Source organism: Lampetra fluviatilis, chromosome 57 (genome assembly GCF_964198595.1).
Source record: "Lampetra fluviatilis chromosome 57, kcLamFluv1.1, whole genome shotgun sequence".
Taxonomy (NCBI): Eukaryota; Metazoa; Chordata; class Hyperoartia; order Petromyzontiformes; family Petromyzontidae; genus Lampetra; species Lampetra fluviatilis.
In genome coordinates, this window is record NC_136331.1 from 2,597,626 (window position 1) to 2,741,804 (window position 144,179).

The 144,179-nt window shown below is 53.5% G+C and overlaps 3 protein-coding genes across 3 annotated transcripts in view; all 3 read left to right on the forward strand.

Moving 5' to 3' along the window:
- Positions 1-25,936: 25,936 nt before the first annotated feature.
- On the forward strand, positions 25,937-92,312 carry LOC144950359 (alpha-N-acetylneuraminide alpha-2,8-sialyltransferase-like). The gene is made up of 9 exons (XM_078880474.1): positions 25,937-26,025; positions 61,160-61,237; positions 62,594-62,680; positions 76,377-76,518; positions 77,492-77,604; positions 77,756-77,848; positions 89,834-89,951; positions 90,088-90,222; positions 91,798-92,312. Exons 1-9 carry the CDS (start codon positions 25,937-25,939, stop codon positions 92,116-92,118), a joined length of 1,176 nt encoding a protein of 391 aa, XP_078736600.1. The 3' UTR covers positions 92,119-92,312.
- An 8,497-nt stretch (positions 92,313-100,809) lies between these two features.
- Positions 100,810-118,032, forward strand: LOC144950259 (glycoprotein endo-alpha-1,2-mannosidase-like protein). The gene is made up of 6 exons (XM_078880321.1): positions 100,810-101,467; positions 103,923-104,032; positions 106,090-106,166; positions 110,417-110,586; positions 111,874-112,111; positions 115,325-118,032. Exons 1-6 carry the CDS (start codon positions 100,858-100,860, stop codon positions 115,590-115,592), a joined length of 1,473 nt encoding a protein of 490 aa, XP_078736447.1. The 5' UTR covers positions 100,810-100,857; the 3' UTR covers positions 115,593-118,032.
- An 11,891-nt stretch (positions 118,033-129,923) lies between these two features.
- Positions 129,924-144,179, forward strand: part of HUNK (hormonally up-regulated Neu-associated kinase) — a 34,131-nt gene continuing 19,875 nt past the window's right edge. The window contains exons 1-5 of the mRNA XM_078880475.1: positions 129,924-129,933; positions 133,973-134,103; positions 135,508-135,809; positions 139,420-139,475; positions 140,303-140,453. Coding sequence (XP_078736601.1) covers positions 129,924-129,933; positions 133,973-134,103; positions 135,508-135,809; positions 139,420-139,475; positions 140,303-140,453 — 650 coding nt within the window. The remainder of the gene's footprint in view (positions 129,934-133,972; positions 134,104-135,507; positions 135,810-139,419; positions 139,476-140,302; positions 140,454-144,179) is intronic.

Consider the following 144,179-nt stretch of genomic DNA (forward strand, 5'->3'; position numbering starts at 1 on the left):
TCACCCTCCCCATCACAGTCACTCACCCTCCCCATCACAGTCACTCACCCTCCCCATCACAGTCACTCACCTTCCCCATCACAACCACTCACCCTCCCCATCACAGTCACTCACCTTCCCCATCACAACCACTCACCCTCCCCATCACAGTCACTCACCCTCCCCATCACAGTCACTCACCTTCCCCATCACAGCCACTCACCCTCCCCATCACAACCACTCACCCTCCCCATCACAGCCACTCACCCTCCCCATCACTGCCACTCACCCTCCCCATCACAGCCACTCACCCTCCCCATCACAGTCAATCACCCTCCCCATCACTGCCACTCACCCTCCCCATCACAGTCACTCACCCTCCCCATCACAGTCACTCACCCTCCCCATCACAGCCACTCACCCTCCCCATCACAGTCACTCACCCTCCCCATCACAGCCACTCACCCTCCCCATCACAGCCACTCACCCTCCCCATAACTGCCACTCACCCTCCCCATCACAGACACTCACCCTCCCCATCACAGTCACTCACCCTCCCCATCACTGCCACTCACCCTCCCCATCACAGTCACTCACCCTCCCCATCACAGTCACTCACCCTCCCCATCACAGTCACTCACCCTCCCCATCACAGTCACTCACCCTCCCCATCACAGTCACTCACCCTCCCCATCACAGTCACTCACCCTCCCCATCACAGTCACTCACCCTCCCCATCACAGTCACTCACCCTCCCCATCACAGTCACTCACACTCCCCATCACAGCCACTCACCCTCCCCATCACTGCCACTCACCCTCCCCATCACAGCCACTCATCCTCCCCATCACAGTCACTCACCCTCCCCATCACAGTCACTCACCCTCCCCATCACAACCACTCACCCTCCACATCACAGCCACTCACCCTCCCCATCACAGTCACTCACCCTCCCCATCACTGCCACTCACCCTCCTCATCACAGTCACTCACCTTCCCCATCACAGCCACTCACCTTCCCCATCACAGTCACTCACCCTCCCCATCACAGTCACTCACCCTCCCCATCACAACCACTCACCCTCCCCATCAAAGCCACTCACCCTCCCCATCACAGCCACTCACCCTCCCCATCACAACCACTCACCCTCCCCATCACAGCCACTCACCCTCCCCATCACAACCACTCACCCTCCCCATCACAACCACTCACCCTCCCCATCACAGCCACTCACCTTCCCCATCACAACCACTCACCCTACCCATCACAACCACTCACCCTCCCCATCACAGCCACTCACCCTCCCCATCACAGTCACTCACCCTCCCCATCACAACCACTCACCATTCCTATCACAACCACTCACCCTACCCATCACAACCACTCACCCTCCCCATCACAGCCACTCACCCTCCCCATCACAGTCACTCACCCTCCCCATCACAGTCACTCACCCTCCCCATCACAGTCACTCACCCTCCCCATCACAGTCACTCACCCTCCCCATCACAGTCACTCACCCTCCCCATCACAGTCACTCACCCTCCCCATCACAGTCACTCACCCTCCCCATCACAGCCACTCACCCTCCTCATCACAACCACTCACCCTCCCCATCACTGCCACTCACCCTCCCCATCACAGTCACTCACCCTCCCCATCACAGTCACTCATCCTCCCCATCACAGCCACTCACCCTCCCCATCACAGCCACTCACCTTCCCCATCACAACCACTCACCCTCCCCATCACAGTCACTCACCCTCCCCATCACAGTCACTCACCCTCCCCATCACAGTCACTCACCCTCCCCATCACAGCCACTCACCCTCCCCCTCACAGTCACTCACCCTCCCCATCACTGCCACTCACCCTCCCCATCACAGCCACTCACCATCCCCATCACAGTCACTCACCCTCCCCATCACAGTCACTCACCCTCCCCATCACAGCCACTCACCCTCCCCATCACAACCACTCACCCTCCCCATCACAGTCACTCACCCTCCCCATAACAGTCACTCACCCTCCCCATCACAGTCACTCACCCTCCCCATCACAGTCACTCACCCTCCCCATCACAGCCACTCACCCTCCCCATCACAGTCACTCACCCTCCCCATCACTGCCACTCACCCTCCCCATCACAGCCACTCACCATCCCCATCACAGTCACTCACCCTCCCCATCACAGTCACTCACCCTCCCCATCACAGCCACTCACCCTCCCCATCACAACCACTCACCCTCCCCATCACAGCCACTCACCCTCCCCATCACTCCCACTCACCCTCCCCATCACAGCCACTCACCCTCCCCATCACAGTCACTCACCCTCCCCATCACAGCCACTCACCCTCCCCATCACAGTCACTCACCCTCCCCATCACAGCCACTCACCCTCCCCATCACAGCCACTCACCCTCCCCATCACAGTCACTCACCCTCCCCATCACAGCCACTCACCCTCCCCATCACAGCCACTCACCCTCCCCATCACAGCCAGTCACCCTCCTCATCACAGTCACTCATCCTCCCCATCACAGCCACTCACCCTCCGCATCACAGTCACTCACCCTCCCCATCACAGCCACTCACCCTCCCCATCACAGCCACTCACCCTCCCCATCACAGCCACTCACCCTCCCCATCACAGTCACTCACCCTCCCCATCACAGTCACTCACCCTCCCCATCACAGTCACTCACCCTCCCCATCACAGCCACTCACCCTCCCCATCACAACCACTAACCCTCCCCATCACAGCCACTCACCCTCCCCATCACTGCCACTCACCCTCCCCATCACAACCACTCACCCTCCCCATCACAGCCACTCACCCTCCCCATCACAGCCACTCACCCTCCCCATCACAACCATTCACCCTCCCCATCACAGCCACTCACCCTCCCCATCACAGTCACTCACCCTCCTTATCACAGCCACTCACCCTCCCCATCACAGTCACTCACCCTCCCCATCACAGCCACTCACCCTCCCCATCACAGCCACTCACCCTCCCCATCATAGTCACTCACCCTCCCCATCACAGTCACTCACCCTCCCCATCACAGTCACTCACCCTCCCCATTACAGCCACTCACCCTCCCCATCACAACCACTAACCCTCCCCATCACAGCCACTCACCCTCCCTATCACTGCCACTCACCCTCCCCATCACAACCACTCACCCTCCCCATCACAGCCACTCACCCTCCCCATCACAGCCACTCACCCTCCCCATCACAACCACTCACCCTCCCCATCACAGCCACTCACCCTCCCCATCACAGTCACTCACCCTCCCCATCACAGTCACTCACCCTCCCCATCACAGTCACTCACCCTCCCCATCACAGTCACTCACCTTCCCCATCACAACCACTCACCCTCCCCATCACAGTCACTCACCCTCCCCATCACAGCCACTCACCCTCCCCATCACAGCCACTCACCCTCCCCATCACAGTCACTCACCCTCCCCATCACAGTCACTCACCTTCCCCATCACAACCACTCACCCTCCCCATCACAGTCACTCACCCTCCCCATCACAGCCACTCACCCTCCCCATCACAGTCACTCACCCTCCCCATCACAGTCACTCACCCTCCCCATCACAGTCACCCTCCCTTTCACAGTCACTCACCCTCCCCATCACAGTCACTCACCTTCCCCATCACTGCCACTCACCCTCCCCATCACAGTCACTCACCCTCCCCATCACAGTCACTCACCTTCCCCATCACAACCACTCACCCTCCCCATCACAGTCACTCACCCTCCCTATCACAGCCACTCACCCTCCCCATCACAGTCACTCACCCTCCCCATCACAGTCACTCACCCTCCCCATCACAGTCACTCACCCTCCACATCACAGTCACTCACCCTCCCCATCACAGTCACTCACCCTCCCCATCACAGTCACTCACCCTCTCCATCACAGTCACTCACCCTCCCCATCACAGTCAATCACCTTCCCCATCACAACCACTCACCCTCCCCATCACAGTCACTCACCTTCCCCATCACAACCACTCACCCTCCCCATCACAGTCACTCACCCTCCCCATCACAGTCACTCACCCTCCCCATCACAGTCACTCACCCTCCCCATCACAGTCACTCACCCTCCCCATCACAGTCACTCACCCTCCCCATCACAGCCACTCACCCTCCCCATCACTGCCACTCACCCTCCCCATCACAGCCACTCACCCTCCCCATCACAGTCACTCACCCTCCCCATCACAGTCACTCAGCCTCCCCATCACAGTCACTCACCTTCCCCATCACAACCACTCACCCTCCCCATCACAGTCACTCACCTTCCTCATCACAACCACTCACCCTCCCCATCACAGTCACTCACCTTCCCCATCACAACCACTCACCCTCCCCATCACAGTCACTCACCTTCCCCATCACAACCACTCACCCTCCCCATCACAGTCACTCACCCTCCCCATCACAGTCACTCACCCTCCCCATCACAGTCACTCACCCTCCCCATCACAGTCACTCACCCTCCCCATCAAAGCCATTCACCCTCACCATCACAGTCACTCACCCTCCCCATCACAGTCACTCACCCTCCCCATCACAGTCACTCACCCTCCCCATCACAGCCACTCACCCTCCCCATCACAGCCACTCACCCTCCCCATCACAGCCACTCACCCTCCCCATCACAGTCACTCACCCTCCCCATCACAGTCACTCACCCTCCCCATCACAGTCACTCACCCTCCCCATCACAGCCACTCACACTCCCCATCACAACCACTCACCCTCCCCATCACAGCCACTCACCCTCCCCATCACTGCCACTCACCCTCCTTATCACAGCCACTCACCCTCCCCATCACAGTCACTCACCCTCCCCATCACAGCCACTCACCCTCCCCATCACAGTCACTCACCCTCCCCATCACAGCCACTCACCCTCCCCATCACAGCCACTCACCCTCCCCATCACAGTCACTCACCCTCCCCATCACAGCCACTCACCCTCCCCATCACAGCCACTCACCCTCCCCATAACTGCCACTCACCCTCCCCATCACAGCCACTCACCCTCCCCATCACAGCCACTCACCCTCCCCATCACAGTCACTCACCCTCCGCATCACAGTCACTCACCCTCCCTATCACAGCCACTCACCCTCCCCATCACAGCCACTCACCCTCCCCATCACAGCCACTCACCCTCCCCATCACAGTCACTCACCCTCCCCATCACAGTCACTCACCCTCCCCATCACAGTCACTCACCCTCCCCATCACAGCTACTCACCCTCCCCATCACAACCACTAACCCTCCCCATCACAGCCACTCACCCTCCCCATCACTGCCACTCACCCTCCCCATCACAACCACTCACCCTCCCTATCACAGCCACTCACCCTCCCCATCACAGCCACTCACCCTCCCCATCACAACCACTCACCCTCCCCATCACAGCCACTCACCCTCCCCATCACAGTCACTCTCCCTCCCCATCACAGTCACTCACCCTCCCCATCACAGTCACTCACCCTCCACATCACAGTCACTCACCCTCCCCATGACAGCCACTCACCCTCCCCATCACAACCACTCACCCTCCCCATCACAGCCACTCACCCTCCCCATCACTGCCACTCACCCTCCCCATCACTGCCACTCACCCTCCCCATCACAGTCACTCACCCTCCCCATCACAGCCACTCACTCTCCCCATCACAGTCACTCACTCTCCCCATCACAGCCACTCACCCTCCCCATCACAGCCACTCACCCTCCCCATCACCGCCACTCAACTTCCCCATCACAACCACTCACCCTCCCCATCACAATCACTCACCCTCCCCATCACAGCCACTCACCCTCCCCATCACAGTCACTCACCCTCCCCATCACAGTCACTCACCCTCCCCATCACAGTCACTCACTCTCCCCATCACAGTCCCTCACCCTCCCCATCACAGTCACTCACCTTCCCCATCACAACCACTCACCCTCCCCATCACAGTCACTCATTCTCCCCATCACAGTCACTCACTCTCCCCATCACAGTCACTCACCTTCCCCATCACAGTCACTCACCCTTCCCATCACAGTCACTCACCCTCCCCATCACAGCCACTCACCCTCCCCATCACAGTCACTCCCCATCACAGCCACTCACCCTCCCCATCACAGTCACTCACCCTCCCCATCACAGCAACTCACCCTCCCCATCACAGTCACTCACCCTTCCCATCACAGTCACTCACTCTCCCCATCACAGTCACTCACCTTCCCCATCACAGTCACTCACCCTCCCCATCACAGTCACTCACCCTCCCCATCACAGTCACTCACCCTCCCCATCACAGCCACTCACCCTCCCCATCACAGTCACTCACCCTCCCCATCACAGCCACTCACCCTCCCCATCACAGTCACTCACCCTCCCCATCACTTCCACTCACCCTCCCCATCACAGCCACTCACCCTCCCCATCACCGCCACTCAACTTCCCCATCACAACCACTCACCCTCCCCATCACAATCACTCACCCTCCCCATCACAGCCACTCACCCTCCCCATCACAGTCACTCACCCTCCCCATCACAGTCACTCACCCTCCCCATCACAGTCACTCACTCTCCCCATCACAGTCCCTCACCCTCCCCATCACAGTCACTCACCTTCCCCATCACAACCACTCACCCTCCACATCACAGTCACTCACTCTCCCCATCACAGTCACTCCCTCTCCCCATCACAGTCACTCACCTTCCCCATCACAGTCACTCACCCTCCCCATCACAGTCACTCACCCTCCTCATCACAGCCACTCACCCTCCCCATCACAGTCACTCACCCTCCCCATCACAGTCACTCACCCTCCCCATCACAGTCACTCACCCTCCCCATCACAGCCACTCACCCTCCCCATCACAGCCACTCACCCTCCCCATCACAGTCACTCACCCTCCCCATCACAGCCACTCACCCTCCCCATCACAATCACTCACCCTCCCCATCACAGCCACTCACCCTCCCCATCACAGTCACTCACCCTCCCCATCACAGTCACTCACCCTCCCCATCACAGTCACTCACTCTCCCCATCACAGTCCCTCACCCTCCCCATCACAGTCACTCACCTTCCCCATCACAACCACTCACCCTCCCCATCACAGTCACTCACTCTCCCCATCACAGTCACTCACTCTCCCCATCACTGCCACTCACCCTCCCCATCACAGTCACTCACCCTCCCTATCACAGTCACTCACCCTCCCCATCACAGCCACTCACCCTCCCCATCACAACCCCTCACCCTCCCCATCACAGCCACTCACCCTCCCCATCACTGCCACTCACCCTCCCCATCACAGCCACTCACCCTCCCCATCACAGTCACTCACCCTCCCCATCACTGCCACTCACCCTCCCCATCACAGTCACTCACCCTCCCCATCACAGTCACTCACTCTCCCCATCACAGTCACTCACCCTCCCCATCACAGCCACTCACCCTCCCCATCACAGTCACTCACCCTCCCCATCACAGTCACTCACCCTCCCCATCACAGTCACTCACCCTCCCCATCACAGTCACTCACCCTCCCCATCACAGTCACTCACCCTCCCCATCACAGTCACTCACCCTCCCCATCACAGTCACTCACCCTCCCCATCACAGCCACTCACCCTCCCCATCACAACCACTAACCCTCCCCATCACAGCCACTCACCCTCCCCATCACCGCCACTCAACTTCCCCATCACAACCACTCACCCTCCCCATCACAATCACTCACCCTCCCCATCACAGCCACTCACCCTCCCCATCACAGTCACTCACCCTCCCCATCACAGTCACTCACCCTCCCCATCACAGTCACTCACTCTCCCCATCACAGTCCCTCACCCTCCCCATCACAGTCACTCACCTTCCCCATCACAACCACTCACCCTCCCCATCACAGTCACTCACTCTCCCCATCACAGTCACTCACTCTCCCCATCACAGTCACTCACCTTCCCCATCACAGTCACTCACCCTCCCCATCACAGTCACTCACCCTCCCCATCACAGCCACTCACCCTCCCCATCACAGTCACTCACCCTCCCCATCACAGTCACTCACCCTCCCCATCACAGTCACTCACCCTCCCCATCACAGCCACTCACCCTCCCCATCACAGCCACTCACCCTCCCCATCACAGTCACTCACCCTCCCCATCACAGCCACTCACCCTCCCCATCACAATCACTCACCCTCCCCATCACAGCCACTCACCCTCCCCATCACAGTCACTCACCCTCCCCATCACAGTCACTCACCCTCCCCATCACAGTCACTCACTCTCCCCATCACAGTCCCTCACCCTCCCCATCACAGTCACTCACCTTCCCCATCACAACCACTCACCCTCCCCATCACAGTCACTCACTCTCCCCATCACAGTCACTCACTCTCCCCATCACTGCCACTCACCCTCCCCATCACAGTCACTCACCCTCCCTATCACAGTCACTCACCCTCCCCATCACAGCCACTCACCCTCCCCATCACAACCACTCACCCTCCCCATCACAGCCACTCACCCTCCCCATCACTGCCACTCACCCTCCCCATCACAGCCACTCACCCTCCCCATCACAGTCACTCACCCTCCCCATCACTGCCACTCACCCTCCCCATCACAGTCACTCACCCTCCCCATCACAGTCACTCACCCTCCCCATCACAGTCACTCACCCTCCCCATCACAGCCACTCACCCTCCCCATCACAGTCACTCACCCTCCCCATCACAGTCACTCACCCTCCCCATCACAGTCACTCACCCTCCCCATCACAGTCACTCACCCTCCCCATCACAGTCACTCACCCTCCCCATCACAGTCACTCACCCTCCCCATCACAGTCACTCACCCTCCCCATCACTGCCACTCACCCTCCCCATCACAACCACTCACCCTCCCCATCACAGCCACTCACCCTCCCCATCACAGCCACTCACCCTCCCCATCACAACCACTAACCCTCCCCATCACAGCCACTCACCCTCCCCATCACTGCCACTCACCCTCCCCATCACAACCACTCACCCTCCCCATCACAGCCACTCACCCTCCCCATCACAGCCACTCACCCTCCCCATCACAACCACTCACCCTCCCCATCACAGCCACTCACCCTCCCCATCACAGTCACTCACCCTCCCCATCACAGTCACTCACACTGCCCATCACAGTCACTCACCCTCCCCATCACAGCCACTCACCCTCCCCATCACAACCACTAACCCTCCCCATCACAGCCACTCACTCTCCCCATCACTGCCACTCACCCTCCCCATCACAACCACTCACCCTCCCCATCACAGCAACTCACCCTCCCCATCACAGCCACTCACCCTCCCCATCACAACCACTCACCCTCCCCATCACAGCCACTCACCCTCCCCATCACAGTCACTCTCCCTCCCCATCACAGTCACTCACCCTCCCCATGACAGCCACTCACCCTCCCCATCACAACCACTCACCCTCCCCATCACAGCCACTCACCCTCCCCATCACTGCCACTCACCCTCCCCATCACTGCCACTCACCCTCCCCATCACAGTCACTCACCCTCCCCATCACAGCCACTCGCCCTCCCCATCACAGTCACTCACCCTCCCCATCACAGCCACTCACCCTCCCCATCACAGCCACTCACCCTCCCCATCACCGCCACTCAACTTCCCCATCACAACCACTCACCCTCCCCATCACAATCACTCACCCTCCCCATCACAGCCACTCACCCTCCCCATCACAGTCACTCACCCTCCCCATCACAGTCACTCACCCTCCCCATCACAGTCACTCACTCTCCCCATCACAGTCCCTCACCCTCCCCATCACAGTCACTCACCTTCCCCTTCACAACCACTCACCCTCCCCATCACAGTCACTCATTCTCCCCATCACAGTCACTCACTCTCCCCATCACAGTCACTCACCTTCCCCATCACAGTCACTCACCCTTCCCATCACAGTCACTCACCCTCCCCATCACAGCCACTCACCCTCCCCATCACAGTCACTCACCCTCCCCATCACAGCCACTCACCCTCCCCATCACAGTCACTCACCCTCCCCATCACAGCCACTTACCCTCCCCATCACAGTCACTCACCCTCCCCATCACAGTCACTCACTCTCCCCATCACAGTCACTCACCTTCCCCATCACAGTCACTCACCCTCCCCATCACAGTCACTCACCCTCCCCATCACAGTCACTCACCCTCCCCATCACAGCCACTCACCCTCCCCATCACAGTCACTCACCCTCCCCATCACAGCCACTCACCCTCCCCATCACAGTCACTCACCCTCCCCATCACTTCCACTCACCCTCCCCATCACAGCCACTCACCCTCCCCATCACCGCCACTCAACTTCCCCATCACAACCACTCACCCTCCCCATCACAATCACTCACCCTCCCCATCACAGCCACTCACCCTCCCCATCACTGTCACTCACCCTCCCCATCACAGTCACTCACCCTCCCCATCACAGTCACTCACTCTCCCCATCACAGTCCCTCACCCTCCCCATCACAGTCACTCACCTTCCCCATCACAACCACTCACCCTCCCCATCACAGTCACTCACTCTCCCCATCACAGTCACTCACTCTCCCCATCACAGTCACTCACCTTCCCCATCACAGTCACTCACCCTCCCCATCACAGTCACTCACCCTCCCCATCACAGCCACTCACCCTCCCCATCACAGTCACTCACCCTCCCCATCACAGTCACTCACCCTCCCCATCACAGTCACTCACCCTCCCCATCACAACCACTCACCCTCCCCATCACAGCCACTCACCCTCCCCATCACAACCACTCACCCTCCCCATCACAACCACTCACCCTCCCCATCACAGCCACTCACCCTCCCCATCACAGCCACTCACCCTCCCCATCACAACCACTCACCCTCCCCATCACAGTCACTCACCCTCCCCATCACAGTCACTCACCCTCCCCATCACAGCCACTCACCCTCCCCATCACAGTCACTCACCCTCCCCATCACAGCCACTCACCCTCCCCATCACAGTCACTCACCCTCCCCATCACTGCCACTCACCCTCCCCATCACAGCCACTCACCCTCCCCATCACCGCCACTCAACTTCCCCATCACAACCACTCACCCTCCCCATCACAATCACTCACCCTCCCCATCACAGCCACTCACCCTCCCCATCACAGTCACTCACCCTCCCCATCACAGTCACTCACCCTCCCCATCACAGTCACTCACCCTCCCCATCACAGCCACTCACCCTCCCCATCACAGTCACTCACCCTCCCCATCACAGTCACTCACTCTCCCCATCACAGTCACTCACTCTCCCTATCACAGTCACTCACCTTCCCCATCACAGTCACTCACCCTCCCCATCACAGTCACTCACCCTCCCCATCACAGCCACTCACCATCCCCATCACAGTCACTCACCCTCCCCATCACAGTCACTCACCCTCCCCATCACAGTCACTCACCCTCCCCATCACAGCCACTCACCCTCCCCATCACAGCCACTCACCCTCTCCATCACAGTCACTCACCATCCCCATCACAGCCACTCACCCTCCCCATCACAATCACTCACCCTCCCCATCACAGCCACTCACCCTCCCCATCACAGTCACTCCCCCTCCCCATCACAGTCACTCACCCTCCCCATCACAGTCACTCACTCTCCCCATCACAGTCCCTCACCCTCCCCATCACAGTCACTCACCTTCCCCATCACAACCACTCACCCTCCCCATCACAGTCACTCACTCTCCCCATCACAGTCACTCACTCTCCCCATCACAGTCACTCACCTTCCCCATCACAGTCACTCACCCTCCCCATCACAGTCACTCACCCTCCCCATCACAGTCACTCACCCTCCCCATCACAGTCACTCACCCTCCCCATCACAGTCACTCACCCTCCCCATCACAGTCACTCACCCTCCCCATCACAGCCACTCACCCTCCCCATCACAGTCACTCACCCTCCCCATCACAGTCACTCACCCTCCCCATCACAGTCACTCACCCTCCCCATCACAATCACTCACCCTCCCCATCACAGTCACTCACCCTCCCCATCACAGCCACTCACCCTCCCCATCACAGTCACTCACCCTCCCCATCACAGTCACTCACCCTCCCCATCACAGTCACTCACCCTCCCCATCACAGTCACTCACCCTCCCCATCACAGTCACTCACCCTCCCCATCACAGTCACTCACCCTCCCCATCACAGCCACTCACCCTCCCCATCACAGTCACTCACCCTCCCCATCACAGTCATTCCCCCTCCCCATCACAGTCACTCACCCTCCCCATCACAGTCACTCACCCTCCCCATCACAGCCACTCACCCTCCCCATCACAGTCACTCACCCTCCCCATCACAGTCACTCACCCTCCCCATCACAGTCACTCACCCTCCCCATCACAGTCACTCACCCTCCCCATCACAGCCACTCACCCTCCCCATCACAGTCACTCACCCTCCCCATCACAGCCACTCACCCTCCCCATCACAACCACTCACCCTCCCCATCACAGTCACTCACCCTCCCCATCACAGTCACTCACCCTCCCCATCACAGTCACTCACCCTCCCCATCACAGCCACTCACCCTCCCCATCACAACCACTCACCCTCCCCATCACAGTCACTCACCCTCCCCATCACAGTCACTCACCCTCCCCATCACAGTCACTCACCCTCCCCATCACAGTCACTCACCCTCCCCATCACAGCCACTCACCCTCCCCATCACAGTCACTCACCCTCCCCATCACAGTCACTCACCCTCCCCATCACAGTCACTCACCCTCCCCATCACAGCCACTCACCCTCCCCATCACAACCACTCACCCTCCCCATCACAGTCACTCACCCTCCCCATCACAGTCACTCACCCTCCCCATCACAGTCACTCACCCTCCCCATCACAGCCACTCACCCTCCCCATCACAACCACTCACCCTCCCCATCACAGTCACTCACCCTCCCCATAACAGTCACTCACCCTCCCCATCACAGTCACTCACCCTCCCCATCACAGTCACTCACCCTCCCCACCACAGCCACTCACCCTCCCCATCACTGCCACTTACCCTCCACATCACAGCCACTCACCCTCCACATCACAGCCACTCACCCTCCCCATCACAGCCACTCACCCTCCCCATCACAGCCACTCACCCTCCCCATCACAGTCACTCACCCTCCCCATCACAGTCACTCACCTTCCCCATCACAGTCACTCACCCTCCCCTTCACAGCCACTCACCCTCCCCATCACAGTCACTCACCCTCCCCATCACAGTCACTCACCCTCCCCATCACAGTCACTCACCCTCCCCACCACAGCCACTCACCCTCCCCATCACTGCCACTTACCCTCCACATCACAGCCACTCACCCTCCACATCACAGCCACTCACCCTCCCCACTACAGCCACCCACCAACCCCTCCCACCCAAATCAATCCCACCCCCCTCCGCAACTGCTCAGCCACACACTCCCCTCCCCACCACCACCACCACCCCCACCACACTCGCTCCACAACTTCACTCCTCTCTCCGACCTCACAGCGACACCCAACTCCCCACAACTCCCCCCCGCTCACTCACGCGGGGTGACGACGCTCCCGAGGTGACCAAGAGAGACCGAGAGAGACGAGGAGGAGGATTCCTCGGGGACTTCGTCCACGCGACGCCATGCTGACGACTCGATCTCCAGCACTCTTCATCTTCGCCGTGTTCCTGTCCCTGGGGATCTGCTACGTCTACTACAAGTCTCCGACTCTCCAATGCGGGTGAAGCGAGCGAGATATCGAGCAAACTCCGCGACATTTCGCCCATCACCCAATTCGCCAGTACTGCCCTCGGTCACGCAGAACGCTCCTGTCATTCGTTACGCTCTTATCTAGGACTCTCTTATCCAGAAAATTTCTGTCCTTCGCGATTTGCACTGTTGGCTTCGTGAGGTGCGACATAAGTTCAACACGCATGCTTCCAACTTCGCTCCCTCGCTTATAGTCGTACCAGCGTGTACTCTCTGCCTCTCTCTCATACTCAGCTCGTGCACGACCTCTGTGGGAGTTGATTGTTGTTGAGATTATGACTCGGCGTGTGATGCAAATGAGTTTACCCCACACACTTACTCAATTACTCGTCCACCCACCCACTCACTCACCCACTCACTCACCCACTCTCCCACTCACTCACACGATCACTCACTCACTAACTCACCCACCTAGTCACCCACTCACACACTTACACAGTCACTCACTCCCTCACCAACTCACCCACCGACTCACTCACCCAATCACTCACCCGCTCACTCACACACCCGCTCACTCACATACCCGCTCACTGACACACCCGCTCACTCACACACCCACTCACTCACTCACCCACTCACACTCACACACCCGCTCACACACCCGCTCACTCACCCACTCACTCACTCACCCAATCGCTCAACCACTCACACTCACCCACTCACACTCACACACCCGCTCACTCACCCACTCACTCACCCACTCACCCACTCACCCACTCACTCAGCCACTCACTCAACCACTCACTCACCCACTCACTCAGCCACTCACTCACCCACTCACTCACCCACTCACTCAGCCACTCACTCATTCAGCGACTCACTCACCCACTTACACACTGACATCTCATGAGGAACTGGCGCGTGTGTGTTTGATCGTCTTAGATTAGCGGGTGCGGAAGTGTAGCGGTTAGTGACATGAGTTCGATCCCTGCTCAAGACCAACACCTGCATCCATTTCATAAACCGGTCCTGGGTCTAGGTCGGCTCAGCCTAAAATGAGTACCTGGTGCGGTGTGTAAACTTCGCCACTTGGGAGACAAAAGTGGCCGGGCGTGGTGCGGCCACTCACCCCCTCGTGTGCCAAAGGTGCTCGCGAACAGCACTTTCCCCAACAGTCTGTGAAGGCTATGCGGGGGACCTGTGTCTTTGTTAGTTCATAACTTTTTTGAGCAAGCTGGCCAAGATTGGGCAACACCGAGCCCACTTTTAACCCAGTCTCAAGGTATCTCTTACGTGTCTGTATGAGTCTTTATGCATCTCTGTGAGTCTATATATCGAAGCACATCTCCACATATCTCTACGAGTCTATGAATATCTATGGGTCTCTATGTATCTCTGTGAGTCTGTATGAGTCTCTATACATAGCTATCTATCTATATGTGTCTCTATGTATCTCTATTTGTCTTTATATATCTATATGTATCTCGATGAGTCTCGATGTATCTCTATGATGCTCTATGCATCTCTATGAGTCTCTGTATTTCTATGTATTTATACTGGTAGGAACCTCCATGTTACACCAGCCCACAGGGGATTATTGTGTCCGTCCGTCCGTCGTGCAGGGAGGGGCTGGGTGGGGAGAGAGGGGCTGGGTGGGGAGGGGAGGGTGGGGATGGGTGGGAGGTGGGAGGGGTGGGGCTGGGTGGGGAGGGGAGGGGCTGGTCACCCCGTGGTGCCCTTATAAAACTCAACGTTTAACCTACTCACGCCGGCTTGTGCCCGCCCTCACAGTCGGCCATATTTGCGGAATACACCACGCCGCCGTTGATCCTGGCCATTGACCGAGCAACCCAACGTTCATACCAGCTCCCTCTGCAGGAATGTGTTAAGTGTGAATCGTATTCTTGGGTCTCTCGGTAAAGTCACGTATTTAGGTTCAAAGAAAATTACAAAAGACTGCCTCAGCAGCTGTCCCATCTTTTTTTTTCTTCCTGATGATGAACGCGTGTGTTGCGGGCGAAACGTCGTAGTTTTTTTTACTTGTTGTTGTTATTTTTTTGTTATTTTCTTTGAATTCCTGCAGTCACGAAAGCTTTAAGTTAAGATTTAAGTGTGAATCGCTAACAGCACTTGCTCCTACAGTATGTTAAAGCTATACGGGGGGTCTTTGTCTTTGTTAGTTAATTACGTTCTTGAATCAGCTGGATTGGGCAATAACTAGCCCACGTTTAACCGAGTCTCCATGTATCTCCTATGTATCTCTATGAGTCTATATGCATCTCTATGAGTATCTATGCGTCTATGTTGTTGAGATTATGACTCGGCGTGTGATGAAAACGAGTCATGAGCTCATACTCTTTAGTTCTTTCGGTAAAGTCACGTAGGTATAACGTAAAATGAATCACGACGTTTCGATCGCAACACAAGCGGTCGTCCTCACGCGGAAAAAATATAATCCAGCAGTGGAACTGCTGAACCAACGAGAGAGCGGTTACAACAAGGTTATATATAATAATAGGGGTTTTTCCCTTTTTTCTGGCAACAAAACTGAAACCTTTTTACAAGGAATCGTGTCTGCATTAACCACAATACTTGTGGTCAAAATGCAAACAAAAAAGACACTGATAATTTTTGCATTGTCCATGAAACTGATTGGTCCACACCAGAGACGGCTTTCTTTTGAGCCTCGTCTCAATTGGTGCTAGACCAGAGGACGCCAAAAGGCGCACAGTTCAAAGACAATTCACTATCAAAGTAATGAGGGCTCGGGGCTAAGCATCTACATCATTAGACCTCCTTTGCCAGTACCAAAATATAATAATAAATATAATAATAGGGTTCTGTGGCGTCGTTCCGCGTTGTACTTACGGCCCTATTCTGGATGACGCACAGACCTCACACTGCCAGAGAGCGTTGTTGTTTAACTGTCCATTCGTGGCATCGGCTACCCGCTGCTGCCGCTGCCATTGGCTTTGTGCAGTGGACGATGCGGTTTGGAGGTTGGAACTCGAGAGCAGCTTTCGTGGAAAATCAAACGCCCCCCCCTCCCCCCGTGGGTTTTTATCTTCTGCGTTGGGGCGTCCACAACAAGGAGGCGCGTCCCCGCGAACGTCATCGGGGAGGGGTGGGTGGGTTAGGGGTGGGTGGGTGAACTCGCGTTGCCGAATCGAACTCGGGTCGCCGCGGGTTTCGGAGCGCCGCGCCAACCAACGCATCTACCGCTCCCATCAAATGCCAACGGGCGCCATTCATCACCAAGCGACGGTTGACGTCACCGCAGAGCAGCCTCGCGGCCACGTGCAAGGCGTCGACGGCTCGCTGCCGGCAGGAGGTCACGGGGACAGAGCCAGGGTGCCCTGGGTTGACTCACCGAGATGACTGGCAGATGCACCACCTGTGCGGCTCTCATCCCAAACACGCAGAACAAATATTCCCCGTATAGCCTGAACAGACTGTTGGGGCAAGTGCTGTTCGCGAGCATCTATGAAGGCCGGCACGGCACACGAGGGGGTGGGTGGCCAACAACACGGCCGGCCGCCTTTGTCTCTTCAGTGACGATATTTACACATCGCACCAGGTGCTCATTTGAGGCCGAGTCGACCTAGGAGAGGCCCGGGACGGGTTCAGATAATCGTCACTGATGTTGGCCGTGAGCGGGAATCGAACCCGGGTGGCCAGGTTCGTAGCGCAGCGCGCTAACAGCTACACTACCGCTCCTCACACACACACACGTACACACGCACAAAGACAAAGATCCCCCGTGTAGCCTTGACAGACTGTTGGGGAAAGTGCTGCTAGCGAGCGCCCCATGAAGGCAGGCACGGCACACGAGGGGGTGGGTGGCCAGCAAGCATGCCCGGCCGCCTTTGTCTCCCCAGTGGCAATATTTACACACACCACAGCGGGCACTCATTTAAGGCTGAGTAGACCTAGGTGAGGCCCAGAACCGTTTCAAATAATCGTCACCGGTGTTGGCCGTGAGCAGGGCCGGGTCTCGTAACGCAGTCGCGCCAACCGCTAGCCCACCGCTCCCTCTGCACACACACGGACACAAAGACAAAGATCCCCTGTGTAGCCTTAGAAGACTGTTGGGGCAAGTGCCGTTAGCGACGGGGTCCAAAGGGGCGACGTCGTCACGCTCTGGGTGGGATCGTTGATTGCGTAACGGTGTCGCGGTGAAGGGGTGGCCGGAGGTTGCTGACGGAGTAATCGGAGGAGGTTCACGGGGTGACCAGGGGCGGCTGACGAGGTGACAGGAGGTGGCTGATTGGGGGTGACTGACAGGGTGACCGGAGTTCAGCTGACATGTTGACAGGGGGTGACTACTACTACTATTCCCACTAAAATAATTCCCACTAATACAATTCCCACTAATACAATTCCTAATCATATTACGATTCCTACCACTAAAATTCCTACCACTACAATTCCTACTACTACAATTCCTACCACTACAATTCCTACTACTACAATTCTTAATCCGACAACGATTCCGACTACTCATACTACTACGCGTTAAACGGACTTTAGCTCAGTGGCCGCGACTCGAGTTATTACACCTCGTCTTGCGATAACCACTTCTTCTGAACTTTTCTCACGCTCGCGCAACGTCCTGTGACACCTCTAACTTCCGTTGTGGGGGGTGGGGAGGAGAGGGAGAGGGGGGAGGGGTGCCGAGAGGTAGTTCAGTGTTATAGTAGCGATAGGAGAGAAATACAGAGTGAATGAATAGAGCGAGCGAGTGACTGTAGTGAATGAATGGAGCGAGCTAGTCATTGGAGTGAATGAATGGTGCGAGCGAATGAATGGAGTGAATTAATGGAGTGAGCGAATGGAGAGAATTAATGGAGCGAGCGACTGGAGTGAGTAAATGAATGAATGTAGCCAGTGGTGGACCATCAATCGGTGAATCGACAATAGTTGGGCAGTTGCTTCGCTCCCGATATCCGGACGGTGCCGGTCCAAGCGGTTCATGGGTGGCACCGTTCCCCTCCCGGTTGGCTTAGAAAGAAGAATTTTTTTTTGTTAATTTAAACTTTTTTTATTCATTCCCCAGCGTGTAAGGGCCTCGCTACTGAACTGCTGCGTTGCTCATTTTGTTCCAGAAGCGACCTTGGCTATCAACCAACGATTTCTCCAACGAAACTGGGCATGTTATCGTCGTCGTCATCGTCGTGTTGAAATTAATAGCGGCAGCCAAATAGTTGCTCAACGTGTGGCGTTCATTCTAAATGTTGGAGGGGGGGAAAACACCGGAGGAATCCGGAGAAAAATTACACTCCAAATATACAGCAGCAGGCGTCATGGTTGAGATCGAACCCACGACCTCCTGTACACCAGGCGAGGTAGTTAACATCTCCTAGCCACCGTGATGATGATGAGAGAGAGAGACACGCAAACTCCAAATATACAGCAGCAGGCGTCAGGGTCGGGACCGAACCCACGACCTCCTGTATACCAGGCGAGGTAGTTAACATCTCATAGCCACCGTGATGATGATGAGAGAGAGAGAGACACGCAAACTCCAAATATACAGCAACAGGCGTCAGGGTCGAGATCGAGCCCACGACCTCCTGTATACCAGGCGAGGTAGTTAACATCTCATAGCCACCGTGATGATGATGAGAGAGAGACACGCAAACTCCAAATATACAGCAGCAGGCGTCATGGTTGAGATCGAACCCACGACCTCCTGTATACCAGGCGAGGTAGTTAACATATCCTAGCCACCGTGATGATGATGAGAGAGAGACACGCAACCTCCAAATATACAGCAGCAGGCGTCAGGGTCGGGACCGAACCCACGACCTCCTGTATACCAGGCGAGGTAGTTAACATCTCCCTCGGGAGCGTCTGAGCAAGAGGAGTGGAAGAGGCGATGTGGGGGGTGTGGGTGGGGCAGCGTTGAGCCTCGCCCTGCCCCTTAGCTGCAGGTGTCCCATTCCCATCCGCCGCTTGTTTTGTGGTCGTGGTGTAACATTCCTCTCCTGTCGATACCCCCGAAGCCCCTAAACCCTGACCGCCACGATGGCGACAGCGCGCAGTGCCGTTGGGCCACACACTAGTTGTTGACTACACACACGAGTTCACTACACAAGATTTGTTCACTACCCATACGAGTTCACTACACAAGATTTGTTCACTACCCACACGAGTTCACTACACAAGATTTGTTCACTACACACACGAGTTCACTACACAAGAGTTCAATCTTGATTTGAAGCTTTTGTGACTGCAGGAATCCATACTCTTTGGTTCTTTCGCTAAAGTCACGTAGGTAGAAAGTAAAATAAATCACGACGTTTCGGGCGCAACACAAGCGTCCGTCATCAGGTGGACGCTTGTGTTGCACCCGAAAACGTCGTGTTTTATTTTATACCTACGTGACTTTACCGAGTGAACCAAAGAGTGCACAAGAGTTGTTCACTACACACACGAGTTCACTGCACACACGAGTGTCATCACAGCCTCCGACACAAGAGTGGATTTCCACTCAGTCGTGCGTCAAGTCAACGCGTGCTTTGGCGTGTCGAACTTCTTTCGCACCGTGCGCCGTGTCGTCACCTCCGATCCCTTCCCCCGCGCCTCCATATCAGCAACGGCTGTCCACGTGCGGTGCGAAAGATGTACAACCACAACGTGCACCACAGCCAGCCCCAGCCAGCGCATCACAGGCAAAGGTCAGCTGTGACTGCCTGCTGAGACGAGGAAGTTGCAATGTCCCCACTCAGGATTTACCTGTTCGGGCGACTGCCGCTAGCGAGCACGCGTGGTCAGCACCGCTCCAAGCCGCCTTTGTCTCCCCCCACCACGCCCCCCCCCCAGGGCTGATAACGTTTCCACCACCGCACCGGGTGCTCATTTAAGGCTATGTCGACCTACGGGGGGAAGGGGGTGGGGAAGGCAGGCACGGGACACGACGGTGGTGCTGTGGGCAGCATCACGCCCGGCCGCCTTTGTATCTCCCTATGGGCAATGTTTGCACAGCGCACCAGGTACGGTGTTCATTTGAGGCTGAGTCGACCTAGGGGTGGGAGGGCCGGGGTGGGGGGGGAGACTCCAGGACCGGTTCAAATATTTACCACTGATGTTGGCTGTGAGCATTGCGGCGGAGGGAGCAGGTGCGGTTCGGGTATACCTGCCGCCCTGGTAAATACCGCGCTGGGTGACGAATCTGGCGATGTGCTCCAACAGTTGTGACCCCCACCCCCCCGATCCATCTCTTTATAACGAAGCGTGCTTTGCTTAGCTGCGTGTTTTTGTTTTTACAAATAAATAATTAGTGTAACTCTTAAATAAACGCGTGTGGAATTATTCGAGCCTTCCCAGCGAGGGGATGTCGCCCGAAGCGACGGACGTGGTCGGATGGCAGCGAGGAGCCCAGCCAACGCGCTACCTAGAACCAGAACCCACGAGTGGCGGTAGGGGAGGGTAGGGGGTGGGGATGTGGGGAGCGGTGGTGCAGCGGTTAGCGCTACGCTGCGCTACGAACCCGGCGACCTGAGTTCGATTCCCGCTCACGGCCACCAACGCCAAGTGACGATTATCTGAACCGGTCCTGGGCCTGCCCCTCCTAGATCGACTCAGCCTCAAATGAGTGCCTGGTGCGGTGTGTAAACATCGTCACTGGGGAGACAAAGACGGCAGGGCGTGGTGTTGGCCACCCACCCCCTCGTGTGCCGTGCCGACCTTCATAGGTGCTTGCAAACAGCACTTGCCCCAATAGTCTGTGCAGGCTATAGGGGGATCTTTGTCTTTGTGGGGGTGAGGGTGGTGGGTTGGGGTTTGTTTACAAATTGTGCCGCAGGTAGCTACAGGTGAGTCGAGGGGGCAGATCGCGGACAAAGAGATTCCCGAGATAGCCGGGCGCTGGGAGATCCACGAAGGCTCACAATGCGCACGTCTACATCACAGTGTCGATAAGGGTTTCTGGAAAAAAAAATCTTGTTTTTCTTGTTTTTCTTCTTCTTTCGATTTAAAGCTATCGTGACTGCATGGATTCATCTTCTTGGTTCTTTCGGTAAAGTCACGTAGAAGGGAAGTAATAAAATAATAAAAATAAAACATAATAAAATAATTCTCACGACGTTTCGGCTACAACGCAAGCAGCCGTCTTCAGGTGAAGAATGAGACACTGCCAAGCTTGGAGCTTATATAAAAGCTGGGGTCACAAAAAAGATCTCCAAAATCCTGATTAAACACAAGATTCAGGTCCGATTCAACACAGTACATAAAATCCGTGATCTGGTCCCGTCTGTAAAAGACGTGGTTCCAGACATACAGTACCCTGGCGTCTACAAACTAAGTTGCCTCTGTGGTAGCAGTTACATTGGAGAAACCAAACGACATGGCTCGGACCGCATCCGTGAACATAAAGCAGACCTGAAACACGGTAGGACAAACACCTCAGCCGTGGCAGATCACTGTTACAATTCAGTGGGCTCACATGACATTGACTTCTCCAAGACAGAGGTTCTCTGCAAGCCATCTGGCTACCATGAGAGATTCGTTCATGAGGCGATCCACATATACAAACACAGAGACAATTTCAACCGAGAAGACGGATTCTGGCTCAGCAATCATTGGAAGGACGTAATAAACCATTTCGGATCTTAACTGATTGTTGTTCACGTTTACGGTGACTTTCAGACCGCAGTCCACTGACTGGCATTGACTGTGTATCTTGTGTTCTCCACAGGGAATGCATCATTTGCTCCGCTGCGGGTCTGCTCCGCTCTCCCATTGACATGTTTCATTGCTTCTACATACTATTAACATTCCCTCCCTTTGTTAATGCTACCCCCTACCCCCTCCCTTTGATGCTGCTAATCCTGCATAATGCATGGGCATAATATGACTTTGAAACCCCCCCCGCCCACCTCCTACGCATTTCCCATGAATATGCTAAATTCCTCTTGATATGCACATTCTTTTGTCAAGGCGCTCTTCTTCCACCTCCAACCCAGCTTAAATATGAGCTCCAAGCTTGGCAGTGTCTCATTCTTCACCTGAAGACGGCTGCTTGCGTTGTAGACGAAACGTCGTGAGAATTATTTTATTATGTTTTATTTTTATTATTTTATTACTTCCCTTCTACGTGACTTTACCGAAAGAACCAAGAAGATTTCTTCTTCTTGTTATGTTTGCTGTTCTTATTCTTCTTCTCGTTCTTCTTATTCTTGTTGTTCTTGTTTGTTATTTTTCTTCTTGTTATGTTTGCTGTTCTTGTTCTTGTTGTTGTCGTTGTTCTTCTTCTGCTTCTTCTTGTTCTTGTTCTTTTTGTTGTTCGTCTTCTTGTTCTTGTTGTTGTTGTGCTTCTTCTTGTTCTGGTTTGTTATTCTTATTCTGCTTCTTCTTGTTGTTGTTGTTCTTCTTCTTCTTCTCGCTCTTCTTATTATTGTTGTTCTTGTTTGTTATTCTTCTTCTTGTTATGTTTGCTGTTCTTATTCTTGTTCTTGTTGTCGTTGTTTTTCTTCTGCTTCTTCTTGTTGTTGTTGTTCTTCTTCTCGTTCTTCTTATTATTGTTGTTCTTCTTTGTTATTCTTCTTGTTATGTTTGCTGTTCTTATTCTTGTTCTTGTTGTTGTTCTTCTTGTTCTTCTTTTTGTTCTTCGTCTTCTTCGGTGAAGGGGGCTGACAAGGCCGTTGTCGGTGCACGTTCTGCTCTCAATTCGTGGAGTTGTCCCCGTCACTTCGCTGTCTCGTGGTGTGTGCCGGTCTGTGGGGATCTTTCCATTCGGCAGAATTTGTGCGGCGATGTCGTTGTGGGACACCGTTGGCAGTCTTTTGCCTGCTGGTGTCGCTCCCTCGGTGTCTAAGGAGGCACCAGGAGCTTTACGCCGTGAGTTGAGTGAAATCTGATGACTCCGTCGCTTCTGGCGACCACCTTTGTTTTCTGGATTCATTTAGGGTAGTGCTTCCTAACCTGTTACTGCAGCCTTGCACCCCTTTGAATCCACTATGGAACACGAAATTATAGAAAATGGCTATTATTCCCCACAAACTTTACTTTTGTGACCAGGACTTTACGTGAAGGAATGACACAAACGCACAAGTTTTCTCCTTAAAAATAGGTACATTTCAAAACATCACTGTCCTGGTCACAAATGCAAAGTTTGTTGGTACTAATAGCCATTTTCTGTACTTTTGAAGCATAAGCAATTAGAAAATAACACTTACTACCCAGAAACAAAAAAACATATTTGTGTTTGTTACACAGTGTTCTCAATCATTAACAAACAATGTAATAATGCGTTTCAATGCATTACCTTCAAAACTAAGTCTGGCCATGTCTCGCTACCCCCCCCCCCCCCCACAAAGGCCATCTGGCACCCCCAGAGACGGACGGTGCGTGCACCCCAGGTTAAGAACTACTGATTTAGGGAGCCCAGAAGAGCTTTCCCACATTCTGGCCTTCCTGACTCTGTTTATTTCCGGAGTAGGGACTCGCTTCATTCGCTCCGGCATGTCAGTGCATCCCCGCCCGGTAACCCCTGTGGGATGTGTGAGCGGGACGATATGAGCAGAAGCTTGGTGAAACGTGCCCATAGTTTTCTGACTTTGGTGGTGATCCGGGAGACGATTTCTTAAGTTTTACCGTGGCGCAGGGGGTGTGGGGCGTGATCGTCGAGATTTCGAACCCCGATATTGCACTGAGACCAGTTCGGTAAGTTGCCCAGAACGCTTCTGGAAGCACACACACACACAGCGGTTCACCCGAACTGGCAAACGCGACGACAAAGCCACTGGGGTCAGGCTTTTGATTCGTTCCTCCGTCGTGCCGAATGGAAGCGGCCTCGATCTTTAGCCATAGGAGCAGGAGGTGACGGGTTTACCAGCTTGCTGCCCAGTCGACGACCTACCCTTCTCCACAGGTTTCAAATCGGTCGCATAGCCCCAGGCCGTGTTGATGGCTGTTGGAGTCACCGGTGGCATGCTTGGGGCTCCGTGCCGCGCTTGGAGGTTTGTGGACATGTCTCACAGAAGTACATCCTCGATTTACCGATGACGACGAGAGCGACAAAGGTGGTGGTGGCTGTGGGTTAGTTGCTTTTTTTCCAGGCTCGTTGTGGCAGGATCCTTAAGATGGGATTCCTTGCCGGTCCGTGCCTGCGATGGTTGGTCGCTGTGGCAGCCAAAGCAGAAATCCAGGGGTGGTGTGGTGGGAGGATTTTCACTTTTGAGGCTCTTCTGTTGTTTCCGTTGTCGTCGTCGGCTGGACTTGGAGCTTCTCGGAGCCAGGAGGATGTTGAGCCGTGATTTCCGAGGAAACATCCGACGAAGGTCGCACCTGGGCGTCGATAGCCCCCCCCCCTCCCTGCTCTACATTTAGACGGCACAGACGTAGCAATGCCCCCTCACCCACCCGACCCCGCGCTGTGGTAAGTTTGGCCCTGACAAAGGACCGCTTTGGCTTTGGCATTGCTGCAAATCCTAATTGGGGAGGGGCCTTTTCGGGCGTTTGATCGCCAGGGACGACGACATTAGTTTGTGACGAGCGAGTCACAGTGGAGACCACGGGAAAGTCGTCATCTTCTCCAGCAACGCTCCATAGACACGACTCCATAGACAATGCCCCATTGATATCCTTTCATTGATAGCGCTCCATTTATAACGCGCCATTGATAACGCTCCATACGCCCCACCCCGTAGACACCTTTCGATTGATGACGCTCCATTGATAACGCTCCATTTATAACACGCCATTGATAACGCTCTATTGAAAACGCTCCATATGCACCACACCATAGACACCATTCCATTTATAATTCTCCATTGATAACGCGCCATTGATAACGCTCTATAGGCACCACCCGTTAGACCCCATTCCATCGATAACGCGCCATTGATAACGCTCCATTGATAACGCTCCATAGAAACCACCACCGTAGACACCATTCCATTGATAACGCTCCATTGACAACGCTCTGAAGTTCTACACTCCATTCATAACGCTCCATAGACACCGCTCCATAGACAACGCTCCATAGGCAACACTCCATAGGCACCTCTCCATCGTTAACGCTACATCGATAACGCTCCATTTAAAAACGCTCGGAATTTCAACGCTCCGTTGTAAGACGTCGCGCTCAATGGGCCTCCACATTCCGCGTGCCCAAGGGCGCCCGAGGCTGCTCGCCGAGCCGAACTTGGGGCCCAGCCGCTCGGAGGCGGGTGGGCGGTGAGCGTGTCGATGCACGCTCCAGCCCGAATCGCGCTTGTGAGGTTTGAGTGGATGGTGATTTATGCCGCTTCGTGACGGGCTGTGTGTGTGTGTGGCTGTGTGTGTGGCTGTGTGTGTGTGTGGCTGTGTGTGTGGGTGGACGCGGTGTTGACTACCCACCCCCTCGTGTGCCGTTCTGGCCTTAGGTAGGTGCTTGTGTAATGTAGTAACTCGGCGGGAGACGACTTCACGGGTAACACACTCTTTATTTTATCAAACTCGTTCACAGGTGACTAACACCTACTTTGTATCTCGGGTGACAACCACCCACTTAGTATCTCGGGTGACAAACACCCACTTAGTATCTCGGGTGACAAACACCCACTTAGCTACTTGGCGACTAACGCCCACTGAGCTACTCGGATGACCAACATCCACTTAGTATCTCGGGTGACAAACACCCACTTAGCTACTCGGCGACTAACGCCACTGAGCTACTCGGATGACCAACATCCACTTAGCTACTCGGCGACTAACGCCACTGAGCTACTCGGGACACTCCCTGCCCGGGGTATCCGTCTCGACTGTGGGTCCCCAGCCCGACCCACGGGGGCGTCGGACCCCGGGTCCCACAGCCTCGCCTCCGAGCCACACAGGGCCCCGGTTCCCACAAGGACGGCGGGACTAGGGGTCTCGGGGCACTAGGTCTTCAGCTCCGTCTTCGGGTCTTCAACTGGGTAACTCTCCCCGAGTGCTCTCGCGCGTCCCCCTTTATACCCCACCTGCGGACGTCGCTGCGAGCACCCACTTATTCGACCAATCGCTGGGCGCTGGCTACGATCCTCTTTTCCCACATCTCATCGTGCCTCACCACCCACGCCGCGCCGCCCCGTCATCTGTCACTCCCGGCGCGCGCGTCCACACAACGCCCACAACGCGTGCCCAACCCCGCACCCCGCGCCGCCCCGTGATCCATCACTGTCACAGTCGGCGCACGTCAATACCACCACTACACTTGCTCGCTAACAGCACTTGCCTCAACAGTCTGTTAAGGCTACACGGGGGAACTGTGTTTTTGTCTTTGGCTACGGTAGTAGTAGCGCTACGAACCCGGCCACCCGAGTTCGATTCCCACTCACGGCCAACACCGGTGACGATTATCTGAACCAGTCGTGGGCCTCCCCTAGGTCGACTCAGCCTCAAATGAGTACCTGGTGCCTCCCCACTGGGGAGACAAAGGCGGCCGAGCGTGGCGCTGGCCACCCACTCCCTCGTGTGCCACAATGCCGACCTTCATTGCTGCTACTCCCTCATGGCACTTGCCCCAACAGTCTGTTATAGGCTGCACGGGGGGTCTTTGTCTTTGTGTGTAATGGTGAGGGAGTGGTAGTGTAGCGGTCAGCAGGCTGCTAAGCGGAGGTGAAGGAATGGGTGGACGGGTGGGTGGGGGCGGAGGGTTTGGCTGGAGGGGTGGGTGGAGGTGCATGTGGGGAGCGGTGGTGCAGCGGTTAGCGCTACGCTGCGCTATGAACCCCGGCGACCCGAGTTCGATTCCCGCTCACGGCCATCACCGGTGACGATTATTTGAACCGATCATGGGCCTCCCTTAGGTCGACTCGGCCTCAAATGAGTACACCTGGTGTGGCGTTCAAATAATCGCCACTGGGGAGACAAAGGCGACTGTGCGTGGTGTTGGCCACCCACTCACTCGTGTGGCGTGCCGGCCTTGATAGGTGCTCGCTAACAGCACTTGCCCCACCAGTGTGTCCATGCTATACGGGGGATCTTTGTCTTTATTCGGGGTGTGTGTGGAAAGCGGGGTTGTTGCGGTCCAACACCAATTATCTGAACCGGTCATGGGCCTCCCTTAGTTCGACTCGGCCTCAAATGAGTACACCTGGTGCGGCGCTTATACAGGGGACGAGGGTGATTAACATCTTTGTCTTGGGGGTGTCGGTAAAATGCATCTGTAAATAACTCTCAATGCGGCGACGATCATCCATCCAGGGCCCCACTCGGAACCGCGAACGGCCTGGACTCAAACCTGGAATTTTACACTTCCTATTGGGTTGCTTTAACATATTTTGCCATGCCCATTGAAAACCTAATCTTACTTGTTTTTTTCCACGCGGAAATGTTATCATCGCTCGCGCCTGTGATTTGCATCGCCCCCCCACCATCTTCCTCATGACACCGACATGGGGGGGGGGGGGTGATTGTCCAGATTGTCCAGGCATGCAGCTGCTACGGCTGCTGCATTTGGCACGCAGTTCACAGGGACGGCCTCCACAGAGCCGGAAGGATGCCCTGGTGGTCCCAACCTTTTAACTTGCGGGGGGTATCTCCCCCCACCTCCTCCTCCTTCTCCTCCTCAGTGTGCCGGGTAATGCCCTGGCAAGAATGAGTTATTGTGGTGTACGCACGTAGCCAACCATAATGATCAGAGGATGCGGTGACTGTGTGGGTGGGTGACTATGTGAGTGAGCGACTAAAGCATGTGAGTCTATGCATGTGTAATGAGCGACTTCCACGATACGTCGTGTAGAGGGTACTTCTTCTTTATTGCTCACACTGGGCACAACACAGGCCAATACTTATTCCTCCTCACAGTACAACACGAGGTATTAACGTCTCTACTGGCTACACACTCGGTGTGGTCCCATCGCCCTCACTCGGCTACGCCGATGACTGGCGGCGTGACAATGACGACGATGGAAACCACGCAGAAGATCTTCCACGTGGCCGGACGACTGAGAGAGATGTCGGCGAGCAGCAACGCAGCCAGGACCCAAGACCTCACACACGAGCCCCGAGCCCCGGGTCCGCTCCCCCTTATATCCCTCCAGGCCCTCTCGTGGACCCTTCGAGCAGGTTCCCGAAGTTTCTCGGCTAACCCCACCTGTTACCTTTGACCCAGATGCACCTCCTTCTCTAATTGGTTGTTACTTAACCGTGCCCGTACCTGTGATTCCCCTTCCAGGCCAGCAGGTGTCACACTGTCATTACACACGTGCAGTGATGACTTGACACACTTCTCTTGAGATGGCACTTTATTGAAGACACGTTCACTTGACATCAGGAGGAGACCCCACTGCAAAAGCCCCGAGTCTCCCGCGTATCTCCCCCTTATATACCAATCACTGACTCTGGGCGCTCGCTCCACCGGCAGACTCTACCGTCCTCTTCTGTCACCTGACCATCCTTCCTTCTCGAATAATCCCGCGGCCACCAGTCCCTTCGCACTCACAACTGATACCCGTCATTACCTCCCGTAGCGACCAGTCCCCTTCGCACTCACAACTGACTCCCCTGTCATTTCCTCCCATAGCCACCAGTCCCTTCACACTCACAACTGTTACCCCTGGCATTACCTCCTGTGGCCACCAGTCTCTTCGCACTCACAACTGATACCCCTGTCATTACCTCCCGTGGCTACTAGTGCATTTGGACTGCAGGCTGACTCCCCTACCATTACCACCCATGGCTACTAGTCCCCTCACGCCGCAGGCAGGCTCTATTGTCATTACATATGTACGTTGAACTTCTTTCACACCGTACGTAGACAACCCTGCTAATATGGTGAGTGAGTGATTGGGTGAGTGAGTGAAACCACTGTGGTTTCGACCAGGATGGTCCTGCACGCACAGCAATGTATTTGTTCGCATGTTACTGCAGAGGTGTAGGGCATTCCAAAAGGCCCTCCATCTTGGATTTGTTGACCTGGCGAAGGCCTATGATATCATCAATAGGCCCAGAGTTCTGGGTATTTTCTTCGTGTTTTTGGGGTCCAGACCGTCTGCTCACAACCTATAAACTAAACTTTTATTTTATTTTTACCAGGTAAAGGCCACTGAGCTCTGTAACTCTTTTGCAAAAGCGACCTGGCTATGACAAATGAAAGCTCGACGAAGTGGGCTTATCGTGTGGACATTTCTATCAGCCACATACTTCAAACACGTGACGTTGATACTAAATGTAGAGGGATAAATCGGAGGACCCGGAGAAAATTCCACGCGACCAAGGGGAGAGAGAGACACGTAAACTCCCGCACGGCGCCTCGCTCGGAGCTTTCTCCACCTCCCGCTTGGCAGCCCTTCTGCTGCCGTCGCTCCCGTAGCCTTTCTGCTGGCTCCCGATGCAGCTCCGCTGCTGGCTTTCTCTCAGCCTCTCCGCCCCGATCTGTAGCCCCTCGGCTGCTCTCTCTGCAGCCCCACCGCTGCTCTCCGTCTCCCCCGTGCCCGGACACCGCTGGCCAACGGTGCAGAGTCCCGTCCTGTGGCGATCACACCACTTCCCACCTCCTGCCCTGCGTGGCCTTCTCCCGTCTTTATTCTTACACTCTCTCCTCATCTCTTCCGGTTCCCGCCCTTAAGAGCTCACCCTTCTCCCCACGTGACCCAACTCCTCCCCCCTGTTACGTCATATCCGCGAGGCCGTTTACGCCCGCATTACAAATATACAACAGCAGGCGTTAGGGTCAGGATCGAACCCACGACCTCCTGTGTACCAGGCGAGGTAGTTAACATCTTCTAGCCACCGTGATGATGATGAGAGAGAGAGACACGCAGACTCCAAATATCCAGCAGCAGGCGTTAGGGTCGGGATTGAACCCACGACCTCCTGTACACCAGGCGAGGTAGATAACATCTCCTAGCCACCGTGATGATGATGAGAGAAAGAGACACGCAAACTCCAAATATACAGCAGCAGGTGTCAGGGTCTGGATCGAGCCCACGACCTCCTGCTAACCAGGCGAGGTCGTTAACATCTCCTAGCTACCGTGATGATGATGAGAGAGAGAGACACGCAAACTCCATATATACAGCAGCAAGCGTCAGGGTCGGGATCGAAACCCCTTCGTGTGCCACAGTTTGCCGGCCTTCATCGGGTGCAGCTGCTACTCACAGCACTTGCCCCAACACGTCTCTCATGGCTACACCTGCGGCGGGGGATCTTTATCTTTGTGGGTGCGTACGTGGAGGGTAGTACATATTCGATTTGCGAAATCTGTTTGTGTTCTGTTAAAATGTCAATCGCAGCGCTGTGGGGTGGGGTGGGCGTCTGAACGCGTCGTCGTGTGCGCACAGGGAATTTGGTTAGGAGAGCGAGTGGGTGGGTGGGTGGGTGAGTGGGTTGGTGAGTTGGTGGGTGGGTGAGTGAGTGAGTGGGTGAGCGCGTGAGAAAGTGAGTGAGTGGGTGGGTTGGTGAGTTGGTGGGTGGGTGAGTGAGTGAGTGAGTGTGTGAGTGGGTGGGTGGGTTGGTGAGTTGGTGTGTGGGTGAGTGAGTGAGTGGGTGAGCGCGTGAGAAAGTGAGTGAGTGGGTGGGTTGGTGAGTTGGTGGGTGGGTGGGTGAGTGAGTGAGTGAGTGGGTGAGTGGGTGGATGGGTTGGTGAGTTGGTGGGTGGGTGAGTGGGTGGGTGAGTGAGTGGGTGAGTGGGTGGGTGGGTGGGTGAGTGGGTGGGTGAGTGGGTGGGTGGGTGAGTTGGTGGTGGGTGAGTTAGTGAGTGGGTGAGTGGGTGGGTTGGTTGGTGAGTTGGTGGGTGGGTGAGTGAGTGAGTGGGTGAGTGCATGAGAAAGTGAGCAGGTGGGTGAGTGGGTTGGTGGGTTGGTGGGTGAGTGAGTGGATGAAAAAGTGAGTGGGTTGGTGGGTGGGTGAGTGAGTGGGTGGGTTAGTGACTGGGTGAGCGCGTGAGAAAGTGAGTGAGTGGGTGGGTGGGTTGGTGAGTTGGTGGGTGGGTGAGTGAGTGGGTGGGTTAGTGAGTTGGTGGGTGGGTTAGTGAGTGAGTGAGTGCATGAGAAAGTGAGCAGGTGGGTGAGTGGGTTGGTGGGTGAGTGAGTGGATGAGAAAGTGAGTGGGTTGGTGGGTGGGTGAGTGAGTGGGTGGGTGAGTGCATGAGAAAGTGAGTAGGTGGGTGGGTGAGTGGGTTGGTTGGTTGGTGGGTGAGTGCGTGAGAAAGTGAGTGGATGGGTGAGTGGGTTGGTGAGTTGGTGGGTGGGTGGGTGAGTGGATGAGAAAGTGAGTGGGTGGGTGAGTGGGTTAGTGGGTTGGTGGGTGGGTGAGTGAATGGGTGAGTACATGAGAAAGTGTGCAGTTGGTGGGTGGGTAAGTGGGTTGGTGAGTTGGTGGGTGGGTGAGTGAGTGAGTAGGTGAGTGCGTGAGAAAGTGAGTGGATGAGTGGGTGAGTGGGTTGGTGAGTTTGTGGGTTGGTGGGTGGGTGAGTGAGTGGATGAGAAAGTGAGTGGGTGGGTGAGTGGGTTAGTGAGTTGGTGGGTGGGCGAGTGAGTGAGTAGGTGAGTGCGTGAGAAAGTGAGTGGATGAGTGGGTGAGTGAGTTGGTGGGTTGGTGGGTGGGTGAGCGAGTGAGCGGATGAGAAAGTGAGTGGGTGGGTGAGTGGTTTGGTGAGTTGGTGGGTGGGTGAGTGAGTGGGTGAGTGCATGAGAAAGTGAGCAGGTGGGTGGGTGAGTGGGTTGGTTGGTTGGTTGGTTGTTGGGTGAGTGAGTGAGAAAGTGAGTGGATGGGTGAGTGGGTTGGTGAGTTGGTGGGTGGGTGGGTGAGTGAGTGGATGAGAAAGTGAGTGGGTGGGTGAGTGGGTTAGTGGGTTGGTGGGTGGGTGAGTGAATGGGTGAGTACATGAGAAAGTGTGCAGTGGGTGGGTGGGTAAGTGGGTTCGTGAGTTGGTGGGTGGGTGAGTGAGTGAGTAGGTGAGTGCGTGAGAAAGTGAGTGGATTAGTGGGTGAGTGGGTTGGTGAGTTGGTGGGTTGGTGGGTGGGTGAGTGAGTGAGTGGATGAGAAAGTGAGTGGGTGGGTGAGTGGGTTAGTGAGTTGGTGGGTGGGTGATTGAGTGGTGAGTGCATGAGAAAGTGAGCAGGTGGGTGGGTGGGTAAGTGGGTTGGTGAGTTGGTGGGTGGGTGGGTGGGTGAGTGAGTGGATGAGAAAGTGAGTGGGTGGGTGAGTTGGTTGGTTGGTTGGTTGGTTGTTGGGTGAGTGAGTGAGAAAGTGAGTGGATGGGTGAGTGGGTTGGTGAGTTGGTGGGTGGGTGGGTGAGTGAGTGGATGAGAAAGTGAGTGGGTGGGTGAGTGGGTTAGTGGTTTGGTGGGTGGGTGAGTGGGTTGGTGAGTTGGTGGGTGGGTGAGTGAGTGAGTAGGTGAGTGCGTGAGAAAGTGAGTGGATGAGTGGGTGAGTGGGTTGGTGAGTTTGTGGGTTGGTGGGTGGGTGAGTGAGTGAGTGGATGAGAAAGTGAGTGGGTGGGTGAGTGGGTTAGTGAATTGGTGGGTGGGCGAGTGAGTGAGTAGGTGAGTGCGTGAGAAAGTGAGTGGATGAGTGGGTGAGTGAGTTGGTGGGTTGGTGGGTGGGTGAGCGAGTGAGCGGATGAGAAAGTGAGTGGGTGGGTGAGTGGTTTGGTGAGTTGGTGGGTGGGTGAGTGAGTGGGTGAGTGCATGAGAAAGTGAGCAGGTGGGTGGGTGAGTGGGTTGGTTGGTTGGTTGTTGGGTGAGTGAGTGAGAAAGTGAGTGGATGGGTGAGTGGGTTGGTGAGTTGGTGGGTGGGTGGGTGAGTGAGTGGATGAGAAAGTGAGTGGGTGGGTGAGTGGGTTAGTGGGTTGGTGGGTGGGTGAGTGAATGGGTGAGTACATGAGAAAGTGTGCAGTGGGTGGGTGGGTAAGTGGGTTCGTGAGTTGGTGGGTGGGTGAGTGAGTGAGTAGGTGAGTGCGTGAGAAAGTGAGTGGATTAGTGGGTGAGTGGGTTGGTGGGTTGGTGGGTGGGTGAGTGGGTTAGTGAGTTGGTGGGTGGGTGATTGAGTGGTGAGTGCATGAGAAAGTGAGCAGGTGGGTGGGTGGGTAAGTGGGTTGGTGAGTTGGTGGGTGGGTGGGTGGGTGAGTGTGTGGATGAGAAAGTGAGTGGGTGGGTGGGTGAGTGGGTTGGTTGGTTGGTTGTTGGGTGAGTGAGTGAGTGAGAAAGTGAGTGGATGGGTGAGTGGGTTGGTGAGTTGGTGGGTGGGTGGGTGAGTGAGTGGATGAGAAAGTGAGTGGGTGGGTGAGTGGGTTAGTGGTTTGGTGGGTGGGTGAGTGAATGGGTGAGTACATGAGAAAGTGTGCAGTGGGTGGGTGGGTAAGTGGGTTCGTGAGTTGGTGGGTGGGTGGGTGAGTGAGTGAGTAGGTGAGTGCGTGAGAAAGTGAGTGGATTAGTGGGTGAGTGGGTTGGTGAGTTGGTGGGTTGGTGGGTGGGTGAGTGAGTGGATGAGAAAGTGAGTGGGTGGGTGAGTGGGTTAGTGGGTTGGTGGGTGGGTGAGTGAATGGGTGAGTGCATGAGAAAGTGAGCAGGTGGGTGGGTGGGTAAGTGGGTTGGGGAGTTGGTGGGTGGGTGAGTGAGTGAGTAGGTGAGTGCGTGAGTGGATGAGTGGGTGAGTGAGTTGGTGGGTTGGTGGGTTGGTGGGTGGGTGGGTGAGTGAGTGAGCGGATGAGAAAGTGAGTGGGTGGGTGAGTGGTTTGGTGAGTTGGTGGGTGGGTGAGTGAGTGGGTGAGTGCATGAGAAAGTGAGCAGGTGGGTGGGTGAGTGGGTTGGTTGGTTGGTTGGTTGTTGGGTGAGTGAGTGAGAAAGTGAGTGGATGGGTGAGTGGGTTGGTGAGTTGGTGGGTGGGTGGGTGAGTGAGTGGATGAAAAAGTGAGTGGGTGGGTGAGTGGGTTAGTGGGTTGGTGGGTGGGTGAGTGAATGGGTGAGTACATGAGAAAGTGTGCAGTGGGTGGGTGGGTAAGTGGGTTCGTGAGTTGGTGGGTGGGTGAGTGAGTGAGTAGGTGAGTGCGTGAGAAAGTGAGTGGATTAGTGGGTGAGTGGGTTGGTGAGTTGGTGGGTTGGTGGGTGGGTGAGTGAGTGAGTGGATGAGAAAGTGAGTGGGTGGGTGAGTGGGTTAGTGAGTTGGTGGGTGGGTGATTGAGTGGTGAGTGCATGAGAAAGTGAGCAGGTGGGTGGGTGGGTAAGTGGGTTGGTGAGTTGGTGGGTGGGTGGGTGGGTGAGTGAGTGGATGAGAAAGTGAGTGGGTGGGTGGGTGAGTGGGTTGGTTGGTTGGTTGGTTGTTGGGTGAGTGAGTGAGAAAGTGAGTGGATGGGTGAGTGGGTTGGTGAGTTGGTGGGTGGGTGGGTGAGTGAGTGGATGAGAAAGTGAGTGGGTGGGTGAGTGGGTTAGTGGTTTGGTGGGTGGGTGAGTGGGTTGGTGAGTTGGTGGGTGGGTGAGTGAGTGAGTAGGTGAGTGCGTGAGAAAGTGAGTGGATGAGTGGGTGAGTGGGTTGGTGAGTTTGTGGGTTGGTGGGTGGGTGAGTGAGTGGATGAGAAAGTGAGTGGGTGGGTGAGTGGGTTAGTGAATTGGTGGGTGGGCGAGTGAGTGAGTAGGTGAGTGCGTGAGAAAGTGAGTGGATGAGTGGGTGAGTGAGTTGGTGGGTTGGTGGGTGGGTGAGCGAGTGAGCGGATGAGAAAGTGAGTGGGTGGGTGAGTGGTTTGGTGAGTTGGTGGGTGGGTGGGTGAGTGAGTGGGTGAGTGCATGAGAAAGTGAGCAGGTGGGTGGGTGAGTGGGTTGGTTGGTTGGTTGTTGGGTGAGTGAGTGAGAAAGTGAGTGGATGGGTGAGTGGGTTGGTGAGTTGGTGGGTGGGTGAGTGAGTGAGTGGATGAGAAAGTGAGTGGGTGGGTGAGTGGGTTAGTGGGTTGGTGGGTGGGTGAGTGAATGGGTGAGTACATGAGAAAGTGTGCAGTGGGTGGGTGGGTAAGTGGGTTCGTGAGTTGGTGGGTGGGTGAGTGAGTGAGTAGGTGAGTGCGTGAGAAAGTGAGTGGATTAGTGGGTGAGTGGGTTGGTGGGTTGGTGGGTGGGTGAGTGAGTGAGTGGATGAGAAAGTGAGTGGGTGGGTGAGTGGGTTAGTGAGTTGGTGGGTGGGTGATTGAGTGGTGAGTGCATGAGAAAGTGAGCAGGTGGGTGGGTAAGTGGGTTGGTGAGTTGGTGGGTGGGTGGGTGGGTGAGTGTGTGGATGAGAAAGTGAGTGGGTGGGTGGGTGAGTGGGTTGGTTGGTTGGTTGTTGGGTGAGTGAGTGAGAAAGTGAGTGGATGGGTGAGTGGGTTGGTGAGTTGGTGGGTGGGTGGGTGAGTGAGTGGATGAGAAAGTGAGTGGGTGGGTGAGTGGGTTAGTGGTTTGGTGGGTGGGTGAGTGAATGGGTGAGTACATGAGAAAGTGTGCAGTGGGTGGGTGGGTAAGTGGGTTCGTGAGTTGGTGGGTGGGTGGGTGAGTGAGTGAGTAGGTGAGTGCGTGAGAAAGTGAGTGGATTAGTGGGTGAGTGGGTTGGTGAGTTGGTGGGTTGGTGGGTGGGTGAGTGAGTGGATGAGAAAGTGAGTGGGTGGGTGAGTGGGTTAGTGGGTTGGTGGGTGGGTGAGTGAATGGGTGAGTGCATGAGAAAGTGAGCAGGTGGGTGGGTGGGTAAGTGGGTTGGGGAGTTGGTGGGTGGGTGAGTGAGTGAGTAGGTGAGTGCGTGAGTGGATGAGTGGGTGAGTGAGTTGGTGGGTTGGTGGGTTGGTGGGTGGGTGGGTGAGTGAGTGAGCGGATGAGAAAGTGAGTGGGTGGGTGAGTGGGTTGGTGAGTTGGTGGGTGGGTGAGTGAGTGGGTGAGTGCATGAGAAAGTGAGCAGGTGGGTGGGTGAGTGGGTTGGTTGGTTGGTTGTTGGGTGAGTGAGTGAGTGCGTGAGAAAGTGAGTGGATGGTTGAGTGGGTTGGTGGGTTGGTGAGTTGTGGGTGGGTGAGTGAGTGGTGAGTACATGAGAAAGTGAGCAGTGGGTGGGTGGGTAAGTGGGTTGGTGAGTGGGTGGGTGGGGTGGGTGAGTGAGTGAGTGAGTGGGTGAGTGCGTGAGAAAGTGAGTGGGTTGGTGAGTTGGTGGGTGGGTGAGTGAGTGAGTGGGTGAGTGCGTGATAAAGTGAGTGGATGAGTGGGTGAGTGGGTTGGTGAGTTGGTGGGTGATTGGGCGATTGCCACTATGGAACAACGCATTTTGCCTTTGGTTGTTGGAGTTGTTAGCGTCATTTAAGTCTGTCGGGGGGATTAACGGCGCTCTGGTTTGCTTTGTCATTGCAGAGCGCTTTCCAGCATGCCACGTGACGTCTTCCAGCACCACCAGGTTCGTCCACTCCACCACCCCCAGCCACTTCCCACAAGTTTTGCGAGTGAATGAGTGAGCACGTGAGTGAGCGTGTGAGTGCGCGAGTAAGTGGGTATGTGAGTGCGTGAGTGTGCGAGTGAGTGAGTGTGCGAGCGAGTGAGTATGCGAGTAAGTGGGTATGTGAGTACGTGAGTGTGCGAGTGAGTGAGTGTGCGAGCGAGTGAGTATGCGAGTAAGTGGGTATGTGAGTACGTGAGTGTGCGAGTGAGTGAGTGTGCGAGCGAGTGAGTATGCGAGCGAGCGACTGAGGGAGTGTGTGAATGTCCGAGCGAGTGAGTGAGTATGTGAGTGAGTGTGCGAGCGAGCGAGTGAGTGTGTGAGTGTGCGGGCGAGTGAGTGAGTGAGTAAGCACGTGAATGAGTGAGTGTGTGAGTGTGCGAGTGAGTGTGTGAATGTGCGAGCGAGTGAATTTGCGAGTGAGTGTGTGAGTGAGTGTGCAAGGGCGCGAGTGAGCATGTGAGTGAGCGTGTGGCCATGTGAGTGAGTGTGTGAGGCAGTAATTGAGTGAGTGAGCGTGTGAGTGAGTGTGTGAGTGAGTGGGGAGCTGTAGTGTAGCAGTTATCGTGCTGCGCTACGAACCCGGCAACCAGAGTTCAATTCCCGCTCACGGCCAACACCGGTGACGATTATCTGAACCGGTCCTGGACCTCCCCTCGGTCGACTCAGCCACAAATGGGTACCTGGTGCGGTGTGTAAACATCGGCACTTGGGGAGACAAAGGCAGCGGTGCGTGGTGCCGGCCACCCACCCCCTCGTGTGCCGTTCCTGCCTTCGAAGGTGATCTCTTACAGCACTTGCCCCAACAGTCTGTTAAAGGCAATGGGGGGGGGGTCTTTGTCTTTTTGTGAAATTTTTCGAGCGCTGAGTGCGCTTGGTCGACAGCTCGCAAAGCCACGCACGCCGAGTTTCCAGCTCATGGCAGAGTGAGAGCTAAAAAAAAAGTCGAGATGTTGTCATCCCTAGAAGGGGGGGGGGGGGTTGGTGGAGGGTTTATTGCGGACGGATGTGTTGCGTCGAGCGAACAGCGCAGCAGAGCCTCGGCATGCCCCCCACCCCCTCCCCACCCTCCTCCCTCAACACTCTGCAGGGTTTACGGGCGAAGTGGCGTCACCGTGAACGACACCGACGCCATTCGACAACTCGGGTCGTGCGCGCGAGAGCGCCTCGAAAGCGGATGGGGGAAACGTGGCGGGGGGGGGGGGTGCGAAGGGGTGTGGGGGAGGTGGTGGGGGGGGTGGTAGTGGTGGGGGTTGGGGGTGGTGGGGGGGTGGTGTGGGTAGTGGTGGGGGGGAGGGTGAGGGCGGGGGGGTGGTGGGGGGGGTGGTGGGGTGGTGTTGTGGGTGGTAGTGGTGGGAGGGTGGTGGTGGGGGGTGGTGTGGGTGGTAGTGGTGGGGGGAGGGTGGGGGGAGGGTGGAGGTGGGGGGGTGAGGGTGGGGGGGTGGTGGGGGTAAGAGTGGCGAACCGCGTCGCACACAGAATCATCGAGGGTTATCTCGCCAAACCCTCTGTCAAAGTGCCGTTCACCATCACCACGTCTGTGTGTGTGTTGGTGTGACCATCACCACGTGTGTGTGTGTGTGTGTTGGGGTGACCACCACCACCACAACCACCACGTGTGTGTTGGGGTGACCACCACAACCACCACGTGTGTGTTGGGGTGACCACCAGCACGTGTGTGTGTGTTGGGGTGACCATCACCACGTGTGTGTGTGTTGGGGTGACCACCACCACCACCACCAGCACCACCACGTGTATGTGTTGGGGCCTCCACGGGTCCCTCTGGCTGGGTGCGTCTCCGCGGTGGCTGTGGACGAGAGCGTCGCGGTCGTCGACTTCGGACGACGGCCTCGAGGCTCATCGACGTTCACAGTTATCGTCTCGGGCGCCAATTCTTACATCACTCTCTTTGTTGTTTGCTCGCGATTGTTTAACCACAAAAAGTAAACTGCGGTGCAACTACCCTGATTCAATGCCACCCCTCCCACCCAACACCCCCTCTCCAAACATAAACCCTTTATATTTGCATGATGAAGACATGTTCCGATATAATCTTGGATTTGTGTGTTCGTTGAACTTGTTCGCGCTGTAGCGCGCCCATTCAGAGGTGCGTGGGAAGGACAACAAACTACAGGATAATGCAGTTTTAAGGAAATGTATTGACCCTGACAAGTTGATAATGGAGATGGAGGAGGCTTGGGCAGGAGGCCTCAATCCAGCAGTGGATTGAACCTGGCTGGTTGGTTGATGATGATGATGATGATGGAGGTGAAGGAGTCTTGGGCAGGAGGCCTCCATCCAGCAGTGGATTGACCCTGGCTGGTTGACGACGACGACTGTGTAATCCCACGACCGCCGCACTCAGCAGCTGACCCCAGTGCCACGTGTGTTTCTCGCACGCAGCAGGAGAGGAGGCGAGGCGAGGCGACGGCGGTCGATGGTGAACCCCAGAGCACTGGGTGAGTCCACAGGGCAACAGACAAAGGTCCCCCGTGTAGCCTGCAACGGCCTCTGGGGCAAGTGCTGTTCGCGAGCACCTACGAAGGCCGGCAAGGCACACGAGGGGGTGGGGTGGCCAATACCGCGCCCGGCCGCCTTTGTCTTCCCGGTGGCGATGTTTTTACACACCGCACCAGGTACTCATTTCAGCCTGGGTCGACCTAAGGGAGGCCCAGTACCGGTTCAGATAATCGTCACCGGGATTGGCCGTGAGCGGGGATTGAACTCGGGTCGCCAGGTTCGTAGCAAAGAGCGCTAACCGCTACACTACCGCTCCCCACTCACACGCACACACACGCACGCACACACACACAGTCACACGCACACACACGCACGCACACACACACGCACACAGTCACACGCACACACACACACGCAGACACGCACACACACACGCAGACACACATGCACACACGCACACACACAGTCACACGCACACATGCACGCACACACACACGCACACAGTCACACGCACACACACACACGCAGACACGCACACACACATGCACACACCACGCACACACACACACACGCAGACACGCAAACACACATAATGCACACACCACACACACAGTCACACGCACACACACACGCACATACACATGCACACACACATGCACACACACACAGTCACACGCACACACACACACGCAGTCACGCACACACACAGGCACACGCAAATACGCGCGCCAGCGACGTTTTACGCGAGCACTTTTAAAATTCCGAATTGAATTACTGCCGTCTCCCACACGCCCATCATGAACCCCCTGTTTGTGTGTGAGAGACAGAGAGAGACAGGAGAGACACCCAGACCCAGGGCTCAAACCCCCAAGATCTCAGCTGTGCCTGTTCAGAGTCTCTGACATGGCCATTATGAACCGTGTATTGGAGAGAGAGACACCCAGACCCAGAGCTCAAACCCCCCAATATCTCAGCTATGCTTGTTCAGAGTCTATCTGACATGGCCATTATGAACCGTGTATTAGAGAGAGAGACGCCCAGACCCAGGGCTCAAATCCCCAAGATCTCAGCTGTGCTTGTTCAGAGTCTCCGACATGGCCATTATGAACCGTGTATTAAAGAGAGAGACACCCAGACCCAGGGCTCAAATCCCCAAGATCTCAGCTGTGCTTGTTCAGAGTCTCTGACATGGCCATTATGAACCTGTATTAGAGAGAGAGACACCCAGACCCAGAGCTCAAACCCCCCAATATCTCAGCTGTGCTTGTTCAAAGTCTATCTGACATGGCCATTATGAACCGTGTATTAGAGAGAGAGACACACAGACCCAGGGCTCAACCCCCCAAGATCTCAGCTGTGCTTGTTCAGAGTCTCTGACATGGCCACTATGAACCTGTATTAGAGAGAGAGACACCCAGACCCAGGGCTCAAATCCCCAAGATCTCAGCTGTGCTTGTTCAGAGTCTCTGACATGGCCATTATGAACCGTGTATTAGAGAGAGAGACGCCCAGACCCAGGGCTCAAACCCCCAAGATCTCAGCTGTGCTTGTTCAGAGTCTATCTGACATGGCCATTATGAACCTGTATTAGAGAGAGAGACACCCAGACCCAGAGCTCAAACCCCCCAATATCTCAGCTGTGCTTGTTCAAAGTCTATCTGACATGGCCATTATGAACCGTGTATTAGAGAGAGAGACACCCAGACCCAGGGCTCAAACCCCAAAGATCTCAGCTGTACTGGTTCAGAGTCTCTGACATGGCCATTATGAACCTGTATTAGAGAGAGAGACGCCCAGACCCAGGGCTCAAACCCCCAAGATCTCAGCTGTGCTGGTTCAGAGTCTCTGACATGGCCACTATGAACCGTGTATTAGAGAGAGAGACGCCCAGACCCAGTGCTCAAACCCCAAAGATCTCAGCTGTACTGGTTCAGAGTCTCCGACATGGCCATTATGAACCGTGCATTAGAGAGAGAGACGCCCAAACCCAGGGCTCAAACCCCCAAGATCTCAGCTGTGCTGGTTCAGAGTCTCTGACATGGCCACTATGAAACGTGTATTAGAGAGAGAGACACCCAGACCCAGGGCTCAAACCCCCAAGATCTCAGCTGTGCTGGTTCAGAGTCTCTGACATGGCCACTATGAAACGTGTATTAAAGAGAGAGACGCCCAGACCCAGGGCTCAAACCCCCAAGATCTCAGCTGTACTGGTTCAGAGTCTTCGACATGGCCATTATGAACCGTGTATTAGAGAGAGAGACACACAGACCCAGGGCTCAACCCCCCAAGATCTCAGCTGTGCTTGTTCAGAGTCTCTGACATGGCCACTATGAACCTGTATTAGAGAGAGAGACACCCAGACCCAGGGCTCAAATCCCCAAGATCTCAGCTGTACTGGTTCAGAGTCTCTGACATGGCCACTATGAACCGTGTATTTGAGAGAGAGACGCCCAGACCCAGGGCTCAAACCCCCAAGATCTCAGCTGTGCTTGTTCAGAGTCTATCTGACATGGCCATTATGAACCTGTATTAGAGAGAGAGACACCCAGACCCAGAGCTCAAACCCCCCAATATCTCAGCTGTGCTTGTTCAAAGTCTATCTGACATGGCCATTATGAACCGTGTATTAGAGAGAGAGACACACAGACCCAGGGCTCAACCCCCCAAGATCTCAGCTGTGCTTGTTCAGAGTCTCTGACATGGCCACTATGAACCTGTATTAGAGAGAGAGACACCCAGACCCAGGGCTCAAATCCCCAAGATCTCAGCTGTGCTTGTTCAGAGTCTCTGACATGGCCATTATGAACCGTGTATTAGAGAGAGAGACGCCCAGACCCAGGGCTCAAACCCCCAAGATCTCAGCTGTGCTTGTTCAGAGTCTATCTGACATGGCCATTATGAACCTGTATTAGAGAGAGAGACACCCAGACCCAGAGCTCAAACCCCCCAATATCTCAGCTGTGCTTGTTCAAAGTCTATCTGACATGGCCATTATGAACCGTGTATTAGAGAGAGAGACACCCAGACCCAGGGCTCAAACCCCAAAGATCTCAGCTGTACTGGTTCAGAGTCTCTGACATGGCCATTATGAACCTGTATTAGAGAGAGAGACGCCCAGACCCAGGGCTCAAACCCCCAAGATCTCAGCTGTGCTGGTTCAGAGTCTCTGACATGGCCACTATGAACCGTGTATTAGAGAGAGAGACGCCCAGACCCAGTGCTCAAACCCCAAAGATCTCAGCTGTACTGGTTCAGAGTCTCCGACATGGCCATTATGAACCGTGCATTAGAGAGAGAGACGCCCAAACCCAGGGCTCAAACCCCCAAGATCTCAGCTGTGCTGGTTCAGAGTCTCTGACATGGCCACTATGAAACGTGTATTAGAGAGAGAGACACCCAGACCCAGGGCTCAAACCCCCAAGATCTCAGCTGTGCTGGTTCAGAGTCTCTGACATGGCCACTATGAAACGTGTATTAAAGAGAGAGACGCCCAGACCCAGGGCTCAAACCCCCAAGATCTCAGCTGTACTGGTTCAGAGTCTTCGACATGGCCATTATGAACCGTGTATTAGAGAGAGAGACACACAGACCCAGGGCTCAACCCCCCAAGATCTCAGCTGTGCTTGTTCAGAGTCTCTGACATGGCCACTATGAACCTGTATTAGAGAGAGAGACACCCAGACCCAGGGCTCAAATCCCCAAGATCTCAGCTGTACTGGTTCAGAGTCTCTGACATGGCCACTATGAACCGTGTATTTGAGAGAGAGACGCCCAGACCCAGGGCTCAAACCCCCAAGATCTCAGCTGTGCTTGTTCAGAGTCTATCTGACATGGCCATTATGAACCTGTATTAGAGAGAGAGACACCCAGACCCAGAGCTCAAACCCCCCAATATCTCAGCTGTGCTTGTTCAAAGTCTATCTGACATGGCCATTATGAACCGTGTATTAGAGAGAGAGACACCCAGACCCAGGGCTCAAACCCCAAAGATCTCAGCTGTACTGGTTCAGAGTCTCTGACATGGCCATTATGAACCTGTATTAGAGAGAGAGACGCCCAGACCCAGGGCTCAAACCCCCAAGATCTCAGCTGTGCTGGTTCAGAGTCTCTGACATGGCCACTATGAACCGTGTATTAGAGAGAGAGACGCCCAGACCCAGTGCTCAAACCCCAAAGATCTCAGCTGTACTGGTTCAGAGTCTCCGACATGGCCATTATGAACCGTGCATTAGAGAGAGAGACGCCCAAACCCAGGGCTCAAACCCCCAAGATCTCAGCTGTGCTGGTTCAGAGTCTCTGACATGGCCACTATGAAACGTGTATTAGAGAGAGAGACACCCAGACCCAGGGCTCAAACCCCCAAGATCTCAGCTGTGCTGGTTCAGAGTCTCTGACATGGCCACTATGAAACGTGTATTAAAGAGAGAGACGCCCAGACCCAGGGCTCAAACCCCCAAGATCTCAGCTGTACTGGTTCAGAGTCTTCGACATGGCCATTATGAACCGTGTATTAGAGAGAGAGACACCCAGACCCAGGGCTCAAATCCCCAAGATTTCAGCTGTGCTGGTTCAGAGTCTCTGACATGGCCACTATGAACCTGTATTAGAGAGAGAGACACCCAGACCCAGGGCTCAAATCCCCAAGATCTCAGCTGTACTGGTTCAGAGTCTCTGACATGGCCACTATGAACCGTGTATTTGAGAGAGAGACGCCCAGACCCAGGGCTCAAACCCCCAAGATCTCAGCTGTGCTTGTTCAGAGTCTCCGACATGGCCATTATGAACCTGTATTAGAGAGAGAGACGCCCAGACCCAGGGCTCAACCCCCCAAGATCTAAGCTGTGCTGGTTCAGAGTCTCTGACATGGCCACTATGAAACGTGTATTAGAGAGAGAGACGCCCAGACCCAGGGCTCAAACCCCCAAGATCTCAGCTGTACTGGTTCAGAGTCTTCGACATGGCCATTATGAACTGTGCATTAGAGAGAGAGACGCCCAGACCCAGGGCTCAAATCCCCAAGATCCCAGCTGTGCTTGTTCAGAGTCTCCGACATGGCCATTATGAACTGTGCATTAGAGAGAGAGACACCCAGACCCAGGGCTCAAATCCCCAAGATCTCAGCTGTGCTTGTTCAGAGTCTCTGACATGGCCACTATGAACCGTGTATTTGAGAGAGAGACGCCCAGACCCAGGGCTCAAACCCCCAAAATCTCAGCTGTGCTTGTTCAGAATCTCCGACATGGCCATTATGAACCGTATATTAGAGAGAGAGACGCCCAGACCCAGGGCTCAAACCCCCAAGATCTCACCTGTGCTGGTTCAGAGTCTCTGACATGGCCATTATGAACCGTGCATTAGAGAGAGAGACGCCCAAACCCAGGGCTCAAACCCCCAAGATTTCAACTGTGCTTGTTCAGAGTCTCCGACATGGCCATTATGAACCTGTATTAGAGAGAGAGACGCCCAGACCCAGATCTCAAACCCCCAAGATCTCAGCTGTGCTTGTTCAGAGTCTCTGACATGGCCATTATAAACCGTGTATTAGAGAGAGAGACACCCAGACCCAGGGCTCAAACCCCCAAGATCTCAGCTGTGCTGGTTCAGAGTCTCTGACATGGCCACTATGAACCGTGTATTAGAGAGAGAGACACCCAGACCCAGGGCTCAAACCCCCAAGATCTCAGCTGTTCTTGTTCAGAGTCTCCGACATGGCCATTATGAACCTGTATTAGAGAGAGAGACGCCCAGACCCAGGGCTCAAACCCCCAAGATCTCAGCTGTGCTTGTTCAGAGTCTCTGACATGGCCATTATGAACCTGTATTAGAGAGAGACACCCAGACCCAGGGCTCAAACCCCAAAGTTCTCAGCTGTGCTGGTTCAGTGTGCGGCATGGACATTATGAACCTGTATTCGAGAGAGAGACACCGAGACCCAGAGCTCAAACCCCCAAATATCTCAGCTGTGCTTGTTCAGAGTCTATCTGACATGGCCATTAGGAACCGTGTATTAGAGAGAGAGACACCCAGACCCAGAGCTCAAACCCCCCAATATCTCAGCTGTGCTTGTTCAGAGTCTATCTGACATGGCCATTAGGAACCGTGTATTAGAGAGAGAGACGCCCAGACCCAGGGCTCAAACCCCCCAAGATCTCAGCTGTGCTTGTTCAGAGTCCCCGACATGGCCATTAAAAACCGTGTATTAGAGAGAGAGACACCCAGACCCAGGGCTCAAACCCCCAAGTTCTCGGCTGTGCTTGTTAAGAGTCTCCGACATGGCCATTATGAACCGTGTATTAGAGACAGACACCCAGACCCAGGGCTCAAACCCCCAAGATTTCAGCTGTGCTTGTTCAGAGTCTATCTGACATGGCCATTAGGAACCGTGTATTAGAGAGAGAGACACCCAGACCCAGGGCTCAAACCCTCCAAGATCTCAGCTGTGCTTGTTCAGAGTGTCCGACATGGCCATTATGTACCGTGTATTAGAGAGAGAGACGCCCAGACCCAGAGCTCAAACCCCCATTATCTCAACTATGCTGGCTTCATGTCTCCGACATGGCCATTTATGAATTCCGCTGAGCGGGAAAGACACACCCAGACCCTGGGACAAGACCCAGGACCCAGGTCGCCAACCCAGCTGAAGCAGCATTCCAAGCGGCTTAAATCTTCACCACCGCCGCAGCCGCCAACTCAGTCCACCCAGCAGTGTTCACGGATTCCATGACCACCAGTTCGTTTGCAATTGACTGGTCGCGTAGCCGCGGTGGGGTTAAACACGTGGGTAACTCCCACCATTTGCCCAATCCACGGTGGCTAGGAGATGTTAACTCCCTCACCTGGTATGCAGGAGGTCGTGGGTGCGATCCCAACCCTGACGCCTGCTGTTGTATATTTGGAGTTTGCGTGTCTCTCTTTCTCTCTCTGTCATCACGGTGGCTAGGAGATGTTGACTCCCTCGCCTGGTACACAGGATGGTCGTGGGGTTGAACCCGACCTTGACGCCTGCTGCTGTATATTTGGAGTTTGCGTGTCTCTCTCTCTCTGATCATCACGGTGGCTAGGAGATGTTAACTCCCTCGCCTGGTATGCAGGAGGTCGTGGGTGCGATCCCATCCCTGACGCCTGCTGTTGTATATTTGGAGTTTGCGTGTCTCTCTCTCTCTGTCATCACGGTGGCTAGGAGATGTTAACTCCCTCGCTTGGTATGCAGGAGGTTGTGGGTTTCATAACGACCCCTGACGCCTGCTGCTGTATATTTGGAGTTTGCGTGTCTCTCTCTCTCATCATCATCACGGTGGCTAGGAGATGTTAACTACCTTGCCTGGTTTACAGGATAGTCGTGGGTTCGATCCCAACCCTGACGCCTGCTGCTGTATATTTGGAGTTTGCGTGTCTCTCTCTCATCATCATCATCATCGCGGTGGCTAGGAGATGTTAACTCCCTCGCTTGGTCTTCAGGAGGTCGTGGGTTCGATCCCGACCCTCACGCCTGCTGCTGTATATTTGGAGTTTGCGTGTCTCTCTCTCATCATTATCATCACGGTGGCTAGGAGATGTTAACTACCTCGCCTGGTATACAGGATGGTCGTGAGTTCGATCCCGACCCTGACGCCTGCTGCTGTATATTTGGAGTTTGCGTGTCTCTCTCTCATCATCATCATCACGGTGGCTAGGATATGTTAACTACCTCGCCTGTTATACAACAGGTCGTGGGTTCGAACCCGACCTTGACGCCTGCTGCTGTATCTTTGGAGTTTGCGTGTCTCTCTCTCATCATCATCATCATCACGGTGGCTAGGAGATGTTAACTACCTCGCCTGGTATACAGGATAGTCGTGGGCTCGATCCCGACCCTGACGCCTGCTGCTGTATATTTGGAGTTTGCGTGTCTCTCTCTCATCATCATCACGGTGGCTAGGAGATGTTAACTACCTCGCCTGGTGTGCAGGATGGTCGTGGTTTGAACCCGACCCTGACGCCTGCTGCTGAATATTTGGAGTTTGCGTATCTCTCTATCTCTGTCATCACGTTGGCTAGGAGATGTTAACTACCTCGCCTGGTATACAGGATGGCCGTGGGTTCGATCCCGACCCTGACGCCTGCGCTTTAAATCAAAATTTAAAACCTTCATAGTTGAGTGTATTTGCTGGTTTCAACTTGACCAGCGGTGGACGAGGTAGGCCAAGCAAACCTCTCCACTCGTAGAAGCTCGGAGAGACCCTATCCGCCAGCAAGTTGCCGTCGATCGATCGAGCGAGCGATTACAATGGCTGGGCTTGCGCGTCGGGACTTCTTTTGTTTTCGTTCGGTTTGTGTGGCGATGTGGGTGGGTGGGTTTGGTGGGCCGGGAGCGCCCGGGGGGGTGGGGGGTCCGTCTGTGACGTCAGAGGCTGCAGGGCGGTGCAGGATGCGCTACGCTCGACTGTGTGGAATTCTTTCGCGGTGCGACCGGGAGATCAGGAAACTCGAGACGTGGGTAGTGGGTGAGTTGGTTGGTGGGTGTGTGTGTGGGTGGGTGCTTGGTGGGTGGGTGGGTTGGTGGGTGGGTGAGTGGGTTGGTGGGTGGGTTGGTGGGTGGGTGGGTTGGTGGGTGGGTGGGTGGGTGGGTTGGTGGGTGGGTGGGTGGGTTGGTGGGTGGGTTGGTGGGTGGGTGGGTGGGTGGGTTGGTGGGTGGGTGGGTGGGTTGGTGGGTGGGTGGGTTGGTGGGTGGGTTGGTGGGTGGGTGGGTGGGTGGGTTGGTGGGTGGGTGGGTGGGTGGGTTGGTGGGTGGGTGGGTGGGTGGGTGGGTTGGTGGGTGGGTGGGTGGGTGGGTGGGTGGGTTGGTGGGTGGGTGGGTGGGTTGGTTGGTTGGTTGGTGGGTGGGTTGGTGGATGGGTTGGTGGATGGGTTGGTTGGTTGGTGGGTTGGTGGGTGGGGTGGGTGGGTTGGTGGTGGGTGGGTGAGTGGGTTGGGGGTGGGTTGGTGATGGGTGGTGGATGGGTGGGGGGTTGGTGGATAGGGGGTGGGTTAGGGGTGGGTGGTGGGAAGGGGGGATTGATGAGTTGGTGGGTGGGTTGGTGGGTGGGTGGGTGGGTGGTGTATGGGGGGTGGGTAGAGGGGTGAGTTGGTGGATGGGGGGTGGGTTAGGGGTGGATTGGTGAGTTGGTGGGTGGATTGGTGAGTTGGTGGATGGATTGGTGAGTTGGTGGGTTGTGGTTGATGGTTGCGTCAGTGGCTCTACGTTATTTTTAACGCTTCCTCCCCGACGCCACCTGTAACTTTTACCATTTCATTGCCCCACGTAAATAAAATACTGAGCTGCGACGTCGCACTTTTTCGAGATACTCTCTAGAGAGCTGCGTAGCCCTTCAAATGATGACTCAACAACGTGGCTCATCACCGTGTGCACTTTTATAGCAGCCAAACACTCTTAAACGCGTGATGTTCATTCTGAATGTGGAAGTGGAACAAAAAAAACGGAGGACCCGGAGAACAAATCCACACGATAACGGGGAAAGAGAGAGAGACACACGCAAGCTCCAAATATACAGCAGCAGGCGTCAGGGTCGGGATCGAGCCCACGACCTCCTGCACACCAGGCGAGGTAGTTAACATCTCCTAGCCACCGTGATGATGATGAGAGAGAGACACGCAGACTCCAAATATACAGCAGCAGGCGTCAGGGTCGGGATCGAACCCACGACCTCCTGTATGCCAGGCGAGGTAGTTAACATCTCCTAGCCACCGTGATGATGATGAGAGAGAGACACGCAGACTCCAAATATACAGCAGCAGGCATTAGGGTCGGGATCGAACCCACGACCTCCTGTATAGCAGGCGAGGTAGTTAACATCTCATAGCCACCGTGATGATGATGAGAGAGACACGCAAACTCCAAATATACAGCAGCAGGCGTCAGGGTCGGGATCGAACCCACGACCTTCTGTACACCAGGCGAGGTAGTTAACATCTCCCAGCCACCGCTGCACCCCCCAACCTTACCTCGAGGGGGAGGGGGGGTTCTCTAATCATCATCACCACGGTGACTAGGAGATGTTAACTACCTCGCCTGGTCTACAGGAGGTCGTGGGTGCGATCCCAACCATGACGCCTGCTGTTGTATATTTGGAGTAAAATACAGTTTAGTTTAAGTCACACAATTCCGTCAGGAGGAGCGGAGAGGTGAATCTTTGCTGTGACGATGCCTCCTTTGTATAGAGATATCTGTGAGTATCGTTTTGTATCTGAATCTATAGAACTCAGTGTGAGTCTACGGGTATCTGTGAGTCTATGGGTCTCAGTGTGGATCTGTGGGCCTCTATGTGAGTTTATGTGTCTCTATGTGAGTACACGGGTGTCTGTGAGTCTTTAGGTCTCAGTTTTAATCTATGGGTCTCTGTGGGAGTCTATGGATCTCTGTGTAAATACATGGGTCTCTGTGGGAGTCTACGGGTCTCTATGCGAGCGAGTCTATGGGTGCGCTGTGCGAGAGAGTCTATGCTTCTCTTTGTGAGCGAGTCTACGGGTCTCTATGCGAGCGAGTCTACGGGTCTTTGTGTTGGCGAGTCTATGGGTCTCTATGCGAGTGAGTCTACGGGTCTTTGTGTGAGCGAGTCTATGGGTCTCTGTGCGAGTGTGTCTACGGATCTCTGTGCGAGTGAGTTTACGGGTCTCAATGCGAGTGAGTTTACGGATCTCTGTGCGAGCGAGCGTACGGGTCTCTGTTCGAGTGAGTCTACGGGTTTTTGTGTGACTGAGTCTATGGGTCTCTGTGCGAGCAATTCTATGGGTCTCTGTGTTAGTGAGTCTACGGGTCTCTATGTGAGTGAGTCTACGGGTCTCTGTGTGAGCGAGTCTACTTGTCTCTATACGAGCGACTCTATGGGTCTCTGTGCGAGCAATTCTATGGGTCTCTGTGTAAGTCTACGGGTCTCTATGTGAGTGAGTCTACGTGTCTCTGTGCGAGCGAGTCTATATGTCTCTATGCGAGCGATTCTATGGGTATCTCTGTGAGCGAGTCTATGGGTCTCTGTGCGAGTGAGTCTACGGGTCTCTGTGCGAGTGAGTCTCCGGGTCTCTGTGTGAGCGAGTCCTATGGGCTCTCTGTGCGAGCGACTCTATGGGTCTCTGTGTGAATCTATGGATCTCAAAGTCTATGGGTCTCTGTGCGAGAAATTATACGGGTCTCTGTGTGAGTGAGTCTACGGGTCTCTGTGCGAGCAAGTCTACGGGTATCTGTGTGAGCGAGTCTATGGGTCTCTGTGCGAGTGAGTCTCCGGGTCTCTGTGCGAGCGAGTCTACGGGTCTCTGTGCGAATGAGTCTACGGGTCTCTGTGCGAATGAGTCTACGGGTCTCTGTGCGAGCGAGTCTACGGGTATCTGTGTGAGCGAGTCTACGGGTCTCTGTGCGAATGAGTCTACGGGTCTCTGTGCGAGCAAGTCTACGGGTATCTGTGTGAGCGAGTCTATGGGTCTCTGTGCGAATGAGTCTACGGGTCTCTGTGCGAGCAAGTCTACGGGTCTCTGTGCGAGCGAGTCTATGGGCTCTCTGTGCGAGCGACTCTATGGGTCTCTGTGTGAATCTATAGATCTCAAAGTCTATGGGTCTCTGTGCGAGAAATTATACGGGTCTCTGTGTGAGTGAGTCTACGGGTCTCTGTGCGAGCAAGTCTACGGGTATCTGTGTGAGCGAGTCTATGGGTCTCTGTGCGAGTGAGTCTCCGGGTCTCTGTGCGAGCGAGTCTACGGGTCTCTGTGCGAATGAGTCTACGGGTCTCTGTGCGAATGAGTCTACGGGTCTCTGTGCGAGCGAGTCTACGGGTATCTGTGTGAGCGAGTCTACGGGTCTCTGTGCGAATGAGTCTACGGGTCTCTGTGCGAGCAAGTCTACGGGTATCTGTGTGAGCGAGTCTATGGGTCTCTGTGCGAATGAGTCTACGGGTCTCTGTGCGAGCAAGTCTACGGGTCTCTGTGCGAGCGAGTCTATGGGTTTTTATGCGAACGAGTCTATGGGTCTCTGTGCGAGTGAGTCTATGGCTCTCTGTGCGAGTGAGTCTACGGGTCTCTGTGCGAGCGAGTCTATGGCTCTCTGTGCGAGTGAGTCTGTGCGAGTGAGTCTATGGGTCTCTGTGCGAGAAATTATACGGGTCTCTGTGTGAGTGAGTCTACGGGTCTCTGTGCGAGCAAGTCTACGGGTATCTGTGTGAGCGAGTCTATGGGTCTCTGTGCGAGTGAGTCTCCGGGTCTCTGTGCGAGCGAGTCTACGGGTCTCTGTGCGAATGAGTCTACGGGTCTCTGTGCGAATGAGTCTACGGGTCTCTGTGCGAGCGAGTCTACGGGTATCTGTGTGAGCGAGTCTACGGGTCTCTGTGCGAATGAGTCTACGGGTCTCTGTGCGAGCAAGTCTACGGGTATCTGTGTGAGCGAGTCTATGGGTCTCTGTGCGAATGAGTCTACGGGTCTCTGTGCGAGCAAGTCTACGGGTCTCTGTGCGAGCGAGTCTATGGGCTCTCTGTGCGAGCGACTCTATGGGTCTCTGTGTGAATCTATAGATCTCAAAGTCTATGGGTCTCTGTGCGAGAAATTATACGGGTCTCTGTGTGAGTGAGTCTACGGGTCTCTGTGCGAGCAAGTCTACGGGTATCTGTGTGAGCGAGTCTATGGGTCTCTGTGCGAGTGAGTCTCCGGGTCTCTGTGCGAGCGAGTCTACGGGTCTCTGTGCGAATGAGTCTACGGGTCTCTGTGCGAATGAGTCTACGGGTCTCTGTGCGAGCGAGTCTACGGGTATCTGTGTGAGCGAGTCTACGGGTCTCTGTGCGAATGAGTCTACGGGTCTCTGTGCGAGCAAGTCTACGGGTATCTGTGTGAGCGAGTCTATGGGTCTCTGTGCGAATGAGTCTACGGGTCTCTGTGCGAGCAAGTCTACGGGTCTCTGTGCGAGCGAGTCTATGGGTTTTTATGCGAACGAGTCTATGGGTCTCTGTGCGAGTGAGTCTATGGCTCTCTGTGCGAGTGAGTCTACGGGTCTCTGTGCGAGCGAGTCTATGGCTCTCTGTGCGAGTGAGTCTGTGCGAGTGAGTCTATGGGTCTCTGTGCGAGTGAGTCTATGGGTCTCTGTGCGAGTGAGTCTATGGGTCTCTGTGCGAGTGAGTCTCCGGGTCTCTATGCGAGTGAGTCCACGGGTCTCTATGCGAGCGAGTCTCCGGGTCTCTGTGCGAGCGAGTCTATGGGTCTCTGTGCGAGCGAGTCTATGGGTCTTTGTGCGAGCGAGTCTCCGGGTCTCTATGCGAGTGAGTCCACGGGTCTCTATGCGAGCGAGTTTCCGGGTCTCTGTGCGAGCGAGTCTCCGGGTCTCTATGCGAGCGAGTCTATGGGTCTCTGTGCGAGCGAGTCTATGGGTCTCTGTGCGAGCGAGTCTATGGGTCTCTGTGCGAGCGAGTCTATGGGTCTCTGTGCGAGCGAGTCTATGGGTCTCTATGCGAGCGAGTGTATGGGCTCTCTGTGCGAGTGAGTCTACGGATCTCTGTGTGACTCTACGGATCGTTTCCTCTGCACACGCCTGACGCTGATGGCGAGAAACAGGCGTGACCTCACACGGAGAGGTGGTTGATCATGACGAGGCAGATGATCGCGTGACGAGCAGGAGCGGGAGTCGTGAATCCTCCCCTCCTCCCCTTCCTCCTCCTCCTCTGTATGTTCCATTTACGCATCAACACAAAAATCATCGTCAACGCCACCAACACCAATCATCATCGAATTTTCCGGTCCATACGGCGTACAGTTATTTCAATACGGGCAAAATTTGCTTGGTGTTTCTCCCTCGTCATTGAACTTTGTACGCTGAACGTGGAGATTTACAAAAGTCACGGGGTGATAAATAAGATCTGAGTTCCAATTGTGTAAATGCTTACCCCGAGCTCTCATACTCTGATGGTGCATTGTCTTTGAGTTGTGCGCCTTTTGGCATCATCTCGTCCAACACCATGTGAGACTAGGCTCTAAAGAAAGCTGTCTCGGGTGTGGACCAATCAACTTCAAGGACGGTGCATACATTATCAGAGTTATGTTTTTTGTTTGCATTATGTCTGCAGGTATTGTGGTCTATGCAAACATGACTCCTTGTGAAAAAAGGTGTCAGTTTTGTTGCCAGATAAAAGGGTAAAAAACCAATTATCAATTACACTGGTCAACAAAATTTTTTTTTTCTGGCCTGGACTTTTGCAGCTGTTCTAGACTAATTTCAGGGTGCTGATTCCAAATCTGACCTCAGATTTACTCTATCACATCTCATTTTTATGCTATCGGCATACCCCATTTTCATTGATTTTACCCGAAATTAACTCTGTCACTTATGATTGCAAGTTGTTGCGAGTCAGTGACTGCTTTAGTGTTAAAATATGGTGCTGTATTTTAGGATAGTGTGTTTATAATATAATTTTATGTAGATATCCACATTTATTTAATATTTTTCTTCCGCAGTTTTTATTGAAAATGCAATATTTGATATCTCAAAAACCCGATGTGATAGACAAAAACCGATGCCAGATTTGTAATCAGCACCCCAAAATTACCTTTAAACCATTGGAATACCTTATGCCAGAAAAAGTGTGTTGACCAGTGTTATCAAGGTCTGAGTTTGTTTGCAATAAGGTAAAGGCACTGATAAGGGGTTGCCATTGCTGTGGTGTCGGAAACCGGTTCGATTGGGAGCGGTCGTGTAGCGGTTAGAGCACTACACTGCGAACTCTGGCCACCCGAGTTCGATTCCCGCTCACGGCCAAAACCCGGTGACGATTACGTGAACCGGTACTGGGCCTCCCCAAGGTCGACTCGGCCTCAAATGAGTACCTGGTGTGGTGTGTAAACATCGTCACTGGGGGAGACAAAGGCGGCCGGGCGTGGTGCTGGCCACCCACCCCCTCGTGTCCCGTGCCGGCCTTCATAGGTGTTCGCTAACAGCACTTGCCCCAACAGTCTGTTGCAGGCTATACGGGGTCTTTGTGTTTTGTTTTTATGTTGTCGGAAACCGGTTCGGTGGTTATGGACACCCAGATGTTTTTGGGGCTAAGCTCCAACTTCACGAGCTGTAAACAAACACGGTGTGTCTGTGTGTCTGCGTGTGTGTGGTAGCGCGTCTCTGTGTGAGCCTATGGGTCTCTATGTGGGTCTCTGTGTAGGTCTATGGGTCTCTATGTGGGTCTCTGTGTGGGCTCTGTGTGGGTCTATGAGTCTCTATGTGGGTATCTATGTGGGTCTCCATGTGGCTCTCTGTGTGGGTCTCTGTGTGGGTCTATGGGTCTCTATGTGGGTCTCTGTGTGCGTCTATGGGTCTCTATCTGGGTCTCTATCTGGGCCTCTGTGAGGGTCTCTCTCTGGGTCTATGGGTCTCTATGTGGGTCTCTATGTGGGTCTCTATGTGGGTCTCTATGTGGGTCTCTATGTGGGTCTCTGTGTGGGTCTCTGTGTGGGTCTCTGTGTGCGTCTATGGGTCTCTATGTGGGTCTCTGTGTGGGCTCTGTGTGGGTCTATGAGTCTCTATGTGAGTCTTTGTGTGGGTCTATGGGTTTCTATGTCGGTCTCTGTGTGGGCCTCTGTGTGGGTTTATGCGTCTCTGTGTGGGTCTTTATCGGGGTCTCTGTGTGGGCTCTGTGTGGGTCTATGGTTCTCTGTGTGGGTCTCTATTGGGGTCTCTGTGTGGGCTCTGTGTGGGTCTATGGGTTTCTATGTCGGTCTCTGTGTGGGCTCTATGTGGGTCTATGGGTCTCTGTGTGGGTTTCTATGTGGGTCTCTGTGTGGGTCTCTATGTGGGTCTCTGTGTCGGCTCTGTGTGGGTCTATGGGTCTCTATGTGGGTCTATGTGTGAGACTATGGGTCTTCATGTGCGTCTCTGTCTTGAGTCTATGGGTCGTCATGTGGGTCTCTATGTGAGTCTATGGATCTCTATGTGGGTCATTGTGTGGGTCTATGTATCTCTATGTGGGTTTCTGTGTGAGACTATGGGTCTTTATGTGCGTCTCTGTCTGAGTCTATGGGTCTTTATGTGGGTCTCCGTGTGAGTCTATGTGTCTTTATGTGAGTCGCTGTGAGGGTCTGTGGGTCTCTGTGTGAGTCTATGGGTCTCTATGTGGGTCTCTGCGTGCATCTATTGGTCTCTATGTGGGTCGCTGTGAGGGTCTGTGGGTCTCTGAGTCTATGGGTGTCTATGTGGGTCTCTGCGTGAGTCTATGGATCTCTATGCATCTAAGTGTGACTACGCGAGTAGCTGTGCGATCCTCTGCGTGTCATCTCTGCGAGTCTCTGCATTACTGCGCACGCCCGTGACCCTCTGGCGCCCCGAGCCCGTAACCCACATGCAAGCCCCGGTGCTGCCGTACACACCTCGCGTGCCACGTGGGGGCAGCTGCCATTGGGTGGGGCGCCCCTTGGGCTGGACTGAAGCAGGAATCGCGGAATAAACAGCCACTCAATTTACGACCAAAATTGATTTTGCCACAAATCCGGCTGTCGGCTGATGAAGCTGGTTGTAATTACTGACGAAACGTCGCACACAGATTGTAAATGTTGTGGCGTGGCTCTCCAACACACCGGTTAGTGCTGGACTAGTATACTACACTATACACTACACTACTATACACTACACTATACACTAGTGCTGTACCAGTGACGAATTGGCCACGTTCTGTTTGTGACAAACTGTCTGCGCTGGGCGGTGCCGGGTTTAACAACGCATTTATATATACACAATCTAACCCCAAAAATCTGTATTATGCATGATATTGGTTGCGAAAGCCTACTCCGTGTTGAACCAAGCTGCTGCTGCAATCGCTTGGCAAAATGTCACCGCAACCTCGCCTCGGAATCGTAAAAGTCCGAGAGGGTTTTACTCCCCCGACAGCACGTGCTCGGTGGGTGCAAAAGTCGTCAACTTAATTGGACAAAGTTTTGTGACTCAAATGACAAAACTTACACGGGGCACTCTTCGATACACCATACCGTGTCAACCCACGTGGTTTACTCCGTATTCTAGCACAGGGGAAATTGAGTTTTCAGGTCCATACGGCGTCGAGACGTTTCAATACGGGCAAAACAAATTCTAGTTGTTTGTGTTTCTCCCTTGTGATGGGACTTTGTCGGATGAACGTTGAGATTTATAAAGGGTACTGGGTGACGAATCAGGTCTGAATTGGTCTGTAATAAGGTCGGGCGCTGATAAGGTGTTGGCAGATATGATATAGACAGAGACCCAGAGAGACCCATAGAGACCAAAAGAGATAGATGGAGACACACAGAGATACATAGAGACCAATAGCGATAAATATATGTAACATACCTATTAACCTAAACGATTTACCCCGTATTATTATTTTTCATGCTTTGATACTGGCAAAAAGGGATCCCATGATATAGCTGCTCACCCCGAACTATACATGCAACTATACACGTGCATTGTCCTTGTGCTGTTCGCTTTTTGGCGTTCTCTGGTCTGCCACTGGTAGTGAGACTAGGCCCTAAAGAAGGCTGCTGTCTCTGGTGTAGGCCAAACAGTTTCAAAGACAACGTCCATTTTTTATCAGAGCCATGCTTTTTTTTTAGATTTGAAGCTTTCGTGACTGCAAGGATTCATATTCTTAGGTTTTTTCGGTAAAGTCACGTAGGTAAAACATTAAAATTAATGAAAGTAAAATAAAATAAAAATCACGACGTTTCGGAGGCAACACAAGTCTCCGTCATCAGGTGGGACCGTCACAGCCAGATTTGCTGCAAATCTCCGTCATCAGGTGGGACCGTCACAGCCAGATTTGCTGCAAATCTGGCTGTGACGGTCCCACCTGATGACGGAGACTTGTGTTGCCTCCGAAACGTCGTGATTTTTATTTTATTTTACTTTCATTAATTTTATGTTTTACCTTCGTGACTTTACCGAAAAAACCTAAGAATATAGAGCCATGTTTGTTTGCATGTTCACCACAAGTACCGTGTGTGGTTAATGGAGTAACTTGATTCCTTGCAGAAAGTTTATATTTGGTGTCTTAACATCATAACACAACCCCTGTTTTATTGCCAGAAATGGTAAAACACCGATTATAATTGTTCATGATTAGGCTGTGTTGGGGTGGTGGTAGTGGCCGCTTTATTGACAAAACTTTTATGTTTACGCAATATAACCTCTAAATCACCCCCCCCCACCCCTGTATTATGGACAACATTGGTTGTGAAAGCCCTGCCACTACCACTACTATCACTACCACCACCGCACCAGGTACTCATTTGAGGCCGAGCTGATCGAGACGATGCCCAGGCCTGGATCTGATCATCGTCACTGGTGGTGGTGGTCGTGGGTGCGGTGGCGCAGCAGCTAGCGCACCGATTTCTATTCCCGCTCACGGCCACCAACCGCCGTGACGGTCACCTGTAACGCTCATGGGTCTACCCCTAGGTCGACTCGGCCTCAAATGAGTACCCGGCTGCGGTGCGTGGACAACGCCGGTCTCGAAAGCCCTGCCACCACTCCCCACCGCTGCCACCACGACCATGTGTTGAACTGTCTCTCGCTTGTTTTTTTTCTTCCTGCACTCGCTTTCTCGCTCCTAGGGCTTCCACTGACCAAGTCCGACAAGTCGCGGCGTCCACCTCTCTCAGCGCGCGGAACGACACCGAGCCACCGGCGGTGCCCTTGAGCAAGTCGAGGTAATTGCAATTAGAGACGAAAATTCCCACCCCCCACCCGCCAGCCCATGTAGCCTTCAACGGGCTGTTGGGGTCACGTGCTGTTCGGTAGCGAGTGAACTAAGAATGTAAACTGTCACATTGAGATGCAAATTCTTTTGTCAAGGCGCTCTTCCTCCTCCAACCCAGCTTAAATATACGCTCCAAGCCTGGTGGTGTTTCATTCAGACGCTGTCTTTCCGACAGACCTGTTCTTCACCTAAGGACGGCTGCTTGTGTTGTGGCCGAAACGTCGTGAGAATTTTTTTTTTTAGGTTTTATTTTTATTATTTTATTATTTCCCTTCTACGTGACTTTACCGAAAGAACCAAGAAGATGTCACATTGTTGTTTTGGCAAGCTGTAAGGGTCCACTGAGCTGCTTTTACATAGCTTAACCGAAGTGGTTCATTGTCGTCGTGTGGAAATTTACAGCAGCCAAATACTCTAAGTTAAATTACACTATAAACTTGACTTAAAGATTCCGTGACTGCAGGAATTCATATGCTTTAGGTCTTTCGGTAAAGTCACGTAGATAGGTTCAAAGAAAATAACAAAATAACAAAAAACTACGACGTTTTGATCGCAACACAAGCAGTCGTCATCAGGAAAAGGGGGGTTAGCTTCTAAAGACAACTGTTCATAAAGGTTTGAAATGACGGTAGCCCAAATGTCACCAGCCAATGTTAATGTAAGTGGTGGGCAGTGACTGCAGCGGTGGTGGGTTTTCCACCAATCAAAGGGCTGCAAGGTAAAAATGTGCATGTTAACTCAATCATTTTTTTACCAGGTAAGGCCCCACTTAGCTATGTAGCTCTTTTACAGGTAGGGACAACAGGTTCCACACTGCCCACCAGGGATTATTTGTCTGTCTGTCGTGCATAGCCACGCCCTCGATTTGTAAGTCATAGAGCGCTTCGGGCGGGCTCAGCACCACGTGACGCACCGCCACACGCGGCTTGCGCCACGTGACACGGATCGCACGAATGCGCCGTCCAATCAAGTTCCTACCAGCCCACTCCGAAGGAACGTGTTTGAGAAGCGACCTGACCATCACAATTGATAGCTCATATGCACGTCGATTCTAAATGTCAAGAGAAAAACCGGAGGACCCGGAGAAAAAGAACACGCGGCCACGGGGAGAGAGATACACAAACTCCAAATATACAGCAGCAGGCGTCAGGGTCGGGATCGAACCCACAACCTCCTGTATACCCGGCGAGGTAGTTAACATCTCCTAGCCACTGTGTAGCCGGAACTATGAAGGCTGGCATGGCACACGGGGGAGTGGGTGGCCAGCAACTACGCCCGGCCGCCTTTGTCTCCCAAATGGCGATGTTTACACACCGCACCAGGTACTCATTTGAGACCGACTCGACCTAGGGGAGGCCCAGGACCGGTTCAGATCATTGTCACTGGTGGTGGTCGTGGGGAGCGGTGGCGCAGTGGTTAGCGCACTGCGCTATGAGCCAGGCGACCCGAGTTCGATTCACGCTCACGGCTAACACCGGCGACGATTATCTGTAGTGGTCATGGGCCACCCCCTAGGTCGACTCGGCCTCAAATGACTACCTGGTGTGGTGTGTAAACATCACCATTGGGGAGAGAAAGGCGGCCGGACGTGATTGCTGGCCGCCCGCCCGCCCCCTCGTGTGCCACTGTGCCAGCCTTCATAGGTGCTGCACGCTAACAGCACTTGCCCCGGCAGCCCGTTGAGGCTACACGGGGAATCTTTGTCTTTCATTTTTTGGCGGTTGTCAGCGGGCGGGTGGAGTGAGCCCAGTGATTGATGCCGGATCTGTAACCGATCGCTGGTTGTGGCTTTGCTCTCCAACACACCGGTGTGCTATACTAGCGGAGTGGGTTCAAGGAGACTAGATACGGCTTGTAGAGGCAACACGTTTATTAAAATAACAACGGTAACAATTCCTAACACAAAGGGGTAGCGGCCCCTCCACCTGATACCTGGAGAGGTATAGCCCCTGGGCTAGTATGTCCTATCGACTGGGCTACGTACTCTCGGCCCTCTGTCTAAGGGGCCTTAGGGGAGGCTATCCGACCCGACCCAGCCAAGGTCCTCGGGTCCAACCACTGGTCCACTCGGTCACGGCCCTTAGAAGGGCGTCGGATCTGCGGGTCCCAGGGTTCTAGCCTAAGCAGGTCTTTAGTCTTCAGCTTGACGATGACTGCCGGACCCGTCCAGAGGTCCAGCTTTTATACCCGTTTCAGGGTGTCTCCGCCCCGAGCCACGCCTCCCTTCTAGAACTCTCTAGCGGGCTCTGGAATATCTCCCCAGGCCCTCTCTTGGGGTCTGGGGAGCCCTGTTGGCCCAACGAGCCAATTCATCTCACCCATTCGTTTTACCACCCCCTATTGACACATGCCTGCTACTACAGGTAAGGATGAATGGGAAATGTACACAGTGCCCAACCACGCTACTACACTAGTAAGGGATTGGCATGTTCTGTTTACGTGACAAATACAGGGTGCTTCAAAAATGTTTTATCACTTACATGGGACTATCGTTTTTAATGTAAAAATAGCGGATAATACACTGTAACATGATAACAAATGTGTGTTAATAGCTTCAAAAAGTCTCCCACTTGTTCGCCATAGTTGTCAACGCATGCCTGGAATCTTCTCCAGGTGGTCTCCAGAGCCCCGGAGGCACATTTCTTGTGGTATTGTTGCAAATTTTCATAAGTGTTAACATTTTTTGAAGCGCCCTGTTTTAATGCGACCTAACCCAACAAACCTGGATTAAGGATGACATTTGGTCGCGAAAGCCTACCACGTGTTAAACCCATCTCCGTCGTTTCCTCTTTTCCCAGACCGAAGATGAAAGTCAAACTGAGCCCTCAGTGCCGGCAAACCTTGACGAGCATCGCCAACGACCCTCCGCCAAAGACGTGAGAACACATCGGTTCAACACCCGGACGGGGTGGGGTGGGGTGGGGTTTGGGTTGTCGTTGTCGACTGAAGCTTTAGGCCAACTTTGGCGTGCTGGGCGCTCCGTGATCCCCGTGGGGACCGCGGGTTCCACGCCGGTGTCGGTGCGGTGGGACGTTAAGCGCTCGGCCACGCTCACCGGGTGAGCGATGGGGGGAGCGCCACTCGGCCACGCTCACCGGGTGAGCGATGGGGGGAGGGCCACTCGGATTGCTCACCGGGTGAGCGACGGGGGGACCGCTGCTCAGCCACGCTCACCCGTGGCAGCAGCACTCGAAGGGTCACAGCAAGGTGACCGACTTTAGCTGAGTGACCGGCGGCTCGCCAGTCACAAGGCGGCCGCCGACGCCGCTGCCGGGTCGGGTGACCGGAAATCTGCGCGCGGCGATGGATCGCCGTTTTGAGACTCATTCAAGACGGCGAAAAAGGCGCCCGTGGCTATAGTGAAACGACGCGACAACGCGAGGTTGCACCGTGCAAATGCAGCAGCTCAACACAGCATACACGCTCTAAGGAGCAAACAACAGCCATGGAGATGGCAGCTGGTGCAGCAAACCAAGAATGAGGAACGGACGCTGTGGGAGTCACTGCGAAATATTCCATTCGAAAAGGATGACTATGCAGGAGAAGTCGAGTGTCAAGCGGCTGGGTTCTCGGTCAACCGAAAAATCGACACAACCAGCTCTCAGGCGACCGGGGAAAGAGCATGCCGTGAGGACGTTTAGCCAGAGCTGGTATGCCAGAAAGGCCTGGCTCTGTGGACGTGCACAGCATAATGCACTTTTCTGTTTCACTTGACCTCGACTAAAATTTGTCGAGTTGTGAGCTGATCTCGAAATGCTCTTTGGGCGTTTTGGCAGAGTCAAAGGGGTTTGTGTGGTGTGTGGATGTGAGGGGTCATGGGAACAACATTTGAGTGCTTCGTTGTGCCGTTTTGTACGAGCGCCCCACCGTTGGCAGGCGAGACAGTGATAGTTTTCACTTTCACGGCAATGCCGATAACGCGACGGGGCTCTGTTTTGTATTTCGTTTGGACACCGTCTCTTCGGAGGTGACTCATAAACCAGCCCCACCTGCAGTGGCAATGTCGCGAGCCGCCGCTGGTCAACAGGTCACATGTCAACGGCTCAAGAGGTCAACATGTCAACAGGTCAACATGTCAACAGACCAACAGGTCAACATGTCAACATGCCAACAGGTCAACATGTCAACAGGCCAACAGGTCAACATGTCAATAGACCAACTGGTCAACAACAGTCTCCGTGGACGCGGGGAGGGGGTTGGTGGTGGTGACCCCGCTCTGTCTCTTGCCTTAGGTTCAACGAGCAGTTGGTGGTGGAGAAGATCCTGAAGGTTCGCGATTGTCCCTGGCTCGAGAACCGCACCGAGATCGACGCCTTCCGGTAAGGCGTTTCACTCCCGGCACGCACGACGGCGGGGTGGGTGTGGGTTCTGGTCGCCCTCGCACTGTTTGGCTTCTGGCACTAAAACATAAACTCAACTTTTTATTTCATTTTGACCAGGTGAGACCCAATTTGAGCTACTCTGTAGCTCTATTTCAGAAGCCACGTGGCCATCACAGATGATTGCTCAACCAAGTGGACTTATCATCACCATCATCACCGTGTGGAAATTTTATATCAGCCAAATACCCTAAATGAATGGGTGGAGGTTGAGTGGGTGGGTAGGTGATGGTTGGTTGGTGGTGGGTGGGTGTTTAGTTGGTGCGTGAGTGGGTGGGTGGTGGGTTGATGGTGGGAAGGTGGTGGGTGGGAAGATGGTGGGTGGTGGTAGTTGGTCGCTGGTGATGGGTGGGTGAGTGAGTGGGTGGTTTGTGGGTGGGTGAGTGGGTGGGTGGGTGGGTGAGTGGGTGGGTGGGTGGTGGCTGCGTCAGTGGCTTTCCGGTTTTTTAAACCCCTACCTCTAGCTTGTACTATTTTTAAGTTACCAAGTGTAAGACTGCCAACTGAGCGACATAGCTCTTTTTCAGAAGCGACCTGGCAATCGCAAATAATATTTCACCGAAGTGGGATTATCATGATCATCATCGTGTAGAAATGTATGGCAGCCAAATTCTCTAAACGCGTGATGTTGATTCTAAATGTCAAGGGCATTACCGGAGGGCCCGGAGAAGAATCCACGCAAACATGGGGGAGAGAGACACCGCAAACTGCAAATATACAGCGGCAGGCGTCACGGTCGGGTTTGAATCCACGACTCTTTGCATCCCAGGCGAGGGAGTTAACATCTCACCACCATGGCATACACTGGTGGGACAAGGCTACAAAGAAGGCTGCTGTCTCTGGCATAGGCGAGTGAGTTTCAAAAACAAGGCATGTATTATCCGAGTATGTTTGTTCGCATGGTTTGCCACAATTACGTGTGGTTAATGCAGACTCGATGCCTTGCAATAGGTGTATCCAGATATATAAACATAGAAAAAACTTCAACCGGGAAGATGGATACAGATTGAGCAATCATTGGAAGGATGTTATTAACCAGGTAAAACCATAACTGCTTTTGGCCTGCCTTCATATCCGCATCTCCAGTTTCCTAACCCTCCCACTCTCAGCCCCGCCCAATTCCCCTCCCCACCCCGGCGTTGTATGCCGTGCTTGAGTCTAACTTGTATCATCCACTCCCCCTACCCCACACCCCCACCCTCCCTGTATCTCCTCCCTGCCCCCCCTTCTCTTGCCTATATGGCCTCTTGTTGCAGCAGCCCCCTTTGCCCACTTCAGCAATTGTTTCTTGCTGTGGTTGTCCCACCTGATGACGGACGCTTGTGTTGCGCCAGAAACGTCGTGATTTATTTTATTTTATACCTACGTGACTTTACCGAAAGAACCAAAGAGTATCTATTTATCTTCTTGGTTCTTTCGGTAAAGTCACGTAGAAGGGAAATCATAAAATATAAAAATAAAACATAATAAAATAATTCTCACGACGTTTCGGCCACAACGCAAGCAGCCGTCCTCAGGTGAAGAACAGGTCTGTCGGGACAGACCTGTCGGAACAGACCTGTTCTTCACCTGAGGACGGCTGCTTGCGTTGTGGCCGAAACGTCGTGAGAATTGTATTTTATCATGTTTTATTTCTATTATTTTATTATTTCCCTTCTACGTGACTTTACCGAAAGAACCAAGAACACCATAACATGGTTGACCAATCGGGAGCCATCTCTCGACCGCACTCGGGCACTGATCAGCCTCCCATTGTATCTGTACCAGATGGAAATCCTTCTGCTACAGCCATGGAATGCTTCTCGAACTACGTGGTCAAAGATGACGTTAAATCACGTAGGAGCCTGAGGACATCCATGTCGCACCCCAAGGTGAACGAGGAATGGCCCTGGGCACCTGGCCACGTGGCTTTACCCGGGCCTGCCCACCATCATGAAGGCCCTTCATGATTGTGAGCAGAGAGTCGGGGGGACTCCCCCCGCGATTATCATCGTTGTATACAAGGGGAATGCGGACACCAAAGCTCCCCAGAGGCCTTGGTGGACTTCGTCACGGGACAATGCGACACTGCGGGGCACCGGAAACGATGCTATTGAGGCAAATGGCTCATCCAGCCACTGTCGCATCTTCAAGGCCCTGGTGTCTGCCACAATTTGTGTTGGAATTTCGCTACGTCCAGTTGACGGGGGCCGTCCCATCCTTGGTTGGCGCTACAGAGGGTGCTTACAACTCTGTGTAATGTGACTGCTGACGGAGACGATCTAGTAACGGGTTTTTTAGGGTGTTGTTTTGCGTGTTGTTGGTGTCTGTGAACACATATGGTACACACTGGGCGTGTGTTCCAGGGAAAAGGGTGTGAATGTGTTATGTTTTATTGAGTGAAAAAAAGAACATAAAAGCTACAAAAATTAAACGACTTGGTGACCGAAGCAAAGTGCCTAATAACAGAGGGTCTTTCTGCTTCTTTTGATCGTAAAAAAGGAGAGAGGGGAGGGGGGAAGGGTGGGAGGGAGAGATGGGAGGGAGGGAGGGGAGGGAGAATCGGTGTCAGGTGATTCAATCCACCGCCACTCCGTTATTCAATCCGAGTTCTAATCTTAGACTCGGCCTCGTTCAGCAGACCTCGTGAGTGCCAGGGTGGCAGGGGAGATTTGTCGTCAAATGTTTTTAAAGTTTAAAACTAAATTCACTTTCTTCCAGATTGTCCTGTCGCTGGTTGATCGGATTTGTAGAAAAAAAAACAAATCCTCGGGATTGCTTTACGCGTGAGAGACACAATACGGAAAGGATGCGAATTCTCTGATGATGAATTTAGCTGATTTATTATTTCCCCCCACGGCGACTCCCGTCATGGTTCTGTGCGTTGTTTACGACTGCAGACGATTTGTGGAGCTGGAACCCACGTCTCACAGGGAGGGCCCTGACCAATTAACATCTGCCAAATCACCAGTAGTGACACAAGCAAATCCTGACTGCTGATTAGTCAGTGAATGATAAAACCAGCCCGTGCCTATAAACATCTGGCAGATGACCAGCAGTGGCACAAGAAAAGGTTTACTGATGATGAGTCAGTGAATGATTAAACCGGCCCGTGCAAAGGTGGACTGCTGATGAGACGATGAATGTCGAAACCGGTGCTGAGTTTTGCTCCGTCTCCTCGGTTGGACGTTCACGCGGACCCATTCCATTCCTCGGCTGTCGTTTCGTTTTTAGTCCAGGATATCATGCGGCGCCACGGTGACGAAATGTTTACTACCTCGCGTAGTATACAGGAGGTCGTAGTTCGATTCCAACTCTGACGCCTGCTGCTGTATATTTGGAGTTTGCGTGTCTCTCTCTCTCATCATCATAACGGTGGCTAGGAGATGTTAACTACCTCGCCTGGTATGCAGGAGGTCGTGGCTTCTTTCCGAACCCCGTAGCCTGCTGCTGTATATTTGGAGTTTGCGTGTCTCTCTCTCTCATTATCATAACGGTGGCTAGGAGATGTTAACTACCTCGCCTGGTATGGAGGAGGTCGTGGGTTCGATTCCAACCCCGACGCCTGCTACTGTATATTTGGAGTTTGCGTGTCTCTTTCTTTCTATCCCCGCGGTCGCGTGGATTTTGCTCCAATGTCCTCCGGTTTTATCCCTCCACATTTACAAACGTGCGTTTAGAGCAGCCTGCACCTTGCACCCCTGCAGCCTGCAGAAAGGGCAGCTTACACTCCCAGGGGGTGCGTGCCCACACGGGTTAAGAACCACCGGTGTGGAGAATTTGCCTGCTGCTAGAAATCTCCACACGTGATGATGATGATGTTAAGCCCACTTCTTTGGAGCTGTCATTTGTGATGTCCAGGTCGCTTCTGAAAAAGAGCTACATAGCAGTTCAGTGGGGCCTTATACCCGGTAAGATAACAAAAAATCGCTCCAAAAAAATAGTTTCAAATAGTAAAAAAAATTGTTTTAAAATAGTACAAAAATGATAGTTTCAAAATAGTACCAAAAAAATTGTTCAAAAAAGTTGTTAAAATTGTTTTAAAGAACTGTTTAAAAATAGTAGATGTATCGTAATTTTTTGGCAAAATTTTTGTAAACAAATTCCTTTCAAATGATACAAAAAAGAGTTTCAGAAATTAGTTGAAAAACATTATAAAAATAGGAAAAATTACAGCTTTAAAAAAATGTAAAAAAAAACAGTTACAAAACAGATTTTTTTTTTTTACGTAAAACATTTTTAACAAAAACTTTTAAAAAGTTGTAAAAAAAAATTACAATTGTACGAAAAAACTTGACAAAGTAAAAAAATTAAGTAAAAAAACAGTTTACACATTTTGGAAATAGTGAAAACAACTGTAAAGAAATACTGTAAAAAAAATGTTTACGTAAACAAAAAATTACACTCTTTGGTTTTTTCGGTAAAGTTACGTAGGTAGAAATAAAACAGAACAAATCACGACGTTTCGATCGCAACACAAGCAATCCTAATCAAGTGGGACAACCACGGCAAGAAAATGCTGAAGTCGGGGGGAGAGCTGCCGTGGCAAGAGGTTATATAGGTAAGACAGGGGGGAGGAGGCAAGGGGGAAAGGGAGAGAGGGGGGTGTGGGGTAGGGGAAGGGGGGCCACGTGAGCACTAGGGGAAGAGGACGTGGGGCTGGGGGGGGGGCGTGGGCGGGGTTAGCAGTAAACCGACAGGTAATGATGGAAACAACAACAATGATTGTTCAATTTGTATCCATCCTCTCGGTTGAAGTTTTGTTTATGTTTATATATCTGGATGGCTTCATGAACAAACCTTATGATAGTAGCCCGAAGGTTTGCAGAGTACCTTGGTCTTGGAAAAAAAAATATCACGGGAGCCCACAGCGTTATAACAATGGTCAGCTACGGCAGAGGTATTGGTTCTGAAGTGTTTCAGATCTGCCTTGTGTTCGTGAACACGGTCCGAGACATGTCATTTCGTTTCCCCAATGTAACTGCTACCGCAGGTACAACTCAGTTTGTAGACTCCAGGGTATTGCATGGCAGGAATGACCTCCTTCACAGATGGGATAAGATCACGGATTTTGTGTACTGTATTGAATCGGACCTGGATCTTGTGTTTGTGTAATATTTTGAAAACCTTTTTGGTAACACCTGCTATGTATGGTAAAGTGATGGTTTTGATTGGATTCTCAGGAGATTGTTTCTCCATGGTTGGAGAAACAGCTTTGCAAATAATGCGGTCCGAGTACCCATTCATCTTGAGGGCTTGGTGTACGTGTTCCAGTTCACTGGTTAAGTGGTGTTGGTCGGAGATGCAGTGGGCCATATGGTGTAGTGTTTTGATGAGGGAATTCTTCTGTGCCGGATTGTGGTGGGAATCAGGTTTTAGATAGGAATCTGTGTGGATGGATTTCCTTTGGACAGAGTGTCTCAACGAGCTGTTAAGCGTCTTCTTAAACAGAACATCCAGGAATGGTAGCTTACCATCCTTCTCCACTTCCATGGTGAATTTGATGGATGGGTGTATGGAATTGATGTAGTTGAGAAATTAGTTCAATGCTGGCAGGCCATGTGGCCAAATGACGAAGGTGTCATCTACGTATCTCTTCCACAAGGAAGGACGTAGGGTGGATGTCTGGATGGCATCCGTTTCAAATTTCTCCATGAAAACATTCGCTATCACTGGTGATAAGGGGGAACCCATGGGGGGGGGTACCTTCATGTCGTTCGTAGAAAGTACCATTCCAGGTGAAGTAAGTGTTTAAAAATAAACTAGATTCGAAGCTTTCGTGACTGCAGGAATTGCTCTTTGGTTCTGTCGGTAAAGTCACATAGAAAATAAAATTAAATAATAATAGAATACGACGTTTCGGTTGCAACACAAGCAACCATCATCAGGTAAGAATGAAAGATAAAACACAGAAGGGGAAACAACACAGGCAGACACACATACAGAGAGAGACACACACAAAGACACACCAAGCGAGACACACACCAAGCAAACACAGACACGGAAACAGCATAAGCAGACACTCGGTGTGTCTGTCTCTCTCTGCATGTTGTCTGCCTGTGTTGTTTCCGTGTCTGTGTTTTATCATTCATTCTTACCTGATGATGGTTGCTTGTGTTGCAACCGGAACGTCGTATTTTATTTTTTGGTTTTGTTTAAAAATAGTAAAAAGAAACAGTAAAAAAAAGTTTTATTATAGTGAAAGAAATAGTAAAACAAACGTCAAAAAATGTGTAAAAAAATTGTTAACAAAAAACTCTTTTAAAAAATTGTAAAACAAAATTGCGAAAAAACTGTTAAAACATTTAATAAAAAAATACAGTTAAACAAATTTTTTAAACAAAAATTTTGTTTCAAAAAAGTTTAAACAAAAATCTCATTGACCTCCCGTGGAGCAGTGTCATGGCACCCACCCGTGACCACTCCCTGGCGTGGAGTCGCCCTCTCGTGGCCGCGAGCTCCACGAGGGGGCCCACAAAGAAACCACGCACCACGTGACGCAGCTCACAACGATACCACCACTGGCATCTATCTCCAGGACTGGCTGCAGTGACTGTGTCTCTCATTTTTTTTGTTACGATCAGTAGAAACAAGAAGATGCTCGGTGTAGTCGGCACTTTGCTTCGTTCATCATTTCGTAATTTGTTTTAATTGTTTATATTATGTTTTTTAATAACTTTGCTTTATGTACCCCCCCCCCTCTCTCTCTCTCTCTCTCTCTCTCTCTCTCTCTCTCTCTCTCTCTCTCTCTCTCTCTCTCGCCCCCGTGCGGAGAGGCCACGCCTAGTGGTCGCTCCTGCTCCACCAGCATCAGCAGCAAACACCCCAACGACACAGCGCACAGGTGTTCTGCCGCCGCCATCATGGCGCAGCGCCAGCGCGCGGAGGAGGAGGACGCGAGGATGATGAGCCTCACGCGGAGGAACGGCCTCGTGGCGTTTCCTCCGCCGGAGGTAACTGCCGAAGCTGTCGCCGTCGCGGTGGCCGCGTGCGTCGGCCCCGCCAACGTCAGGGCCGTCCAGCGCCAAAACCGCGGTGTCACCGTGTACGTGGCGGAGGAGGAGATGGTGGCGCGCGTCGTCGAGAAGGGGCTCACGGTCGGGGAGCTGTATGTACAATGCGCCCCGCTTGCCTCACCCGCGGTCCGCGTGCTGCTCTCCGGCACGCCGCCGTACCTCTCCAACGCCGAGCTGCGCAACGACCTGCAGCGTTTCGGCACGGCCGTGTCGAGTATCACGACATTGCCCATGCGAACGACCAACACTGCACTCACGCACGTCAAGGCACTGCAGCGGCAAGTGTTCATGGTCCTGAAAAATGGGGCCGAGGAGCTTGACGTTACACTAAAATACACCATAAACAAATGCACGTACACGGTGTATGCCTCATCGGTTGGACTCCGGTGCTACGGGTGTGGCAAATCGGGCCACGCCCGCAGAAACTGCCCGAGCAAGGTGAGCGGGGTGGCCGCGCCACCTGCCGCGACGACGCCGGGACAGTGGGGGCGGCCAGAGGCGCAGCACCAGCAACAGACGCAGCAACAGAACCAGCAGCAGCAGCAGCAGCAGCCGCAGCAGCAGAAACAACAGCAGCAGCAGCAGCCGCAGCAGCAGCAACCGGAACAGCAGCAGCAGCAGCAGCAGCAGCAGAAACAACAGCAGCAGCAGCAGCCGCAGCAGCAGCAACCGGAACAGCAGCAGCAGCAGCAGCAGCAGCAGAAACAACAGCAGCAGCAGCAGCCGCAGCAACCGGAACAGCAGCAGCAGCAGCCGCAGCAGCAGCAGCAACAGGAGCAGCAGCAGCAGCAGCCGCAGCAGCGGCAGCCGACGCAGCAGCAGCAGCAACAGCAGCCGCAGCAGCAGCAGCAGCAGCAACAGCAGCAGCAGCCGCAGCAGCAACTGGAACAGCAGCCGCAGCAGGACGAGCGGCAGGACCGGCGGGAGCGGCAGATCATCAGCCACGACCCGCCGGGAGCGGAACCAGGCGGCGACGCGCAGGCGCCGGGGGACGACTCCGCCGGCTTCGTCACGGTTGAAGGGAGCCGAAAGAAACAAAGGGCCAAGAGGAAGGCGAAGAACGGGCACGCGGAGGGGGAGCACGAAGGCGCCCCCCCAAAGCGCACGGCCGGCATCGATGGAGACGCGGCGGGGCAGCCCGAGAGCGCTGAGATCGCGGCACGGGGGGAAGAGATGGACCATGGAACAACCCCACCCCCCACCCCCCACCCCAACCCCCCCACTCCCCACCCCCCCACCCCACCCCCCCCATCACCCCCCCCCACCCCCACCCCCCACCCCCCCGCCCCACCCCCCCCACCCCCCCCACCCCCCCCCCACCGCCCCCCCCCACCCCCCCCACCCCCCACCCCCCCACCCCCCCCCCACCACCCCCCCCCCACCCCCCCCACCCCCCCCCCAGAGGCGGACACCCGCAGCGGCGACGACGGCGGCCGAGGGAGCGCCCGTCGAGCCGGACGACGAGAGTCGCCCCGGTCCGAGCGGCGCCCTGGGCCCACGGTGGTGGGCAGCGGACGCTGACCCCGGGGGTGACCGCGACGGGCGCGCGGACGCCGGGGCGGGCGGCGGCGACAATGAAGACTGCGGCGCCCCGGGAGGAGGCGGCGGCGACAATGACGTAGACGACGACGACGCCTACACCGTGTGTGAGGGCGACGGAGGCAGCATCTGCGGGAGCGAGTGGAGCTGCGGCCTGGTGGAGCCGGATAGGAAAATGCCCGCGCAGACCATCCTTGCCTTCTTTAGAGACAACTATGGCAAGAGGGTGTTTTCCAAAAAGGCTTTCCCGGACGCGGACGCGTTCCTCTCCACGGCGCAGGAGATCTGCCGGCGGCCGGCAGAGTACGGCTGCACTCCGAGGGAACGCTACCGTATTAAAGGAATGATGACGAGGCTGCGCGGGAAGGGGAAGGCGGCCTCAAAGGAGGCCTCAAAGGCGACAGGGCGCGTGGACCTCCCCTGAACGCCGCAATGGGGCCACAATTAGTTGTCGCGACCATAAATTGTAACGGTCTGCGCAGCGAGGACCGGTGGCGCCGGCTGTGCAGGCTCCTCGACGATCAGGCGGTCGACGTGGCTTTAATACAAGAAACCCACCTAGACGCCGCGCTACAGCCGAGCCGCCAGCAGCTGCTGCACGGGCGCTCCTTTTTCTTTAGCAACGGGGTGAACGGGGCGGCGGGGGTCGCGGTGGTGTGCTCCCGGACCTTCGCCCCGGACGCCCTGACTTTTCGGGAGGTAGTGGCCGGCCACCTCGTCGTGGCGGACATGGTGCTCGCCGGCACCAAGGCCCGCGTGATAAATGTGTACGCGCCCAGCAAGTCGAGGGACAGGGCCGTGTTTTTCAAGGGCGAACTACGGCGGGTGGTGGCGGAGACCGACGGCGTTGAGGGGGCGGTCACGATCGTGGGGGGCGATTTTAATTGCACGCTCCAACCCTCCCTCGACCGAACTGGGCCAGAACCACACCCCGAATCTGCAAGAGAGTGGGCGGCCGTCGTGGCCGACCACGGACTACTCGACGCGTGGCGGCTCCAAAACCCGGGCCGGCAGCAGTACACATGGACCAGGTGCGGTGCGGGGGGGCGGCCGAGCCTGGCCAGGCTAGATCGGGTGTACGTCACGGCCGGGGGGGCCAGCCTGCTCGGTGAGAGCGGGGTGGTTCCCCCCGGTTTCTCCGACCACCACATGGTGTACGTGCGCCTGCATCTCCCTCACGGTGGGCAAGGGCGGCCGTATTGGAAACTGAACGTGAACCTGCTGGACGATGGTGGATTTCGGGCGGCCTTCCGGGCCTTTTGGAAGGTGTGGGAGGAGAGACGGGGCCGTTTCGCCACCCTCCAGCAGTGGTGGGACAATGGGAAGGCCCAGGTGGGGGTGTTGGCGAGGGCCTACATGGGCCAACACGTCGCGGCCCGGCGCGAGGAGGAGGAGGTTCTCCGGGCCCGGGTGCTGGCGGTGGAGGAGGCACTGGGCCACCACCCCGCCGCCGAGGGCTGCAGGGAGCTGCGGGAACAACAGCGGCTCCTGAGGGCCGTCTCGGACAACGACGCATACAGGGGGTTTGTGGGCCGGAAGATGACCCACCTGTACAGTATGGACGCGCCGACGAAAGCCTTCTTCAGGCAGGGGGCCACGCGGGCCCAGCGGGCCGACATCACCAGCCTGACGGGGCCGGACGGAGAGACCCGGTGTGACGGGGAGGGAATCGTGCGCCTCGTCAATGGGTATTACGGACGGCTTTTTTCTGAGAAGAAAATTGACGAGGAGGCGGTGGCGGAACTCCTGGAGGGCGTCCCCAGGTTGGCTCCGCCTGACGCCAAACTGCTCGACGAACAGGTCACCATGACGGAGCTGGAGGCCGCGGTGAGGAGTCTCGCCGCGGGGAAGACCCCCGGCATAGACGGCCTTCCTACCGAGTTTTACACGACTTTCTGGAGCGAGCTCGGACCGGCGCTCGCCGACGTACTGCGCGAGAGCCTCCGGTCGGGGGTGCTGCCGCAGAGCAGCAGGCGCGCGGTGGTGACCCTGCTCCCAAAAAAGGGTGACCTGCGCCGCTTAGACAACTGGAGGCCGGTGTCCGTGCTATGCACGGACTGTAAGATTTTGGCTAAAGCCCTGGCGAACCGCCTGAAGACCGTGGCGGGGAGCCTCGTGCACCCGGACCAGTCGTACTGCGTCCCGGGGAGAGCCATACATGACAACGTCGGGGTGGTGCGGGACATCATGGACCTCGCCGCCGCCCACAGCGTTGATGCAGGCCTCTTGTTTTTAGATCAGGCGAAGGCCTTCGACCGTGTCTCACACGCGTATATGTACAGGGCGTTGGAGGCATACGGGGTAGGGCCAACCTTCAGGGCGCAGGTGCGCCTCCTGTATACGGAGGTGAGTAGCCTCACTAAAATAAATGGCAGGCTTGGCGCCCCCTTGGCCCTCGGGGGAGGGGTCCGGCAGGGGTGTCCCCTGTCCGGTATTCTGTACACCTTGTGTATAGAGCCTCTCCTGCGGCGGCTGCGGGGTACGCTGGGGGGGTTTCAGTTCCCGGGTGCGGGCGACGCGCCGATCACGCTCTCGGCGTACGCTGACGATGTGTGCGTCGTGGTGACGGGCGCGCAAGACGTGGAGGCGGTCCGAGGCGCGGTCCGTCTCTACGAGAGGGCCTCCGCCGCCAGCGTAAATTGGGAAAAGAGCAAAGCGATAGCGCTGAGACCGGGCGGGGTGGTGGGCTCACTGGCGCTCCCGGGAGGCGTCGCCTGGGGCGCGGGGGGAGCCCGCTACCTCGGGGTACATCTGGGAAGCCCGGTCGAGGTGGAACAAAATTGGGTAGAGGTAGAGGGAAAAATTGACGCGACGCTGGCGGCGTGGGCCCGGTTCGCCCCGGGAATGGCGTACCGGGGGAGGGTACTTGTAGTCAACAATTTGGCCGCGGCACTCCTCTGGCACAAAGCCAAAGCGCTGGAACCTCCGGCGGGGCTAGTGGCGCGGATACAGAAGCGCTTCACCGCCTTCGTGTGGCACGGTCACCACTGGCAGAGGCCAGGGGTCCTGTGTCTGCCGGTGGCGGAGGGGGGACAGGGCCTCGTGCACGTAGCGGCGCGGATCCGGACCTTCAGGATCCAACAAGCGCAGCGACTGTTGTACGGGGGGGAGGGACGGCCCGGGCGGCCCCTGGCCCTCGGCCTGCTGCGGCGCGCCGGGCGTCTGGGGTACGCCCGGGAGCAGTTCCTGACGGACCAGGCCATCGTGGACCGAGCCTCGCTGCCCGCGGTCTACCGCGGCATGATGGACGCGTGGTCGACGCTGGATTGGGCGCGGGTCGGCGGCGGATACAGGGCGGCCCACTTCGTGGGGGAGCCCTTGTTCGCCAATGCAGTCCTGCCTGGCTTGCGGGGTGAGCATGCCCTGGCCAGGCGCTTTGCCGAATGCGGCATCGGACGGGTCGGTGACCTGCTGGCGCCCGGACGGGACGCGTGGCGGACGGCCCTCGAAATTTCCGGAGCGGCCGGACGCCGCACGGTCCTGGCGGGCGCGAAGGTGCTGAGGGAGGCCCTGCGGGCGATGCAGGCGCTGGGCGTCCGGCTGGCGGAGGTCGGGGAGGAGGACACCCCCCCGTTCCCTCCGCTGGCCTTTTCGGTCCGCGCCCCCGACGGCCACGTGGAGGGCGGGACGCTGCTGCGCATGGCGGGGTGCACCGGGGTGCCGCTCGAAGGCGCGCAAAAAACGCGGCTGTACGACGCCTGTCTGAAGGCGGTGCTGAGCGCGGAGCTGGTGGGCCAGCCGGACACGGGGTGGAGGGAACACTTTGGCGCGCTGGACACTGCGGGGCCCCAGTGGAAAAACTTGTACCGCCCTCCCACCACCAAGCGTTGCGGTGACCTTCAGTGGCGGCTGGTGCACCGCACGCTGCCAACGGCCGTGTGGGTCAGCCGCGCCGTGCCGGGGACCCCGGACACGTGTGCGTTCTGTGGGGTGCGGGAGGATGTGGTTCACGCGTACCTCCAGTGCGCGAGGCTGGCGCCACTCTTGGCCTTCGTGAAGGCGGTGCTCCGGAGGCTGGACGTGCCGGCCCGAGAGAGCGCGTACATACATGGGGTGACCGGCGTGGCGAGCCCCGTCAGGGACGTGGCGAACTTTGTGTGCGCGCAAGCGAAGCTCGCAACGTACACGACGAGGAAACGCGCGCTGGAAGGAAAGGTCGGCGGCGCGGGGGTGCTGCAGGTGGCGCAGGCCCTGATAAAGGCGCGCGTGCGGCTAGAATTCGCCCACCACAGGCTGTCGGCGGCCGAGGGGGAGTTCCTCCCGCGGTGGGGTAGGGCGCGGGACGCCCTGTGTACGGTCGAGCACGGCGCGGTCCTGTTTGTGTTTGACCCCCTCCCCCCCCCTGACCGGATGCCCCCCCTCCGCCCCCCCCCAGAACCCCCCCCCCCCCTCAGGGGTGACCGGTGCGAATAGTGCCTGGACACTGAAGCGGGCGCGACGTTTTTTGTGGTTGTGCGGTGTGGGTTTTGTGGTTGGTTTATATCGCGCACATGGGTGCCACTGCACTGGGCAGAGGGTGCTGGAATAAAGACATTCAAAAATCAAAATCTATGTCTCCATCTCTCTCTCCGTTTCTTTCTCTGTGTCCCTGTCAATGTAGCCCTGTATTTATCTCTCTCCCTGCATCACCCACTCTCTATATCTCTCTCTGTCTATCTCCGTCTCTGTCTTTCACTCTCAATGTCTCTCTGTATATCTCTCTCTGTCTCTCTTTCTCTGTCTCTCTGTCGTTCTATGTTGCTCTCTCTCTCTCTAATGTCTCTCTCCACCTCTCTCTTTGTCTCTGTCTGTCTCCACCTCTCTCTGATGTCTCTCTCCGATGTCTCTCTCTGATGTATATCTCTAATGTCTCTCTCTCTCTCCGCTGCCTCTCTCCGTTGTCTCTCTCATGCCTCTCTGTCTCTCTATGTCTCCACCTCTCTCTGATGTCTCTGTCTACAATGTCTCTCTGTTTCTGTCTGTCTCTCTCTCTCCATGTCTCTCTCTCTGATGTATCGCTCTAATGGCTCTCTCTATCCCTCTCTCTCTCTCTCTACGTCTCCACCTCTCTCTGATGTGTCTCACCGATGTCTATCTCTGCATCTCCATCGCTGTGGCCTCAGGTTGACTCACGCGAACACAACGGGAGGAGCGAGCCAGGTGGTGATCACGCGAAGCAACTCGCCCATCAACACGAGCATCGTCTTCGACCAGAGCAGGAAGACGCTCGTGGTGGACGCCAAAGTCACGAATCTCTTCCTCAAGGTGCGACCCTAGAGGTGGCGGGGTGGGGGCAGGGCCGGATCAATGAATCAACACCCGGGGTTGGTGACCGTCAGCGGTAATCGAACTTGGGTCGCCGGGTTCGTAGCGCGCTAACCGCTGCACCACCGCTCCCCGTGAGACTACGGGGCAGGCAGCACAGTCGTCGAATATAAAGATCCATGTTTTGTTTTTCGGTTGAGCCACATCAGAATGTTTTATCTTGGAGAAATCCGATGAGCTTTGAAACCATTTTTTACAAACTAATTTTTTTGGTTTATTGTGGCACACCTTATGGCATCATCTGGTCCAACCCATGTGAGACTAGGCTCTAAGGAAAGCTGTCTCGGGTGTGGACCAATCAACTTCAAGGACAGTGCACATTATCAGAGTTGTGTTTTTTGTTTGCATTATGGCTGCAGGTATTGTGGTCTATGCAAACATGACTCCTTGTAAAAAGGTGTCAGTTTTGTTGCCAGATAGAAGGGTAAAAAAACAATTATCATATTTTTACTGGCAAATGAGGTTCCAATGGTAGACTGTTTTTTTTTATTAAGTCTACATTATTTTGTTGTTACCGGGTACAGGAAGGCCCAACTGAGCTGCTAGCTAGTAGCTTCTTTTCAGAAGACGCCTGTCTGTCACGAATGTGCGTTCAACGGCCGTCGGGGAAGCGAGATGGCCAATGGGTCTCCAACCGATACCCCTCTCCCAGTGCCACCTCCACCCATGGCTACGCCAGCCACTAACCTACAGCATGGCTGGTCACTATGATGATGATGATGACGAGTGATCACTGATGATGGTGGCTCATGAAGATGGCTAATGATGATGACTGCTTCCGCTGATGATGGCTGATGATGATGGTGATGGCTGATGATGTGGTTGATTATAATGATGGCGGCTGATGATGATGGCTGATAATAATGGCTGCTGATGATGATGATAGCTGATGATGATGGTGATGTGGCCACAGGAGTTCCCCGAGCGGAGTGGGCGTTACCCTCGCTGCGCCGTCGTAGGGAACGGAGGGATCCTCGCCAACAGCTCCTGCGGCTCCCAGATCGACGCAGCCGACTTCGTGATCCGGTGAGAGGGGAGGGAGGAGAGGAGAAGGGAGAGGGGGTAGGGAGGAGTGAGAGTGTGTCTATGTGAGCGGGGTTGAACTCTAGATGTGTGGGCAGGGTTGACTCTCGACGTGCGGGCAGGGTTGTGGCTCACCCCCTTCACTGTCCACCAGATGCAACATCCCTCCCGTGGGGGGCGACTTCCAGGACGACGTGGGAAGCAAAACGGACATCGTCACCTCCAACCCGACCATCTTCATCAATCGGTGAGCGAGCGAGCGAGTGCGCATGGCCGCGTGCCGATGGTCGACTCAGCCTCAAGTGTGCAGAAAACGACGCCAACTGGGGAGACAAAGGCGGCCCCGGCTGTGACGCTGGCCCAACCCAACCCACCCAGCCAGTGTGCCGTGCCACCGGCTTTTACAATTGCTGCTCCTCTTCGCGAACAGCACTTTCCCCAACACGGACGGATCTTTGTCGTTTGTGTTGCCTCGGTCGACTCAGCCTCACGTGAGCACACCAGTGTGCCATGTGTGTACTAAACGTTGCCATTGGGGAGACAAAGGCGGCCCTGGGTGCGTTGAAGGCCCAACCAACCCACCCGGTGTGCCTGCACCACCGGCCTTCACAATTGCTGACTCACTAATAGCACGTGCCTCCAACATCCCGTTCAAAGGCTACACACAGGGGTATCTTTGTCTTTCATGATAGTTTTGTTTGGGCTATATCGCGTGAATATAAATGTTGTGTCGTTAAACCCGCCACCACCCGGCACAGCCAATTAGTCAGTTTTAGTGTCACGCGAACAGAACGCGGCCAATTCGTCACAAGTACAGCCGCACCGGTGTGTTGGAGAGCAAATCCATGACATTTACAACTCTGAGTCTGACGTTTCGCCAGCAATTACAACCGGCTTCATCAGGCTGGGAGGCCGGATTTGTGGAGACATCCTCCCTCCTCCTCCTCTTCCGTTCCTTCAATAGAGGGCGAGATGTGACGACGTCCCTTGTGAGCTCCTCACATACGAGGTCGGGATTTGATTTGCGCTGTAAGCAGAGTCGTCCAATAGGAGGTAGGTGGGCGAACGAATCGGGGGCCGACCGCCATGGGCGACGGCCCCCGCCTCCCGCCCCGCCCCCCGACCCGCACTACGATGTCTGTCGAACCCCGGCCACGCTCGCCGCCACCAACTCGGGGTGACGGTTATCTGAACTGTTTCTGGGCTTCTCCCCTAGGTCGACTTGGCCTCAAATGAGTACCTGAGTGTGGTGTGTAGTAAACACAAAGGCGGCCCGGCCGTGGTGTTAGCCACCCATCCCCTTGTGTGCCGTGCCGGCCTTGATAGGTGCTCGCTAACAGCACTTGCCCCAAAAGTATGTTAAGGCTATGCGGGGATCTTTGTGTGTAACCCCGTGTGTGTGTGTGTGTGTAACCCCGTGTGTGTGTGTGTGTGTAACCCCGTGTGTGTGTGTAACCCCGTGTGTGTGTGTAACCCCGTGTGTGCGTACGTGTAACCCCGTATGTGCGTACGTGTAACCCCGTGTGTGTGTGTGTAATGTAGTAACTCGGCGGGAGACGACTTCACGGGTAACACACTCTTTATTTTATCAAACTCGTTCACAGGTGACTAACACCTACTTTGTATCTCGGGTGACAAACACCCACTTAGTATCTCGGGTGACAAACACCCACTTAGTATCTCGGGTGACAAACACCCACTTAGCTACTTGGCGACTAACGCCCACTGAGCTACTCGGATGACCAACATCCACTTAGTATCTCGGGTGACAAACACCCACTTAGCTACTCGGCGACTAACGCCACTGAGCTACTCGGATGACCAACATCCACTTAGCTACTCGGCGACTAACGCCCCTGAGCTACTCGGGACACTCCCTGCCCGGGGTATCCGTCTCGACTGTGGGTCCCCAGCCCGACCCACGGGGGCGTCGGACCCCGGGCCCCACAGCCTCGCCTCCGAGCCACACAGGGCCCCGGTCCCCACAAGGACGGCGGGACTAGGGGTCTCGTGGCACTAGGTCTTCAGCTCCGTCTTCGGGTCTTCAACTGGGTAACTCTCCCCGAGTGCTCTCGCGCGTCCCCCTTTATACCCCACCTGCGGACGTCGCTGCGAGCACCCACTTATTCGACCAATCGCCGGGCGCTGGCTACGATCCTCTTTTCCCACATCTCATCGTGCCTCACCACTCACGCCGCGCCGCCCCGTCATCTGTCACTCCCGGCGCGCGCGTCCACACCACGCCCACAACGCGTGCCCAACCCCGCACCCCGCGCCGCCCCGTGATCCATCACTGTCACAGTCGGCGCACGTCAATACCACCACTACATCACCCCCTACCACATAGCTCGCAGCCGCCCCGGCTGCTATAAAAATATACAAACCCCCCTGTGTGCCCCGTAACACAACACAACAACAAGAACAACAACTAACCTAACAACACAACACGACGCGAACACTACCATCCGCAACCCTCAACCAATGCCACCGCGACAATAGAACAATATATACAAACCGGCGAGTGACAATAGCAATGTGTATGCAAAAAGGAAAATAAATGGAATTTTTTTTTTTTTTTTTTCTTTCGACTCGTGCAGTGTCCCCTTTTTCTCCCGAGCGTCCCTACAACGGGACATTACCCCGGCAGAGGGGAACACCGGGCGAGCTCGGTGTAGAGAAAAAACGTCTTCATGAAAATTGTTGAGTCCGCCTTGCCGGTCCGTCGTACGGCACCAGACGCGGTTGAACGTCCGGTGGTGCCGGCGGTTCAGGAAGACATCGGCCAGGCATCGAGGACTCGTGCGTGCCCCGGGGTTCAGGCTCTCGACGGTCAGCAGCCGTCAAGCCCGAGGCACCTGGGGGTGGGTCAGGTGGAGACACGTGAGGATCAGCCTGCGACACCTCCCTCCCCGAGTCGACGGTCACATCACACGCCCGGTCGTCACGGCACAGAACGGGGTCACACGGTGCCGCATAGGGCTTCAGTCGGGAGGGGTGCACGTACCAACGGCGTTTCCCCCATTTAATCTGTATACTCTGGGGTCGTGCAACCCGCACAATTTCCACCGGTCCCCTCCAAGGTCTCAACAACTTGGGGGACGTAGCCAACGGTGCATGTGGACAATGCAGCCAGGCCTTATCGCCTGGTTTCCAATCATGCGTATGCACCCTCCGCTCATGCAATTTCTCGTTTGCAATTTGCCGCGACCGCGAATTCAACCTTGCCGCCTCCCGCGCTTCAGTCAATTTGGCGATATTAAATTTGATGTGGTCTGCCAATTTAGATTTTGCACGTGGCTGGGAAATCCCCAGTTGGACGTCCATGGCCGGATCGGCCTCCCGCCCATACATAAGAAAAAATGGGGAAAACCCCGTCGCCGCATGAGGGGCCATTCGATAGGCCGCGAGTACCCCCGGCACCTGTAAGTCCCAATCAACCTGATCGTCGCAGACCTGTTGGCACAACATAGACGTAATCGTCCTGTTCAGACGCTCAACCATCCCGTCAGTCTGCGGGTGGTAGGGGGAAGTACGCACTTTCTTTGTACCCAACAGGTCGCACACCTCGCGCAACAAAACGCTCGAAAAATTCTTCCCTTGATCCGTCAGCAAGCGTTCGGGGGCGCCCTTGTCCAACACATAACCCTGGACAAAGGCGTCCGCCACCGCCGCAGCCGACTGGTTGGCGAGCGGCCATGCCATAGGCCATCGGGTGAAGTATTCCACGCCAACCAGCAGGAACCTATTTCCCCTTGGTGTAGCCGGAAAGGGCCCCAAGATGTCCAACGCTACCAATTCGTTTATACGCGAAACCTGAATGGATTGCAGCGGTGGATTAGCTGCCAATGGTGGCGGTTTCCTTTTGGCGCACCCTACGCATCCCTTAAGAATATTCGCCACGTCGTTACCCATCCCCGGCCAATAATAGTCTCGCTGGATTAGGGCGAGCGTTTTGTGAAAACCCAGATGCATGAGCCGTTCATGAGCTGCCAGAACAACCCTACCCCGCATAGCAACAGGCACAACGAGCACGTGACGCCGGGACATGTTGTCCCACCTCATCAAAAGGCCCTGTCTGCACTCCCAGGAACCGACCCGCGCCTCCCCTTCTTCGGGAGCGCCAACTTTCCGACGTAGCGTAAGTAGGGAGCTGTCGGACATCTGGAGGCGGCCCCACTCAATGAGGGGCAACGACAACAGCGAATCCCTCCCCGTGGGGGCGTCCTCTCCCGGGTTGTCAGTGGCGGCGAGCGCAACTCCCGGGGTGCCGGCGACCGGGGGTTTGCACCGCGCCGATCCCAACAAACATGTGCAGTCCGTGCACGGCGGCAACCGCGACAAGGCGTCCGCGTTTGAGTGTCGCAACCCCTTGCGGTAAATCGTCGTGAATTGGTAGTCTTGAAGGACCTCCAACCATCGGGACAATTGGCCCGATGGCTGTGCCACGCGCATAGCGTATTGTAGAGCCGCATGGTCCGTCCGGACCGTAAAATGACGGCCGTAAAGATACGGCCTGAATTGCTGTGTAAAGAACACAATGGCTAACAATTCACGACGAGTCACGCAATAGCGTTGTTCTGCGGGGGAAAGAACCCTACTACCGTAGGCGACCACCCGTTCAACCCCCCCGACCACCTGTGAGAACACCCCCCCGATACCCGTATTGCTGGCGTCCGTGTCAAGCAAAAACGGTTGTGTGAAATCGGGGTAACACAAGGGGGGAGCCTGCACCAAGGCGTCACGGAGGGAGCAGAACGCAGCCTCCTCTTCCGCCCCCCAGTGAAACCTCACACCCTTAGCCGTCAAAGCGTGCAGGGGCTTGGCTATGGTGGCAAATTGCTTGACAAAACGACGGTAATAGGAGGCAAAACCAATGAAACTACGAACCTCCGTGACCGAGGTTGGCGTTGGCCATGAGCTGACGCAATGCGTCTTAGCAGGGTCCGTCGAGATCCCTGAACGACTCACGATATGGCCCAAATACCTGACCGATTCCCGAAGCAGAAAACATTTAGCCGGTTTAAATTTAAGCTTAGCGGAACGCATCCTGAGGAACACCGCTCTCAGTCGCTGGAGGTGCTCCTCGAAAGTCCGACTAAAGACGATGATATCGTCAAGATAAATCAAACAGGTATCCCATTGGAGGCCCGACAAAACCAATTCCATGAGTCTCTGGAACGTGGCGGGAGCGGAATGTAAGCCCATGGGCAAACGGTTGAATTCAAATAGGCCCCCAGGTGTCCGGAAAGCAGTTTTAGGTTTAGACTCGTTATCGAGTGGCAATTGCCAAAATCCAGAAAGCAGATCGAGTGTGGAAAAAAACTGCGCTCCCGCCAAGGCATCCAGCGACTCATCCATCCTGGGGAGCGGATACGCATCCGCCATCGAGATTTTGTTTAAGCGGCGGAAATCGACACAAAACCGCAAGGACCCGTCCTGTTTCTTTACTAGGACAATAGGAGCACCCCACGGACTAGAAGAGGGCGAAATGATATCGGCCGCCAACATATCATTAACCGCCGATTGCACATGTTCCTTCTCGGCTGGGCTGAGCCGGAAGGGATTCTGACGAATAGGGGCCGCGTCCCCTGTAGCTATGTGGTGGCGCAACAGGTCAGTGCAGCCGATATCGTACTTATGTTTGCTGAACACGTCAGCAAACTCGATGAGCAAACCCCTCAATGCTCCCAATTGCACCCCGGACAAGTTAGCAGAACCGGCACACAGCGAGTCCAACCACTCAGTCCCCTCATCACTTTGAGGATGCGACTTGACAGTGAAATCTGCTTGAGCCACGAGCCGTTCCTCAACGGGTAGCGGCGCGGCGTGAGCCAGCACCGTTCCCTGCGCAATTACGGCCGGCCGCGACCCCGTATTCAGGACCATTACGAACGGCTCACTGTCCCCTCTCACCATGGTTTGAGCAACCGCTAAGTCGAGGCCCTTACTGGCTCTGTTTGACGGCCCCAACAGCACCCCCTGTGCCTCCGCACCCACCTCGAGTGGCTTCCTGAACCGAAGGGGTACTAACATTTGCGATCCCGGGGGCACCCGTACAGTGTGAGTCGCCAGCGCCTGCACCGTCGCACAAACCGTGCGCACTTCGGTAGGGCTCGACAAGAACGCAACCCGCCGACCTGACGGAAGCTCTATGCAGGCCTGATCTATAAGAATTTTGATGGGCATTTTGGACAAAAAGTCCGTACCTAGCAAACAGGGAACGGCCAGCGATGATGATACAAAAATAGGGCCCGCTAATTTAATGTCACCAATGCAAATAGTCGCCCGAATCTGGCCGATGATCCCCAGGGATCCCCCATTTGCCGCATAAAATGGCACGTCTACTGGCAGAAGGGGTCTACTTTGGACGGGAAGAATGTTATAAATAAGGTCCGAGATGATGGTGGCCGACGCACCCGTGTCAACAAGCACCCGGACCTCAACCCCGTCAATGAACCCCGTTACCACGGACGACCCGGCCGACGCAGCCACGATCCTGTGGGCCAATTCGGACCACTCGACTGCTTGCGGGCCGCGTACGGACCCCCCTCGCCGAATTGAACCCCCGGCACCCAGCCGCGAACCCCCCACCGCGAAGCGGCGACCCGAATGTGCCGTGTTTGTGGACCGAACGTGTGAGGTGCCGCGACTTGCCGGGTTTTGTTGGGATGACTTGTGGCCCTGGTCGTCGTCCCGACGTGGTCCTGTGGCGCGCTGACGCGGGGCCCGGCACCCGGCTGCGACGTGACCCCGAAGGCCGCAGTTGTAGCAGACGACGGACGTCGTAGGTTTCGGTTGCTCCAGCTTGCGGGGCGAACGTGTGGGCGAACGACCTCCCGTTCTCCACTCCCCCGGACGCGATGCAGCGAAGGCCTGCTCCTGCACCGCAGCTGGCTGAGGTTCGGCGATCGTGGCGGCCAGTGCCGCGTTCCCCGCCCATTTGCAGACGACCCCCGGCTTGCGTTTGAGGACCTCGTACGCGTGAATGCTCGTGGCGATCGCCAGGGAGCAGATATCCATCTCGTCTGCCACGTTGATGGGGACCCCCAACTCGTGGGCCAACACCAGCAGCTGCTCCGTCACCATGGCGTCCTTCCCCTCCTTATCCATGCGGGGAAAAGCTGCGTCCGCCAAGGCGAGTAGTGCCGTGCGGTAGGCTAGCGTCGTTTCCCCAGCCACCTTCCGCCGATCGTAGAACTGGTGGCGACACGTGGAGGGCGGCCCGAACACCTTCGCCATCAGGTGTAGTGCGGCCTGGAGCGTAGAGCGGGACGACCTTGCAGCAGATGTGAAGGCTGCAAGCGCGTCGTCGTCAAGCATCGCTGGCAACGCACGCAGGGCAGTGGTGTCGGACCACCCCGACATCTCCTGATGAGCGAGGAACCTTCGTTGGAAGGCTCCCCAGTCGCCCCCATCCGCCTTGAACGCCGACAGCGCGGGCAATCTTTGCTGGAGGACCCGATCGTCGTCGACGTCGGAGAGATTTTCCCGCGCTCCGCTGGAGTTGTGTAAAATGTCGGCTCGGTTGTCAGGCGCAAAATGGAGGGCTCCGGCGCGCGCTGATGACGTGGGCTGCGCTGCGCGGAGGTGTCCGGCCACGTGGCGTCCGTCTTTCCCGCCAATCGGTGGCGGCCCCCCAAAAACGGCGGCAACTTCCAGACTTTTGGCGCGAAGCGCCTTTTGGCGGGAATCCTCCAACGTCGCTTCCTCCACGACCCCCGCAGCCGTTTTTCCGCTCGCCGGAACGGAGATGTCGGCCAAGACAGCGGCGGCGGCGAGTAGCAACTCCGCCAACCGGGAGTGCGCGTCCTGGAGGCTGGTGTCGGAGGCAAGCGGAGCGTCGGCCATCACCGCGAAGTGCTGCATCGGCGGCAACTCCTCGTCCTCTACTCCCGAGGTCGGTGTCCCCGGTACGCCGTCGTCATCCCGACCTCGCTCGTGGGTACGGGTAGTCTTCCTTGTGTCCATACTTCTTGAAGACAGGTTTACTTCTGACGCCAGTTGTAATGTAGTAACTCGGCGGGAGACGACTTCACGGGTAACACACTCTTTATTTTATCAAACTCGTTCACAGGTGACTAACACCTACTTTGTATCTCGGGTGACAAACACCCACTTAGTATCTCGGGTGACAAACACCCACTTAGTATCTCGGGTGACAAACACCCACTTAGCTACTTGGCGACTAACGCCCACTGAGCTACTCGGATGACCAACATCCACTTAGTATCTCGGGTGACAAACACCCACTTAGCTACTCGGCGACTAACGCCACTGAGCTACTCGGATGACCAACATCCACTTAGCTACTCGGCGACTAACGCCCCTGAGCTACTCGGGACACTCCCTGCCCGGGGTATCCGTCTCGACTGTGGGTCCCCAGCCCGACCCACGGGGGCGTCGGACCCCGGGCCCCACAGCCTCGCCTCCGAGCCACACAGGGCCCCGGTCCCCACAAGGACGGCGGGACTAGGGGTCTCGTGGCACTAGGTCTTCAGCTCCGTCTTCGGGTCTTCAACTGGGTAACTCTCCCCGAGTGCTCTCGCGCGTCCCCCTTTATACCCCACCTGCGGACGTCGCTGCGAGCACCCACTTATTCGACCAATCGCCGGGCGCTGGCTACGATCCTCTTTTCCCACATCTCATCGTGCCTCACCACTCACGCCGCGCCGCCCCGTCATCTGTCACTCCCGGCGCGCGCGTCCACACCACGCCCACAACGCGTGCCCAACCCCGCACCCCGCGCCGCCCCGTGATCCATCACTGTCACAGTCGGCGCACGTCAATACCACCACTACATGTGTGTAACCCCGTGTGTGTGTGTGTAACCCCGTGTGTGTGTGTAACCCCGTGTGTGTGTGTAACCCCGTGTGTGTGTGTGTAACCCCGTGTGTGCGTACGTGTAACCCCGTGTGTGTGTGTGTGTGTAACCACGTGTGTGTGTGTAACCCCGTGTGTGTGTGTGTGTAACCCCGTGTGTGTGTGTAACCCCGTGTGTGTGTGTGTAACCCCGTATGTGCGTACGTGTAACCCCGTGTGTGTGTAACCCCGTGTGTGTGTAACCCCGTGTGTGTGTGTGTGTGTAACCCCGTGTGTGTGTGTGTAACCCCGTGTGTGTGTGTAACCCCATGTGTGTGTAACCCCGTGTGTGTGTGTGTGTAACCCCGTGTGTGTGTAACCCCGTGTGTGTGTGTAACCCCGTGTGTGTGTGTGTGTGTAACCCCGTGTGTGTGTGTAACCCCGTGTGTGTGTGTAACCCCATGTGTGTGTAACCCCGTGTGTGTGTGTGTGTAACCCCGTGTGTGTGTAACCCCGTGTGTGTGTGTGTAACCCCGTGTGTGTGTAACCCCGTGTGTGTGTGTAACCCCGTGTGTGTGTGTGTGTGTAACCCCGTGTGTGTGTGTGTGTAACCCCATGTGTGTGTGTGTGTGTGTGTAACCCCGTGTGTGTGTGTAACCCCGTGTGTGTGTAACCCCGTGTGTGTGTGTGTAACCCCGTGTGTGTGTAACCCCGTGTGTGTGTGTAACCCCGTGTGTGTGTGTGTGTGTAACCCCGTGTGTGTGTGTGTGTGTGTAACCCCGTGTGTGTGTGTAACCCCGTGTGTGTGTGTGTAACCCCGTGTGTGTGTGTGTAACCCCGTGTGTGTGTGTGTGTAACCCCGTGTGTGCGTGTGTAACCCCGTGTGTGTGTGTAACCCCATGTGTGTGTGTGTGTGTAACCCCGTGTGTGTGTGTGTGTAACCCCGTGTGTGTGTGTGTAACCCCGTGTGTGTGTAACCCCATGTGTGTGTGTGTGTAACCCCGTGTGTGTGTGTGTGTGTAACCCCGTGTGTGTGTGTGTGTAACCCCGTGTGTGTGTAACCCCGTGTGTGTGTGTGTGTGTAACCCCGTGTGTGTGTAACCCCATGTGTGTGTGTGTGTAACCCCGTGTGTGGGTGTGTGTGTAACCCCGTGTGTGTGTAACCCCGTGTGTGTGTGTGTGTAACCCCGTGTGTGTGTGTGTGTGTGTAACCCCGTGTGTGTGTGTGTGTGTAACCCCGTGTGTGTAACCCCGTGTGTGTGTGTGTAACCCCGTGTGTGTGTGTAACCCCGTGTGTGTGTGTGTGTGTGTAACCCCGTGTGTGTGTGTGTGTAACCCCGTGTGTGTGTGTGTGTGTGTAACCCCGTGTGTGTGTGTAACCCCGTGTGTGTGTAACCCCGTGTGTGTGTGTGTGTAACCCCGTGTGTGTGTAACCCCGTGTGTGTGTAACCCCGTGTGTGTGTGTAACCCCGTGTGTGTGTGTGTGTGTAACCCCGTGTGTGTGTGTGTAACCCTGTGTGTGTGTAACCCCGTGTGTGTGTGTGTAACCCCGTGTGTGTGTAACCCCGTGTGTGTGTGTGTAACCCCGTGTGTGTGTGTGTAATCCCAGATTTGAAGCTTTCGTGACTGCAAGGAATCATCTTCTTAGGTTTTTTCGGTAAAGTCACGTAGAAAGTAAAATAAAATAAAAACAAAAATCACGACGTTTCGGAGGCAACACAAGTCTCCGTCATCAGGTGGGACCGTCACAGCCAGATTAGCTGTATCAAGTGAGGCAATGATTCAAGATGTAATCCCTTAAAAGCGAGTTGAGGGGGGAGGGAGAGGGAGGGGGGAGCTCATCAGACTATGGTAGCCAATGAAAGGAACGTATCGGGAGGGAGGGGGGGCGAGGCCAAAAGGGTGGCCGATGGACGTGGAAGCGCTTGTGCGCAAGCGGCCAATTACTGCACACGCCAACACAATGGAGCGATTGTGCGCAAGCGGCCAGCCACTGCACCCGCCAACACAATGGGCAAAGAGGAGGAGGGGAGGTCTAATACACATGATAGACAAAAGAACGAAAATGATGATGGGTACAAACTTAGGGGGAGCTCATCAGACTATGGTAGCCAATGAATGGAACGTATCGGGAGGGAGGGGGGGGCGGGGGGGGGGCGAGGCCAAAAGGGTGGGCGACGGACGTGGAAGCGCTTGTGCGCAAGCGGCCAATTACTGCACACGCCAACACAATGGAGAGAGAGGGGGAGGGGGGGTCTGATACACATGATAGACAAAAGAACGAAAATGCCCATGTTTATACCAATGCTGGCTGAACAATGAAGAGAGTACTGTTAAAATAACTGGGGATGTTAACACTCGGTAAAGTACAGTAAAATAGTGCCTGTCAGATAAGATGGTCCAAAAAATTTGTGATTAAGTCTTTTTTGCGTGGTTGATAACATCTTTCCAATGATTACTAAGTTTGTACCCATCATCACGGTTGAAATTATGTCTGTGTTTGTATATTTGTATGGCTTCGTGTACAAACCTTTGATGGTAGCCGGGAGGTTTGCAGAGAACCTTGGTCTCGGAAAAGACAATTTCATGAGAGCCCACCGAGTTGTAGCAATGATCGGCCACGGCAGAAGAATCAGTTCTGCCGTGTTTCAGATCTGACTTGTGCTCGCGGACACGATCAGAAACATGACGTTTCGTTTCTCCAATGTAGCAATCACCACAAATGCAACTCAATTTGTAGACTCCAGGATACTGTAAGTCAGGAACGACATCCTTCACAGATGGAATCAGATCACGGATTTTATGCACTGTACTGAATCGGACTTGGATCTTATGTTTGTTTAGAATTTTGGAGATCTTTTTGGTCACGCCAGCTATGTATGGTAACGTGATGGTTTTGGTCGGAGTTTCATGTGGCTGTTTCTGTGTGGTGGGAGAGACAGCTTGGCGGATAGTACGGTCAGAGTATCCGTTCATCCTGAGGGCCCGATGTACATGTCTTAATTCACCGGTCAGGTGGTGTTTGTCAGAAATGCCATGTGCTCTGTGGTATAGCGTTTTGATGAGAGAGTTCTTTTGAGATGGGTGGTGGTGGGAATCCGGTTTCAAGTAGGAGTCTGTGTGGGTGGCTTTTCTGTAGACAGAATGTCCCAAGGAACCGTCAGACTCCTCTCAAACAGAATATCCAAGAATGGTAGTTTACCGTCTTTCTCCACTTCCATGGTGAATCTGATGGATGGGTGTCTAGAATTGATGTGGTCCAAGAAGTGGTTCAATGCTGGGAGGCCATGTGGCCAGATGACGAAAGTGTCATCCACATATCTCTTCCACAGGGAAGGACGCAGGGTGGATGTCTGGATGGCGTCTGATTCAAACTTTTCCATGAATATGTTGGCTATAACTGGTGTGTGTGTGTAACCCGGTGTGTGTGTAGATTCGAGTCCCTGATCGGGAGAAGAAAGGAGTTCATCAGGAAGATGTCTTCATACGGCGCCAGCATCCTGCTCATCCCCGCCTTCTCTGTATCTGCGTACACGTCGCTCGCGTACAGGGTAACTACGGGCCCACTCACATCCAACCGTGTCCACCAGTATCCACCTGTGCACCACGTGTCCATACGGGATCACACGCGGCAGCGATTCCTCACTCCCCCCGCCCCCCTTCCTCCCCCCACGCCCCGCCCCCCAGGCCATATTTACCCTGGACGACTTTGAGTCCCAGCAGCGCGTGGCCATCTTCAACCCCTCCTACATGAGGGCCATCTCCCGCTTCTGGAAGAAACGCGGCGTCAAGGAGTCGCACATCACCTCGGGCCTCATGATGGTAACAATGCGCCACGGGAACCGTCTCCAGTGTCTCCCAGTGTCACGGCATGTCTCCCAGTGTCTACACCCGTGTCTCTCAGTGCCTCCCCGTGTCTCCCAGCGTCTATACCCTACCTCCCAGTGTCTCCCCGTATCTCCCAGTGTCTACACCTCTGCCTGCTCGTGTCTCCCCGTGTCTGGCAGTGTCTCCCATTTCTCTCATTGTCTCCCAGTGTCTACACCTCTGCCTCCCTGTCTCCCGTGTCTCCCAGTCTTCCAGTGTCTCCCCGTGTCTACACCCCTGCCTCCCGTGTCTTCCTGCGTCTCCCCGCGTCTCCCTTTTTGTTTCATTAATTCAATTTACTGTATGCGTAAAAACTTGCCCCCACTGGAGAGGGCATCCCAATACGTCAAAGTATAAATTAAAAGAAGGTAGTCCTCCAACCTATATGTTGCACACTCGAAATGAAGGACGTGGGCAGGTGCTCCAAATCGAGGGCTCACACATTAATTGTGATAATCTGTAAAATGCAACAGCACGTGTGTCATAGAGAAATTCTCAACCCAGTCGCCATTAACCACGTGACTGGTGTACAGGTCAGGTTACTCATAAACCCTGCCAGCCACCTACAGGCCCAACTCAGTATCGCTTGCTGGTGTCCACACGAGCATTGATGTACTGCACAGCACATAAGGGACCTTCACAAAACCACACTTTACTCCATTGCTGTACGAGGAAATAATTAAAAGAGTGGTCCATTCCTAATGTGCCACGTATAAAATCAAGACGCGTATCAAAATATCGACCAGAGGCCAAGATGGCCAGGTGTGCTGGTAGCACAATCAGATAGTGGTTAATACTGAAGCACCAATCAAGAGATGAGACGAACTGGGTTTGAGTCAAGGTGCAGCTTCGGCCTGTGTCTCCCCGTGTCTCCCCGTGTCTCCTTGTGTCTTCCCTGTGTCTTTCCGTGTATCCTTGTGTCTCCCCGTGTTTCCCCATGTCTCCTTGTGTCTCTCCGTGTATCCTTGTGTCTTCCCGTGTCTCCCAACTTTCCCTTGCATCTTCCCTCCTAAGTAAGTCTGAGCATTTTCTTATGAGTGAACTGCTACGGTGGCTAGGAGATGCCAACTGCCTCGCCTGGTGTACAGGAGGACGTGGGTTTGATCCCAACCCTGACGCCTGCTGTATATTTGCAGTTTGCGTGTCTCTCTCTCTCATCATCATAACGGTGGCAAGGAGATGTTAACTACCTTGCCTGGTATACAGGAGGTCGTGGGTTCGATCCCGACCCTGACGCCTGCTGTATATTTGGAGTTTGCGTGTCTCTCTCTCTCTCATCATCATCATGGTGGCGAGGAGATGTTAACTACCTTGCCTGGTATGCAGGAGGTCGTTGCATGAAAGAAGAGCAAGATAGCAGCTCAGTGGTTTCTTACGCATTGGGATCCTCAGATGGAATGCACATTAAACATTCGTACTATAACCAGCTAAAAATGGTGTAATAGTTTAAATAGACTGCGCACACTTCTACCACATTCTCCCCGTGTTTCCCAAAACATCTCTCACTCGCCCCTACCCCCCTCCCCCCAGACGAGCGTGGCCATGGACCTGTGCGACGAGGTGCACGTCTATGGCTTCTGGCCGTTCGTGCACGACCTGCCCACCCCAGCGCAGGTGAAAGAGGACCAGAGGAGGAGGAAGCCGAAGAGGAGCAGGAAGAGTAAGAAGGGGGCGCAGGCCGCCGCGGCCGCCCCTGTCGACCCACCGCAGGGCCGCCAGTTGCCCCACCACTACTATGACGACCAGCAGCCCAAGAAAGTGCACTCCATGCCCAGCGAGTTTGCCGAACTTCTGCGGCTGCACAGCCGCGGGGTGCTCCGCCTGCACGTGAACGCTTGCGGGGGTCAGTGATGGTGCCGCGGTGGTGGCGGCGGTTCCCTCCAGAACCCGCATCCCCCAACAGAACCCACGTTCCCCTTTCAGAACCCACGTTCTTCCTCCAGAACCCACGTTCCACCACCAGAACTCACGTTCCTCCTCCAGAACTCGCGTTCCTCCTCCAGAACCCACGTTCCCCTTTCAGAACCCACGTTCTTCCTCCAGAACCCACGTTCCACCACCAGAACTCACGTTCCTCCTCCAGAACTCGCGTTCCCCCTCCAGAACCCACGTTCCCCTTTCAGAACCCACGTTCTTCCTCCAGAACCCACGTTCCACCACCAGAACTCACGTTCCTCCTCCAGAACTCGCGTTCCTCCTCCAGAACTCGTGTTCCCCCTCCAGAACCCACGTTCCCCTTTCAGAACCCACGTTCTTCCTCCAGAACCCACGTTCCACTACCAGAACTCACGTTCCTCCTCCAGAACTCGCGTTCCTCCTCCAGAACTCGCGTTCCCCCTCCAGAACCCACGTTCCCCTTTCAGAACGCACGTTCTTCCTCCAGAACCCACGTTCCACCACCAGAACTCACGTTCCTCCTCCAGAACTCGCGTTCCTCCTCCAGAACCCACGTTCACCCTTTCAGAACCCACGTTCTTCCTCCAGAACCCACGTTCCACCACCAGAACTCACGTTCCTCCTCCAGAACTCGCGTTCCTCCTCCAGAACCCACGTTCCCCTTTCAGATCCCACGTTCTTCCTCCAGAACCCATGTTCCACCACCAGAACTCACGTTCCTCCTCCAGAACTCGCGTTCCCCCTCCAGAACCCACGTTCCCCTTTCAGAACCCACGTTCTTCCTCCAGAACCCACGTTCCACCACCAGAACTCACGTTCCTCCTCCAGAACTCGCGTTCCTCCTCCAGAACCCACGTTCCCCTTTCAGAACCCACGTTCTTCCTCCAGAACCCACGTTCCACCACCAGAACTCACGTTCCTCCTCCAGAACTCGCGTTCCTCCTCCAGAACTCGCGTTCCCCCTCCAGAACCCACGTTCCCCTTTCAGAACCCACGTTCTTCCTCCAGAACCCACGTTCCACCACCAGAACTCACGTTCCTCCTCTAGAACTCGCAATCCCCCTCCAGAACCCACGTTCCCCTTTCAGAACCCACGTTCCTCCTCCAGAACCCACGTTCCACCACCAGAACTCACGTTCCTCCTCCAGAACTCGCGTTCCCCCACCAGAACCCACGTTCCCCCCGGTACCCAGGTTTTAGATGCTTCTAGATGCTACCTACACAACAAGGCATTGGGGTGCTTCGTTGGGCCCTGCGTACGCATTTCATGCACGTTATTGCGGACCGTGCTTTACCTCCTGCATTATATATTATTTATTACCGCGGCATGTTTCAATAACGCGACGTTCTTCGGGAACCCAACTACTGCCTCCCGCCGCGTTGTCGGGCAGCAGGAACGTCATATGAACGACATTCGGTATTTATTTAGGTGTTTGAATATCTTAACACAATTTCCGTTTTATTGCCAGAGAGGGTAAACACCTTTTATTATTTTTCATGCTTTGATGCTGGCATAAAAGGTATCTCATGATTTAGCTGCTCACCACGAACTATACATGCAACTATACACGTGCATTGTCCTTGTGCTGTTCGCCTTTTGGCGTTCTCTGGTCTGACACTGGTGGTGAGACTAGGCCCTAAAGAAGGCTGCTGTCTCTGGTGTAGGCCAATCCATTTCAAAGACAACGTCCATTTTTTATCAGAGCCATGTTTGTTTGCATATTCACCACAAGTAACGTGTTTGGTTAATGTGGTGCTTGACTCCTTGCGATAGGTTTTTATTTGGTTCAAACACCAAATAGATACCTCCTGTTTTATTGACAGAAAGGGTAAAGCCTATTCTGATTTTTCGTACGTAATATGTTGAACTTCTTTCTCACCACCGTACGTAGCCAACCGCGCTAATAGGAGGTGTAGGGGGGAGGGAAGAACAGCAAACTAAACACAACAACAATAATTTCTAAAGGAAGGAGCGTTCCAGACGGCCACAGAAGCGCGTCCGAAAGCACCGCGCGGCGACGATGCGGTGATTGCCGTCTTCGTTCGATGACTTGGCCAGAAGCCATCGCCGCCGCCGCTTGCGAGGATGACGAGGGAGTTCGCGTGACCGACGGTATGTAGTATGTAGCTAATTGACGAGATCAGCGAGGTGACGCTGAAAGGGTACGCACGGACGGGTTCGTGAACACGTGCACGCACTCACGCGTACTTACCCGCAACAACAACCACAACAACCACCGCAACAACAACCGCAACAACGAAAACAACCACAACAACAACAACCACAACAACGACAGCAACAACAACTACAACAACCACAGCAACCATGACAGCTGTGACCCAGGATATTTAGTCTTTCTGTTTACAATCCCCTCAATGCCCTCTCTCACATGTAAACGTTACGATCTCCAAAGTGGATGTGCAACTTGCGCAGATACAGAAACTTAATTTATTACTTTCTTCGCGGTGTGTAAAGGGTGATTATGATTGTTTTTCCGTGTGATCACAGTTATCTATGTTTCATGGTAGAAAATATATGGCAATTCTGTAATATGTATGCTTCCACGGGAATCAACTTCCCCTGTACATAGACTCAGCACTGCTCCCCATAGAGTCAACACTTACCCATCGACTCAACACTGCCCACAGACTCAACAACTCCCCTGTACATTTTATCAATCCACCTCCTTAACCTCCTTCCGTTCCTCTCTTAAATCCTCACCTCTTCTCCATCGCACATTCCCCTTCCTCGTCCTGTCGCCCCTCTGCATGGAATCTATAACCTCGAACACTCAGCCCTAAGAGTTAGTAGCTGTAGTTTACGTGCCTTAGCCTGGCTCTCCGAAGTCGCAGCTATTTACATCGGACATCCTCTGCAGCCGAAGTGTGCCCTTCGCATTTTATGGGCCTGAGGTGTTTTAGCACTGAACCGTCAGGAATCGTTGCACGTGCCTTAGACTGGGCCCTCTGGGCTCTCGGGCATTAACTACGAACCCCAATAATCCCGAGCAAGCGGCCTTAGTCTCGCCGAGCCATTTCAATGACGACGATAGCGATATTCCATTGGAACCTCATTTGCCAGTAAAAAAATATGATAATTGTTTTTTAACCCTTTTATCTGGCAACAAAACTGACACCTTTTTTTACGAGGAGTCATGTTTGCATAGACCACAATACCTGCAGTCATAATGCAAACAAAAACATAACTTTGATAATGTATGTACTGTCCTTGAAGTTGATTGGTCCACACCCGAGACAGCTTTCCTTTGAGCCTAGTCTAACATGGTGTTGGACCAGATGACGCCAAAAGGCGCACAACTCAAAGACAATGCACCATCAGAGTATGAGAGCTCGGGGTAAGCATTTACACGATTGGATACATTATCAGAGTTATGTTTTTTGTTTGCATTATGACTGCAGGTATTGTGGTCTATGCAAACATGACTCCTTGTAAAAAAAGGTGTCAGTTTTGTTGCCAGATAGAAGGGTAAAATAACAATTATGATAGCGATATTATTTATATTGCCACCACGGAAGGCTTGGAATCATTCGCGGACAGAAATGACCACTGGGCCTTGAAGAAAGAGGTGGAGGACCTTTTAAGAATGGTGGGAATTTTAAGAAAGTGGTGGGGACCGATGACAAAGAGGGGCAGGACCTTGAAGGAAGATGTGTGGCCTTTAAGAAAAGGAGAGGAAGACCTCACAAAGAATGGCCTGGAGACATTACCTGTTAACCCCTCATCAGTGCCCTAGTTTATTAAAGACCAATTGAGACCGTATTGGTCACCCCGTGCTCCTTATAAATCTCAAAGTTCATCCTACAAAGTCCCATCACAAGGGAGAAACACAAACAAATGGACACAATTCTTTTCTTGTTGCCGGTATTGAAACGGCTGTTCTCCGTATGGATCTGAAAAACTACCTTTCCCTGTACAATAACACGGGGTTAAACCGTACGGGTTGACGGGTATGCATTTGTCTGTACGCGATTTAGCCCAAAAAAAAATACACCTCTATCATGGATAATATTTGCTCTCAGTCCATCAACGCCAAGGCACTTGCAGGGTTGGTCCCGTGACCCTCCTCCTGGCAGCAAGCGTGGCGCGTTTGACGGCACTTCGCGTGACCTCGGCGTGCACGTGGCCTGGCCTGGCACAGACCACGTGGGCGGCGCGCGTCACCACCACCTGGTGGCGAATGGCGGAGGCGTTTGGCGTTTTGGTCGATAAAAAAAAGTGTACGGGCAAAAATTTGCGAAGGGATTTTTGAGTCGATGCGCATGAAGGCGCGTGGTTTGTTGTTGTTTTTTGTTGCATAATCGGTTACCGCAATAGGTGGGGTGGGGGGAAACCAGGTTAAACCGGTTAGTCGCACGCAAAAAAAATGTTGAGAGCGATAAACAAACATAGGCACGCGTGTGTGTGTGTTTTCGCCGGCGAAACGTGCAATGAGAATTAGTTTTATTTTAAAAATATTCTAACGTGCGGACACACATATATATAAATGCTGTCTTAGCTGGTAAATGTATATGGGGGACAGTATAGAAGCAGAGGGGAAGACAGCGAATAAAGTCTCGGCGTAGACGCGGTTCGAACGATCGGATGCAACTGGGGCGTAAGAAACTCGATGCGGGTTTGTTGTTGTTACTTATCTTATCTCGGACGAGCACGATCCATAGACTAACATTGCCCATAAACTAACATTGCCCATATACTAACATTGCCCACAGACTAACATTGCCCATAGACTAACATTGCCCATAGATGTAAATTGCCCACAGACTAACATTGCCCATGAACTATTATTGCCCATAGACTAACATTGCCCACAGACTAACATTGCCCATAGACTAACATTGCCCATAGATGTAAATTGCCCACAGACTAACATTGCCCATGAACTATTATTGCCCATAGACTAACATTGCCCATAGACTAACATTGCTCATAGACTAGCATTGTCCATTGACTTACATTGCCCATAGACTAACATTGCCCATAGACTAACATTGCCCATAGATTAACATTGCCCATGAACTATTATTGCCCATAGACTAACATTGCCCACAGACTAACATTGCCCATAGACTAACATTGCCCATAGATGTAAATTGCCCACAGACTAACATTGCCCATGAACTATTATTGCCCATAGACTAACATTGCCCATAGACTAACATTGCTCATAGACTAGCATTGTCCATTGACTTACATTGCCCATAGACTAACATTGCCCATAGACTAACATTGCCCATAGACTAACATTGCTGATGGAATAACATTGCCTATGGACTGACATTGCCCATAGACACATTGCCCATAGACGAGCATTGTCCATTGACTAACATTGCCCATCGAGTGACATTGCCCACGGAGTAATCACGGACAGCTAAATGGAAGCAAGGCGCTCACCACTGACGAAAGGAAGGCACACATATCGTGAAGGCACACATATCGTGATAACACCGTGGAGATGTCAATAAGTATTTGCATCTACTGTTATTGATTCGCATCGATTGTTATTGATTCGCATCGATTGTTATTGATCTAAGATTCCAATAGATTTGAGTTTTAATGTGTCATTTTAAAAAGAAAAACATTACAGACCCTTTGGCCATCCACTGCTAGATGAAGGCCTCCGCCCTCCCCACGCCGTGTGAGTCATGAGGCTTGGTTGACCATACTTCACCATGCTGGTCATCCAGCGTGGGGGAGCGGTAGTGTTGCTGTTCGCGCGCTGCGCCATACAGATCCGGCGACCCGAGTTTGATCGATGCCAGCTCACGGCCAACACCGGCGGCGATTACCTGAACTGGTCCTGGGGAGACAAAGGCGGTCGGGCGCGGTGCTGGCCCACCCACCCGCTCGCGTTCCGTGCCTGCCTTCGGAGGTGCACGCTGACAGCACTTGGCCCCACAGTCTATTTCACTGTCAACAAAAAAAACATTTTTTTCTGGCCTGGACTTTTGCAGCTGTTCTAGACTAATTTCAGGGTGCTGATTCGAAATCTGATCTCAGATTTGCTCTATCACATCTCATTTTTATGCTATCGGCATACCCCATTTTCATTGATTTTACCCGAAATTATCTCTGTCACTTATGATTGCAAGTTGTTACGAGTCAGTGACTGCTTTAGCGTTAAAATATGGTGCTGTATTTTTAGGATAGTGTGTTTATAATATAATTTTATGTAGATATACACATTTATTTAATATTTTTCTTCTGCAGTTTTTATTGAAAATGCAACATTTGATATCTCAAAAACCTGATGTGATAGACAGATTTGGAATCGGCACCCCAAAATTACCTTAAACCCGTTGGAATACCTTATGCCAGAAAAAGTGTGTTGACCAGTTTCATGCTTCAAATTTGAGGCTACACCGGGGGTGTGGGATGATCTTTGTCTTCGGAGGACCAGTTCGAATTACCACTTCGCCACTGACGTTGGCCGTGAGTGTGAATCGACCTCGCGAGTCGCGCTCACCACTGCGCCACCGCTCCCCCGGCCAACGCAAAAACCTCGAAGCTTTTTTGTGACGCCACCCACCCTCATCGCCCAGTCACTCGAGGTCGCTCCACTGACAATGTGAATTGTTTTGTAGGTTCATTGACTCGCGTTACTTCGCCGTGAGATGATAACGACGAGGGCTATGTTTACGTTTGTGTGTGTGTTTGTACAATTGTGGGATCACTTATCCAGTGGGAAATAAAGGTTGGTCGTTTTATCAACTTTCCCACTGCTCATTCATTCCGCACTTTGTTTAACCATTTATATAGCATTCACTGTTACCACCACCACCACCAACTACCAACAAGACAAAGATCCCCCGTATAGCTAGCACCACGCCCGGCCGCCTTTGTCTCCCCAGTGGCGATGTTTATGACACACCGCACCAGGTACTCATCTGAGGCTGAGTCGACCTGGGGGAGGCCCAGGACCGGTTCAGATAATAATCGTCACTGGTGTTGGCCGTGAGCGGGAATCGAACTCGGGTTTGCCGGGTTCGTAGCGCAACGCGCTAACCCGCTACGGGGCTGTCCATAAATGATGTCACGCGATTTTGGACAATTTTTTACCCCCCCCCCCCCTCGTCACACGGCGTCACAACAAGTCAGACCCCCCCCCCCGCAAATATGACGTCACAAAGCTCTGCCCCCCCCCCCAAAACCATATTTCCACTTTTAAAATAAAACATGCTTAAAATCGCTTTAAACTGTCATTGTAGTGCGTATTTAATGTGGCGCTGCACTCTGATGTTGTAGGAGTGTTGTTATAACAATTTGTGTTGTTGTAACAATTCTATATTTATTTAAAATTGCGCATTTTGATGTGACGTCACATTTCTCACCCCCCCCCCCCCCTCGTCACACATCGTCAAAAATGTCTGACCCCCCCCACCCCCCCATGGGAGGGGGTAAGCTACCATTCCTGGATGTTATGTTTGAGAAGAGACCTGATGGCTCGTTGGGACACTCTATCTACTGGAAAGCCACGCACACAGATCTATTTGAAACCTGATTCCCACCACCATCCGGCACAGAAGAATTCCCTCATCAAAACACTACACCATAGGGCCCACTGCATTTCTGACAAACACCACCTAACCAGTGAACTGGAACACGTACACCAGGCCCTGAAGATGAATGGGTACTCAGACCGTATTATTCGCAAAGCTGTGTCTCCAACCAGGGAGAAACAACCCCCTGAGACGCCAATCAAAAGATCCGGGTCCGATTCAGTAGAGTACACAAATCCGTGATCTAATCCCATCAGTGAAGGATGTCATTGCTGACATGCAATATCCTGGAGTCTACAAACTAAGTTGCACATTTTTCGATTTAAAGCTTTCGTGACTGCAGGGATTCATCTTCTTGGTTCTTTCGGTAAAGTCACGTAGAAGGGAAATAATAAAAGAATAAAAAAAGCGTTTTTTATTTTATTATTTCCATTCTACGTGACTTTACCGAAAGAACCAAGAAGACCTATTTACTAATGTCATTGTTTAATTCTAGATTTGAAGCTTTCGTGACTGCAATGATTCATATTCTTAGGTTTTTTCGGTAAAGTCACGTAGGTAAAACATTAAAATTAATGAAAGTAAAATAAAATAAAACAAAACAAAAATAAAATTCACGACGTTTCGGAGGCAACACAAGTCTCCGTCATCAGGTGGGACCGTCACAGCCGAATTAGCTGCATCAAGTGAAGCAATGATTCAAGATGTAATCCCTTATAAGCAAGTTGCTTATAAGGGATTACATCTTGAATCATAAGCAACTTGCTTATAAGGGATTACATCTTGAATCATTGCTTCACTTGATGCAGCTAATTCGGCTGTGACGGTCCCACCTGATGACGGAGACTTGTGTTGCCTCCGAAACGTCGTGAATTTTATTTTTGTTTTGTTTTATTTTATTTTACTTTCATTAATTTTAATGTTTTACCTACGTGACTTTACCGAAAAAACCTAAGAATATGAGTCATTGTTTAACATTGAATGCAGATCTCCCCCCGCCGCCCCGCCCCCCTCCCCCCGCTGCCCCGCCCCGCTCCCCCGCCCCCTCCCCCTCTGCCCCGCCCCCTCTCCCGCTGCCCCGCCCCCTCTCCCCGCCGGCCAGCCAATCGCAGCCCTCCGCCCCTCAGGCAACTGCATCGGCCTCGTCCGACCGCCGCCTCGGGCCAGCCACCCGCGATGGTGAGGCTACGCAGAAAGTGGCTTGCGCTGGTGGTCTTCGTCGTCTTCGTCGTGGGCGTCATGATGGGGCTCGGGGCCGTGTCGCGACGGGCCGACGACGACGACGGCGGCGGTGGCGGCGGCGGCTCCTTGTGGGAGTTCATGCCGCGACCCCGAGCCGTTGTCGGAGGCGACCCCCTCGCCGCTCCCGCTCGGCCGGCTCCCGCGTCGCCTCTGCCGGCGGGGCCGCCGCGCAAGACCGAGGCTTCGGACGGCGACCAGGCCGCGTCTACGGGACTCGTCAAGGGGGACGGCGCGAATGGGAGCAGCAACAACGACAACAACAACGACGACAACGACGGAGGAGGAGGAGGAGACGTGAACTACGACGTGCACATCTTCTACTACGCCTGGTTCGGCAACCCGCGCTTCGACGGCCGCTACGTGCACTGGAACCACGCGCTGTTGCGCCACTGGGACGCGAAGGTGGCGGCCGCGTGGCCCACGGGGGCCCACGAGCCGCCCGGAGACGTTGCAGCCTCCTTCTACCCCGAGCTGGGCCCCTACTCGTCCCGCGACCCCGCCGCCGTGCACGGACACATGCGACAGCTGCGACACGCCGCCGCCGGCGAGTCGCTCGCTCCTTCATTCATTCGCTCGTTCGTTCCTTCATTCATTCGCTCATTCGTTCGCTCGTTCGTTGGCTTGTTCGTTCTTTCGTTCGCTAATTCGTTGGCTCGTTCCCTCATCCATTAGCTCGTTCCCTCGTTCGCTCGCTCATTAATTCGTTTGCTCGTTCATTCACTCATTCGCTCGTCCCTTCATTCGCTCGTTCCTTCATTTCGTTCTTTCATTGGCTCGTTCGCTCATCCATTCGTTCGTTCCCTCATTCGTTCCCTCGCTTTCTCGCTCATTCGTTCGCTCGTTCCTTCATTCGCTCATTCACTCGTTTCTTAATTAGCTCGTTCCTTCATTCGTCCTTTCATTCGCTCATTCGTTCGCTCATCCATTCGCTCGTTCCCTTATTCGTTCCCTCGTTCGCTCGCTCATTAATTGGGTCGCTCGTTCATTCATTCGCTCTCTCGCTCATTCGCTCCCTCGTTCACTAATTCGATCATTCGCTCGCTCATTCGTTCCTTCGTTCTCTCGCTCATTTGGTCGTTCGTTAATCCGTTCGCTCGTTCATTCATTCGCTCGCACGATTGGCTGGAGGGGTCGGGCATGTCAATCGCACGGGTGTTTACGCGTTCGTTCACTCTTCATTCATTTGTATGGGTGTTCAGTGTCGATTCGCACACTCAGTCGGTCGCATGGGTGTTCGTTCATTTGTGTGCGCGCTCAGTCGTTCGTTCAGTCTGGTTAGAGTGGGGGGCGGGGGTTCACTCCCTTACTAAATCATTCTCATTGGTGTTCATTCGCTCATTCATTTGTATGGGTGTTCAGTCGGGGGATGACGGGCATCTCACTCGTTTATTAAATAATTGGCATGGGTGTCTATTTGATAACTCATTCGTTTGTATGGGTGTTAAGTCAAGAGGCGATTCGCTCACTCATTCAATCGTTTCGCATAGGTCTTCTTTCGTTCAGTCAGTCGTTCAATCAGTCGTTCAGTTGGTGCGTTCAGTCGAGGGCACATGGTTCATTCATTCAGCGGTACAATTGTATGGGCGTTGAGTCCTTCATTGACTCGTGTGGCTTATTCGTTCAGCCTGGGGCAGGTGATTCATTCATTTGTATGGGTGTTGAGTCCTTCATTGACTCGCGTGGCTCATTCATAGCCTCGTCCTGAGAGGTAACGGCGACTTGGGGAGGCCTTCCATCTAGCAGTGGATCTACCATGGTTGCCCATTATGTATATATGTAGAATTTCCATACCTGTCAACCCCTTATCAGTGCCCTACCTTATTACAGACCAATTCAGACTATTGGTCACCCCGTGCCCCCTTATACATATCAACGTTCGTCCTACAAAGTCCCATCACATGGCAGACACACAAACAAATAGACAATGTTGTTGCCCTATTGAAACGGCTGTACGGCGTATGGACCAGAAAATTCAATTTCTCTGTACAAGAATACGGGGTAAACCGTATGGGTTGACACGGTATGAATTTCTTTTGCACCGTACATAGCCAACCGTGCTTATTGGAGGAAAGACAGTGATGACACGAGTGTAAATTAATGTGAGTTGTATCGTTTGCACCGGTGATCAGTCATTCGCTTGTGACGAGTCTACTGTCATTCACTCGGTCATTGCACTGGACGGACGTTCAGTCTTGATTTAAAGCTTTCGTGACTGCAGGGATTCATCTTCTTGGTTCTTTCGGTAAAGTCACGTAGAAGGGAAATAATAAAATAATAAAAATAAAACATAATAAAATACAATTCTCACGACGTTTCGGCCACAACGCAAGCAGCCGTCCTCAGGTGAAGAACAGGTCTGTCGTTCAGTCGTTCAACTTGCCAATGAGCAATTCGCGAGGTCTTCTCGGCCAATAATTAGTACCGGCTGTGGTGTGTAAACGTCAGCACTGGGGAGACAAAGGCGGCCGGGCGTCGTGTGGGCCACACCTTCCTCTAGTGAGGTGCGAGCATGCCGGCCTTAACAGCACTTGCCCCAACAGCCTGTTAAGGCTACACGGGGGGAGGACCTTTGCCTGTTCGTGCGTGTGTGTGTGCGCGTGCCTGGTGTAGTGTAGCGGTCAGCGCACTGCGCTACGAACCCGACGACCCGAGTTCGATTCCCGCTCACGGCCAAGGCCGGCGGCGGTTATCTGAACCGGTTCTGGGCCTCTCCCCTAGGTCGACTCGGCCTCAAATGAGTACCTGGGTGCGGTGGGTAAAAACATCGCCAGCTGGAGAGAGACAAAGGTGGCCGGGCGTGGTGCTGGCTATACGGGGGATCTTTGTCTTGTTGGTAGTTGGTGGTGGTAATAGTGAATGCTATATAAATGGTTAAACAAAGTGCGGAATTAATGAGCAGTGGGAAAGTTGATAAAACGACCACCCTTTATTTAGTGCAGCGCTCGCCCCCGACGGTCGGCTAAAGGCTGCACGCCGACTTTTGTGTGTTTTCTGCGCAGGCGTACTCGTGCTCTCGTGGTACCCCCCCGGCAGGAAGGACGACAACGGAGACCCCGTAGACGATCTCGTGCCGATGCTGCTGGACGCCGCTCACCGCCACGCGCTCAAGGTGCTGCCCGGCAACGCGGTTTCGGCGAGGGGACAGTCCACTGTCCGAATGGCGTTGCGTTGTCACGACACCCGTTGGGATGCAGGGCGCGATGGGTGTCGGACTAGGGGGCGCGCGTTTTTTTGTTTCTCACGCGGATGCGATTCGGATATACGGCGCGATCGAGCGAACGGAGCTACGGTCGGTCGCGCGGGTGGGGATAAGCGGTCGTACGGCTGCCTCGGGGTTTAACGTCGCGAAACAAAGGCATTGGGATGCTGCTGAATGCTTATAGATCCTACCTCGCGTCACACAGCAAAAGGCTTTGGGATGCTGCTGGATCTTTCTAGATGTTACCTAGTCACAACAAGGGATTGGTATGCTGCTGGATGCTTCTAGAGGCCACCGAGCGTCACATCAAAGGCATTGGGATGCTGCTGGATTCTTCTAGATGCTACCTAGCGTCGCAACAAAGGCTTCGGGATGCTGCTGGATTCTTCTAGATGCTACCTAGCGTCACACAGCAAAAGGCTTTGGGATGCTGCTGGATTCTTCTAGTTGCTACCTAGCGTCACGAGAAGGAATTGGGATGCTGCTGGATTCTTATAGATGCTACCTAGCGTCACAACAAAGGTATTGGGATGCTGCTGGATCTTTCTAGATGTTACCTAGCGTCACATTAAAGGCTTTGGGATGCTGCTGGATGCTTCTAGATCCTACCTAGCGTCACAACAAGGGATTGGTATGCTGCTGGATGCTTCTAGAGGCCACCGAGCGTCACATCAAAGACATTGGGATGCTGCTGGATTCTTCTAGATGCTACCTAGCGTCACGAGAAGGAATTGGGATGCTGCTGGATGCTTCTAGATGCTACCCACCGCGCGTCCTCAGTCTTTGTTGAGCCCTGCGTGCGCATCTCACGCACGTTATCGCGGACCGTGGTTTAGCCCATGCTGTATATTCATTATAACTCGGTGTTCTTCAGGAAACACAACTACTACCGCATTACAGGAGAACAGACTGCACGTTGAACGTTTGCATCATACGTAGACGACCGAGGTGCGGGGGAAGGACAACAAACTAAACACAAGAACAAGAAGCAGTAGTAAAGATTTGAGTTTGTAAATCTAGATGATGATGATTTCAAAGTGGCAGGGCTCCAGCAGCTTCCTAACATCGGAAGCAAGAGCATTCCAGACGGCCGCAGAAGCGCGTCTGAATTCGCGCATAGCGGTGACCACTGTCTTTGTTTGATGGTCAGCCAAAAGGGTAGTATATAGTGTAGTGTATAGAGTATTGTGTAGTGTAAAGTGTGTATAGAGTGGTATATAGAGTTGTGTGTAGTGTATAGAGTAGTGTGTAGTGTAAAGTGTGTATAGAGTGGTATATGGAGTAGTGTGTGGAGTAGTGGGTAGTGCAGTGTATAGAGTAGTGGGTAGTGTAAAGTGTGTATAGATTGGTATATAGAGTTGTGTGTAGTGTATAGTGTGTGCGATGTGTAAACATCACCGCGCGGGAGACAAAGGCGGCCGGGCGTGGTGCTGGCCACCCACCTCCCTCGCGTGTGCCGTTACGGCCTTCGCCGGTGCTACTTGCCAACAGCACTTGCCCCAACAGTCTGTTAAGGATAATTGGTTTTTTACCCTTCTATCTGGCAACAAAACTGGCACCTCTTTTTACAAGGAGTCATGTTTGCATAGACCACAATACCTGCAGCCGTAATGCAAAAAAAAACATAACTCTGATAATGTATGCACTGTCCTTGAAGTTGATTGGTCCATACCCGAGACAGCTTTCCTTAGAGCCTAGTGTCTCACATGGGTTGGACCAGATGACGCCAAAAGGTGCACAACTCAAAGGCAATGCACCATTAGAGTATGAGAGCTCGGGGTAAGCATTTACACCATTGGAACCTCATTTGCCAGTAAAAAATATGATAATTGTTTTTTTTACCCTTCTATCTGGCAACAAACTGACACCTTTGCCCCAACAGTCTGTTAAGGCTATACAGAGTGGGGGGGGAGGGATTCTTTGTCTTTGTCAGCTCGAGGGAGCTGAGTGCCTCTGTGTGGTTGCAGGTGACGTTTCACATCGAGCCGTACAAGAACAGGGACGAGCGGTCGGTCCGCAACGATGTCAAGTACATCATCGACAGGCGAGTCGCACCTTCGTTGTTGTTTATGTTTTGACAGGTAAGGGCCCACTGAGATACACAGCCGCTTTTCAGATGCGAACAGGCTGTCACATGATAGCTCAACGAAGCGGCTTAGCGTCGATGGCAGTGTTAGTCTGTGGGCAGTGTTAGTCTGTGGGCAGTGTTAGTCTGTGGGCAGTGTTAGTCTATGGGGACTGTAAGTCTGTGGGCAGTGCTGAGTCTATGGGCAGTGCTGAGTCTATGGGCAGTGTTGAGTTTGTGGGCAGTGTTAGTCTATGGGGAGTGTTATGCTATGGGCAGTGTTAGTCTGTAGGCAATGTTAGTCTATGGGCAGTGTTAGTCTATGGGGAGTGTTAGTCTGTGGGCAGTGTTAGTCTGTGGGCAGTGTTAGTCTATGGGGACTGTAAGTCTATGGGCAGTGTTAGTCTATGGGCAGTTTTAGTCTGTGGGCAGTGTTAGTCTGTGGGCAGTGTTAGTCTATGGGCAGTGTTAATCTATGGGCAGTGTTAGTCTATGGGGACTGTAAGTCTGTGGGCAGTGCTGAGTCTGTGGGCAGTGTTGAGTTTGTGGGCAATGTTAGTCTATGGGCAGTGTTAGTCTATGGGCAGTGTTAGTCTATGGGCAAAACAAATATTAGACCTTCTTTGCCAGTCCCAACATTAAATAATAGGGTTTTTCCCCTTTTTTTTTGGCAACAAAACTGAAACCTTTTTACGAGGATTCATGTCTGCATTAACCACAATACTTGCAGTCAAAATGCAAACAAAACACACACTCTGATAATATATGCATTGTCCTTGAAACTGATTGGTCCACACCAGAGACAGCTTTCTTTTGAGCCTCGTCTCAAACGGTGTTAGACCAGATGACGCCAAAAGGCATACAGCTCCAAGACAATGCACTATCAAAGTAATGAGGGCTCTGGGTGATCATCTACATCATTAGACCTCCTTTGCCAGTACAAACATATAATAATAGGGTGTGGACCAATCATTTTCAAGGACAATGCATTTATTATCAGAGTGTGTGTTTTTGTTTGCATTTTGACTGCAAGTATTGTGGTTAATGCAGACATGAATCCTTGTTAAAAGCTTTCAGTGTTGTTGCCAGAAAAATGGGGAAAAACCCTATCATTAAAAACTAAATAGTTTGATTTCTTTCGTGTGTTTATTTTTTCAAGTGATTTATTTACCTATCCTACACTTTGCTCTCCTATCGTGCGTTTGCATCGTTTGTTGTGGTCACGTTCTGACCCCGTGCTCCTGCTGGGACATCTGTTAAAAAAAAGAGTTTTAAAACTCATCGGATTCCCCCTCCTGCAGTATAACTAAATACACTGTCAACAAAAAAAAAACATTTTTTTCTGGCCTGGACTTTTGCAGCTGTTCTAGACTAATTTCAGGGTGCTGATTCCAAATCTGATCTCAGATTTGCTCTATCACATCTCATTTTTATGCTATCGGCATACCCCATTTTCATTGATTTTACCCGAAATTAACTCTGTCACGTATGATTGCAAGTTGTTGCGAGTCAGTGACTGCTTTAGTGTTAGAATATGGTGCTGTATTTTTAGGATAGTGTGTTTATAATATCATTTTATGTAGATACCCACATTTACGTAATATTTTTCTTCTGCAGTTTTTATTGAAAATGCAATATTTTATATCTCAAAAAACTGATGTGATAGACAAAAACTGATGCCAGATTTGGAATCAGCAATACCTTAAAACCGTTGGAATACCTTATTCCAGAAAAAGTGTGTTGACCAGTGATATACTGATTCCGATTCTGCTCGTGTTTGCTGCACCACAACCTTGGGTTTTCTCCCTAAGCAAGGAAGTCACCCCACGTCAATTGTCACGACCATTGTTGGCCAACATATCCCAGCGCTTGCCAAAAAAAAAACCGACTCATTTGGGATCGTACGGAACAGCCGGAGCAACTGCAGCAGCATCCGCCCCCACTACTACTGTGGATAAGTTTGGCAGGATCCTCGTGAAAGAGAGAGAGATGATAATGAGACTCTCCTGGCTAAACAAGCTTAACTTAAATAACGGACTTTCATTCAGCCGTTTGTTGACTCATTCGTCCATCCGTGAACGGGTGACCGAATGGGTGACTGGACGGGTGAATGAATGAGTGAATGAACGGGTGACCGAAAGGGTCACTGGACGGGTGACTGAATGAATGAGTGAATGAAAGGGTGAATGAATGGGTGAATGACTGTACGGGTGACTGTACGGGTGACTGAACGGGTTACTGAATGAATGAGTGAATGAATGAATGAATGGGTGAATGACTGAACGGGTGACTAACGGAATGTGTGTGAGCGAGCGGATCAATGAACGAACGAAGATGTCTCTCTCTGTGTCTCTCTCTGTCTCAATGTCTCCCTCTGTCTCTCTCTGTCTCTCTCTCTGTCTCAATGTCTCTCTCTGTCTCTCTCTGTCTCAATGTCTCTCTCTCTGTCTCTCTCTGTCTCAATGTCTCTCTCTGCCTCTCTCTGTCTCAATGTCTCTCTCTGTCTCAATGTCTCTCTCTGTCTTAGTGTTTCTCTCTGCTTACCTTTTCCAGCCTGGTTCAGAATCAGAATATTTATTTAGACTGCAGGAGGAGGAATCAGAATAGCTATAAAGCTTCGTCCAGTACGGGGGGCACGGGGCCAGAGCGTTGCAACAACAAACGAGACCAGAAAACACGACAGGAGTATACACAAAAAATGGTAAATAAGTCACCAACATATTAATAAACGATGAATGAATAGAAATAATAAAATAAAACATAATAAAATAATTCTCACGACGTTTCGGCCACAACGCAAGCAGCTGTCCTCAGGTGAAGAACAGGTCTGTCGAGACGCTGTCTTCCATTCTACGTGTCTTTACCGAAAGAACCAAGAAGATGAATCCCTGCAGTCACGAAAGCTTTAAATAAAAAAAAGATTAATGAATAATTTGCATGAGTCCGATTTATCAAGATTGGGCCAAGGTCGTGCACAAGAGAAACCAATTAGTCCCAGTCCACAGCAAGATGACAACCGCACGGAGGTAGTAGTAGTAGTGGTGGTTCCTCGTTGAAATGGCGTGCAAACATTGAGTTTATCGATTAACTACGCAGGGCAATGGTCAAAGTTCGCAAACCGCATTGGCAAATGTGACTGCTGTGTCCGCCACTGACCCTCGGCTTCAGGATGTGGGTTATTTGTTTGAGGGATGGTTGGTTAGGCAGCGCCAGTCCGGGCGTTTCTACTGCACGTACACGGTGAACTTCTTTAATCGGAAGTGCGGGGGGAAGCACAACAAACTAAACGCAACAACTAGCAGTTCTAAATAAATGAGTTTGTCAATCTAGATGATGATTTCAAAGTGCAGCACAGCTCCCAGTGGTTTCCGAAGATTGGTGAGGAAGGAGCGTTCCAGACGGCCGCAGAAGTGCATCTGAAAGCGCCGCGCGACGATGATGATGATGATGAATTAGTTTTCAATGTAGTATAGTAGGGCAGTGTATAGTGTAGTGTCAAGTGAAGTGTATAGTAGTGTAGTATGTAGTGTATAGTATTATGTAAGTGCACGTCAAACTTTTTTCGCACCGTGCGTAGCCAACCGCGCGAATTGGAGGTGCGGGGGGAAGGATAACAAACTAAACACAACAACAGCAACAACAATCAGTTGTAAAGAAATGAGTTTGTCAGTGCAGATGATGTACAAGTGCATAGATCCAGTGGCTTCCTGATACCGGATGGAGGAGCCTTCCGCAATCAGAATCGGTATTGACGCTGGAGGAATCCGATGAGCGAAAAGCTCTTTTTCCCACAGACGTCCAGGCGTGCCGCGCTGGCGTTCCTGTTGCGTGGACGACTTAAAATTGGTGCACCCCCCACCCCTCACCCACCCACTCCCCTCCACCCCTCACCTTCCCACTCCCCCCACAACCACTCCCCTCCCACCCCCCACCTCCACCCCACCCTCCCCACCCAGTCCCACCCCACCCTCCCCACCCCACCCCTCCCCCCCACCGTACCCTCCCCACCTACTCCGCCCCCCACCCACCCCCACCCTCCCCATCCACTCCCCTCCCCACCCGCTCCACCCACTCCCACCCCACCCACTCCCCCCACCCCACCCCCTCCCCCCCACCCTACCCTCCCCACCTACTCCGCCCCCCACCCACCCCCACCCTCCTCATCCACCCACCCCCACCCTCCCCACCCACTCCTCCCCACCCACCCTCCGCCCCGCGTGGCCCACCAGGTACGGCAGCCACCCGGCGTTCCACCGCTACCGCACGAGCTCCGGGCAGGCCCTGCCGCTGCTCTACGTCTACGACTCGTACCTGACGGCGCCCGACGCCTGGGCCGAGATCCTCACCCCGGGGGGCGCGCAGAGCGTGAGGGGCACGCAGTACGACGCCGTCTTCCTGGGTGAGCGGGGTGGGGGTGAGGGTGAGGGTGGGGGTGAGGGTGGGGGTGAGGGTGGGGGTGAGGGTGGGGGTGAGGGTGGGGTTGAGGGTGGGGGTGAGTGAGGGGGCGAGCGATTGACAGATGCTCGCGGGCGAGCGAGCGAGCTAGCGGGGAAAATCTCTCCACCGTCACCACCGCTACCCAGTGCGTGATTATCCTAGTAGCACAAGTAGCTACTACATATATAGCTACAGGCCCTGCCACGGGCTAAATGCTTTCAAGCTATCAATACCGGTTCAGCGATTCTGCACTTGCTCTATTACTACTAGGTTGTTGGGGGGCACCATAGGCGCCCCCCAACAACCTAGTAGCGATTTGTAATTAGAACCGTGTGCATTGTTTTAGGACGATCGCGCGATGTAACTTTAATGTGAATGAATGAAAATGTATTTGAACTTTAGTTGTGATATTGACATTCACTTCTCAGAGCTATGACTTGTTAATCAGTGCAAGAACTGTTAGGATTATTTGGGAGCTCTTCAGGGGTCTTTGGAAGTGGTGGTGGGGGGGGGGGGGTCCCCCTCAGCCCCCACCCCTGTCGGCCCCTGAGCGTGCTGGCAGATCAGCTGACCACAGCGCCTTATTAGGGCGCACATCACCTCGGGGTCGTACATGTTTGGGAGGGGCGCACCTCTGGTTGGCTGCTTGCTCGGGGTCACGTGACGCACTTTAACCAATCCGTGCCGCGTTAATCACAGTCACAGAATGACAGAGCTGGGTGTTTATATATATTTATAATACGATACCGCCTTCAACTTTTACGAACGACTCGGTGTCTAATGTTAGCGATTTGTCGTATTATCCGGTTGTATAGCAAACGAATAAATACAATTACGTTACTATGCAACTTAAATATTCGTTTTAAAGCTTTCGTGACTGCAGGGATTCATCTGCTTGGTTCTTTCGGTAAAGTCACGTAGAATGGAGATAATAAAAATAAAACATAATAAAATCATTCTCACGACGTTTCGGCCACAATGCAAGCAGCCGTCCTCAGGTGAAGACCAGGTCTGTCGCGCGTCAGACGCTGTCTCCCCGACAGACCTGGTCTTCACCTGAGGACGGCTGCTTGCATTGTGGCCGAAACGTCGTGAGAATTATTTTAATATGTTTTATTATTTTATTATTTCCATTCTACGTGACTTTACCGAAAGAACCAAGAAGATGTTAAATATTCGTGTTTAAATCATTTAGGGCACTTAGCTTAATCCGGCACTGCCGCTACCCCTCCCCCCCCCCCCCCCCCAGCACTGGTGGTGGAGCAGCGCCACCTGGGTGAGATCGCCCGCGCCGGCTTCGACGGCCTCTACACGTACTTCGCCACCAACGGCTTCTCGTTCGGTTCGTCGCACCACAACTGGCGCTCGCTCAAGGCGTTCTGCGACGCCAACGGCCTCCTCTTCGTGCCCAGCGTGGGGCCCGGCTACGCCGACGCCAGCGTGCGGCCCTGGAACCAGCAGAACGCTCGCGGGCGAGTCCACGGCAGGTCGGGACCCCGCCGTCGCCACCACCCCGTTCGTCCTATCGCTCGTTCATTCACTCGCCCATTCATTCACCCACTCGTTCATTCACCCGTTCGTTTATTTACCCTCTCTCGTTCGCCTGTTATGTCACCCGTTCGTTTAATCGCCTGTCCATTCATTCACCCACTCGTTCATTCACCCACTCGTTCGTTCACCCGTTTGTTCGCCCGTTCATTCCTTCACCTGTTGTTTCACCCGTTCATTTATTCACGCACTTATTCATTCACCCGTTTGTTCATGTACCCTCTCATTCGCCTGTTATTTCACCCGTTCGTTTAATGGCCTATCCGTTCATTCACCCACTCGTTCGTTCACCCGTTCGTTCACCCGTTTGTTCATCCGTTCATTCCTTCACCTGTTGTTTCACCCGTTCATTTATTCACGCACTTATTCATTGACCCGTTTGTTCATGTACCCTCTCATTCGCCTGTTATTTCACCCGTTCGTTTAATGGCCTATCCGTTCATTCACCCACTCGTTCGTTCACCCGTTCGTTCACCCGTTTGTTCATCCGTTCATTCCTTCACCTGTTGTTTCACCCGTTCATTTATTCACGCACTTATTCATTCACCCGTTTGTTCATGTACCCTCTCATTCGCCTGTTATTTCACCCGTTCGTTTAATGGCCTATCCGTTCATTCACCCACTCGTTCGTTCACCCGTTCGTTCACCCGTTTGTTCATCCGTTCATTCCTTCACCTGTTGTTTCACCCGTTCATTTATTCACGCACTTATTCATTGACCCGTTTGTTCATTTACCCTCTCAGCCTGTTGTTTCACCCCTTCGTTCACCTATTTATTCACCTAATGTCACCCGTTTATTCATTCGCCCGTTCATTCACCCGTTAATTAATTCACACACTTAATCATTCACCAGTTATTTCACCTGTTCATTCATTCCCCTGTTCATTCACACATTCATTCATTTGTTATTTCACCCGGTCATTCATCCGTCCGTTCTTTCACCCGTACATTCTTTCACCTGCTCTTTCACACGGTCATTTGTTCAATCATTAATTAATTCATCCGGTCTTTCATCCATTCATTCATTTACTCGTTCTTTCACCCGTTCGGTCATCATCCGTTCATTCACCCATTCGGTCATCATCCGTTTATTCAGCGTGCAGTCATGGAACCAGCTTAGGTGTGTATTTTACGCTCACAAGACAAAGATCCCCCGTACAGCCTTTACAGACTGTTGGGGCAAGTGCTGTTAGCGAGTAGCACCGATGAAGGCCGGCACAGTACATGAGGTGATGGGTGGCAAGTGGCCATGGTTACACACCGCACGAGGGACTCATTTGAGGCTGAGTCGACCTAGGGGAGGTCCAGGACCGGTTCAGATAATCGTCACCGGTCTTGGAGTCCATGAGCGGTAATCAAACTCGGGTCGTCGGGTTCGTAGCGCAGCGCCCCAGCCGTTACCCTAAACCCGGACACACACACACTCATATACGTGTGTTGTGTGTGCCTGTGTGTGCGTGGTGGGAGCGGTAGTGTAGCGGTCGGTGCGCTGCGTTGCAAACCCGGCGACCCGAGTTCGATTCCTGCTCACGGCCACAAACACCAAGTGACGATTATCTGAACCGTTCCTGTGCCTCCCCTAGGTCGACTCAGCCTTAAATGAGTACCTGGTGCGGTGTGTAAACATCGCCACTGGGGAGACAAAGGCGGTCGGGCGTGGTGCTGGCCACCCACCCCCTCGTGTGTCGTGCCGGCCCTTCGCAAGCGCCACTCGCTAACAGCACTGCTAGGGGTTTAACACGTAGTAGGCTTTCGCGACCAATATCATCCACTTGCTTATTCACCCGTCCATGGACGGGTGAATATTGCAGTAAATCTGAAATATTCATTACAAAAATTGTTCAGTTCATGATTACACTGGTCAACAACAAAAAAAACATTTTTTTGTCTGGCCTGGACTTTTGCAGCTGGATAGTGTGTTTATAATATCATTTTATGTAGATGTCCACATTTATTTAATATTTCTCTTCTGCAGTTTTTAATGAAAATGCAATATTTGATATCTCAAAAACCTGATATGATAGACAAAAACTGATGCCAGATTTGGAATCAGCACCCCAAAATTACCTAAACACCGTTGGAATATCTTATGCCAGAAAAAGTGTGTTGACCAGAGTTATTAATGCGGGGGGATGGGGTTGCCCCATGTGGAGTGACGTTATCCGCGAATGGTTATTGGGGAGGGGTGCAGCATGTGGAGTGACGTCACCCGCTATTGGTTATTAATGAGGTGAGCGGTGCGGCATGTGGAGTTCGCGACCTTCTTGTGCTTCAGTGTAAATTACCACGCCGGCATGAATATTAATGAAGGGGGGGGCCTCTTTTGCAGTGACGTCACGCACGGATGTAGCGCTGTGCTGCGTAGGTTTATTTTTTACCGTCACTTTCTGTAAAGAAACGTCGTCATATTGTAAGCGACGTTGCGTCGTAAATTATTTCATTTTAGCTCGAACCTTCCTCTGCGTTAGTTTAAAAATCCATCGACTCATGAATATTTATGAGGGGGGCGGGCCTCATGTGGAGTGACGTCACGTTGGGGGGCCTCATGTGGAGTGACGTGACACGGAGGGGGTGGGCCTCATGTGGAGTGACGTCACGCGTGGGACACACAGACATTTCTGGGTGATTATAGTCGGTAATAAGAGGTTTTTTGGGTTAGATAGCGTAAGTATAGAAATTTGTCGTTAAACCCGCCACGACCCGACACAGCCAACTAGTAAGGGTTGTTACGTAACCAGAACGTGGCCAATTCGTCACTAGTACAGCACTAGTGTGTAGTGTATAGTGTATTGTAGTGTACTAGGACAGCACTAGTGTATAATGTAGTGTATTGTGTATAGTAGTGTAGTGTATAGTGTAGTATATTGTATAGTGTAGTGTATCGTGTAGTGTAGTGTATAGTGTAGTGTACAGTAGTATATTGTATAGTGTATAGTGTAGTGTACAGTAGTATATTGTATAGTGTAGTATACTAGTACAGCACACCGGTGCGTTAGAGAGCCAAGCCACAACATTTACAATCTGAGTGACGACGTTTCGCCAGCAATTACGACCAACTTCATCAGGCGACGCCCATATTTGTGGAGAAGTCCACCTGTCTCGTTCCTTATACGAGGCTACGTGGGGGACCTTTGCCTTTGCGTGCCACGCAGGTACTACGAGGCCGCGTTCCGCGCCGCCCTGCTCACGCGCCCGGAGATCATCTCCATCACCTCCTTCAACGAGTGGCACGAGGGCACGCAGATCGAGACGGCCATCCCCCGCAAGGGGAGGGGCCGCGACGGGGGGGCCGCGGGGGCGGGGGCTGGGGGGGGCGCCCCCTACCTCGACTACCTGCCGGGGGCCCCAGACATGTACCTGTCGCTCACCAGGAAGTGGGCCATGAGGCTGAGGAAGGAGAAGCAGCAGTGGCTCATGTGATGGGGGGCGCGGGGGGGGTACGGAGGTGAGCGTGTGGGAGGGCGAGTGAGAGAGAGAGACGGAGAGAGGGTGGGGAGAGTGTGGCGGAGAGAGAGTGTGAATGAGAGAGAGACAGACTGCTGAGCGATGGAGAGAGTGGTGGAGAGAGCGGGCAGAGTGTGAATGAGAGAGGGGAGAGTGAATGAGAGGGAGTGATGAGCGATGGAGAGAGTGGTGGAGAGAGCGGGCAGAGTGTGAATGAGAGAGGGGAGAGTGAATGAGAGGGAGTGATGAGCGATGGAGAGAGTGGAGAATGTGAATGAGAGAGTGTGGGAAGAGGGTGGAGAGTGCAGTGTTTGTGTGTCGGATAGTGCGAGAGAACATCTCCGTGTGTAACACTGTGGGTGTAGTGACTGTGATGGGTTGTTGGTGTGTGTAGCAGTGTGTGTGGAGCAGCGTTACCGTACGGCAACCACCAGCCACCACAGCCTGATCGACCGGTAACCACTACCACCACAGTGTTACCGACCACTAGCAAAGAGGTGGGGGTTGTTTTTGGCAGATGGTGTGTGGTGTGTGTGTGTCTATGTATATGTAGAGGAGCAGTGGCGCAGTTGTTGACGCACTGCGCTACGAAGACCAGTGAGCCGAGTTCGATTCCCAGCCAGGTCTAACATCGGTGGGCGAGCGAGATTCTATAGCGGTATGCCTGCAGCCCCTCCCCTTGATTGTGTAACCGGTGTGGCGGTACGGAAACTTCGGCACCGGGGAGACAAAGGCAGTCGGGCGTGGCACAGGCCACAATGCCCCATCGTACAGGGGGGGAAATCACGGTGGCTAGGAGACGTTAGCTCCCTCGCCTTGTCAAGGCGCTCTTCCCCCTCCAACCCAGCTTAAATATACGCTCCAAGCCTGGTGGTGTTTTATTCAGACGCTGTCTTCCCGACAGATCTGTTCTTCACCTGAGGACGGCTGCTTGCGTTGTGGCCGAAACGTCGTGAGAATGATTTTATTATGTTTTATTTTTATTATTTTATTATTTCCCTTCTACGTGATTTTACCGAAAGAACCAAGAAGATGGTATACAGGAGTTCGTGGGTTCGATCCCGACCCTTACCTGCTGTATATTACAGGTAGGAACAACAGGTTCCACACTGCCCACCAGGGATTATTTGTCTGTCTGTCGTGCATAGCCACGCCCCCGATTTGTATTTCATAGAGCGCTTCTGGCGGGCTCAGCACCACGTGACGCGCCGCCCCACGCAGCTTGCTCCGCTTGACACGGATCGCACGAATGCGCCGTCCACCCAAGTTCCTCCCTGCCCACTCCGAAGGAACGTGTTTGGGGTTTGCGTGTCTCTCCGTGGTCACGTGGATCTTTCTCCGGCGCCCTCCAGTTTTTCCCTTCGGCATTTCGAATCGACGTCACGCGTTTAGAGAATTTTGCTGCTGCTATAAATGTCCATGCGATGATGACGACGACGATGATGATCCCAGATTTGAAGCTTTCGTGACTGCAAGGAATTCATACTCTTATTTTTTTCGTGACTTTACCGAAAAAACTAAGAGTATGGATGATGATCCCGCTTCGTTGGAGCAATCATTTGTGATGACCCGGTCGCTTTTGAAAAAGCAGCTCATTGGGCCTTACCTGGTAAAATGAAAAAAAATAGCTGTGTTTTTAGTTTGTATGGTTGCATGCTCTTTGGTTCTTTCGGTAAAGTCACGTAGGGTATAAAATAAATTAAATCGCGACGTTTCGGGCGCAACACAAGCGTCCGTCATCAGGTGGGACAACCACAGCAAGAAACAATTGCTGAAGTGTGTCTGGGTGCGTCGTTTCGGGCCTTAATAGGGGCTCGCTAACGGCACTTTCCCCAACTGCCTGTGTGGGCTACACGGCCGCGGCAGAGAATCGAACTCTTCTCGGGTGCGAACGTGCAAGTGTGCGTGCGTCTCTGTTCGTGCGCGTCAACACCAGAAGAATCTTTTTATAAACGAGTGAGTGTGAGACTCTGCGGTGGTGGTGGCGGCGGTGGATAGAGAGTGTTCATAGAGAGTGTTCATAGAGAGTGTTGGAGTGTGCTTGAGTTGCTGCCTGTTGGCCGAGTTTAACTCGGACAATTCTGGAACTGGAATCTTGAGTTTTCGGGAGGAAGGAGTTGATTTCTAACCGTGACGTGGTACCGGTTTGGTGTTGAACTTCATTGTGATTCACCGCAAAGTTTTGATAACAGTGCTAGGCTGACTGAGAAATAATTGCGTGTTTGGTGTACAGTGGTAAAATAAGGTGGTCCTACCACTCGCTCGTCCACTCACTCATCCACTCACTCATCCACTCACTCATTCATCCGCTCACTCATTCATCCACTCACTCATTCATCCACTCACTCATCCATCCGCTCACTCATTCATCCACTCACTCATCCACTCACTCATCCACTCACTCATCCACGCACTCATTCATCCACTCACTCATTCATCCGCTCACTCATTCATCCACTCACTCATTCATCCACTCACTCATCCATCCGCTCACTCATTCATCCACTCACTCATCCACTCACTCATCCACTCACTCATCCACGCACTCATTCATCCACTCACTCATCCATCCGCTCACTCATTCATCCACTCACTCATCCACGCACTCATTCATCCACTCACTCATTCATCCACTCACACATTCACTCACTCATCTACTCACACATTCACTCACTCATCCGCTCACTCACTAATCCACTTTGTCACTCATCCACGCACTCACACATTCACTCACTCATCCACTCACTCATCTACTCACACATTCACTCACTCATCCACTCACTCACTAATCCTCATTGTCACTCATCCACACACTCACACATTCACTCACTCATTCATCCACTCACTAATCCACTTTGTCACTCATCCACGCACTCACACATTCACTCACTCATTCATCCACTCACTCATCCACTCACTCATCCACTCACTCATCCACGCACTCACACATTCACTCACTCATCCACTCACTCATCTACTCACACATTCACTCACTCATCCACTCACTCACTAATCCACTTTGTCACTCATCCACGCACTCACACATTCACTCACTCATCTACCCTCACACATTCACTCATCCACTTCAATCATCCACTTCCCCTTTGACTTAATTACTCACTCGCCCACCCATTCAATTACTTACCCATCCACTCATTCATTAATTTACCGAGCCACTCACTCGCCCACACATTCACCCACGCATTCACCAACTCGCCCACTAAATAACTCGCTCACCCATTAATTTATTTAATTAGTCACCCACCCGCTCGCCCACCCACTCGCCCACCCACACACGGACTCACTCGCCCACCCACCGGGGTTGCTGCCTATCTGGGAGATGTGTCGAGGTTTTATCCGAGGAGAGGTGTCAACCGAAGTGTGTGGGCAAGTGTGTGCATTCGCGCGCGCGTGTGAGTGTACGTCCTGTCATTCTAGTGTGGCTGTGTGTATACGATAGTAATTATTATGCGAGTGTGTATTTATACAAGCGTGCGTGTTTGTGTTTATATTTGAGGTGTGTGTGTGTGTGTGCGTAAGCACAATGTTATCGTGTTATTATGACTCTGCATTATCCCTGTGTATAGCTTCACGCGCGTTTTCCAGCCTTCGTGTAGTCATATTGCCATGACCACACACGGGTGTGCACGTGTGTGTGTACATGTGTACGTGTGTGTATGTACATGTGTGTGTATGTACATGTGTGTGTATGTACACGTACGTGTGTGTATGTACACGTACGTGTGTGTATGTACACGTACGTGTGTGTATGTACACGTGTGTGTGTGTATGTACACGTGTGTGTGTGTGTACACGTGTGTGTACACGTGTGTATGTATACACGTGTGTGTGTGTCTGTGCACGTGTAAACGTGTGTATGTACGTACACGTGTAAACGTGTGTATGTACGTACACGTGTGTGTGTACACGTGTGTGTGCGTATGTGCACGTGTACACGTGTCTGTGTGTGGTTGCATCGTGGGATCGCGGGAGTTTGGCAGCAGTGGCAGCTTTTGGGGGGGTAGGAGGCCTTCATCCAGCAGTGGATTGACCGGCTCATGACGATGTGAACCTTCAACGTGCATAGGCACCACAACTCGTGTCAATCCACTGCTGGATGAGCGCCTCCCCCACACCGCGCGTCACTGGGGATCACTTCACCGTACTTAACCCCCCGCCGCTGGTCACTTGCCGGTTCGGTGAAGGCGGGGAGGGAGCAATGGACGTGGGAGCATAGGAAGTACAGCACAACAACGGGGGGGGGGGGGTGGTTTCAGCACTGCTGTCCGCCGCTCGAAGCGTGGCCTCGCAAGCCTATAGCACCTGTCGAGGGACTCAGCTACTTACGAACGAGTGAGGTTCCAGAGGTACTGTTCGTAAGTCGATTTGTTCGCTAGTCCAACTTTACTGCTGTCGATTCCAAGCGTGTTGTACGGCGTGTACACTTGACACGGGGAATGGCTTTAAAAGTGTTTAATCTCCTGTAGATGTAGATGCCACTGGTTTTTCACGTTCTACAGATGTAGATGCCACTGGTTCTTCACGTTCTGTAGATGCCACTGGTTCTTCACCTTCTGCAGATGTAGATGCCACTGGTTCTTCACGTTCTGCAGATGCAACTGGTTCTTCACGTTCTGCAGATGGAGATGCCACTAGTTCTTCATGTTCTCTAGATGCCACTGGCTCTTCATGTTCTGTAGATGTAGATGCCACTGGTTCTTCACGTTCTGTAGATGCCACTGGTTCTTCACGTTCTGCAGATGTCATTGGCTCTTCACGTTCTGCAGATGTCAGGTTCTTCACGTTCTGTAGATGCCAGTGATTCTTCACGTTCTGCAGATGTAGATGCCACTGGTTCTTCACGTTCTGTAGATGCCACTGGTTCTTCACGTTCTGCAGATGTAGATGCCACCACCGCCATCTGTTACACGGCGGCTGAACTTACGACGCTCGGTCAGCTGCAGCTGGACATAGGGACCAGGTGTGTTCGTGTTTCCGAAAGTTCCATAAGTCGAATGCTCGTAAGTAGAGGCGCCCCCTGTATAATTCTAGATTCGAAGCTTTCGTGACTGCAAGGATCCATACTCTTAGTTCTTTCGGTAAAGTCACGTAGGTAAAAAATGAAATTAAAATAAAAAAAATAATAATAAAATCACGACGTTTCGGAGGCAACACAAGCCTCCGTCTTCAGGTGAAACTGTCGCAGCAAAAAATCTGTATCAAGTGGAGAGAAGTCCCAAGAGGTACGACCTTATATACTGGTGAAGGGGGGAGGAGCCAGGAAGGGCCGGGGGAGAGGAGGAGTTGTGACATGGTCAGTACTGCTGCTGGAACTGAGCCTTTGTAATGTAAATGGCATATGTAGATAAGCCAGCTAGGATTAAGCCGCCTTTTGTTACCTACGTGACTTTACCGAAAGAACTAAGAGTATGCCCCCTGTATATGCGCGGCGGTCACCCATCCGAACACCAATCCGGGCTCAACGCCCGCTTAGCTTGTGAGATCGGTTTACAATTCCGGACGATTGTGCCCTTGGGGGTGCACACCCCACTGTGCGCTTGTGTAGAACGACACGCGTGTGTACCGTGTGTCTGTGTGACGGGAGCGGTGGCGCAACGGTTAGCTCACTGCGCTACGAGCCCGGCGACCCGAGTTCGATTCCCGCTCACGGCCAACACCAAGTGACGATTATCCGAACCGGTCCTGAGCCCCCCCTAGGTCGACTCGGCCTCAAACGAGCACCTGGGTGCGTTGCGTAAACATCGCCACTGGGGAGACAAACGCGGCCGGGTGCGATTCTGGCCACAACTTACCCCCCCTCGTGTGTCACGGTGCGGGCCTTCATCGGCGCTGCTACTCGCGAACAGCACTTGCCCCAACAGTCTGTTAAGGCTGCACGGGGGACCTTTGTCTCTTTTGGAGAGGGGCATTTTTCGAAGCTTGCAGCATCGTTGTGTTCAACTGCCCGTGCCGGGCAGTAGGGGAGTCTAACCGGCGTCTTGAACTTCTTTCGCACCGTACGTGGCAGTAAAATAAGTTCAACATTCGTATGTGGAAGTAAAACGTACGTATGTTTAATTTCTTTCGCACCTTACGTAGCAGTAAAATAGGTAAAATGTGTTTAATTTCTTTCGCACCTTACATAGCAGTAAAACAAGTTCAACATTCTTACGTGTGTCGAAGTTAAAATACGCACGTACTTTGAACTTCTTTCGCAGCGTACGCGGAAACTGCTACCGCTGTGGCAGCAGCGGTGTCAGCGGCGTCACCGTCATCCAGAGGTCGCAACCGGGTACCCGGCTACCCGTACCCGGCCGGGTACGGGTAGGCCGTGAGTCACTGGTGAGTAACCGTTTGTCACTCATTTCCCAACGTCTTGTCTCTTCTCACAATTCAAGTTCCTAGAATCAACCCACCCGCGCCTGCAACATGGCTTCATCCCAGAGGTCGCAATCAGGTGCGGCCGGGTACGGGTAAGGAATCAACCCGTTTGCGACCTCTGCCGTCATCCCGTTCAGAGGTCGCATCTTCGATAATCAGAAACAAAACGAAGCCTGCCGCGTCGACAATTGTGGGACCCCCTCTTTGAATCAAAATTTAAATCCCGGTGGGTGGCGGTGGTGGGGAGGGGTTGGGGGGGGCAGGATTCCGGGATGAGAGATGTCGCCCCTTTTAATCACCCGACACTTTGCGATAAAACGAAAAAACTTAAATCGTGGAGCGGTTTTCATTTGTGTCCAAAGATGTGGGCGAAGGTCGCGGCAGGCCCGGGGGGGGGGGGAGCGCCAAGTCTTGGGCGGCGGTGGGGGGCTCTGTCGGAGCCGCGTGCGGTGGCTCTTTTTAAAGGGGGGGCCCTGCCGCCCCCACCCAGTGGACACTGGACATCTGTGATGATTAAAAAAAAATTAAAGAAATTGGTAGCTCATCGGATTCCTCCGCTAGAAATTCAGATTCTGATTGCTCGCAGGAAGAGTTGGGGGGGGGGGGGGCGAGGGGGACTGGTGAAGGTTGCAGTAGCCCAAGTAATTATTATTGTTAAATAATGATTCCATAGTTATTCAATAATTGTGATTATTTAATAATTATAATTATATTTTTTATAATTATGCTTATTTAATAATCGTAATAATTATCATTGATTCCGCTTCTTGTTGCTGCTGCTGCTGCTGTTGTGTTCAGAGGGAGTCCTGCCCCTTGTGATTGTTCGCAGTCAGAGTGTGTGGGGGGGGAGGGGTGTGGGTAGGGGTGGTGGGTGTGGGTGTGGGTAGGGGTGGTGAGTGTGGGTAGAGGTGGTGAGTGTGGGTAGGGGTGGTGGGTGTGGGTGGGGGTGGTGTGGGTAGGGGTGGTGAGTGGTGGTGAGTGTTGGTAGAGGTGGTGTGGGTAGGGGTGGTGAGTGTGGGTAGGGTAGAGGTGTTGGGTGTGGTTATGGGTGGTGAGTGTGAGTAGTGGTGGTGAGTGTTGGTAGAGGTGGTGTGGATAGTGGTGGTGGGTGTGGGTAGAGGTGTTGGGTGTGGTTAGGGGTGGTGAGTGTGGGTAGGGGTGGTGGGTGTTGGTACAGGTGATGGGTGTTGGTAGAGGTGGTGTGGGTAGTGGTGGTGAGTGTGGGTAGAGGTGGTGTGGGTAGTGGTGGTGGGTGTGGTTATAGGAGTGGTGAGTGTTGATAGAGGTGGTGTGAGTAGTGGTGGTGAGTGTTGATAGAGGTGGTGTGGGTAGGGGTGGTGGGTGTTGGTAGGGATGGTGGGTGTGTGTAGGGGTGGTGAGTGTGGGTAGTGGTGGTGGGTGTTGGTAGAGGTGGTGGGTGTTAATAGAGGTGGTGAGTGTGGTTAGGGGTGGTGAGTGTGGGTAGAGGTGGTGTGGGTAGGGGTGGTGAGTGTGGGTAGGGTAGAGGTGTTGGGTGTGGTTATGGGTGGTGAGTGTGAGTAGTGGTGGTGAGTGTTGGTAGAGGTGGTGTGGATAGTGGTGGTGGGTGTGGGTAGAGGTGTTGGGTGTGGTTAGGGGTGGTGAGTGTGGGTAGGGGTGGTGGGTGTTGGTACAGGTGATGGGTGTTGGTAGAGGTGGTGTGGGTAGTGGTGGTGAGTGTGGGTAGAGGTGGTGTGGGTAGTGGTGGTGGGTGTGGTTATAGGGGTGGTGAGTGTTGATAGAGGTGGTGTGAGTAGTGGTGGTGAGTGTTGATAGAGGTGGTGTGGGTAGGGGTGGTGGGTGTTGGTAGGGATGGTGGGTGTGTGTAGGGGTGGTGAGTGTGGGTAGTGGTGGTGGGTGTTGGTAGAGGTGGTGGGTGTTAATAGAGGTGGTGAGTGTGGTTAGGGGTGGTGAGTGTGGGTAGTGGTGGTGAGTGTTGATAGAGGTGGGTGTGGGTAGTGGTGGTGAGTGTTGATAGAGGTGGTGTGGGTAGTGGTGGTGAGTGTGGTTAGGGGTGGTGAGTGGGTAGTGGTGGTGGGTGTTGGTAGAGGTGGTGTTGGTAGAGGTGGTGTTGGTAGTGGTGGTGTGGGTAGTGGTGGTGAGTGTTGATAGAGGTGGTGTGGGTAGTGGTGGTGAGTGTGGTTAGGGGTGGTGAGTGGGTAGTGGTGGTGGGTGTTGGTAGAGGTGGTGTTGGTAGTGGTGGTGTGGGTAGTGGTGGTGAGTGTTGATAGAGGTGGTGTGGGTAGTGGTGGTGAGTGTTGATAGAGGTGGTGTGGGTAGTGGTGGTGAGTGTTGATAGAGGTGGTGTGGGTAGTGGTGGTGAGTGTTCATAGAGGTGGTGTGGGTAGTGGTGGTGGGTGTGGTTAGAGGTGGTGTGGGTAGGGGTGGTGAGTGTGGGTAGGGGTGGGGAAGTTTGCAGTGTGCTTCATGTTCACGCGGCTCTCCAGATATCTCGTGGATTGTTTCCCACCGATTTCGAACCATAAACGTCTCGGGCCTTGATATTTTGTCTTTGCCCGACCCCTGGTCTGATCGACAGATCGTTCTTGTTATCATAATTATTATGAAGTGGCATTAAATAATAATTATATTTATTCCCAAAGTGTCGCCGAGTGTCAAGACCCCGGGTCTGCACGACAGATTATTCTAATGTTATTATTTAAACAGGAATAATTATTAATGATTCTTCTTATTCTGCCTCCCCCGAGTCTCAAGACTGTCGCTGCTGCTTCCGCTGTCGTCGTATTCAGAGGTAGGGGTCCTGCGCCCCACTAGTGGACTGGGCATCTGTGATTGAGCTTTGTAGCTCATCGGATTTCCTCCACTATAGATGCAGATTCATGATTGTTCGCAGCAAGAGGGGGGGGGGGGTGCAAAGGTTGCAGTCTCCCCCTCGTACCACCACCACTATCCTGTCACTTTTTTTTCAAACGTTGCCTGAAATGCGACCCGCTACACTGACACACGCACACACTGGCCAACTCCCAACGACGTCCAGGGTTTTGCTTATTCAGCCTATATATACATAATAATAACCGGCAACGTTTCAGGCAACGGCCCTTCACAGCACACGCGCGGAGAGAGGAGAGGGTGGCGCTGGCAAGACACGCAGTCGAGACTCGCTCCGGCGGGGTCTTGCCACGTGAGTGCCGGGCCTACACGCGTGTCGCTGCGAACGCCGCGCTGGGTCCGGTGCCTTCGCGACTCGCCCTCCGGCGTTCCCCGCTCGGCGAACCCACGCTCGCCCGTTCGAGGCCGCGACGTCAGAGGTCGCAAACGGGTTTTGATTCCTTACCCGTACCCGGCCGCACCAGGGTCGCAAACGGGTACCCGTACCCGGCCGGGTACGGGTACCCGTTCCCTACCCGTACCCTACCCGAAATGAGTGACAAACGGTTACTCACCGGTGACTCACGGCCTACCCGTACCTGGCCGCACCAGGGTCGCAAACGGGTACCCGTACTCGGCCGGGTACGGGTAGCCGGGTATCGGGTAGGGTACGGGTATCGGGTACCCGGTTGCGACCTCTGCACGACGTGCAACTCGCGGTGTGTTGAGCTACGCGCGTGCGCGGCTGCCCCGTACGATTTAACCCGGGTGGCTCTTCACCTTGGCCGGTGCGCGATGCCCTTTCTTGAGAACCGCAGCGACGGAGGGAGGCGCACGCAGGCTGCAGTGAGGGTTCGAGAGCCAGCCGGGTCAACGCGTAGCACCTGCTGGGTCTGTCCCATAGGTCGCAACCGGGTACCTGATACCCGTACCCTACCCGATACCCGGCTACCCGTACCCGGCTGGGTACGGGTACCCGTTTGCGACCCTGGTGCGGCCGGGTACGTGTAGGCCGTGAGTCACTGATGAGTAACCGTTTGTCACTCATTTCCCAACGTCTTGTCTCTTCTCACAATTCAAGTTCCTAGAATCAACCCACCCACGCCTGCAACATGGCTTCATCCCAGAGGTCGCAATCAGGTACCCGATACCCGTACCCGACCGGGTACGGCCGGGTACGGGTAGGGTACCCGTTTGCGACCCTGGTGCGACCTCCTCCTGCCGAGCTGGGGCCTTCGACGGCCTCCCCGGTGGTGCACCTAGCCTGGCACGAGGCGCCGTGGTGACGCGTCGCTCGGTGGCGGGGAGGGGTATTGGTATCGGTCCGTGATTTTTTTTTGCCTGGGTTCTCACATTCTTATGCAGAGTTGGTGATGGCCATGGGCGATGATTTGTATTTGGGGGGGGGGGGGTGGGGGATGGGGTGGGTCACCGTAGTTGCACAAAGAGCGGAGGGAGTGAATTTTAATGTGAATCTGCGTGCGTGAACTTCTGTACATTCGCTATTAATTTATTTACAAATAAAAACAAAACCCCCACTGACACAAGTGTTGAGTGTGTGCGTGTGGCTGTGGGTGAGGGTGAGTATGCGCCGGTTTGACAGCAGAGGTCTCACTCCGAATCAGTCGAGCGGCATCTTTTCATCAGCTGCGTAACGCTGTGTGGAAGCTACCTGATCTGTCGCTCCGCACGAAGCTTCAGGTCTTCTCGGCCACAGTCATTTCCTCCCTTCTCTACTCTTGCGAAACGTGGACCCCCCCTAATGGAACATCTTCGCCGGTTAGAAACATTTAGGCTGGCCTGCCTACGATCCATCCTGGGTTTAACCAGGCTGGATTGTGTGTGGAGGTCACAAATCCTTGAAAGATCTGGACAAAATTTCATCAGTGAGCTCCCGCGGTAGGCAAGGCTGCGTTGGCTGGGTCATATAGCCCGCATGCCCAGCCACCGCATTGTTTAAACAGCTTGTGTTTGGCCGGATCGAGGGGGCTAAACGGGCGCGGCACGGGCTGGAGAAGAGACGGAGTGATGTGATACAGGAGGACGTGGAGCTGAGTGGACTTGCCGATGACTGGTACCAGCGGTGTCAAGATCGGCCTCTGTGGGAAGGAGGCTCGTGAAGGACGCTAATGGGCAGTTGGAGGCAGTCGCCTTCCAACAACAACGGAGGGCGGAGGAGCGATGCTCACAACGAGCGGAGCGCCTGGTGGCTAAAGCACAGCAAGTTGGTACAGTAGGGGGCACAGGTGGTGCATCAGCCAGTCATCTCGGTCATCTCAGTCAGTCGACCCGTGGCACCTGGGTCTGCCCCGTGACCTGCCAGCGGGCGTTCGACACTTCACATGGCCTCAACATGCACCGAGCCTGGCACAAGCGCCATGGTGACATCACCGCCACTTAGTGACAAATAGCGGTTGTTGTGCCTTAATAAGGGTGAGTGCGGGTAAGTGTGTGAGTGTGTCAGTGCGTGTGCGCGTGAGTGTGTGTGAGTGCGTGGGTGAGTATGGTTGAGTGTGTGAGTGTAAATGAATTAGTGTGTGTGGGTGTGCGTGAGGTGAGTGAATGTGTGAGTGCGTGAGTGTGTGGGTGTGCGTGAGTGAATGTGGGTGCGCGTGAGTGAATGTGAGTGTGCATGAGTGCGTGGGTGTGTGCGTGAGTGAGTGAATGTGAGTGCGTGAGTGTGTGGGTGTGAGTGAGTGAATGTGTAAGTGCGTGATTGTGTGAGTGCGGTTTGTGTGGAGAGCGGTGGTGCAGCGGTTAGCGCCTTGTGCGACGACACCCGGCCACCCGAGTTCGATTCCCGCTCACGGCCAACACCGGTGACGATTATCTGAACCGGTCCTGGGCCTCCCCTAGGTCGACTCGGCCTCAAATGAGTACCTGGTGCGGTGTGTAGTAATCATCGCCACTGGGGAGAGAAAGGCGGCCGGGCGTGGTGTTGGCCCTCGTGTGCCACAGTGCCGGCCTTCACAGGCGCACTTGCCCCAACCGCGTGTTAGGGGCTATACGGGGTATCTTTACCTCTATCTTGGAATTTGTGCAGGTGCAGCTCTCAGCGTGTGTTCGGCGCGCAGTGTCCGACGTTTCGGTAAACGTGCCACACCATCGACACAAACCACATGACTTCTCACCACCACCATGAACACCACCACTATTACCATCTATGACAAAGATCCCCTCCCCCCGTATAGCCTGAACAGACTCTTGGGGAAAGTACTGTTGGCCAACACCAACTCAGACTGGCATTGACACACGAGGCGGTGGGTGGCCAACACCACGCCCGGCCGCCTTTGTCTCCCCAGTGGCGATGATTACTACCTCGCCTGGTATACAGGAGGCCGTGGGTTCGATCCCGACCCTGACGCCTGCTGCTGTATATTTGGAGTTTGCGTGTCTCTCTCTCTCTCATCATCATCACGGTGGCTAGGAGATGTTAACTACCTCGTCTGGTATGCAGGAGGTCGTGGGTTCGATCCCGACCCTGACGCCTGCTGCTGTATATTTGGAGTCTGCGTGTCTCTCTCTCTGCATGTTCACGTGCATTTTTTCCCCCTCCACAATGAGAAACAACATCTCTTGATAGTGTTTGGCTGCTACTATAACATTCCCACACAACGACGCTAATGATGATGATGACGATGACGACGATTATGAGCCCACTTCATTTGTGATGGCCAGGGTCGCTCCCGAATGAGAGCTACGTGGCTCAAGCGAGGCCCTTGACCTGCCAAAATTCAACACGAAAAAAACTTTTTAGTTTAGTAGCGTAACGACATCACCACCACCACCACCCCCACCACCACCCCCACCACCACCCCCACCACCCCCACCCACTGGCACTGCTGGCGTGCGGGACTCGTGTTACAAGTGACACCGTTACCCACAGCAGCATCGCAGTCAACCACCACCAAGCTCAATAATGCATGGCGAGTAGAAATCCGCGGAAACTGCTCGTGGGGGGGGGCACGTGGAGAGTGAACGTGGAGAGTGAACTTGCATTTCAAAAAGAGACGCACCGATTATTTTGATGTTGTCATCTTCATCCGGGCCAAGCATCGTTTCAATCTTGAGGTCTCTACACGACAAAGACGAAGATCTACGCGACCCTCCACCTGTGTAGCCTTTCAGCAGACTGCTGGGGCAAGTGCTGTTAGCGAGTAGCACCACCACCACCACCACGCCCGGCCGCCTTTGTCTCCCCAGTGGCGATGATTACACGATTTAGTGGGGGATGATGAGGCATTCGTCACTGATGTTGGCCGTGAATGGAGACGGTGTGGACGATTTTGAAACCCAGTGCGCTAACCACTGCGCCACCGCTCACTACACAAAGATCCCCCGTGTAGCCTTAACAGACTGTTGGGGCAAGTGCTGTTAGCGAGCAGCAACCCACGAAGGCCGGAGCGGCACACGAGGGGGTGGGGTGGCCAGCACCACGTACACAAAGACAAAGGTCCCCCTATAGCCTCATAGGTGCTCACCAACTGCACAACCTTGTACACACACAGACACAAACGACAAAGATCCCCTTGTAGACTTAACAGACTGTTGGGGCAAGTGCTGTTAGCGAGCACCTATGAAGGCTGGCACTGCACACGAGGGGGTGGGTGGCCAGCACCACGCCCGGCCGCCTTTGTCTCCCAGTGGCGATGTTTGCACACCGCACCAGGTACTCATTTGAGGCTGCGTCGACCTAGGGGAGGCCCGGGAACGGTTCAGATAATCGTCACTGGTGTTGGCCGTGAGCAGGTATCGAACCCGGGTCGCCAGGTTCTGAGCGCAGTGCGCTAACCGCGACATTATCGCTCCCCACACAGACACACACACAGACACACACAGACACACACACAGAGACACACACAGACACACACACAGAGACACGCACACAGCCAGACACACAGACACACACACAGACACACACACAGACACACACACAGACACACACACACAGACACGCACACAGATAGACACACACACAGACACATACCCACAGACACACACAGACACGCACAGACACACACGGTATAGTTTTACGGGAGAACGCGAAGGGAACTTCCGCGGATTTCTAAAGCCCTGGGGATGGCTCTGAGTTTGTGATGAAGACGGGAGTGGGAGACTCGAGCCGTGGAGAGCGGCACTGGCTGAGCAGCTCCGGGCAGGTGAGGTGCACCGTCCACAGGTGAGCCCTGAACAGGTGAGCTCTGAACAGGTACGCACACACCAAAGACGAAGACCCCCCCCCCCCTCCCTTTGTAGCCTGTAACAGACTGTTGGGGCAAGTGCTGTTAGCGAGTAGCATGAAGGCCGGTACTGTGGCACACGAGGGGGTGGGTGGTCAGCACCACGCCCGGCCGCCTTTGTCTCCCCAGTGGCGATGTTTACACGATTTAGTGGGGCAGGATGACGTATTCGTCACTGATGTTGGCCGTGAATGGAGATCGTGGGGTCGTTTTTTTGTGAACCCAGTGCGCTAACCACAGCGCCACTGCTCACTACACAAAGATCCCCCGTGTAGCCTGTAACAGACTGTTGGGGCAAGTGCTGTTAGCCATTCGCACCTAAACAAAGACAAAGTTCCCCCGTGTAGCCTGTAACAGACTGTTGGGGCAAGTGCTGTTAGCAATTCGCACCTAAACAAAGACAAAGTTCCCCCGTGTAGCCTGTAACATACTGTTGGGGCAAGTGCTGTTAGCAATTCGCACCTAAACAAAGACAAAGTTCCCCCGTGTAGCCTGTAACAGACTGTTGGGGCAAGTGCTGTTAGCCATTCGCACCTAAACAAAGACAAAGATCCCCCGTGTAGCCTGTAACAGACTGTTGGGGCAAGTGCTGTTAGCCATTCGCACCTAAACAAAGACAAAGTTCCCCCGTGTAGCCTGTAACAGACTGTTGGGGCAAGTGCTGTTAGCGAGTAGCAGCGCCTGTGAAGGCCGCCACTGGAACACGAGAGGGAGGGGGGGGGTGGGCAACCCCACCCCCGGCCGCCTTTGTCTCCCTAGTGGCGATGTTTTTTACACATCGCACCAGGTACACTGCACTGCTATATACTACACTACTATACACTACACTATACACTACAGTACTATACACTACACTATACATAACATTACTTTATACTACACTACTATACACTACACTATACACTACATTACTATACACTACAGTACTATACACTACACTATACACTACATTACTATACACTACACTACTATACACTACACTACTATACACTACACTATACACTACACTACTATACACTACACTACTATACACTACAGTACTATACACTACACTATACACTACATTACTATACACTACAATTTATACTACACTACTATACACTACACTACTATACACTACACTACTATACACTACACTACTACACGCTACACTGCTATACACTACACTATAGACTACACTACTATACACTACACTACTATACACTACACACTACACTACTATACACTACACTACTATACACTACTATACACTACACTACTATACACTACTATACACTACACATTGGGCCCTATAGAGGCCCGGTGTTAGGCAATTAGTCCATAACATCGTTATTTTGGGTTAGATCGCATAAATATATAAATGCGTCCTTAAACCCGCCACCAACCGACACAGCCAACTAGTAAGGGTTGTCACGTAAACAGAACGTGGCCAATTCGTCACTCGTACAGCACTAGTGTGTAGTGTATAGTGTAGTGTATAGTTGTGTAGTGTATAGTGTAGTGTATTGTGTAGTGTATAGTAGTGTAGTGTATAGTAGTGTATAGTTTAGGGTATAGTGTAGTGTATAGTGTAGTGTATGGTAGTGTATAGTGTAGTGTACTAGTACAGCACTAGTGTATAGTGTAGTGTATAGTAGTGTAGTGTATAGTGCAGTATATAGTGCAGTGTATAGTGCAGTGTATAGTGTAGTATATAGTGCAGTATACTAGTACAGCATCACCGGTGTGTTGGAGAGCCAAGCCACAACATTTACAATCTGAATCCGACGTTTCGCCAGTAATTGCGACCAGCTTCATCAGGCGATTTGTAGATAATTCCTCCTGTTTCGTTCCATAAGTAGAGGGGTAGATGTGATGACGTCACTTGTGAGCCCTTGAGCGACGTGAGAGGGGGTGGTAGCGAATGAGTCTAAATAACTGTGGGTATCCATTGCCGTTTGGGTTATTTATATGGCAATCAACGTTCATTATGCATGCGCATTATGCAAGCACGCTGTTCTTGTAACCGCCTGTCGATTTTGTGTGGGGTGGCACGTGCCCCCCCTCCCCCCCCCCAATGATCCGATCGAAATCCCTAATTTCGAAATCCCTAATTTCGATCGGATCATTGGGGTTTATTAGTAATACATCGGCATTTTGCAACTCCCACTGCCACTCTGTGGCATATGCTTACGTGCCAGGGACTCTATGAGATGATAGGACAATAGTCTGAGTCCATAATTGGCAATAAGTAACGGCAAAGCAGTTATAAGTGACTCACAGATTGTGCGCAGTTGCGTATACAGTACACGACTTCCCTGAAGGCATTCACCTTCAGCGAGCGCGATGCCGATCACACAACGCGGTTCGAATTCGACCCTCGATCAATGGCCGCACCATCGCCGCACACGCGTTGAATCAAAAGCAAGGGACAACTCCTTACTTACTAACAACTCCTCTACCTGAAAATCCTGGCTCCGCCATTGGCAGTACCTGTTACATTGTCTGTTCAACGGTAATTCCCATTGCAGTATGGTGGCCTTTACAGGCATGCATTTAAAACAAAAATTTGATTATTCGCTTCCAAGCAGCACTAAGTCTGAAACTATCCGCACGGTTAAAAAAAAATATTTCACTCAATTTCCATAGATTCTTTAATGAGTCTTGGCCAGTCGTAACTCGTTTTTGCACGGAACTTCAACATTATCAAAATCAATTGAGTGTCTTGCGTTGGCACGCGTGTTCTGCTACTGCTGACAGTTGTATTTGGGAGAATTTAATATTTCTCTGATGTTCTTTTAGTCTCGTGCTGATCATTCGTCCTGTCTGCCCAACACAGCATTTGCCACATGTGCAATTAATCCGGTGCACACCTTCCGTTGACAGCTTCGTTAACACATCTCTTGTAGCAGATATTAATTTCTGTATTTTATGTACCGTGCCAAATCTGACTCGGATGTTTTGGTCTTTTTTCTCCAAACATCTGGCAAGTTTATCGGTTACTCGCGCAATGCTCGCGACAGCCTGCGTGTTAGATTCGTCGCTAACAGAGGTGGTCGTTAGGAGGGGTTCCACTCTACACCCACTGTCAGTATAATTATTATCATTGCATAACTATAATTCGTTAACCCCATTCTTTCAATCCATTCCTAATTTACTGAGAATAATAATAATAATGAATTATCATCGCATGCCTATTACCCATTACTATTCTTAGGTTTTTTCTGTAAAGTCACGTAGGTAAAAAATTAAAATTAAAATTAATAAAATAAAAATAAAATATATTATATTATTTTATTTTTATTTTACCTTTATTAATTCTAATTTTAATTTTTTACCTACGTGACTTTACCGAAAAAACCTAAGAATATGAATCCTTGCAGTCACGAAAGCTTCAAATCTAGAATTATTACCCATTAACCCCATTCATTCAATCCATTCATAATTTACTATCATAATTATTATAATTGCAAGCCTGTCACTCATTAACCCCATTCAATCCATTCATCTTTTACAATCAGAATACGAATTGTTATCATTGCATGCCTATCACTCAATCGCCTCCATCATCATCACAGATTCGCCCCCCATTGCTTCCTCTCGTCTAAATCATTCACCCCATCTCCACCGTCACATTCACCCACACGCGGATTGCTGCTTCTGCTGCTGTTGCAGCTGTTGCTGCTGTTGTGAATTCTTTATGCAGCGCCTTGGTTAAGACGCAATATCAATCCCGTTAAGATAAGATTATGATGGTGACAGGAATCCAACTCATGCCTGAAGCTCTGAGGACGGCAGCTGCTGCTGCCCCGGCAGCTGCTTCTGCTACTACCGCTGCTGGAACTACCGCTGCTGCTACTACAGCTGCTACTACTGCTGCTGCTACTACAGCTGCTGCTGCTACTACAGCTGCTGGTGCCCCTTCTCCTCATCTGTACTCGCACACGAAGCGCGTGGGGCAGTACATCCTGGGCAGGGTGCTGGGGGAGGGAGCATTCGCCAAGGTGAGGGAGGCTATCCACTGCCCCACAGGCGAGAAGGTGAGTGGAGGGGGCGGGCGAGTGGCTGGGTGAGTGGAGGGGGCGGGCGAGTGGCTGGGTGAGTGAGAGGGCGTGAACGAGTGGATTAGTTGGGTGCAGTGGCGGCTCCTGCAAAATCTCTCAGGGGGGGGCAAATGTCTGGATGATTTATAAGGATAAGGTCCACCCATGCAAAGGATAAATTAACAGCTTAAGCATGTAAAGGCAACTTCACTTCTTTAATATTAATGAAAAATAAAGTGACTCTTACAATACATCTTGTTTGTTTCTATACTCACTATTAATACAATCCACTCAAGTTTCTTTTATTAAAGATTCCACTAGGTGGCGACAAATTATATTGTTGGATGCAACGTGCTTACGTATGATGACGTAAGCACGTTAGTGCGAGCCCCCCCGAAAGCCATAGAGAATGCATTGCAGCGCCCCCCGTTCGAAAAAAAACATCTTTGAATGTAAGTCTATGGGACCACTCGGGGCGATTCTCAGCCGGAGGGAAATCGCCCAAAAAGAGGCGGTACTCCACAGAACGGGGCATGACGCTGATTGGACTATATCCAGAGGCACAGTGACGGCTAGCGTGACTCTGTGGTTGAATGACATTGGTGGTGCGTCGCCCAATCGCCCTAATGAAGAAACCGCCCCTGTGTTGGGTGGCTGAGTGGCTGCGTGGGTAGATGGGTGAGTGGGTGGCTGGGTGAGGACTATATTGGAGAGAGAGAGAGAGTGAGTGGGGTGGTGAGTGGGTGAGTGAGTTAACGAGTGAGTGGTTTGGTGAATAATTGAGTTGGATTACTGGATCACTGACTGGGTGACTGGACGAGTGAGTGAGTAGACGAGTGAGTGACTAAGTGACTGAGTGAGTGAGTGACTGAGTAAGTGAGTGAGTGGACGAGTGAGTGAGTGACTGAGTGAGTGAGTGGACGAGTGAGTGAGTGACTGAGTGACTGAGTGAGTGACTGAGTGAGTGAGTGAGTGAGTGGGTGATTGGACGAGCGACTGAGTGACTGAGTGAGTGGACGAGTGAGTAAGTGACTGGGTGAGTGGACGAGTGAGTGAGTGACTGGACGAGTGAGTGAGTGAGTGAGTGACTGGACGAGTGAGTGAGTGAGTGACTGAATGACTGAGTGAGTGACTGGGTGAGTGAGTGGATGAGTGAGTGAGTGACTGGGTGATTGGACGAGCGACTGAGTGACTGAGTGAGTGACTGGGTGAGTGAGTGGACGAGTGAGTGAGTGAGTGACTGAGTGAGTGACTGGGTGAGTGAGTGGACGAGTGAGTGAGTAACTGAGTGACTGGACGAGTGACTGAGTGAGTGAGTGACTAGACGAGCGACTAAGTGACTGGACAAGCGAATGAGAGACTAAGCGACAACAACCACCACCACCACCACCACCACCGCAGGTGGCCATCAAGGTGCTGGATAAGGCGCGGGTGCGGGGCGACCCGTACCTGTCCCGCGCCGTGCGACGCGAGGCGGCGGTGCAGCGTCGCGCTGGGGCCCACGTGGGCCTTTGCCGCCTCCTGCACGCCCTCGACAGCCCCGGGGCCCTCTACCTCGTGCTCGAGCTGTGCGCCCGAGGGGACCTCGGCTCGCGGCTCGCGGGTCGAGCCGGCGGCGCCCTCGGGGAGCCGCGCGCACGCGGCTACGCGCGGCAGCTGCTCGCCGCGGCTGCGCACCTGCACGCGCGCGGCGTGGTGCACAGGTGAGGAGGTGGGGGGGGTGGGGGGGTGAGTGGTGCACAGGTGAGGAGGTGGGGGGGTGGGGGGTGGGGTGAGTGGTGCACGGGTGGGTAGGGTGGGGGGGTTGGTGAGTGTTGCACAGGTGAGTAGGTGGGTGGGGGGGTTGGCTGTAGGTGAGTGATGCACAGGTGAGGAGGGGGGGGTGGGGGGTTGGTGGTTGGTGAGTGATGCACAGGTGAGGAGGTGGGGGCTGGTGGGCGGTTGGTGAGTGGTGCACATGTGAGTAGGTGGGGGGGTGGGGGGTTGGTGAGTGGTGCACAGGTGAGGAGGTGGGGGGGTGGGGGGGGTTGGTGAGTGGTGCACAGGTGAGTAGGTGGGGGGGTGGGTTGGTGAGTGGTGCACAGGTGAGTTGGTGGGTAGGGTGGGGGGGAGTTGGCTGTAGGTGAGTGATGCACAGGTGAGTAGGTGGGGGGGGGGGGATTGGGGGTTGGTGAGTGATGTACAGGTGAGGAGGTGGGGGGGAGGGGATTGGGGGTTGGTGAGTGGTGCACAGGTGAGGAGGTGGGTAGGATGGGGGGGGGGAGGGGATTGGGGGTTGGTGAGTGTTGCACAGGTGAGGAGGTGAGGGGGGGGGTTGGCTGCAGGTGAGTGTTGCAGAGGTGAGGAGGTGGGGGGGGTGGGGGGGTGGGTTGGTGAGTGATGCACAGGTGAGGAGGTGGGGGGGGGGGTTGGCTGTAGGTGAGTGTTGCAGAGGTGAGGAGGTGGGGGGGTGGGGGGGTTGGCTGTAGATGAATGTTGCAGAGGTGAGGAGGTGGGGGGGTGGGGGGGTTGGCTGTAGGTGAGTGTTGCACAGGTGAGGAGGTGGAAGGGTGGGGGGGTTGGCTGTAGGTGAGTGTTGCACAGGCGAGGAGGTGGGGGTGGGGGATTGGGGGTTGGTGAGTGGTGCACAGGTGAGTAGGTGGGGGATTGGGGGTTGGTGAGTGGTGCACGGGTGGGTAGGGTGGGGGGGGTTGGTGAGTGTTGCACAGGTGAGTAGGTGGGTGGGGGGGGTTGGCTGTAGGTGAGTGATGCACAGGTGAGGAGGGGGGGGGTGGCGGGTTGGTGGTTGGTGAGTGATGCACATGTGAGGAGGTGGGTAGGATGGGGGGGGAGGGGATTGAGGGTTGGTGAGTGTTGCACAGGTGAGGAGGTGGGGGGGGGGGGTTGGCTGCAGGTGAGTGATGCACAGGTGAGGAGGTGGGGGGTGGGGGGTTGGCTGTAGGTGAGTGTTGCACAGGTGAGGAGGTGGGGGGGGGTTGACTGCAGGTGAGTGATGCACAGGTGAGGAGGTGGGGGGGGGGTTGGCTGTAGGTGAGTGATGCACAGGTGAGGAGGTGGGGGGTGGGGGGTTGGCTGCAGGTGAGTGATGCACAGGTGAGGAGGTGGGGGGGGGGGTTGGCTGCAGGTGAGTGATGCACAGGTGAGGAGGTGGGGGGTGGGGGGTTGGCTGTAGGTGAGTGTTGCACAGGTGAGGAGGTGGGGGGGGGGTTGGCTGGAGGTGAGTGATGCACAGGTGAGGAGGTGGGGGGTGGGGGGTTGGCTGTAGGTGAGTGATGCACAGGTGAGGGGGTGGTGGGGGGGTTGGCTGTAGGTGAGTGATGCACAGGTGAGGAGGTGGGGGGTGGGGGGTTGGCTGTAGGTGAGTGTTGCACAGGTGAGGAGGTGGGGGGGGTGGGGGGGTTGGCTGTAGGTGAATGTTGCACAGGTGAGGAGGTGGGGGGGTTGGCTGTAGGTGAGTGATGCACAGGTGAGGAGGTGGGGGGGGGTTGGCTGTAGGTGAGTGTTGCACAGGTGAGGAGGTGGGGGGGTGGGGGGGTTGGCTGTAGGTGACTGTTGCACAGGTGAGGAAGTGTGGGTTGGGGGTTGGTGAGTAATGCACAGGTGAGGAGGTGGGTGGGGGTGGTTGGCTGTAGGTGAGTGATGCACAGGTGAGGAGGGGGGGGTAGGGGGTTGGTGGTTGGTGAGTGATGCACAGGTGAGGAGGTGGGGGGTGGTGGGGGGGGTTGGTGAGTGGTGCACAGGTGAGGAGGTGGGGGGGTGGGGGGGGGGGTTGGTGAGTGGTGCACAGATGAGTAGGTGGGGGGGGTGGGGGGGTGGGTTGGTGAGTGGTGCACAGGTGAGGAGGTGGGTAGGGTGGGGGGGGATTGGGGGTTGGTGAGTGGTGCACAGGTGAGTAGGTGGGTAGGGTGGGGGGGAGTTGGCTGTAGGTGAGTGATGCACAGGTGAGTAGGTGGGGGGGGGGGTGGGGGGGGATTGGGGGTTGGTGAGTGATGTACAGGTGAGGAGGTGGGGGGGAGGGGATTGGGGGTTGGTGAGTGGTGCACAGGTGAGGAGGTGGGTAGGATGGGGGGGGAGGGGATTGGGGGTTGGTGAGTGTTGCACAGGTGAGGAGGTGGGGGGGGGGGTTGGCTGCAGGTGAGTGATGCACAGGTGAGGAGGTGGGGGGTGGGGGGTTGGCTGTAGGTGAGTGTTGCACAGGTGAGGAGGTAGGGGGGGGGGGTTGACTGCAGGTGAGTGATGCACAGGTGAGGAGGTGGGGGGGGGGTTGGCTGTAGGTGAGTGATGCACATGTGAGGAGGTGAGGAGGTGGGGGGTGGGGGGGTTGGCTGCAGGTGAGTGATGCACAGGTGAGGAGGTGGGGGGGGGGGTTGGCTGCAGGTGAGTGATGCACAGGTGAGGAGGTGGGGGGTGGGGGGTTGGCTGTAGGTGAGTGTTGCACAGGTGAGGAGGTGGGGGGGGGGGGTTGGCTGCAGGTGAGTGATGCACAGGTGAGGAGGTGGGGGGGGTTGGCTGTAGGTGAGTGATGCACAGGTGAGGAGGTGGGGGGTGGCGGGTTGGCTGTAGGTGAGTGATGTACAGGTGAGGAGGTGGTGGGGGGGTTGGCTGTAGGTGAGTGATGCACAGGTGAGGAGGTGGGGGGGTGGGGGGTTGGCTGTAGTTGAGTGTTGCACAGGTGAGGAGGTGGGGGGGTGGGGGGGTTGGCTGTAGGTGAATGTTGCACAGGTGAGGAGGTGGAGGGGTGGGGGGGTTGGCTGTAGGTGAGTGATGCACAGGTGAGGAGGTGGGGGTGGTTGGCTGTAGGTGAGTGTTGCACAAGTGAGGAGGTGGGGGGTGGGGGGGTTAGCTGTAGGTGAGTGATGCGCAGGTGATGAGGTGGAAGGGTGGGAGGGTGTGAGAGCTTTTCACAGGTGAGTCTGGGAGTGGGGGGGAGTGGGAGGTGTGTGTTGATGGGGATGTTGCAGCTGAAATGAGTGAGTGTGTGTGAGCCCCTGTGTTAATGGGGAGCGGTGGTGTAGTGGTTAGCGCTATGCTGCGCTATGAACCTGACGATCCGGGTTCGATCCCCGCTCACAGCCAACACCGGTGACGATTACTTGAATCGGTCGTGGGCCTCCCCTAGGTCGACTCAGCCTCAAATGAGTACCCGGTGCGGTCCGTAAACATCGCCACTGGGGATAAAAAGGCGGCCGGGCGTGGTGCTGGCCACCCACTCCCTCGTGTGCCGTGCCGGCCTTCATAGGTGCTGCTCGCTAACAGCACTTGCCCTAACAGTCTGTTAAGTTTATACGGGGAATCTTTGTCTTGTGTGTGTAGAGATCTCAAGATTGAAAACATGTTGCTGGATGAAGATGACAACATCAAAATAATCGGTACGCATTTTTACAATGCATTATACCTGTGCTGGAAATTCCACATTACTATGCCGTCGGCCAGGTCTATCCATTGGGTGACCAATGTTGACGTCGAAGGCGATGCTTCGAATGCTACTGATGTTGCTAATGATGTTGCTGCTCTTGCTGATGATGTTGCTGATGATGTTGTTGCTACTACTGTTTATGATGTTGCTGCTACTGCTGATGATTTTGCTGATGGTGATGTTGCTGCGACTGCTGATGAGTTTGCTGATGATATTGCTACTACAGTACTACTACTGATGATGTTACTGGTGATGATATTGCTACTACTGCTGATGATGCTTTTGCTGATGTTGATATTGCTACTACTGCTGATGATTTTGCTGATGGTGATGTTGCTGCTACTGCTGATGAGTTTGCTAATGATGATGTTGCTACTACTGCTGATGATGTTACTACTACTGCTGATGATGTTACTGATGATGTTATTGCTACTACTACTACTGCTGATGATTTTGTTGATGGTGATGTTGCTGTTACTGCTGATGAGTTTGCTAATGATGATATTGCTACTACTGCTGATGATGCTTTTGCTGATGGTGATGTTGCTGCTACTGCTGATGATGGTGATATTGCTACTACTGCTGATGATTTTGCTGATGGTGATGTTGCTGCTACTGCTGATGAGTTTGCTAATGATGATGTTGCTACTACTGCTGATGATGTTGCTGCTGCTGATGATGTTGCTGCTACTACTGCTGATGATGTTATTGCTCTACAACCTCCTACCCCCTCTTTCCTCCCCTCCCTCCGCCCCCTCATGACCCCCCCACCCCCCCCAGACTTCGGCTTGAGCAATGAGCTGGCCACGTGTGGCGGTGGGGGTCCCTGCGAGGGGGCTCTGCTACTGACGCAGTGCGGCAGTCCCGCGTATGCGGCCCCCGAGATTCTGTCGCAGAAACCCTACGGGACCCCGGCCGACGTTTGGTCGCTGTGAGTAAGGCGCGCGGGGGGGGGGCGGGCTTACCCTCTGTGCACCCCACCGCATGCCTATGCATTGTACGGAATCTGATGACGTGTGTTCGTGTGTGATGTGTGGAATTCAGTGACGTGTCATCGTACGGGATTTTTTTTGTTTGACGATCAAAGGAAGCAAGAAGATGATCGGTGTGGTCGGCACTTTGCTTCGTTCATCATTTAGTTTTTTTTGGGGGTTTCTTTTCAATGCTTTGCTTTATGTGCCCCCCCCCGCCCCCCTTTTCACATGAAAGATTTCACGCTTTGCTTCTTCTTACCCCACCCCTCTCTCTCTACCCTCCTATCTCTCTACGCCCTCTCTCCCTTTCTATGTAATATTTGTAAAAAAATTCAGATAACATGCTAATGCTGTGTATTGAATTCGAGTGGATGTCCATGTGATGCATGGCATTGGCGTACCCGTTAATGCGATGTATGGAATTTGATTCTGTGTTCACGTGATCTATGGTATTCGGTCATGTCAATGTGATGTGTGGAATTCGAATGTCTGTTAATGTCATGTATGGAATCCAGGTGTATGCTAATGTGATGTATGGAATCCAGGTGTGTGTTAATGTGATGTATGGAATCTAGGTGTGTGTTAATGTGATGTATGGAATCCAGGTGTATGCTAATGTGATGTATGGAATCCAGGTGTGTGTTAATGTGATGAATGGAATCCAGGTGTGTGTTAATGTGATGTATGGAATCCAGGTGTATGTTAATGTGATGTATGGAATCCAGGTGTGTGTTAATGTGATGTATGGAATCCAGGTGTGTGTTAATGTGATGTATGGAATCCTGGTGTGTGTTAATGTGATGTATGGAATCCAGGTGTGTGTTAATGTGATGTATGGAATCCAGGTGTTTGTTAATGTGATGTATGGAATCCAGGTGTGTGTTAATGTGATGTATGGAATCCAGATGTGTGTTAATGTGATGTATGGAATCCAGGTGTGTGTTAATGTGATGTATGGAATCCAGGTGTGTGTTAATGTGATGTATGGAATCCAGGTGTATGTTAATGTGATGTATGGAATCCAGGTGTGTGTTAATGTGATGTATGGAATCCAGGTGTGTGTTAATGTGATGAATGGAATCCAGGTGTGTGTTAATGTGATGTATGGAATCCAGGTGTATGTTAATGTCATGTATGGAATCCAGGTGTGTGTTAATGTGATGTATGGAATCCAGGTGTGTGTTAATGTGATGTATGGAATCCAGGTGTGTGTTAATGTGATGTATGGAATCCAGGTGTGTGTTAATGTGATGTATGGAATCCAGGTGTTTGTTAATGTGATGTATGGAATCCAGGTGTGTGTTAATGTGATGTATGGAATCCAGGTGTGTGTTAATGTGATGTATGGAATCCAGGTGTGTGTTAATGTGATGTATGGAATCCAGGTGTATGTTAATGTGATGTATGGAATCCAGGTGTTTGTTAATGTGATGTATGGAATCCAGGTGTGTGTTAATGTGATGTATGGAATCCAGGTGTGTGTTAATGTGATGTATGGAATCCAGGTGTGTGTTAATGTGATGTATGGAATCCAGGTGTGTGTTAATGTGATGTGTGGAATCCAGGTGTGTGTTAATGTGATGTATGGAATCCAGGTGTGTGTTAATGTGATGTATGGAATCCAGGTGTGTGTTAATGTGATGTAGGAATCCAGGTGTGTGTTAATGTGATGTATGGAATCCAGGTGTGTGTTAATGTGATGTATGGAATCCAGGTGTGTGTTAATGTGATGTATGGAATCCAGGTGTATGTTAATGTGATGTATGGAATTCAGGTGTTTGTTAATGTGATGTATGGAATCCAGGTGTGTGTTAATGTGATGTATGGAATCCAGGTGTATGTTAATGTGATGTATGGAATCCAGGTGTGTGTTAATGTGATGTATGGAATCCAGGTGTGTGTTAATGTGATGTATGGAATCCAGGTGTGTGTTAATGTGATGTATGGAATCCAGGAAGTATGTTAATGTGATGTATGGAATCCAAGTGTATGTTAATGCACTAAAATTGTACAAATAATGTACGAGGGATTTCATGTTTAACTCCACGGACGAGCAATACAATTCTCTAAGCACAAATAAACAATAAATAACTACTAAACACATTGTCATTAAGGGAGACAAAAATATATATACAATAGGCGACGTTTCAAACATTGACTCTTCTTCATAGCCACATAGACGGAGAGGCCAGAGAGACGGACTGAGCAAGATTTGTAAATGTAACCACATTTAGATAGACACGGTAACGACGCAGACGATCTGTGGCTGAGCCGGCTTTGCCGTCATTAGGACTCATCGGCAGGTCGGTCATGGTCAGTCGTCAAGGCTCACTGCTGCCAGGGTCTGCCTCGAGACACCGCCACCACACGACGACAAAGACAAAGATCCCCCGTGTAGCCTGAACAGACTGTTGGGGCAAGTGCTGTTAGCGACAGGCACCTATGAAGGCCGACACGGCACGCGAGGGGGTGGGTGGCCAGCACCACGCCGGACCGCCTTTGTCTCCCCGGGTACTCATTTGAGGCTGAGTCGACCTAGGGGAGGCCCAGGACCGGTTCAGATAATCGCCACCGGTGTTAGGAGTGAGCTGGGAATCGAACTCGGGTTTGTTAACAGCAGCTGGGATGTGGTGGAGCGATTCCTGGGCTTTGATCCCATTGAGAGCCCCACTGGTAAAAGTTGAGCAGACTGTGTGACTTTGATGGTGGAGGGCCTTGGGTTAGACCTCTCAAACTGTAGAGGTCAGTCATATGACAATGCAAGCAACATGTGAGGAAAATACAATGGGCTACAGGCCCGTCTGAAACAAAACAAAAATTAACCCTCTGATAGAGTCTGTGCCTTGCGCAGCGCATTCACTCAACTTAGTTGGCGTTAACACCTTAGACGGCAGTAGCCCAGTGGCTGACGAGTTTTTAAACATGTTGCAGTCACTGTGCACATTTTGCTCTTCATCCACACACAGATGGGGGAAAGTCTTTCGGAAGACAGATGTCAGACCGAGATTAAAATCGCTGTCCAGTACTTGGTGGAGTGGCTCGGGCAGAGTCAACCAAGGCACTGTGGAGAAATGACACCCACACTAGTAGAGAGGCCTTCGGTGGTGTGTGCAATGATGGTAATGAGAAATGAGATACTCGAATTGAGGCTGCTGGACTACGTGCTAAATTGGACACCTTAGAGATGGTGTTCATGGCACATTTCTGGGACGTCGTACTTGACCGGTTCCACGCCGCAAGCGTGCACCTACAGACAAGTGACATTGACGTCTCTGTAGCGGCGCAGCTTTTGTTTTCGTGGAGGGGTTTTGTGGCGGGACAGCGAGACCAGTTTGAGGCTTTTGAAAGGGCGGCCTTCAATGTGACAGGCGTCTCTCGGTCATCTGAGCACGATCTTCAGCGGAAGAGGAAACGCAAAACATTTGCAGATGAGAGCTCAGAGCCAGGTGTGACCCTTGAGGGGAGGGAGAAGTTCGAATAGAAACATTGAATGTGGTCATTGATAAGCTAGTGGCATGCCTTGAGCATCGCTTGGATGTTTACAAGAATTTTACCAGTCTCTTTGGAATTATGTTTATGTCCGATCAGGTGTCTAACAGTGAAGTCATAGTGGAAAAGGTAAATGCACTCTCTGCTGCATATCCATCAGACCTGGACATGAACTTTGCCAATGAATTCATCCA

Bases quoted from the DNA above. Each gene is read 5' to 3' on its own strand.
- LOC144950359 (XM_078880474.1), top strand. From the start codon at position 25,937: ATGGGCCTCCACATTCCGCGTGCCCAAGGGCGCCCGAGGCTGCTCGCC. The intron at 26,026-61,159 runs GTGAGCGTGTCG...CTCTTTTCCCAG, and splicing joins CGCTCGGAGGCGGGTGGGCG to ACCGAAGATGAAAGTCAAAC. The intron at 76,519-77,491 runs GTGCGACCCTAG...ATGTGGCCACAG, and splicing joins TCACGAATCTCTTCCTCAAG to GAGTTCCCCGAGCGGAGTGG.
- LOC144950259 (XM_078880321.1), top strand. From the start codon at position 100,858: ATGGTGAGGCTACGCAGAAAGTGGCTTGCGCTGGTGGTCTTCGTCGTC. The intron at 101,468-103,922 runs GCGAGTCGCTCG...TTTTCTGCGCAG, and splicing joins GCTGCGACACGCCGCCGCCG to GCGTACTCGTGCTCTCGTGG. The intron at 110,587-111,873 runs GTGAGCGGGGTG...CCCCCCCCCCAG, and splicing joins GTACGACGCCGTCTTCCTGG to CACTGGTGGTGGAGCAGCGC.